The following is a 144,179-nucleotide window of genomic DNA, read 5'->3' as shown; positions in this document are numbered from 1 at the left end:
ATTTTAGTTTGCTGATTCCAAAGATGTCGATGTTCAGTCTTGTCATCTCTTGTTTGACTACGTCTAGCTTTCCTTGATTCATGGATCTTACATTACAGGTTCCTATGGAGAAAAAATCCTTACAGCATCGGATTTTCCTTTCATCACCAGATACATCCACAGCTGAGCATCCTTTCGGCTTTGGCCCAGTCGCTTTATTCTTTCTGGCGCTACTAGTACTAGCCCTCTGCTCTTCCCCAGTAGCATACTGGACACCTTCCAACCTGAGGGGCTCATCTTCCAGCGTCATATCTTTTAATGCTGCATAATGAATCTGCAACATTTTAATTCATTTAGGTGCTACTGAATCAAGCCAAACCTCTACTCTGTAGACAAATGTTTGTCACCTTTGCACATAATAGTTCTTCCAAAGATATTCTAGTGTTTTTCTCGATCTTGTTTGTCTACCTTATCCAATTTGTCTACCTTATCCAATAGTTCTACTATATCCAGTTATCTAGTGTTTCTCTTCTTCCCTAAACTTTACCAAGCATACAGTTTCTTGGGCTTTTTCTTACTTTATCATATGCTTGCAGAAGATCTTTCTGTGGATCCTTCTCAGTGCCCAGTAACCACAGTCATGCATGCTCTTTCTTGTTATAGAACCATTTTTGTTCTTCAAGACCCTGTATATGCTACTGCCATCCTTAGAATTAATCTTTTTTACTTTTCCAAATGCTCTTAAACCTAAGAAAACAAACTGCCTACTACCTTCATTTCTTTGCCATCAACTGTGAGTTAATTGAGCATGCAGGTTGACATTTGTCTTCTCAGTGTTTAAACAACATCATTTCCCCATATCATATTTACTTTTCTTTATTTTATGTCTCTATACCGAGAAGGGAAAAAAATCAAGGTAAAATTTATTGCACAATCTTTAGATTTTGAGAATTTATAGTTAGCTCACTTTTTATGAATTACACCTTCACACTTATTATACAAAAGGTCCCTTCATAAGAGGATTTAATGCTAAGATTCATTAGCAAACATAATTTTGGCCTAATTAGCCTATTAATGTATCTATTATCCTTTATAGGGATATGCCCTCACAAATTAGTAAAATGGCTGTAATTTATGCTAATCAGCTTAATCTGGCCTGTCTTTAGTTACATATGCAATGGGGGAATTTAATTAGAAAATTAAGAATATTGTGGAAAGGTTCAAACCTAGGCATAGGAAAGTTACTTTATTTTAAAAGGCTGTTTATTTGTGTATATGTTAAAACAGAGCACACTTTGCAAATCTACAAACAATTTTGTTTCAGGAACTTGCAGTTAAGATTGGTTCATAAAGATAATAATCCTGCTTATTGTTTGGCATTTAGTATAAGCTTCAAATCACTTTCCATATATATAATGCAATCTTGCCTATGAGATACAAATTCTAACATTACTGAATATTTTAGTATAACCCAAGTGTGAAATTAACATCCAAGTTTTGCATTTCAGTAACACATCTTGGAAATTTAATCAGTTTGTGAGGTAAATGATTACAACATTAGGAGCATTGTTAACTGGACTTCATAAGAAGGCTGGTTTCATATGGACATAGAAGATTTTTGTGTCATTCTGTATAATAATGCAGAAAAGAATGCTTTGATAGAGCTAATCAAAAGATATATGATTATCAAACAAATTTACAGTAGAAGACAATTCTGCAGCAGTTGGTCTATGCTACACTTTCTATTCAACTCCTAGGCAATACATCCTTTTAGCAGAGATTATATTAAATAAGAAATAGTGATATCCTGTAGAGCATGGGTGTCAAACTCGCTACGTTATGTGACATTGCGACGTATCACGACTCTTTTTGTATTACCGGCAATGAGGTGGACGCGGCTTCATTATGATGAAACCAACCCACGGGCCGGCAGTTTGACACCCCTGCAATACAGTATAGCCATTCCAGAAGAAAGTCTTGGTTAAAATAAAAGCAGACTAGATAACATGTATATCAAAGAAGAGTTTGGTTCCTTTTGTATATCTGACAGTATTTAAGTGGTGACTTATACAATTGTGCAAAACCATATTCAAAATCTTCTAGATTCCAGAACTTACAGATTTTTGCCTTCTCTACATGTCATACGTACCAGGTGCAGCTTCTGAGAATATCAAGAATATCCCTAACCACAATAACTAAAGTTAACTAATGTTACCTCTTCTGAGAATGCAGGTCTAGACACTAGTGATAAATAAACATTAAAAAATTGGTCTCAAGCAACTGCCCAGCCAAATTTACTCTTATAAAATGGTTTCAGAACTCCTACTAGAATTTTATGGTAGCCACTATTCATCTGGGAAACATGGAAGTAACAGCCCTAAACCTTTAGACAAAAGATTTTGAATTGAATTGAATTGAATTGAATACTTTATTTGGCCAGGTGTGACAAAGAACAATAGGTGATCCTTTATAAATCAGTTCTTCATAAAAGTCATCCATTGGACATCTAGGGTATCCAAGGATATACTCATCTTCTAGGATTTCTAGAAGAAAAAAAACGTTAAAATAAGATTTTGTTCCAAGTGAAACTTAAAAACAGACTTTGCTAGATAACTATTCTCTTTGTTAGAGAATAATGACACAGAGCCAGATAATGAGTGTCCTTTACAGAGACAGTGCATACCCAAAGAGGTGTAATTATTTACTGATGCAGAATCTCTCCTTTCAAGATATTGCCTTGGTTTACTTAGTTGTCTGTTGGAGAATGGAAGATTCTACTTAGGTAATTTTGAGAAAAAGCACAAGTTACAACTTGAAGTGACTGCTCTGACAAAGAGGTCTGAGGTACAGAGCTTATTCACAAGACTCAATAGAAATCACACTTAGTCTTCTTTTGTTTTTTACCTTGATTGGAATGGGCTAACAGTTTTGATTATTTTGATTGCTTGTTCAATGATTTCTTTGGTTTTGCACTTTGGAATAAGTAAGTAAGTAAATATCCTACAGGAGGATATAAATCTCAATATGCATTTTTTAAAAAAACCATTTGATGAGCAATGCTTTTTTGAGACATGGTAGATACCCTAGCTTAGACCAGTGGCAAACTGTTTTACAATTAGTCCTTTTCTTGATCTCAAATAATGTCATCATCCCCACCAAAAAATCAGATTCTGATTTTTTTGCATCTCAGTAGCCACAGTCCCATACTGGATCCTTGACTCACAAACAAGCAATTACAAATTCTTCCATTACTCCTAGGATAAGGCCAAACTACTTGTTTGGGAATAATTACACCTAGTTTAAGAATTACTGTTCTAGAATGAGAAAAATATCAGAGCTTGAAATTGCTGTAGCCTGACCATTTCAAACTCTGATCCCAACCATTCACTCTTAGTCACGACAAATGGCTAAAGTAAGCCTCTTTAGTAAAGACCTAGAAATACTATATCCTCTTTTTCAAGCCACAAAAGGGTAGAAGCATTTTACTGCAACTTTAGCACTTGTAGAATGAAGCCTTCAAGGCCATAGAAATTAAACCATTTCTTTTTTTTTATTTCTTTCATCCTCTTTTTGTTTAACTGTACTTTGTCAAGAAAGCAGCATTCTGTGTCAACAAACAGGCTACTCATTACAGACTAAGGAGATTAACATGAACAACAACTGTGGTAGATAGGGAGGGGTGGACTCTCACCAAAAATATATAAGCTCTGGAATGTTCCAAATGAGAATTTATGCTGGCCCAATTACAGAACCACAATAAAGAATTCGCTTATTCTGTGGCAAAACATATCTTCTACTGCAGAAAATCAGTAAATTTGACCTGCTACTTTTAGTTTATATACATCCAGTGGTGGGATTCAAATATGTGAACAACCGGTTCTCTGTGGGGATGCCACTTCCAGAATTCCATTCTGGGCCTGGGCAACAAAAAATTAGCTACTGATTCTGCTGAAGTGGTGCAAACCGGCTGAATCCCACTACTGTATACATCTATTAAAAATCATCAAAAGACACTCAAAAAAAGAAGCTAGTAATTTCATGAGGTATGCCTCTCTGGTGTGATGTAATGAATGCTCAGATGAATATATTAAATTTTATTACAAAACAGGCATAGCAAAGGCAAACTAATAGTACATGACATAATATTAGGTTTCTAGCCCAGTTTGTATAATGTTCAGAGCTCAAAGAGCTTCCCAACTGAAATCCTGAATAACTATTTCCTGGCACTAAGTGTAGGCTCTACTAATCAAGATGGATATCTAAGTCCTCTAGCTTTTTACAAAGAATCTGGTTCAGAGTCTTTCCTAGCCTTCTGTCACTGATATTTCCCTAAACAGAGTTTCAATGTATGATCCTGAAGGACTTTCCACTCTGATCTTTTTGTTTGACATCCGCTCCTGTCCTGTGGCTTTCTTTAGTCTATTGAAGGTCAGAAAAGGCCAAAGGCAAGGAAGGTTGGATTATTGTCAGATTCAGAGTTTCAAAAGCCAACAATTCATATTTGTAATAGTTGTCACATGATTACTTTTCTATTACAGTAAAAAGAATCTATGTAAAATGACAAATTAACTGTAGTTAGCATCAGCTAAACTTTTAGGAGAATATAATTCGTGGAATAGAGTACAATGAGTTTATATTCCAAAAATAATATTTCTTTACTTATTTTTTTGTGAAGAATTCAAGAAATTTGTCCAACTGCCACTTCTCCATTAGGAAGATAATACTTCCTATATATTTCCTTAAACTCATATAGTAACAGAATTAAAATTGATATAATGTTCATATAGTATCTGAATAAAGTTCTAGTTCTCATTCAGAATCGAATCCCAAACTCACTGCATCTCAATTCCGATACAGTTAAGCCATTCATATTAATTATTTGTTTTCTTCTTTTTTCTGGAAACAGACCTCCCACTCACCCTCTCAGTCTCCTGGTATCTTACAGACACACAGCCAAGACACTTATATTCCCTTCCACTTTGAGCTGTGCACAGAATCCCTACTCCTAACCCAGGTCCATTCTCCTGCTCTTTGCAACCTTTAGCCACTTCTTCCCATGCCCAAGCTGTTCTCTGCCTCCTCCTATCCTATTTTGTTGCCTTCAGATCAATGCCGCTTTCCCTTCTTCTTCCTACCACTATGCTGGGTTTATCTTAATTCTTCACCAAGTTCCTGACAGTCATTTCTAAGCCTTCCCTCCCACCAGATAGTGATAAAGGGATCTTGTTGCTTTCTGTGGTGAAATGGTAGCGGCCAGTGTCCATCATCTTTATTTCCTAAAAATGTTTGTCTATATGGCAAGAGATTGGAAACCTACTCAAATCATGTCATTAAAAATATTATCTTTATTAAATAGATTAGATGTATAGATTTATAAAGTATACAGTTTCTATTTATAGATAAGTAGGTGCAGTTTTGCCGAATCTCATTAGAAATTTTCCATCAAAGAAAATGGCTTTTATATTCTAAATGTTATTGTTTTTTCCTGCCAACTCACAGTTGAAACCTCTTCCACAATATCACTTATGGAATACAGGGAGGGAAGAGAACGGTATAGTTTCACTACTGTATCTGCAAAAGTGACATTGTATTTTACCTCCTGATTGCATCTGATCAGGCACACTGGGGGATACTTTCCATTGAACTCAATGGAATGTAAGTGTGCGGGTTTGTATACTTATAAGCATTTGTGCTCTTGTCTATCTATATATATTACTAAGCTCTTGTATCTATAACTGGGCAAATGGTGCATTATAAGGAAAACCTTTTCAACCAAGTACTTCAAATGGGATAATTTATATAATGCATCCAAAATCCAGGACTCCTGTAGAACTGAAATATGGCAAATTTTATAATTTATTAACATAAAAATTGTCATAAAGCATTTTATGACATAATTCAAAAAGTCATAAAACATTTCCTGTGGTCAGCTGCTAAGGTTTGATTGTGCTATGCAGTTCAGCATGAACTATAGTACGTTCAAGGCAGATATATCTCTGAATATCTCCCTGACTTTTCAAGAACTTGCCAAGTACATTAGAAGCTCTGCCACTGTTGTTGGCATTGAGGAATCTAGTAAGGAAATGTCTCTTAAATAATATGCACAAATGGGTGCATTACAAAATTAATGGTTTAAATGTCAATTTTTTAAAAACACATATTGTCTCACTTTATTCCTCTTATGTGAATATCTATGTAATGGTGAATGCCATCTTTGAAGTGACATAATCATCAGAGGAAGTGAGCATAATTTTAGTTCATGGTACTTAACACTTACCTTTAAAAGTACCACTGAATGAACTGAAGCATCAAAAAGTTATAAAAATTGGTGCAAATGAAGCTGTGAAATGAGTGACTGCAGATGTCATTTGGCATTACTGTTAATAGTCATATTGTTTTCTATCAGCTAGATCCTGGAAAATATGTTTCTGACAATCAATGTATTTGGATCAAGGCCATTTTACAGTTTGTGGCAAATTATCATTTATTCCCTCAGAATTCATGGTAACAACACTACTATTAATAAAGTTGGACATTGTGAATGTAACTGACACATGGAAAATCTGCCATGTATGGAAAATCTCTTCTCACAGTGAATGCTAAAGGCCAGCATTTACAGTTTAAGCCACAGTATTAACAAAAGATTGCCCTGTATAATGAAAGGGTCATCAGCTTAGAATTTGACAAATTTGAACAAATTAAATAGTCCGTACCCTGTGAAGTACATCAACGAATGGAATGCAATTTATTTTTCTAAGTAAATTAATCCCAGTAGCTAATCTGTTAACCATGATGTTCACCCATCACTTTCTGCTTAATCCATTAAATTCCTATCCAGTATTATAACTGTAACTATAGTAATAAAAACAAGGACTGCAGTCAGTGGTTGGGGAAAGTTCTGTAAATGTATACAACTATTCTTGGACTGATAGATGTAGAATTCCAGAACCATTAGCATTTGGGCAGTATTTCTAGATTATCAGGAAGCAAAGTGATAACCAAGAATTCCACATGTTTCATAGTTTCATAGTGATGACCTAAGAAAATATTGGCATGCTTCACATATGTAGAATAGAATAGAGCTGGAAGGGATCTTGGAGGTCCCCACTCAAGCAGGAGAACCTAAACATCTCAGACAAGTGACTGTCCAGTCTCTTCTTAAAAACCTCCAGTGATGGAGTGCCCGTGATTTCTGGAGGCAAGCTTGTTCCATGTCAGCGGCCTTTTAATCATTGATCACATTTGGTTATATTGAAATTTTATACCAATCTTAGAAGTTCTTTACTGGCTCTCTTACTAAGCAATTCCCTGATCATTCATATGAATTCTGTGTTCAATATATGCTATTAAAGAGTCTAAAGTGGCTGCTAAATTTATAGTACTACCTTTTAAAACATGGGACCATATACAATAGTTAAATGTGAATAAGTTAAGGAAAGATTGAACAATACTATAATATTATAACTTTCTCTCTTGCATGCATGTTCACCTCTTCCCTATGTAAAAGTTTTAACAAACATCTTACTTTACAAGTAGATAAATATTGCCTTCCTTTATGTGTGTTTTTAACGATCACCCAATATATTTTAACATATAGGTCTTAATTCAGATTTTAGTACTACTGCTCTTATTTCTTTTTTATATCTTCTCATATTGGTCAAAGACTGATAAAGAATGTTTGTGTGTGTGGTGATACACACACACACACGCACACACACACATGTATACATATCTATATCTGTATCATCCCTTCTCAGCTCTATAGGTGATATATATCTTGCTCAATCTTGAATCCCGTACTAGAGACCTGAGACTTTGAGGGTTCTACGCAGTGTCTTAGTTGTTTCTATCACTGCTACTGGACTCCTAGCATTATCTTCTGGGGATATGACAATTTGCCACAGCCAATTCACCATGACCAACTCACCAAGGCCAACTCGCCACAGCCAACTTGCCATAGCCAACTCACCAACCCAACTTGCCATAGCCAACTTGCCACAGGACGACTTGCCATGGCCAACTCATCCTGGGAAACTTACTGTGGGACAAGAGTTACACTAATATCAAAGAAATGGTGGAATAGAATCATTAAAGAAAGGATCCCAAAGGAGAGACAGAATGAAATGTGGATGACAAAAATTTAAAAAAAATATTTTAAATAATTAAATTGAATTGTTAAATTGTCCCATAGTGAGTTGTCACATCGCGAATTGGCCACAGCAAATTGGCCTGAGTGAGTTGGCCACAGTGAGCTGACTGTGGAAAGTTGTCCCATTCCATTTTCTGGACAGAGAACACTGATACTGTTCCTGGAAACTGTTGAAGCCACTCTCCTAACTTAGGAGTTACTGCTTGAATGCTCTTATCACCGTTCGGACCACTTTCACATCTTCTCTAATTCCTCCTTCAGGCTTTTGTACTTCTCCAGCTTCTCATATTCATTCTTTCTGTTGTTGCTGTTACTTGGCACTGCTACATGTATCACCATCTCTGTCTTCTGATCCTTGTCTACTAGTATGCGGTCTGGTCCCTACCTGTCTATCTGAATCTGTAAGTCCCACAGTATTTTAGCCCTATTATCCTCCTTGATCTTTTATGGAAACTCCCATCTGTACTTGGGAGAGTGTAGCCCAAACACTGTGCAGAGGTTCCTCTATGCAGTGCCTACTACTTGGTTGAGCCATTCAGTGTATGCTGTACCTGCCTGCATTTTACATCCTGAAACTATACTGTATGTCGGACTGACTCTGTGATCTCTCTGTATAGTCTGCACCTTGGATTCTGTCTAGTGATAGATCCCTACTTCTATGGATCTGCTACTTAGTGTCTGTCACAGCTATAATCAGTGCTTCAATGCTGTCTTTTAGCCCAGTCCTTTCCAGGCACTGGTGGGATTTCCCAATGTCAGCCACCTCAGTTATCTATTGATGGTACATCCCATGCAGAATCTTGTCTTGCCATGGCACTTCCTCTGCTTATCTTCCTCCCATGTCTGCTATTGCCTCAAGCATTCTCTCAGCAGGTCATCATTGGGTGCCTCTTAATGATGTACTCCTGGATGCTCTGGGTTTCATCCAGGACAATGGCTTTGACACTCATCAGAACACACACACCCTGTTTTTCCAGCTGATGTACAGTCTCTGGGTTGAAAACCTCTGTGCATTGGGAGGAGCTTTCAGGTCTTCACAACAGCAGCCTCCATGACTTCCTTTGCCTGGCTCACTATATATGTTGATGACATGGACCTTGCACTTCTCATTGAGCTGGGTTTTTAGGACCTATCTTATTGGTGGTACTTAAATGTTGCTGTCTTCCTTGCTTCATCACTGTGGTTCCTATGTGACTGTGAGATTTACTTGTAGGTGAGTTGTATATCTGCAATGTGGCCCAGTGGTAGTTAACTACCTTCCCTCTCTTTACTACTAGCCAGCCACACATTTCCAGTCCAGATGACATCCCAATGTCCTCACAGTAGATCTGTTGTATATTATCAGGACCACATGGAAGTAACAGACAGGATTCACAGCAACAGTCTTTATTGCAGGTAGGCAGGAAGAAAAGGACAATGGAGCCTCCGGAGCCCCCTTAAATACCTAGCCAGGTACATTCCCAAAATCAATCCCCACATCTGGAATTCCCGCCGAATGCTGGCCAGCCAATCCGAGCCTTGGCTGGCACCACCTGTTGGTCCTAGTGGCTTGCTGTTATTGACAGTCCCCTGCATACACAACAGATCTGTGTCACATGGATCAATAAGCTGATGCCTTGTACACTCTTAGCATACAGCTTGATGTCATACATATAAAGGAGGAAGTTGATGGTAGTTCTACTTTTGAACCTGTATCTGTATGCAAACACATGTATCATATACATACAGACATATCCTTTCCAAGATTTTATTTATTGGTGGCCTATGATATAGATATAGTCAAAATATAAAACTGGCCTAACGTGACCCATTGAGCTTGAAGGCAAAGAGAAATCAATGAACTAAATTATGTTGGGCAAATTCAGTGTTTGAAGGTTGCTGAAATTATGATCTACTTTACATCTCAATATGAAAGAAATAAATTATTACGAATAAATTAAATTACCCTACATCTTAGATAAATCCTGCTGAATATACCATGAATTCCCTTGAGACTTAATTTAAAGTTAATTAGTTGGAATCAAAACATTAAAATAAATTTCACATGCGTTTCTACATATTAAATTACATTCAATACTTCAACTAAGCATAAAAAAATGTGAATTGTCAACAAGGATTTAACTGGTGCAGCAATATACCGTAAGTATTTGTAAATTTAAATAAACTTTGAAAAAGTTTATCAAATTTGTCTTATTTTCTATGAGATGGACTCCCAAAAGTAATCTTTTTTTGTCACTCTGCCATTTTGTTTTTCATAAAACAATATAATGTTGGATGGTTGAAATTCTGCTCAAAATTTAAGTCTTCAACCGGTAGAATTGAAACCCTGCATCACTACCAGCCTAGACAGAAATTTCACAGAGTCAAGATTGTTTCACATTTCACTTAAATTCCTTCTTCCTTCAGTGATTTCTATGCCAGGCATGATATATACGTACTTTAGCTAGATCATAGTTCATACACTTGCAATATGGCTTTATATTTTACACTAAAAAGAGTGGAAATGGATTCACAAATCACCTCAGCTCCATATTTCCTCTTCCGAAGCCACTCCTACAGGAACACTATTTGGTGCAAACAGAATTACAATATTTTCACAATTTCTGATTATATGTTACTACATATATTAGTTGTGCCTTCTGTGAGTTATACAAGAAGCAGCAAATGGACAGAGCCATCAATAGAAAATTGTCCAATGTGATGAGGTGTTATTATGAAATAATTTCTCTACACTCATCTCTTTACCCACACTTTTCAAAGCCAGCAATTTAATTTTTCACTGCAGAATAGAAGGGGGTATTAGCTTTATCAAATCAAGGTAGTAATTAATTTACTTTCAGCATTTTGGAATAAAGGGTGGGACACCCCCCATTTCATTTATACATAGTGATAGGATTTATATGAAATATAAATTTATTTGAAAAAAGACAGCAATGTACTCCATAATAGGTTTGTACTGTTGTACTGAAGTATTCTTGATTAGCTGTCATTCAAGCTTCAAAGTTAATGAAGGGTAATAACATATAAACAATTGCTACTAATCAGAATGAGTTTTGGTAGCAATTGGATACAATTATGTAACACATGATTGTATGATGGTATATTAGATAATTGATTTGCTATGTGTATATTTATAGATGAAAATTGAATCCCCTCTCAAAAACTCTGAATAACAATTTACAAAATAATTGACCCTGTAACTTGTGAACTTGTTGACCTTTCATTTTGTGCTATGGAATAAACTGATGGAACATCTATAAAAACAGCATGGTTTGTATGCAACAGTATCTGATCATGGCCATATTTTAGCTGGAGTATGCCTCATAACTAAGAGACTAACACTGTTATCTAATTTCAAACAAGAATACATGCTTGTAGAAATTAAGAATAGAAACTAAGAAATGAGATGGCAAAATTCTTAGTCTCTATTCATACATATATGCATAAAATACATACACACACTGTATAGATATCAAAAACTGATCTTTACAGTTCTCATTTAACTGATCCTGGCTGAAATATTTTATCTCTATAATTATTAAAGAAGCAAAAGATAGCAGAATATAGACAATAGAGAATTGGTTAAACTTGCCGCCACATCTGTCTTTTTTAGCAAAACTAGAGATGGATGAATCTGTGAAGCTTAGTCCTGTAAATTTCATAAAATATAGTTTTCAAATATAATTGTAACATTGTTTGCATTTTCCAAATGTATATATTTACATATACTATTAGTAATATTTAGAGTGCAATGCAAACTATATGTTTTTAAAATGAAGAGTTCAACAGTAAGTTTGCATGTAAGTTTGAGAAAAGAAATGATAAAACTAATGTTAATCTAAAAGAAAATAATTATTATAATCACTATAACAATAACAATGTAAACTCATGCAATTGGATCTTCTTTTGCAAAAGAAATTCACAGTTTAAATAGGGAGAATGATTTAATTAATTAAAATCTCTGAAAGAACATTGTTAAAATATATTTGTTGTAGTTTTAGTAAGAATTATCTAGCTCTAATCAACAGCAGAGGAGCAAGCAGTTAAGAAGTACACTGCAGACTCACAGTTGGTAGAGCAGCCATGAAGACCTGGGAAAAGATACTAAAATGCCATGATGTGTCTATGTCTACAAAGATCAGAATCAAGCAAGCCATGGAGCAGGACAGGAAGAATACTGACATCTTTGAACTTCAGTGTTGAGGAAGATTCCTGACATATGAATGGCCAAGAAAACAAACAAATGGATCATTGAATAATGAAATCACTCGAGGCACAAATAATCAAACTCAGATTACCCTACTTTGGACACATTTTGTGAAGGCCTAGGTCTCTGGAGAAAGCTCTAATGCTAAGAAAGACTGAAGAGACAAGAAGATGACCACCAGCAAGGTGGATGGACTCAGTTATAGTGGTGATGAGTGCAGCGTTGGAATTGCTGAAGGACTAATTAGCAACACATAGAAAATCTATGTTGTCACTAAGAGTTGACAACTTGATGGCATGTAATAAAAAAATCTGAGATGAGAGTATGAGTTTTATATTTGCTTTACATAGACATAGTTGCCATAGAGATGGTATTGAAAGTAATTTACAATTGACAAGCAAGGAGAATAACTTGGGAAAGAATTTTTCACCCGATCTACAAAATAAATTGCTTGATGTTTTAAAATTTAAACAGGAAATGCAACTGATAGACCAAGAGACTGACCTGCACAATTTTTTCCTATTTGATTTACAAAAAAGCTGAAGGATTGCAATGTAACAAAGAAAAAATGAAGGGGTATCATATCCTAACAAAATATTTCAGTGAACTAAGGATTAAGACTGTTAGAAGTAAAAGAAAGGAATATAAAGTTGAAACAAGATACGTTGTAATTTCTGGCAATCTTTTACAGACTTTCTGCAGAAACCAGGGCTGAAAAGATTGTACTTTTTGGATTTGTCTATACATAAGGGACAGGATATGGGATGGAGAGATAATTGTAACCTTACAGTGCTAGAGTAATAGTTGTGATAAAGATTGGTGGTTACTTCTTTGTATATTACTTTTCTCTTTATTATACTCTTGTTTGTTTCTTCTCTTTCTTCTCACACTTTTTATCCTTTCTCTTCTTTTCTCTATGTTTAAATTGTATTAGATTTTACTGTGATAATAAAATGGAAGAAAAGAAGGAAGGAAGGAAGGAAGGAAGGAAGGAAGGAAGGAAGGAAGGAAGGAAGGAAGAAAGAAAGAAAGAAAGAAAGAAAGAAAGAAAGAAAGAAAGAAAGAAAGAAAGAAAGAAGAAAGAAATTGCATGTTCCTGCTGACATTTCAGAGATTTACATAACTTCCGTATTTCTGATCATTGGCAAAGTATGTATGTTGGAAAACTGCTATTAATCAATTAACATCTGAGTAGGAAGGGGACAAAAGCAGAAAGCTACTGCTGACAACTCTAATTGTGTATGTATTTTACTGTAACTTTTATATATAGCTTTGTTTTTACATAAGCAGCTTTTTGCTTGGGAATGCATGATTAATAGTTGGGAATAGTAATAATGATGGGTGCTTTGCTGATATTTGCAAGACAAAGTTCAAAGGAACTCCCAAATAGGTTTTAATTAGCATTATGGATTATTTTCCATAATGATTATTAACTAAGAACATCAAAGTATATTCACCATATTAATAGGTCCTTATCTGGATGTTCTCCTTGTAATATTTTGTGGGAATAACCTTGGGAGATAGGAGGGAAAGCCATAGACTGGGCAACCGTGTCTCAGGCCACTGAAGAGACTGGGAGACTGAATTCCAGTCCTGTGTTGGACACAAAACCAGCTGATTGACCATGAGACAGTGACTTTCTCTCAGCCCTAAGAAGACAGCAATGGCAAATCACTTCTGAAAAAACCTTGCCAAAGAAACTTCAGAGACTTGTCCAGGCCTCCAAGAATCCAATAGAATTTAACAGAAGGGGGGGGGGAAACTTACAATAAAGATAGAGCTAATATTTTCGGTTGTGCTTCTCGTCTGTTCCAGCTCTCAGGGTTAACGCTCCTTGAAAGTTTTTTTTTTAAAATTCCATTTATATCCCGCCCTTCTCCGAAGACTCAGGGCGGCTTACAAGCTTAGCAGTAGCCTTCATTCTATGTATATGCCTGCTTATTAGGGCTTTCATACACCCCCCCAAGCGGCATTATTACAAAGTCAGCTTAATTGCCCCCAACAATCTGGGTCCTCATTTTACCTACCTCGGAAGGATGGAAGGCTGAGTCAACCTTGAGCCTGGTGGGATGTTATGCAGGTACTCATCAGTTACTGCATGTGAAATGGAAAACAACGCCTATGAAGTTTCATGCCAAAGCAATAGCAGCTAAAATATCTGGAAATACTTTAAATGAAACCCTGATTCTGAGAAGTGATCACAAGACTGATAGCCCCTCCTTCACAAGCGTTAAATACTGACACTAAACAAAGCAGGTACGTTATTATATGTGATCTGCGAAGACCTTGTACCTAACCTCCCCAAGAGCTCAATTAAATAGCTTAGATATACAAATAAATGTGATGTTCAGTATTTTTAAGGGATGTTTACTCACATTCTTAGTTGCCAAATACCAATATAATTGTGGACATTTTTGAATGAGATATATTGTTCTATTGTTCTAGACCAGAACAAAGACATTTTGCTTCATTTCAATAAATACATGCCTTTGACTGTGCAAGGGGATATTTTTAAAATAACCAGAACTATTACATATCATAGTAAAGCTAAAATCCATAGAAAGTTAAGCAAAACAGAAAAATAGACTTTTAAATAGCTGTGAGTGATGCCAAAAAAAATATGGAAAACTATATATTTTTCCAAACTGCTCTATATTTTGAGTAGCACTGAAAAGTATATACAATTTTTGCCAATTATGCTATGGACTTTTAATCAAGTATGTCTTCCCGGTTATTTATGACTTCTTAAGACAAAATGCTGAAAATTTTTATAGATTTAATTATACAATAGCCATGCTGATATATAATTCACTGTCATATAATATTTTCATAATACTTTCCATACATATTTTCCATAATATATTTGCTTGTCCAGAGATTATTGAATCTTGTATCTAAAAACCCATACATTTTATAAATAATGTGCTGCAAAAGTGAATCTATGCAACCCAGAGATTTTAATTAACAATCTTTTAGTGCAGGGGTCCCCAACCCCCAGTCCTCAGACTGATATCAGTCTATGGCCAGTTAGAAACCGGGCAGTGCAGCTGGAAGTGATCTGAAAGCGCATCTTCCACCTCCAGGCATGTGGTGAGTCTGCAGGGGTAGGGGATGGGGCGGGAGAGCAGCGGGGCAGAAGCCTTCTTGCCCAGTGCAAAGGTTCCCCGCTGGCTGCGCTTGCAACTGGCTTGCCACTCCTGGGCTCCGCGTTTTTCCTCCTCTTCCTCCTCCTGCTCTTTCTGCTACCTCTTTTTCTTCCTCCTCCTCCTCTTCCTGATCCTGCTTCCTTTTCTTCATGCTACCTCTTTCTCCTTCTCTTCTTCCTCACTTTCCTCCTCTCCCCCTCTCGGCACCCCAGCCGGTCTCACATTGCCTTGGCATAGCTCTCTAAGTTTGCAAATGCACACCAGCAAAGCTTGCAACCGAGAGCTCCCCCAAATACTCGTTGGAAGGGGACTCCCTCAAGGTGTGTGTACGGGGGATGCCTTTTCCTCAGGGTGCAAATAGGGGCAGGGAGAAGCTACCTTCCCCCTTAAGTTGATTTTCACATTCTGAAAGCACTTAGGTCTAGAATTAAGCCCAGCCAAATTTAATTTAATTTAATTTATTAATATTTCTATACCACCCTTCTCCCGAAGGACTCAGGGTGGTGAACAGGGCAAGAATAAAAAAACAGAATTACAAAAGTTAAAAAAATAATTAAATACATGCCCACTAAAAAACCATTAATACATAGTAAAAAACCCCCAATAAAATACAATAAAAAAAACCCCACCAATCCCCCCTCAGGCCAGGCCAGCTTGTTCAAACAAGTATGTTTTTAGATCGCGGCGAAAGGAGCGAAGATCGGGCGCCATCCGGAGCTCAACCAGTAACTGATTCCATAGCACCGGGGCGCCCACAGAGAAGGATCTCCCCCTGGGGGCCACCAATCAACATTCTCTGACCGGTGGCACCCTGAGGAGGCCCTCTCTGTGGAAATGCACAGGGCGGAGGGAAGTTGATGCCGGCAGCAGGTGTTCCCTGAGGTACTCCAGACCCCTGCCATGTAGGGCTTTGAACACCATTACTAGTACCTTGAATCTCACCCGAAAGACAACTGGTAACCAATGCAGCTCACGGAGCAGAGGTGTGACATGGGAGTATCGGGAGACTCCCAACACAACTCTCGCGGCTGCATTCTGTACCAGTTGGAGCCTCCGGGTGGTCCTCAAGGGAAGCCCCATGTAGAGAGCGTTGCAGTAGTCTAGACGAGAGGTCACGAGCGTGTGAGTGACCGTGCATAAATCATCCCAGCTTAGATAGGGCCGCAACTGGCGCACCAGGCAAACCTGGGCGAAAGCCCCCCTAGTCACGGCCACTATGTGGTCTTCCAAGGTGAGCCGTGAATCTAGGAGGACTCCCAAGTTGCGAGCCCTATCTATGGGGGGTAATACCTTACTGGTACTGCTGGGCAGAATTAGCCAGGTCTAAAGACCTCATTAAGGTTAGGGAGCAGACTAAAATAGGAGATCCACCCCTAGAATCCCAGCCTGGGGTGAGAATCATGGCCTCCCTATTAAGTAAACCAGTACCGGGAAGACAAAGGGGCCAACTAGAATAAGTCTTGACCCACACGCCATTCTCTGTCTGACCCCCAAATTGTAATCCAGATTGTAAGATCTATAGTGGACAGCCATAATTCGTCCTGGGGGGATATGACCCAATAATTACATGTCTTTTTAATGAAAGACGAGCTACTGAACCTACTCTACAAACATTCCCTGACATCCCCTACAGAGACTTCTTAGATATGGGGGTTACAGATACATGGGAAAAGAAGCTTGGGGCAGTTTTTAAAGATGGGTTTTGGATAGTCCCTGATGGCAGACCCATAGCACCACGTCACCTACTACGCCTCATCTGCCAGAGATTGCACTCAAAAGGCCACTGTGGGACTCAAGCCACGGTAGATTCCATTAGAAGAGTATGGTATACACTTGGCACATACAGTGAGGCCACGAGAATAACCAGCACCTGCAAAACCTGTCAGGCAAACAACAACACCTCCAAGAAAGCCATCCATGAAGGCAGCAGACCCTGGGCCAACGACCCTTTGAGAAAATACAAATGAATAACATCCAACTACCTAAAGCTAATGGGTACCAATACGCCCTAGTATGTAGGGACCAATTGACTAACTGGGTTGAAGCTTTTCCATGCTGCCATGCCACAGCTTTAGAAACAGCCAGACATCTCCTTAAAGACATAGTGCCTAGATTTGGGGTACCCAGTATCTTAGACATGGATAGGGGAAAACATTTTATATCACAAATCCTTTCCTACATATTGCAGGCCCTTGGCATTACCCAAAACCTTCACTGTCCTTACTCCCTTTCATCCTCAGGTGGAACAGAAAGTGCCAATAAAGAGGTCAAGACCCTCCTGGGCAAACTCTGCCAGGAAACCCACCTCTTGTGGCCACAGGTCCTACCCATTGCCCTGTTTTATTTACATCAGGACCAGACCCAGAAGGGATATTGGAATTTCCCCATTTTAGATTCTCTTTGGGAGACCCCCTGACACATTAAAAGGATTAGACCCCCAATCCCTTAGCCTAGATAGGGGGGATATGGTTCTCTCTGCTTATCTTACAGCCTACACAAGAGACGCAGACCCTGTCCCTGGAAGAAGTCCTGCATTCCTTCGAACCAGGAGACTGGGTGTGGATCAAGTTCTTCAGAAGGACCTCACCGCTTCAACCAGAACCATTCCAGATCCTGCTGACCACGCACACAGCCATCAAAGTAGCGGAGTAGGATTCTTGGATCCACTGGACCCACATCAAGCCAGCTGTAATGGACCTAAGCCCAGCCTCAACCACAACACCTGCAGTCCCGCCTGTAAGACTCAGAAAAGACCCTGAAACAGACCAGCGGACACAAGCAGCCTTCTTTAACATTCCTGAAGATGGGGAGGGAGAAGATATTGGAAATTACACTGCATAACTTTATATGTATTTGTTGCTTGTACCCATTGTATCAGCATTTCTAGAACCCAACTTATTCCCACAGAAAGGAAATATTTGGGAATACTTAGCTACAGAGGTACTGAACACCACCAACTTCTGTCTAGTGGGGGGAAAATCAGTCAAGGACATTCTTACCACATGCCTAATGGGATATCATCTAGATCACATGCCATCTTTAACCATACTAAGCTTAGGGACTTTCATCTTTCTGACTCCTACTCCAGCATCTTTGACTGGGGACAATCCTCTGACACAAAGGACCAAACAATGTACACATTGCTGCAACCACTACCTCTGAGAAAATTTTTAACCTCACTGGATGCTCCTACCAAAGGTACACAACTGCATTAATCTAGACAACACAGCCCTCACATGCAACGACACAGAAACCATCCCATTCTCTTACAGTTACATGAGGCTTCCCCCAGGATGGTTCCTTTTATGCAGCTTAAAAAGCCTTATCTCCCCACAAATGCCACAGGGGGGCCCTGCACCCTAGGGAGACTAACAATTTTTATGTCTTCGTTACAGAGGCAATACAGGAGAGCTTTTCACATCTTACACTCAGACTGTGACTCCAAAGTTTCCTTACTCACAAAAGCTGAATATGTTTCATTGGCTTTGTCTCTAGTGGGAGTGCCAGGGCTTGCAGCACGAAACTCCAGAAACCTGAATAGCCTGGCATGCACCCTAGCCAAAAGTTTGAATTTGACTTCCCACATCCTGGATGCCCTAAACAGAGAATTAAGACAGATCAGAGAAGCGACCTTGGAAAATTGTGCGGCGATAGATTACCTATTAATAAGGCATAACCATGGCTGCGAGGAATTTAGTGGGTTTTTAAACAAATTTTTATTGATTTTCTAATATTACGTCTACATATTTGAAAAGCAACGTGGCGACTGAGTTACAATAATTCATTAACATACCAATATCATTAGTACTATTATTGAACTATTACAGTAAGTATTCCTTCTCTTTCACCCTTAATATATACTGTCTCGTATTTAGATTAATACAATTCTTATTCTATCAATCAAAAAAAAACCTTTCTGATATTTATCAATAGTTTTTAGTTTATATATATCTTGATTGTTTTAAGATTCAATCTTTTAGACAATCAGTGACCTAATAAATTTTTCCTAATTTTAATTTTTCATTAATATTTAAATTTAACATTTTATATTTATCATTTCCAAATTTTGCATGACCCCAATTCCTTTATCACAATTCCTCACAAGGTCTAATGTTCAGGATACACATCTTATCTATATAAGTTCTCACCATCTATATTAACAAATTAATAATACAATATAATATTCTTATTTTCTAATAATTTTCAAATATCTTAAATTTCATAACCAAATTTCATAACACGTCTGCTCTTTAGAAACACTTGTAAACATTCAAGGCAGATCTCTCTGAGCAAGCAGAAAACTCATTTGCAATTCAAACATGCAGGTTTTTCCTGGCAGAGGAAAGAAGGGGGGCCAATTCCCCAAATCACTTTAAAATGCTGGCTAGAAACTCAATGGCAAATGAGGCATGGGTTTGTTAAAAGCAGATCATGCCAAACCAATCTTATCTCATTCTTTGACAAAGTGATTGAATTAGTAGACCAGCAAAATGCTGTGAACCTACTATATGTAGACTTCAGCAAGGCATTTGACAAAGTAGACCACAACCTACTTCTTGGTAAGCTAGAAAAATATGGGACAGAGAGCATCGCCACCAGATGGATTTGTAACTGGCTGACAAACCAAACTCTATGAGTAATCCTTAATGGTACTACATCTGCATGGAGGGAAGTAAGCAGTGGGGTACCACAAGATTCTGTCTTAGGCCCAGTACTCTTCAATATCTTCATAAATGACTTAGATGAGGGAATAGAAGGGGATCTCATCAAATTTGCAGATAACACAAAGCTGGCAAAAATAGCCAAAACCCCAGAAGACAAGCTCAGAATCCAAAAAGATCTTGACAGACTTGACCAATGGGCCCTATCCAACAAAATTATATTTAATGTGGAGAAAAGCAAGGTTTTACACCTGGGTGGGAAAAACCAAAGGTACAATTAGATTAGGGGAAACCTGTCTCCAAAACAGTCACTGTGAGGGGGACCTTGGAGTCCTAGTGGACGAGCACTTAAAAATGAGTTAGCAGTGTGCGGCAGCAGCCAAAAAAGTTAATACAATCCTTGGTTGAATAAACAGAGGCATAGAATCAAAATCATGTGAAGTATAAAGTACTACTTATAAAGCCTTAATAAAGCCACATCTGGAATACTGCATCCAGTTTTGGTCACCACATTACAAAAAAGATGTTGAGACTGGAAAAAGTGCAAAGAAGAGCAACTAAGATGATTAAAGGCCTGGAGACTAAAACATATGAAGAATGGTTGCAGAATTTGGGAATGGCCAGTCTAGAAAAAAAAGCACTAGGGGGGACATGATAGCAGTATTCCAGTATTTGAGAGGCTGCCACAAGGAGGAGGGGCTTAATTTATTTTCCAAAGCACCAGAAGGTAAGACAAGAAATAATGGATGGAAACTAATCAAGGAGAGAAGCAACCTGGAATTAAGGAGAAATTTCCTAACAGGGAGGACAATTAACCAGTGGAACAGCTTGCCTTCAGACATTGTGGGTGTTTCATCACTCAAAGTTGTTAAGAAACTGGACAGTCATTCTCTGAAATGGTATAGGGACTTCTGTTTAAGCAGGGGCTGGACTAGAAGACCTCCAAGGTCCCATCCAGCTCTGTCCTGATTCTACTCTATAGCTTATAACTCACACTGCTGGACTCACACTGTTTGCTAAGTCTTAAGGAGTTTGTTTTCTGGCTCAGTGTGCTATGTAGACATAATTCAAAGTAAATATGTGTAAGATGTCATGATTAGATTTATTACCAACATTCTCCGACAAGAATATTCAAGTTGTAACTGAATCCTTATGACAATAAACGTTTATTTCTTGCTATCCAGTGAGACAGGAAAATTCCTTATCCAAACAAAAACTATATTCAAAATTCTTTAGGTATAATTTCTCAGTTTTGCTGAGGCAAACAAACATACATGGGAACACTCTTCCAACGCATATGAGAATACAGTGGAAGTGGACACCTACATAAAAACATTTAAAACCAATAGCATTTTCAAACAAAATAAAGGTCATTTGAGATAGAGCAGGAAATAAAGTCATTGAGAAAAAGAATGTAAATCACGAAGAGACAACAGAAACCAAAAGCAGTCTTTTTTTATGAACACATATTAATCACTGTGTTGCTTGGTTCAGAAATCAGTTAAGCCACGATTTCTTTAAGTATACTTTGTGGAGCAAACCACAATTGACTAGATTCATATGCCTCATTAAACAACAAACCAGCAGCCACATTATAGCTTCATGTAATGTCTGAATCCACTTAGCAATGAAAAACAGCTTTTAATTTTAGCCCAAAGGAAGGTAAAGCCCTGCACACAGGAATGAAAAAAAATACAATGCTAGATAATCTTAAAGTATGTGTTATGTACTGGGCTCTTGTGAAATACCATGTGGGTTGCTGGACCAACTAACGGCTCTCCAGCAACCCAGACTACAAGTCTCCTGTGCTGCAATTTTTTTATAATTATTTTAATTCCATTTATATCCCGCCCTTCTCCGAAGACTCAGGGCGGCTAACAAGCTTAGCAGTAGCCTTCATTCTATGTATATGCCTGCTTATTAGGGCTTTCACACACACCCCAGCGGCATTATTACAAAGTCAGCTTAATTGCCCCCAACAATCTGGGTCCTCACTTTACCTACCTCGGAAGGATGGAAGGCTGAGTCAACCTTGAGCCTGGTGGGATGCGAACCTGCACTAATTGCAGGCAGCTGGTGTTACTTAAGGAGGCATTAGCCCACTGCTCCACCAAGGCTCAATTGGCTATCTCCAGGCGGCAATGGTTGATTCAAACCTATTAGCTGCCGCCTAGGAGCTAGACTATATATTGTGGCTAGTTGCAGGCATTTCCCCTGTACAGTTCCAGCACGAAATAAATAATGAGTTACCCTGTACTCCGTTCTGCGTCTTCATTCCTGCGTCAAAGAACCCGCTATTTAACAGTGGCGACAAGGGTGGGATCCTGCTTCACTGAGTAAAGAGCTGAAGTCTTCGAGGGAAAGGCAGCACACGCCAGAGGGAAGAGTCATTCCCCCCCTCTCTCAAGGTCGGCTAGCAACTACGCTAGCAACCTCGTGCTCAGTGAACTCATTCCCTGAGCCTGAAGCAGGTTCCGGAAGAACGCAGGAACCAGCAAGAAAGAATGCTGAAGGTTGGCAAATTGTGAGAATTTGACGTGAAACACCCAGAGGAATGGCCATCATATCTATCACAAGTAGAAAACTATCTCAGAGCCAATCAGATTGCGGAAGAAGGACTGAAGGCCGCAACTCTACTCTGCATGTGCGGCCCAGCTACTTTTGATTTAGCCGAGAACCTTTTCGCGCCAACACCAATTGAAGCGGTCTCCTACGCAGATCTCAAAAAGAAGCTAACTGGGCACTTCCAGCCCAAGATGTCTGAAATGGCTTGATGGTTCAGGTTTGACCAAAGAGTGCAGCTTCCCGGGGTGTCAGCTTCGAAGTTCATAGCGGGCCTAAGGCAGGCCGCATGCCTATGCAAATTTTCAAATTCAGAAGAGGGACTACGAGACTGGCTCGTCTGCGGCCTATGGGACAGAACACTTCAGCAGAGCCTATTTGCTAGGCCAAATTTAACGTTTTCTGAAGCACAAGATGAGATGATGGCCGACGAAGCTGCCGGGGGCGCCGTTCACACAGTACAGCCTGTCAAATTGACAAAGTTCGAAGAAACGGTCCACCGTGAGGACGCCAAACGCACTGAAGAACTCTCCGAGGAAGAAGAACCTGAAATCAACTGACTCCAAAAGCAACCCAACGCGCTACACCGCAAGAGCCAGCCACAAGAGGACAATTACAAGGCAGTTCTCTTACTGAGATGTAAGGGGTGCGGTGGCAGCCATTTTCGCACCAACTGCAGATTTCGTTCAGCCACGTGTAGAGCTTGTGGAAGGACAGGCCACATTGCGGTGGTTTGCAGAGCCCGCCAGAGAGACCAGCCACCCAAACACCAGTCAGAAGAACCGACCAGGAGAGGTACTGGGGCCCAGGGTCCAGTTAGTGTGGGATTTTTCAGAAGCCGTAGAAGCGTATACCGCACCAGGGCTCGATGCCTCCTCAAACCCAAACGTAAGCTCATGGTAGAGCTACAAGGTGTTCCATGTAAGATGGAATTGGACTCTGGCTCTGCAGTCTCAATCATTTCTCAAGACACTTTTAACTTCGTGTGTAGGCGCAGTAACAATTGGGCCAAACTAAGACCCTCAGATATAATCCTAATGGATTTTCAAAATGCCCACATTAAAGTTAAGGGAGAACCAACCTTGTTGGTAAAGTTTAAAGGGTTTTTGGGGCACCTAGATGTAATAGTAGTAGGGGGCCAGAGAATGAGTCTCATTGGACTCGATTGATTTGATGCCTTAGGTATTCAGATTACTGGCATAAACCGGACACAAACTGCAGATCTTGTGTCAGTGTGCGAGGAATACACGGATGTGTTTGATTCAACCCTTGGAACATACACAGGCCCGCCTATCTCATTTAAGCTTGATCCCAATGTAGTTCCAATCAGGGTTAGGCCTCGCATGGTCCCCTTTGTCTTAAAACATAAAATTGATTCTGAAATTGATAAGCTTATAGAACAGGTCATGTTACAGTCTGTTGATGGTGGGGAGTGGGAAACTCCTATAGTCACTCCACTTAAAGCCAACGGGGAAATTCGCATTTGTGCTGACTATAAATGCACACTAAATAAAGCCCTCAAGCAACACGCTTACCCAGTTCCAGTGGTCAACCATATTTTAGCCTTCTTGCAAGGGGGTACTATTTTTGCTAAACTTGATTTAGCACAGGGTTATCAGCAATTGCCAGTTGATGAGGCCACAGCTGTGGGTCAAATGATTGTGACTCACAGGGGGGCTTTCAAAGTTAAACGCTTACAGTTTGGAGTCAGTGTTGCACCAGGTATTTTTCAGGGAATCATGGAGTGTACATTCTAGGGTATTCAGGGTGTCTGCCCTTATTTTGATGATGTTCTTATTGCAGGGGAATCCCCAGAAGTGTTGGCCAGTAGGCTTAGGGCTGTTTTGCAGAGGCTTCGCGAAGCAGGCTTCAAATTAAAAAAGAACAAGTGTAGTATTGGGGTTTCTTCAACAGAATTCCTGGGTTTCTGAATTGATGCTAACAGCATTCACCCCACTGATTCTAAAGTGAAGGGCATTAAAATGGCTCCTAGGCCCAAATCAAAAGGAGAGCTACAAGCATTCTTGGGTCTCCTAAACTTCTATCACACATTTCTACCTCATAAGGCTGCAGTAGCAGAGCCCCTCCACAGGCTTCTTGATAAGAAAGCTCCATGGAAATGGACTAACTTACATGAAAAAAGTTTCCAGGACTTAAAAGCACTAAAGTCTACTGTAACTCACTACAAAGAGTCTAAACCTGTATGTCTTGCATGGGGTGGGGGCAGTTTTAAGTCACATAGAAAAAAATGGGAAACAGGTCCCTATAACATTTTACTCAAGGACATTGTCTTCTGCTGAGCGCAACTATGCTCAGATTGACAAAGAGGCCCTAGCCATCGTAGCTGGAATAAACAAATTCCATGACTATTTATATGGCAGGGATTTCACAGTTTACACTGACCACAAACCTCTGTTGGGACTTTTTACAACGGACAAACAAACCCCCCACATACTATCTCCAAGAATGTTGAGATGGTCTATTTTCCTATCTGCATACAATTTTAAATTAATTCACAAACCGGGCAAGGAAATGGGCCATGCTGATGGCCTCAGCAGACTACCACTGCCACTAATGGAACCAGATCCAGCTCCTGCTGCTAGAATATTGTCCATACAGGACATGCCTGAGTTTCCCCTCCATGCTGGGGACATTGCTGCTGAAACTGCCACAGATAAAATACTTAGTAGAGTGTTGTCATGGGTATACACGGGCTGGTTGGAAAAAAGTCCAGGCTCAGAATTTCAAAGCTATTTTGATAAGGCCATTGAGGCTGAAGTCCATGGTTGTTATACATGCCAGCAATCTAGGCCTGAAATGCCACAGGCTCCAGTTCACAGACGGGAGGAAACGCACATTCCCTGGTCTAGGGTTCACATAGACTACGCTGGGCCCTTTCAGGGACAGCTCTTCCTGATAGTAGTGAATAGCCACTCAAAATGGCTGGAAGTAATTCCAGTTCCTAACATGACTACTGCTAGGACCATCCAGGTGCTGAGAAAACTCTTTCCCACACATGGGTTGCCAGATGTATTAGTTTCAGACAATGGGGCCCAATTCACTGCTGCTAAATTTCAGGCCTTTCTTAGAGCTAATCTCATCAGACATGCAACGTCTGCACCTTTTCATCCATCTTCTAATGGTCAAGCTGAATGCATGGTGAGGACAATGAAGAAGGCACTCAAGCGCATCATTACAGGTGACTGGCATCACAGATTGGCAGATTTTTTATTCTGCCAGCATTCTACGCCCTACACTGCCACAGGCAAAAGTCCTGCAGAACTATGTTGGGGGAGGCGTTTGATTACTAAACTGGATAGGTTGCATCCAGATAGAGTGGCAGCAGAAGCCTCTCGACCAAAACCCCCGAGGGGGCTGCACATGGGCGATTGGGTTTGGGCCAGGAACTACAGTCATGAGAATCTGTGGGTTCCTGGTCAAATCACCAAGGCATCCAGACCCCCGTCTTATGAAGTGGGGTTGGAGGGAGGGCAAGTTGTCAGATGACACATTGATCAGCTCAGGAAATGGTTACCAGAATGGCCACTAAGTGAGGACTGCATCATAAGTCCCTCCCAAGGTCCTCAAACTTGCAGCCAAGCCAGCCCTCACATGGACTACCAGGACTTTTACTTCTTAACTGAGGTGGAACCAGAGGGAGAACTGGGGAGCTCTGGAGTGCAACATGTACCCCCTGAAGGAGCAAGTCAACAGAACTTCAGCAACTGCTGTGCCTACTCTGCCGAACAGTTTGACTCTGGGGTGGGCCAACCTGGAGAGGCTAGCCAGAGTGCATCGAATCCCCTTGACTCAGGAGCACAAAGGGACACAAGTCTACCCAGCCCACTGGGTAATCTGGTAGACCACAAAGTGATGGAAACTCCGAGACGTTCTTCTAGGGCACACAAGCCTCCTTCATATCTTGCAGATTACGTTGTAAAATAAAGAGCTATATATTGTTGTAAATCCTGTTGCCACTAGACTACAGAAACTAGTGCTATGATGTAACTGTCTAATAGTGCAATTTGTGAAGCCTGTTCATTGAGACGTTGTTTAATTTCATTGTAACCTACATTGTTTATTTTTATTATTTTTACTTTTATATTATTATTATTATATATTATTATTATTATTATTATTATTATTATTATTGTTATTGTTATTGTTATTACTTTTACTTTAGTGTGTTGGATAATGAGACTTGACAATTGTTGAGACTAATTGGTGTTATTATGGTCTGATCTAAGAGGGGAGGGGTGTTATGTACTGGGCTTTTGTGAAATACCACGTGGGTTGCTGGAGCAGCTAATGGCTCTCCAGCAACCCAGACTACAATTCTCCTGTGCTGCAATTGGGTATCTGCAGGCAGCAATGGTTGATTCAAACCTATTGGCTGCCGCCTAGGGGCTAAACTATATATTGCGGCTAGTTGCAGGCATTTCCCCAGTACAGTTCCAGCACGAAATAAATAATGAGTTACCCTGTACTCTGTTCCATGTCTTCATTCCTGCGCCAAAGAACCCGCTATTTAACAGTATGCATATTTTGCATAAGTCAGATATCCCTATTTTCACAACTAGCAAGTATTCACAAAACATTAATCTCTTCTGATGATGCATTGTTACAGAACTATCAAAATAAAGGCCCTGCTCTTTGCTCATGTGTTAATATTGTACAGTGAAGGTATCTGGCGCAAGTCAGCTGTCAGAGTGGGTTGTTGTTGTTTTTTGCAAAATCCATATTGATACATTTTATTTCCTCCTGGAGGAAGTAAGAATAACTGAGGCACCAAATAACAACTCTGCCAGCTTCCTATAGAATTGAGCCATAGCTTGCTAATAAAATCAAAGCGCAAAGCGGGATAAGGTAATTTTAATAAAAATGTATCCAGGCTGGAATGTATCAGTTCAATTAAAAAAAATTAATTTTCTGGAATTAACAAAACACATTATCTTTGTAGAGAAATAAATATAGAAAATAATATGTATAACTGCTAGAGTCTGGTTACAGCTGTATCATATATTGTACTAAGTTGTAATGTAATTATTTGCTTAGTTTCAAGCTCATTAAGTACACAAACAAAAAAGCAAGATTTAATGACAAAAAGGGGGTTAGAATACAGACTTTTGAGACCTCATATAGGATTTTCCAGCCCTCCTTTCTTAATGAGTTCAGTAAGGGTGGGTCTCTTCGAAGCTTTTTTATTTCTTTTTCCCAGGCTGTTTACATGATGGGCCAAGAATCTGTTACTTTGACAATTCTGTGGTCACTTCTTCTCATTATGGCTCTTCGGAGTGCCAGCAGGGTGGGAGCCATCCAGATTTCAAGAGGAAGCTTAAATGATTTGAGGCAGCTGGCAGAATTTTGGATTAGAAATAAAAACTCTTCTGTGTACTGTTTTTGCAAAAAAAACAACAACCCAGCTTTTTAAAGTTATCCTCCTGTAGTATACGGGTAGTCCTCTACTTACAGTTCTTTTAGTGACCATTCAAAGTAACAAGAGCACTGAAAAAGGTGACTAATGACCATTTTTCACACTTATGACAATTGCAGTATCCCTATAGTCATGTGACTATTGCAGCATTCCCTATGGCAGACATGTCAAACAGAAGGCCCGGGGGCCAGATCCGGCCCGCGAAGTGGTTTCATGTGGCCCATCCTGGAAACAGTGAGGGAACGGCCCCCACTGCCTTGGCCCTGGCCCAGAGACCCTCCTTCTGCCAGAGACCCTCAGATCTGTCCCACTCCTGCCCAGGCCCCCATAGGCACCCTTGATGCGAATGATGTAGAGCTGGCCACGCCCACCCAGTAGGCCATACGCACTCTAGCCACGCCCACCCAGTAGGCCATGCCCACCCTGGCCACGCCCACCCGGCCCCCTGAGGGCAACTGCAATGCTGATGCGGCCCTCAATGAAATTGAGTTTGACACCCCTGCCCTATGGTCACGTGATCAAAATTCAGACATTTGGCAACTAACTCATATTTATGATATTTGCCAGGGTCATGTGAGCACTTTCTGTGACCTTCTGGCAAGCAAAGTCAATGGGGAATCTGGATGAAAAAAATTCCACAGGTATTAAGTATTAGGGCAAAACGTCTTGCCTGAGATAAACATTAGTTTGGGACGATTGTTATATACAGTGCATGATGGGACTTTAGTTGTGATAGCCTTCATTCTGGCACATGAGGCAAGGTTGATTATTAAAGAATGATGAATCTCTTCATGAATTCATCTTAAATTTCCTGCTTGGCATTTTTAAAAAAAACTGTCTCGCAAATGTTTGTTTATTCCCTTCTGTTTCTAGTCTCTCTCTTTTTCTATCCCTTCTCCGGCTACATCTCTTTTCTGCTCAGTTGTACCTGCAGATGTAGTAAGCTACAATCACACAGCACTGTTATGTGGTAATTATTGAGAAAGCTAGAAAAGAAGGATCTGAGTAGCCTATTAAAACAGCACAGAAATGGCAAAAATAGAAAAGGTCTATCTTGGCTTAGATTTCCTTGGAAAAATATTGCAAAATATACTCATGACCAGGAAAACAAGCAGCAGCAACAAGTGGTTTACACTGCACATTTTCATTAATTACATTTAGGATTACATAGAAACTGTGTACTTTGTTCTTCTTGCTTTAGATATATCTGCTTAACACCTCCATATACTCATAACTGTGAGTAAAAGAAACATTTTTTTAAAAAAAGGTCTTGTGTTTCTGATTGTGGCTTTTGTAATTGCTTAAATATTTTTTTTTAAAAAAAACACCTTTATGTTCACCTATTTAATGAACAACCACTTTCATTATAAGACAGTAGACACTGCTGACTAGACATTATGTAATCACTCACTTTTAAGGTTATATTAAGAGTCCCTTTAAACTCATTAGACACTGTTATCATACATAATAGCTCATGGAGGAAATTAAATAATATAAGGAGTGTCATATTAATTTAAGCAAAACTGTAAGACAATCTGGAGCCAATGCCAATTTTAAATTCTTCATTTTTATTATTATACATTTCCACAGCAAAAATTTTAGCACAATTTTTAAGTAATTAGATGTACAATAAGTTGATCAAAGATTGTGCAATACAACTCTTAAGTACCTTATAATCACAACATCACATTAATTGATGAACTTTAAAATTACACTGAAATTGTTATATAGAGAATAAACTACAATGGATTAAGTTCATATATCATTTGGGGGGGGGCTTACACCACTTTTACTCTTGAAGTAAACCTAACTCTTCTTCCTCCATTTTTTTTTCATCAGAAACCCTGTGAGATGTTTGGATTAGAGATAACGACTGTCCCAAAGGCACCTATTAGCTTTTTGTCCTAAATCTGAGTTTTCCTAGTTGTATTCCAATATCTAAAGCTTTCATAAATCATCATTTATAAATACAGTGACTAAGCCCAAATCAAACAAACAGTATTATAACTTCAGAAAGATGTATGAACCCAGTCTACACCAATCTTCTCCAAACTAGTATCCAGAAAAATACAGGATTTTCAATATTCATAATCTGTAGAATGTATGGGAAATAGCTCTGAATTTTGAAAGGAAAAAATCTAATTCTGTTTAAAAGTACCACATTTAACAATGCTGATCTATGTTAAATAGCAATGCCCTTTCCTATTGTCAGCAAACTTCTATAAGCCTTATTCATAAGCCAAACTCACTAATGATATCTTCCAACGCTAATTTTTTTTTAAAAAAAACTTCTTGTTTTAAGGCTCTGGTCCTTACACTGGTTCCCATTCACCATGCTGATGAATACTAATGAATAGCTTCATTTTGGACCTTTGAATTATACAATATTAATTGCTTTGAATATTAATCTTATAGAGGCTAACTAAAGTATGCAATTGTGTATTTAAATATGCCTATTACAATTCAAATTTGCAATAGAAAAATAGAAAGCAATTGAATGATTCATGAAAATATGCCTACCTTCAAATCAAAACAATGGTTTTTTATTTCAGTGTTATTTGGAAGTTATGCCTAAATGACAAAACAAAACAAAGAGGGCCTTGTGTTTAGAATACTACTCAGCTGATACACACACTGATCCTCAAAAGTTCAGCAGGCGTTCCCCTTGCAAACTGAATTAATGCTTTTTAGTCTAATTAAGAAGGCAGCTTTGATACAGGAAACTTAAGGCCAAAAATTGAGGATGGGGAAGCCATCCTGAGCTCCCATTTAACTAGAAAAATATACTTGAAGGAAATCTATATTTCCAGCCCTCATGACCATGGGCTTGCCAAGAGCCACACTTAACATTTTTATAAAGTGAACTAATGCAGATTGTTCACTACCACAAGATTGTATAATGGTTCCAGTTGAACAGTCAGTGAGCAGCTTTGTTTTCAGGTATCGGTTTTGTAAACCAAAATGGCAGTTTATAAGTCTCATATAGATTGAGATATGCCCATTGTGGGTGAGGGGTAGCAGGACATGCAACTTGGTTAATATGCCATAGTGGCTTTGCATGTCTTGACATGGGGCAAACCAGGATATGATTTTTTAAAACTTATTGTAGGATATCATGCATAGATTTATTTTTATTTTTTTAAATTTTTATTACATTTATATCCCGCCGTTCTCCAAAGACTCAGGGCGGCTTACAAGCTTAGCAGTAAGCTAAGGACATAGTGGCACTTCAAGTAATGCCGTTTTGATAATGATGTTATCATTAGGTGGGTCCATTTTTACTTCTTTAATCTACTTTAAAGGTAAAGGTTCCCCCGCACATGCGTGCTAGTCGTTTCCAACTCTAGGGGCCGGTGCTCATCTCCGTTTCAAAGCCGAAGAGCCAGCGCTTGTCCGAGGACGTCTCCGTGCTCATGTGACTGGCATGACTAGACGCCAAAGGCGCATGGAACGCTGTTACCTTCCCACCGTAGTGGTCCCTATTTTTCTACTTGCATTTTTATGTGCTTTCAAACTGCTAGGTTGGCAGAAGCTAGGACAAGTAACAGGCGCTCGCTCTGTTACGCGGCACTCGGGATTCAGCCCGCCAAACTGCCGACCTTCTGATTGACAAGCTCAGCGTCCTAACCCACTGAGCCACCGCGTCCCTTTTTAATCTACTTTAGGACTATGGAAATAAACAATTGTTGATATCATATATACCTCCAAGGCAGGTTACACAGGGAACAATAAAAAAAATATGAAAGAAAGCGCTGTAACGGGTAAGTCAAAGATCAGGACCCAAAATACACCTAAGAAGTTTATATTGCCCTTAAGGATGTCAAACTTGCCACATCACGTGACGTGTCGCGGCATATCATTACTTTTTTTTTTGGATTGCCGGAGCTGGGGTGGGTGCGGCCTCCGTATGATGCAACCGGCCCGTGGCCCGGCTAAATACGAGCTTATATCCAAAATATCCTTTATTAAATACAGTGCTTTTTTTTTGTAAAAGAAAAAGGTGCCGGAACTCACACATGTCATACAACCTGCCTTGCCTATTCTACAAGGTTCCATCCAAAAAAGGTGCCGGAACTCCGTTCTGAGCTTTCTATGAGAAAAAAAGGCCCTGATTAAATATATTCACCATGGGGATGGTGAGAGAATATCTAGAAATGTTTCTACTCAACTAGCCAGGGGTTTCATATTTCAAGTTGACTTCACTCTGAATCCTAAGATTTATTAAGTTCCAAAATTGCCTAGTATTCTGATGAAATGCAAATAGGGTGGCCTTCCGAGGGGACATCAAAAGCTCACGGGCGGTTAAGGGGGAAAAAATGACGAAAAGCCACTATGACCGCGAATGAGAGCACGAAGGGCTTATTTTACTGCAGCTGATCAACGTCAGGAGGCGGCGGGGGCTGGGTTGGAGAAGCCGTCGGACGGCTCCACCTCCTCGCGAAAGCCTATAAACAGCCACCAAGAAGACTCCAGGTTTATTTCTTCCAGAGCGACGGCTGAGTTGGGGATCGCGCTGCAGCGCTGTTGGTAGGTAAGGGGCGAAGTGAGGTGCGCGTTGCGTGCTTACATGGAGAAGGTAGGAGGGACAATGTCGGGACTTCTCTCGCGATTTGCTTTCCTCACCCTCCTCGACCATCTTCGCTTCTGTACCTTAGCCCTGCTTGGTGGCTCCTGAAGCCAGTCCGAGGGGATCTGCGGGGAGGCTTCACTGGACTCGGACCGTTTGCAATGAGGGAATTGCCTCGGGAAAGGCCGCCAAACGCGACCACCTCTAAGCGGGGGCGTTTCCAAAGGTGCTTGTTCCAAAATGGAAGGTTTTGCGAGGTTTGTTTTTTTTAAAGCGTCTGCTGGAATGAATTACTACTTCAGCTTAGAAGACTGGCTAACTAAGTACTGGTGGGCGCAGAATATCTGTACATCAGTGACTGGGCGTTTCATGATTTGTCTAGGATTTACCTTTCTAAATCCTGTATCCGCCCTTAAGTAGGTAATTGTCTTTCTTTTCTCCTCCTGCATTCTCTCCGCCTCTCACCCTTCATTAATTGCACTAATAAGGAGCCCATTCAACCCAGATGTCTTGGTTTAACTTTTTTTTTTTAGCTGCAAGCTTTCCTTCCATAAAGGCTTGCAGGATCTCAGCGTCCCCCCTGGCCCGACTTGCTCTAGACTAGAGGATGCTGAACTTTTGTTTTGATTGGTTTTTAGATCAAGTGCTGTGTTCCCCTTCTAAGCTTATTTGGGGAAATTTGTGTCGTTTTTAGTTGAAGCGGTAATCTACTTTTGAAGCAATCTGTGGCATCCTAGCCTGAAGTTAGTTGTATTGTGTGAAAAAGGTGTGAGTATATAGCTTAATGGAATGAAAAAATTTCAAGACATCGGACAACCGTTTGCCAGAATGATATAAGGGGCTCCTGCTTGATCACAAGGTTGGACTAAAAGATCTCAAGTCCAACCCTGCTATTCTATGTTCTAGTTGAGCTTGATCCCATTTATGAAAACACTGTAAAGTGTATTGCTTGTGAGAAAGCAGGTTAAATGTGAAATTGTAGCCTCTAGCTAAAAATTGAGAGTTTAATAACATTTTCAGATTCACACGTTTTATTAAAAGGCATCCACTTTCATAAACTGTTGCTCATTTAGTTTATGTCTGCCAGCAAACTGCTATTAAAAGGTGCACTGCTCACATAGACTTTGATTTATATCACTGGGAGACATGTTAGAGCAGAGATCCCCAACGTTTTGGGCACCAGGGTGTGGAACCCATGGAGAGAGGATTTCATGGACTGGAGGGAACCTGGTTTCATGTACTGCCTGCATCCTGCAGATGGGGCTTGCTTGTTTGCACGAACCGGTTTCTGACATGCCACGGACTTGTGTTGGTCCACGGACTGGTGGTTGGGGACCCCTGTGTTAGAGCTCAATACATATGTTAAAAGCTCAATAAAACACCATCTCCTTTAGTACGTGTGTGTGTGTGTGTGTGTGTGTGTGTGTGTGCTAGTAAACCAATCATCTTGGTTTATGATGGATATCCATTGGGTTGAATATTGATTTAAAATGGAAGTGATTAAAGGATAGCTGTCCTTTTTTAAAATGCAGCCTTACCTATTAATCTGCTGGAGGTTCCCTTATTTCTCTTTTGTGGGATTTTTTAAAAAATGCCCCTTAGTAAAAGTATGAGTCCTTGTGGTAAACCTCTTAATAGAAAACTAATTGATGCATTTAATGTAGCTTAATCACATTCATTGGCAGTCTGTGGTTGGCTTGCTGATGTTCACTATCCTATCCTCAAAGGTTGCAATAATGGAAATTCTTATCTTTTGAAAATGAATTGGAACATATGAGAATGTAACAAAAATTTTGAATATTTGGTGAAAATGGCTGTCCATTGTTGGATGGCTGTAAATCTGGTGCTGTCTTCTATATTTCAAAAGAGTTTTGTTTAAATTTTATCACTGCAATATTTAGAAGCTTCTCAGGAAAACTTGAATAGTCCTCAAACAGGCAATTTATATTCTGTTTTATAACTTCGATCAAAATATGTTTTTATTTTGGAATAAATTTACTCTTTAACACAACAAATTTTGTCATGAAGACAAAACAAGGAAGGATGGAAAATCTAGTGCTATTACTTTCCTAGGATAGATCCCAAAAATTATGTAATCTCATCTGATTCATAGAACTTGTTCTATAGCCTCCAAATCAGAGTATAGAAAATTTTCTAGGTTGGAGGTTTTAAATAGCATGGAAACAATTGGATAATAGAAGCTAATTTTAGATATTTTACTAAAATTTATTTTATCATATTTGCCTTTCCTGTAATGAGTATATCCAAGGTAAAATTGTATGGTATGGAAATACTAAATTTTATCTTGCTTTACAATTATGATGAAGGCATCCTATTGTAGAAATACTTTATCAAACTTTGGAAAAAACGTGGGCTGAAAAGATTTGTAGGGAGATGGAACTAGTAAACTAGTCATTTCTGAAGTAGATGAAATAACATAAATATCCATATTATGAAAAATATAGTACATAAGATATGTATATTTTTATAGCTTATTACAATTTATAAAATGTCCTGCACTGATTTTCTTTTCTAATACAGCCTTTGAGACTTAGGGCCGAAGTACATGTTATATTATCATTAGGTTGTACACTTTAAAACTTAAGATAATTATAAAAACTGAAAATGAAGGTTGTCATTGGCTAAAGATTAAAGATCATCTTTTATATAATATAGTACTTTCATAGAGACCTTAGATCTAAAACAGCGAGTATTGGAAGTCTAAACAATAACAATAAGATAAATTGTTTCAGATATGAATAATCAACTTTTCTTTTTGTATGATGACAGAATAAATTCTCAAGCACTGTTTTGTAGTTTATCGGTACAATATGTTTTTCTTGCGTGGATTCATAAAATATTTGTAAGCTAAAATGTATTGACCTGTTTGTGGCTCAATGTGATTAGATTATGGTTCAGTGTGGTGCAAGAACCTAGAAAAACTGATTAATTCCATTAACCATGGGTACTGAGTGTTGTGTGATCTTAGCCTTTCTGTGTTTTCATTCTCCAGGTATGCGTACATTTTCTTCTGGAGAATGATGAGCCTAGTTATTTCTTATTTATTAAACTATAAAAAACTGAACTGGTGACTATGTTACAAGAAGGTTACCTTTCTATTTAATTGCTGTGTGTTTCTTTGTACCGTTGAGGATTGAGTTAGAGGGCTAATCCCAAAATTTAGATCCTACAAGCATGAATCAGTTTTGTCATCTTTCATAACCAATAACATAAACCTGGCACAAGTTTTTATCCTTTCTTGTTCTTCTGGGAGAAACTTTCTTTTTCAAAACATGAATAAATGTTATAATGTTAAATGATTGTGTCAGATTAAAAACTATCATTTTTAGAGTGACCTTTCTCTGTCAGGCAGGGCCACAGGAGTATTTTGGCTAATTGATGGTTAAAGTTGCTCAAATCTGCAATATGTTGGACTCCAACTAGGCATGTCTGGCAGAAATGTGGGCTTAGTCTGGTATTATGATCTGGGATGAATTTAAGATATTAAGTACTGAAGAAGCAGATAAGGATCCCTTGCATTATTTGTTTAGTCACTTGTTTCTTGGGCCCAAATCCTTCTGAGATCATTAAGGCAGCCAAGCCGTGGGCTGTATGTGGTAGTGTCAGCCTTTTTGAAAGAAGTGGTGCCTTCCACCTTGAAGAAGGCGGTGTGTTCTCTCCTCAAAAGACTGTCGGCTGGTGGCCCCCAGGGGGACGGCCTTCTCTGTGGGCGCTCCGGCTTTGTGGAATCAGCTGCCGGTTGAGCTCCGGATGGCACCGGATCTCCGCTCCTTCCGGCGCGGGTTAAAGACCCATTTATTTGAACAAGCTGGCCTGGCCTGATGGGGAGTTAGGGTTTTAATATTTATATATATTTTCTATTGTTTTTACTGTGGGCAATAATTTAATTCTTTTTTAACTTTTGTATTTTTGTAGTTTTATGATATGCCCTGTTCACCGCCCTGAGTCCTTCGGGAGAAGGGCGGTATAAAAATTTAATAAACCATAAACCAACCATAAACTTGGACCCAACTATCAATTACCATCTAGTCACCAACCTTAACTTTTTAGAGACAGTTGAAGACAAGATGGTGGGGTTGCAGTTGCAGATAACTGAAGAAAGATAGATTCATTCTAATCTGGGTTCCTGCCTGAGATTGTACAGAGACGGTCTTAGTCACGCATGTTGATGATCTGGAGCAAAACTGGAATGCAGTTAGTGAATCTGTCCTAGTGCTGATTGATATTTCAGCAGCTTTTGATACTGTCAATTCTGGTATCCTCCTTGACTGACTCCAGGATTTGGGAATTGGAGGCACCATATTGCAGTGGTTCTCTTTTTTTCCTTCAAGGTTGGTTTCAGTCAGTGTTGGCAAGGAGGGGAAGAGTTTGCTCCCCATACCTTTTCTTTATGGAGTGCCATAAAGTTCAATGCTTTTTTCCCCCCTCTTGTTCAACATTCACATGAAACTGCTGGGTCATCTGCAGTCTTAGAGTCTGATTTCAGTATTCTGATGATACCCAATAATTTTAATTCCAGGTCAACCAAATGAGGTTGTTAAAGTTCTATCCCAGTGCCTGGAATCTGTTTGGGCCTGGAAGGGAAAGAATTGATCTTGGCTCAATTCTACTAAAATCAAATGGCTGTGGTTCTTAGGATCACCTAAAGTGAGATTACTCCTAGGTGAATTGCATTTCCCCATTCAGAAGTGATAGGCAATCTGGAGGTATTCCTTGACTCGCCACTCCTGTTCAAGAGTGGCAATAGCCAAGGCAGCATTGCACAACTTCACTAGTTGCATCTCTTCCTGAATTGGGAGACTCTATAGACAGCCACTCACAGTTTTGTCATCTCATGGCTTAACTGTTACTTATTAAATTTATATGCTGCCCATCTTGCTATCCAAAACAACAGGATATTGCCCTTGAAAATCACTTGGAAGTTTCAACTGGGCCAGAATACATCTGAATGAACAGTGGTGGGTCTACTCAGCATGCCTGCTTAATCAAGTCGGTGGCTTAGCCCCAGGAGCAAAGCTGGCTGGTGCGGGGGTAGGTCTAACCATCCTGTTTTCCCCCAGTCTTCCCCTGCCGCTCCCGTTTCCCATTACCCCCTCGGTGCGATCCCTAAAAAGGAAGCAAACTCTTCCCTTCTCCCTCCCGATTTGATTTCATAATCTCTCCCCCCCCCCAGTCTTCTGCTCACCTCATATTCTTCTCTGACAAGCTGGTTGGGCTGGCTTTAAATTGGCTTGCCGGATGGGGATCGCAGGCCGGCCACGTGCACCTCGGACGGGGCCAGCCCGGGAAAGGGAAATCCTGGCTGCCAGGGAGCGGGGCGCCTGGGCTAATCAGGAGCCCCGCGAGGGGGCAAGTCCGCATGGAGAGAGAGAGCGAGAGAGAAAGCACAAGTGCCTCTCTCTCTCTCTCTCTCTCTCTCTCTCTCTCTCTCTCTCTCTCTCTCTCTCCAAATGGCGGAGGAGGCTGGGAGCCACAGGAGCAGGCTGAAAGAGCCGCATGCGGCTCCAGAGCTGTGGGTTGCCAACCCATGTGCTAAACCAAAGGCAAGTCTTTGGATGGAAACAGTATATACATTACTGTAAATGTGCAGCTTCTATACAAATCGAGCAGTAAGATATTGTATTACATGAAATTTGAGAGCCAACTGCATTTAAGGTCTCTCAAACACTTCAGGTTGTCATACTATATTAATTTTAAAAGGTAGGTCTGCAGTGAAACATCATAAAGAGCAGTGATAATCTCTCTAAATTGCTTCATGAAGAACAGTTTTCTGAAATGCACCAAGACAGACTGGAGCACTAAATCCTAACATGAATTTGCCTGTGTCACAGAAATGAAAATGTGATTCATTTGTAAAACCATCCAGGGAATACTGTATATCAGTGTTTCTCAACCTTGACCACTTGAAGAGGTGTGGACTTCAACTCCCAGAATTCTTCAAAGGTTGAGAAACATTGCTGTAGATTAAGGAATCTCTAAAGCTTTAAATATCTAGATTCTTATACTCTGAAGAATTGCAGACATTATGATATCTTTCTTTAAAAAGTATCAAATATTCCTAATAAAAATAGCAAATGTGCAAGAACACCAATTTTAATTATTTGTAATAATGAATTATTAGAGTTGCAAATGGAAAGGAAAGCTTGTTTATAATTCTTGGTTACTTTGTTGTCAAAACAGACTGTGGAATGACAAGCGTCTTCTAATCTTTAGGAGATACCACAAAATGTGGGAGTCTTCTAATGTTAAGATTTTGAAACATATTTGCCTGTCTTTGGATCATACTTTGAATAGATTTTGAATAGTAATGAAACAAACTATTAGGATAAATATATCCTTTTTAGGGTGAAGTTTATGGAAAAATTACAGGTACTTGAAGTATATGACATTGTCATTTTTCACTTCATTTTGATCATTATGTGATGCAAAACTATGCTATAATCTAAGATTCTCAAAAATATAGCATTATTGGCATGCTAGCATTAAATTAGGCATGTACTGCAATACAACAAATGGATGAAGATGTTTTATTTGGGATTAATTATTCCAGCCATATTCCAATCATGTTTACATCTAAGCAGTCATTGCTTAGCAGCTTCTATATATAAGTTCTACAGGAAAAGAAAATCGTAATTAAACTGAACCTCACCTTCAGACTATTCTATTATCCTTCACTTAAGCAGTAGAAAGAACAGTAAACATGTCTACCAGGTGCTTGTAACACTGGTGAGCCTCTGTGCCAAAAGAACAATTGAGTGGACGATAGCTGGAAGTTTCATCCAACACTGTTCCTTCATCCTAATGTTTACACTCATTATTGAATAGTAGACAAGTTTACCACTCTTCTTCCAACAAACTACAAGTGCAGGCATGCCCCCTATCACCATTGTTGTTTGTTTTAACGTTAGAGATTTTATTAATTAAAATTCGAGAGTCCTGTATGATAAAGGGAATTAAAATAAAACAGAATGATTATAGATTGAGAGCTTTTGCTGATGACTTGGTTGTGACATTATCTCAACCGATACAATCGGTTATAGATTTGATGGAAATTATAACTCAGTATGGAAAGGTTTCTGGGTTTAAGGTAAATAGTAATAAGACCAAGATATTGTCTAAGAATATGTCTATGAGTGAAAGGGAAATGTTATGAAATAGTAAAAAAGGTTAAGTATTTGGGAGTGTATATTGCAGCTTCAAATGCAAAATTATATAAGAATAACTATGAAACACTATGGTTGAAGATACAAAAGGATTTAAATAATTGGAAAAAATTACAATTATCTTTATTAGGAAGAATCGCAGCTGTTAAAATGAATGTTCTGCCGAAGTTTCTCTTTTTGGTTCAAATGATACCTACCGTATATTGAAAAAGGATGCCAACCTTGATGAATGGCAGAAGGGTATTAATAAATTTATCTGGGCAGGGAAAAAACCAAGAGTCACATTTAAGATTCTGCAAGATGCTAGGGAAAGAGTGGGACTCAAGGTGCCTAATTTGAAATTGTATTATGATGCGGTGGTCTTGACATGGGTTAGCGATTGGCTTAATTTAACTAATAAAAGAATACTTCACCTTGAGGGTTGGGACTTGGTTTATGGATGGCATGCATATTTGCTTTATGATAAAAAGGTGGACAGGGCTTTTAAATCTCATATTCTTAGAAGTGCCTTGCTGCGTGTCTGGAAAAAGTATTATTATAAGTTAAATTATAAAATACCAATTTGGGGAATTCCCGGACACGCGATAGAAGGCGTATCTATGGGAGTGAGTTTGGATATGTTTTCCTATAAGGAATTAGATTGGAAGGGAATAATTGGCAACTTAAATCATTAGATGAGTTAAAACAAGAAAACATAAGTTACTCTTGGTTTCAATATACCCAATTGAAAGCTAGGTGGAAGCTGGATCAGAAGGTTGGCATCACAACTACAGATGAAAACTTAGTAAAACAAATTAGAGATTTAAATCATGCATATATAAAGAGGATATATAATGTTTTAATTGAATTGGATTCGGAAACGGAATTAGTTAAAGATCGTATGATAAAGTGGGCACAAAATATCCAGGAACCAAATTCCGTTGGATATTTGGGAGGTAATCTGGGTTAGAAATGTTAAATTTACACAGGCTCAAAATTTAAGAGAAAATTTTTATAAAATGTTTTGTAGATGGCATTTGGATCCCAAAAAGTTGTCTAACATGTATCCTAACCTACAGTCTAAATGCTGGAGATGTGGTAGTTTAGGTGCCACCTATTTTCATATGTGGTGGACTTGTAGAAATAAAGCTTTTTGGATTAAAATTTGGTGGAACATTCAAAAGATTTTTAAGAGAAAGATAAAGTTTTCTCCACAATTGTGTTTATTGGGTATTGTTGTAGATTGTGATACTAAAGAAACCAATCTGATGTTGAATTTGATAACAGCAGCACGGTTACTGTTGGGACAATACTGGAAGAAGGATAGTTTGCCTACTATAGAAGAATGGGTGTTTAAAGTTTGGAATCTTGCAGAAATGTCTAAGATTTCTGCTTATTTGAAGGATCATTCACAAGAAAGATATATTTCAGTTTGGAGAAGATGGATAGATTATATTCAGAATAAATATGGGACTAAAAAGTTCCACTTAGTTTATGAGTAGATTTTAGAGGGATATTGTTATTAATTTTAGTATTAGTATTGATTATATTTTTGCTTAAGTTATTATTATTAAGTTTTTAATAATTTGAATGTATCTATGTTAAAGGGGAGTTAAAGCACATTATGAATTTGGTTAATTTTATAATGGATAATTTTAGTTAGAATATGATTATTATATCTATAACCCTGTATTCAGCTCTGGGAAGTGGGGGGGAAGGGGGGTGGTTTGGGGTGGGTGGGTTTTGGGGATATGTATTGTAAAGAAATTTTTAAAACTCTTTAATAAAATAAAAAGTGCAGGCAAATGTGGCTAAAACCTCTGGCTCCCATGGACTCATTTTTGTACATCTATAAAGTGTGTCTTCAGCAGCCAGTAATTAACTGGCACCAAAGGAGGCTTTGGTCATCCCTTTCTCTCCTCCCCCAACTTCTTTTGTAGATGGAACCCGCTTTCTCTGTTACTGAGACTGAATAAGGCTTGGAGCCGGTTTGCAGCATGGACTACGGCGCTTGGGGGTTTGGGCAAAAAAGGCCTTGGTGGGAGCACATATTTAATCCTATTGTTAATTGTTAGCATTTATTCTGCAGATTCAAAATGCCAAACTGGGGAGGTGGAAACAAATGTGGAGCCTGTGGCAGAATAGTATACCATGCGGAAGAAGTCCAGTGTGATGGGAGAAGCTTCCACAGATGTTGCTTTCTTTGTAGTAAGTACTTATGAAACTCTTTTTGAATGAATTAGCAGTATTTGAGCAGTATGGATCATAAGATTATAAATAGCAAGAACATAAATTTAGTACTGAGCTATACAGTTGCCACCTTCCTCCTTCCGGTATATATTTTCAAGTTGGACAGTATTTAATATTTTATTGTTATGTATAAGTAGGGGTGTAGGTCTATACATATGTTGTATGTAGTATGTTTTAGGTATGTGTCATGTATGTGTCTCACTTTGAGAGCGGGCAACGAAATTTCATTTTTGATGTGTGCCATTGTGCCCAAAGTAAATGACAATAAAGATTATCTTATCTTATCTTATCTTGGGCTCCAAAGGTCACAATGTGAAATGATATAAGATTGTATTTTGCAAGTTTGTATTCCATAATTCCTGGGTAATTCATGCAGACTCTGCAGAACAAATGTACAGTTAAAAGAATGCTTTCAGATAGTCATTTAGTTCTGACTAACATTGGCAGTTTTAAAAGAACAGGTAATAGGTAATACAATTCTGAAATATATCATCATACCTGCTAATGATACACAAGATTGTCACTTTGATCCATGTAGACAACTTTAAATATAAAGCTTATTATTTATTCTGTTGACAAAAATGTGCTAGCAGAATACAGAATTAATCTATCAAGATGCAGTTCTCATACTGTAAGCTACTCTAGAAATCCACATTTTAGATATCATTTTGAGAAATTATTTACTAGTTTGATTCCCTTCAATGCTTATATCAAATAAATTAATGATGTGGTTTACAGTAGTTATTTTCTATTTCAGCCTAATGGAGATGAAATTCTCTTGGGCTTTGCCATAGAGGTTGTAGACTGTTTTTAAGAACAGAGTTGATGCAATTGTTTAGCTTAGCAGATTGTTAAGATTCTGAATTTTTGTACTAAAACATGATTCCCATTTTAGCATCTTCTAATTATTTCAAACAATTGGCTGATAGGGTATCATGAACAATACTATTATTTAATAAATGCTAATTGTAACATATAAAATAAAAGGATAAAAACTAATTAAACTGAAAGTTGAATTGGAATTTTTATAAGGTACATTTAAATAGAAGCTCAATCAAGTTTCAACTACCATGAAAGATATTGCTTACAGTAAAATCCGTGCAGTGAATGGATATTTTTAAAGTTTTATAGTTTGCTTTCAGGATTGCTTCTTCACATTTTACAAAACATCAAGAAGGAATAAGTTTCTAAAATATACAGAATATACTCAGTGATGAAGGAATATATAATTTAGCTTCTCTACGTGTAGAATTGAGCTCAAGAGTTTCTTTGTTAAACTTATAATTGCTAAATCCAATGAGTTTGAACCTTGGAAACATGATAGTGTCTTAGGAAAGTGTGAAACATTGATACTGTACACAGTTAAACTGAAGCATGGAATCCAATTTTAGTACCTGAACAAAAACTGATACCAAACAAAACCATTTCTAAAAGTTATTGCAGCAGTACAGCTCTGCTTTCCTGGTTGAGGAAAGGAGAAGCAGACAGATCTAATTCCATAAAGAGTTAATTCTTTCACAGCGCTTATTTCCATTGCTCTTAGCTTGAAATTTTAGAATGGCTCTTCATTTGTATTAACATCTGGTTTGATCCTGATGCCAATGTTTCAGCTTTTATAATCTTAGTTGTGGAGATATCTAAGTTACTGAGCAAGCATTATGGTCTACTACTATATTAATTCTAAAATGCCTGTTTTTGATCAAATACTCAAAGCAACACTGTTTTCAGCAAGTCTAAATTGAATTATTTAATTCTTAATTTTTATAAAATGTGTATAATGCACAACTGTGATTGTATAAAAGTTGCTTTTATTTGCTTATTAATACAGAGATACTTGTCTTACTAATACAGATATACTTGTTTCCCAGCCAACTAAACAAGCAACCTACGTCTAAAAGAGGAATAAGTAATAAGCTTGTTATGAACATGGATTTAAATTGGCTCTGTATTTTAGCTGTTTCACACAAAAATATTAATGAAACAGCTAACAAAACAGTCCTTGTTTGGTATAAAGCTGTAGATGTTTTGTAAAGGTAACATGTCCTTGGGAACTCTTGCATGATTAAACTTATTGGGACTGATGTAAATAGTTCTATGAGGTTTGAAATAAAGGAAAAAAATGCTCCTTTCATAGCCTCACAAATTAAATTTAATCAAGTTTTCCTTCTGCAAATGCAGATCTTAAAAGCCAAAGAGGACAGAACATATTAATAGAACAGAATATAATACTGTTATTCAAAGAACCAGTCCCCTCAGTTTTAAATAGACATAGCTACTGAAACTTTCTTTTAGGTAATAAACATATCTAACTTCTTCCTTAGTGATATGCCGGAAAAACCTGGATAGCACAACTGTGGCCATGCATGATGAAGAAATATACTGCAAGTCTTGTTATGGGAAAAAATATGGCCCCAAAGGATATGGCTACGGGCAAGGAGCAGGCACTCTCAATATGGACAGAGGAGAAAGGCTTGGCATAAAGCATGACAAGTAGGTACAGCAGTTATTTACCTCTAGCTGGCTACAATTTGAACTATAGCAAATAACTGGATGTTGAAAATAGCCTTCTCTTTTTCTTAGGTCTCTAGCTTGAAACATTAGATGTATTATCTATTACATACAAACTATCAAGAACACCTTAAATAAAAGTGGAATAAAAAGATCGCTCTGGTTTTCGAGGATTGATTTTATTTTGGTGACTAATGACTTTTTTTTGAGGACTAAAAAGGTGAAGATTTGTGCAAGAACTATCTCTGATCATAGTCCAGTTTGGTTAGAGATTGATAAGGAGAAAAGAGACAGGCGCTCGTGGCGCGTAAATGAGAATTTGTTTAGAAATCAGAGAAATGTGGAAGAATGCAAACAGCGGATAAAGGATTTTTTTGAAACTAATATGAATAAAGGTACTTCTATGGATATGGTGTGGGATGCTAGCAAGGCATACATGAGAGGGGTGTTGATATATATGAACAACAAACATAGACGTGCTGTGGAAGCTAGGAGGAAAGAACTGGAGAATGAAATAAAGGAAAAAGAAAAGGCTTTGATTTTGAACTCAGAGGATGTGAAGACTAAGGAGGCTATTAAATTGTTAAGAGGACAATTTGATAAATTAATGGCTGACCAAGTGGCAACCAATCTGCGGTTTGCCAGGCATAATACTTTTTGCAACGCTAATAAACCAGGTAGATGGTTAGCTTATAGATTGAGGAAAAAACAAAGGGCTTCTAATATAGACAAGATTGAGCATAAAGGAAGGGTTGTGTTTCAACAGGACCTTATCAAGGACGCTTTTGTGGATTTTTATTCTAAATTATATGCTAAGGAGAAAATTAATGAAAAAGACATTGATATATATTTGGAAAATGCTAGCATCCCGGTTCTTACGCAAGTACAAAAAGAAGGGATTAATCAACTGATCACAGAAGAAGAAATTTTTACAGCAATTAAGGAATTGAAGGTGGATAAAGCACCAGGTACGGATGGCTTGACTGCGGCCTATTACAAAAATTTACAATTAGAAATGATAAAACCGTTAAAGGAACTGTTCCAGACAATCCAGAGGGGGGGAAAGGTGCCACCGTCTTGGAGAACAGCTTTTATCTCTTTGATTCCGAAGGAAGACCAAGATGCTACTCAAGTTAAAAATTATAGACCGATATCACTTTTAAACACAGATTACAAGATATTTGCTAAGGTGTTGGCTAATAGACTGATGAGGGTTCTGCAACAGGTGATTCATGGGGATCAAACAGGGTTTATTAGTGGTAGGCAAATGAAAAATAATGTGAGGCATATAGTTGATGTGTTAGAGTTTTTGGAAAGGAACAACCAGATTGCTGCGGCGCTAATTTTTTTAGATGCTGAAAAAGCTTTTGATCAATTGAATTGGAAATTTCTGTTGAAAGTTTTAGATAAAATGGATTTTGGGGAAACTTTTTTACAACCGATTAGGGCATTATATCAAAAACAAACTGCCCGAATTATAGTTAATAATAGCTTGACAGAAGCATGTAATATTGAGAAGGGCACAAGGCAAGGGTGTCCGTTATCGCCCTTGTTATTTGTGTTAACATTAGAGATATTATTGGTTAAAATTCGGAATTCGGAAAAAATTAAGGGGATTCAAATTGGAGATCAGGACTACAGATTGAGAGCATTCGCAGACGATCTGGTTGTTACAGTGACCCAGCCAGAGAACTCTGTTGTGGACCTGATGGAGATAATAACACAATATGGGAAGGTTTCTGGATTTAAGGTTAATGTAAAAAAACAAAAATTTTGGCCAAAAATATGACAACACCGCAAAAGGCCCTTTTAGAAGGATTAACTGGATTTGAGATTGTTAAAAGGGTTAAATATTTGGGGGTGATTTTGTCGCCCTCTAATACAAAGCTATATAAAAATAATTATGAAAAACTATGGGGGAAAATTCAAAAAGAATTGGAGAGTTGGGAAAAATTGCAATTGTCTTTGTTGGGATGGATTGCAGCAGTAAAAATGAATGTCCTGCCTAAATTTTTATTTTTATTTCAAATGATACTGATTCTTAAGAAAGATTCTAATCTGGAGGAATGGCAGCGAGGTATCAATAAATTTGTGTGGGCAGGGAAAAAACCACGAGTTAAACTTAAGATTATGCAGGATACTCGTGAGAGAGGTGGCCTGAAATTGCCTAATTTTAAATTATATTATGAAGCTGCTGCATTAGTAGGAATAAGTGACTGGATTAATTTGATGCAAGGGAGGTTATTAAATCTTGAGGGCCACGATTTGTTGTTTGGCTGGCATGCATATTTGTTGTATGATAAGAAGGTAGACAACGTGTTTAGGGTGCATATTTTAAGACAGGCATTGCTGAGAGTTTGGAAGAAGTATAGACATAAGTTAAGTTGCAAGATACCATTGTGGGCAATTCCAAAACACGCAATAGAAAATATACATGCTGGCTTCAAACATGATCTGACTATCTACAAGGAGATTCTCAGTTTGGAAAGAAACGTTTGGTGTTTGAAATCATATAGCCTCTTGCGAGAAGAGAAGGTTGTTCAAAATTGGTTTCAATATACTCAGTTACGGGCCAGGTGGAAAGAAGACCAGAAAAATGGATTTACAATGACTGATGAAAATTTGATAAAGCAAATTAGGAATCAGGGACCAGCACATATCAAACGGATATATCTTGCATTGATAGAGATTGACTCAGAAACAGAGCTTGTTAAGGATTGTATGATAAAATGGGCCCAAAATATCCAGGAAGTTATCACAATGGACACGTGGGAAAAGATTTGGGTGAGGAACGTAAAATTTACTCAAGCTCAAAATTTAAGAGAGAACTTTTATAAAATGTTTTATAGATGGCATTTAGATCCTAAAAAGCTTGCAAGTATGTATCCGAATTATCAGCCTAAATGCTGGAGGTGTGGTGATGAAGATGCAACATATTTTCATAGATGGTGGACATGTAAGAAGTTTAAGGCTTTTTGGATAAAAGTCTGGTGGAATATGCAGAAGATTTTTAAACAGAGGATAAAGTTTTGTCCGCAACTTTTTTTGTTGGGAATAATTGCAGACGCTACAGTTGTGGACATTAAGTTGATGCTGAACTTAATTATGGCGGCAAGACTTTTGATAGGCCAATATTGGAAGAAAGAGGAACTGCCGACCATAGAGGAGTGGACTTTAAAGGTTTCCGACCTGGCAGAGATGGCGAAGATTTCGGCCTATTTGAAAGATCATTCGCAAGAACGCTATATTATGGAATGGAGAAAATGGATTGATTTTATCCAGAACAAGTATAGGGTTAAGAAGTTTTATGTAGCATTTGAATAAGTCTTCTTTCGTGTTTTTTTTTCTTATCTTAGTTTCTTTTTATACATATTCAATATCATTAAGGTTTGTTTTATCCTATATAAGCTAGAGAGTGATGGATTTTAGAGTTTATAATTGTTAGTATATGATTGTTTATGATTGCTTTTTATATATATACCTTGTATTTAGCTCTGGGAAGTCGGGGGGGGGGAGGGGGGGGAGGGGGGAGGTAGGGAGGGGGGAGGAGGGAGGGGGAAGGGGGGATTCTTAAAGGAAAACTGTATTTTAAAACTTTTCAATAAAAAAAAAGATCGCTCTGGTTGTATATTTGAGCATTAATGATCTGAGGCTGTTCAAGAGACGCAGCATTTGTAGAAAAATGCCATTTCTTTTTTATTTGTACGTAATGGATTGTTACATCCTGTGAGAGCAAAGCTCAAAAAAAGCGAGGTTATCTTTTTGCCAAGATCAGTTCCTATTGATTAAAATGTTTTATGATCAGATGAAACACGGTGAGGAAGAAGTAAACTTCTATCTAGTCCCTTGTTGAATCGTGTTAAGGTCTTAAACGTGAAAGTTAAATTGAGCAATCTTATAATAGTTCAGTTCAGTGCAACACAAATCATGGCTTCTCACTGGAGGAATATGGTTGTCAGCTTACAAATTTGGCTGCTGTGATTTCCTCTTGCATCAAGCCAGTATGTACTAGCTTGCCTCTTCTGGTCACAGAGGCAACAGGTAAATTTAGTAACAATAATAACCAAAGCATTATTGAGGAAAGACTTACTGATCTAACAGGTAAATTTAGTAACAATAATAACCAAAGCATTATTGAGGAAAGACTTACTGATCTATGTCAAGAGATCAATGTGTTATATTCTTTGCAGCCCATTTTGCCCAAGCAAAACTGATTTTTTTATTTAAAGATTCCTTTTTTCTCTTGTCACAATTGAAGTCAACTTATGGCCCTCCTGGGGTCAATAAACGCAGCTAAACTTCAACAATATACCCTTCCTTTGCCGTGGCTCTTTGTAGAGCTATAGTTGCTCTTAGAGGAAGAAATAAAAGACCCTGATTTTGCACACTGTTAATGAGAGCTCAGTCTAGCCTGACTGTTCATTGCTGATTCAGAAAGACACTCATTTCAGCAGTTCTTTTCATTCTAGTGTACCTTCTCATCGACCTACAACAAATCCAAATACTTCAAAATTTGCTCAGAAATTTGGAGGGGTAGAAAAATGTTCCAGATGCGGTGACTCTGTGTATGCAGCTGAGAGAGTAATAGGAGCTGGAAAGGTAAGGTGACATACAATAGTTTGCAAATGCCCTGGCAAACTATTCTGGATGTGCTTGGTGATTTAATTGAAAGCAATGACCTTGACTTGTTAGAATTGGGTTGGTTTTATTTGCTTTAAAATGCATTTCATAAAAAAGAACACCACCTGGGAATGGGGGCTAAGTCATTTTCCCAAATAAATTTATATCTAAATGCTTTCTACTAAAAGGAAGCAATCTAACATGAAAAACATAATGATCTCTAGAAGACTAGATTGATTTATTATGTGCCATCAAGTTAGTGTCGAGTATTCTTTGTGACCACATAGATTTTCTCCATGAAAAAGATTATGTGCATCTACTGAAAATGATGAAACATATAAGTCTGAAATAGTTTGTTTTCTTTCTAGCCTTGGCACAAAAATTGTTTTCGCTGTGCCAAGTGTGGTAAAAGCCTCGAATCAACAACTCTGACAGAGAAGGAGGGTGAAATCTATTGCAAAGGTAAGGTAAAATATCAGAATCATTCTGGTACGAGATATGTAATTTTAAATCTAAACAGGAGATGGGATTACCATTACTTTAATGTCATTTATCACACTGGTTTAGTTTTAAGCAGATGAAAATGTAAATGATAGTATGCTCCAATTATTGTCATATTGGACAGCTTTATTGAATGGTGAGAGATCTCTGTATAGTGTATATGTAACATCTGCACAAGATTCCTGGGTAGAGAGATTGGTTCACACCAGCAAGTTTAAAAGCACTTTGTAAACTAATATTCTCTGTATCTGATTATATTTTTAAAAAACACCATTTATAGTGGAATGGAACTAATAGTTTACTCTTCCTCTTTTCAGGTTGTTATGCAAAGAACTTTGGCCCCAAAGGATTTGGCTATGGCCAAGGCGCTGGTGCTCTTGTTCACGCTCAGTGACACATTAGCTATTTGGCACAGAGAGGATTCTCTTTTTCCAAGGCTGAGTTTTAAATGCTACCATTTACTGTGAAACAGCTCTTGGCTTATGCTACTGCTTTTCCTTAGGGTACTGCATGTATTTCAGGCTGAAGCAGATTTTTACATAACCTGTCAATCAATTTCAATAAAGCTTTGTATTTAGAGACTCATTTGCGTTGAAAGGTCTAATGGAAAAAATCATATTCCATTGCTTAAATAACTGCAACTGTTCCTTTTTAAAATAAATTTGAAACATCACGCAAATATTTTATAGCATCATAGAAAATTGGTTTAAAAATATATTAATCCAATATAAATATGTTTGGGCTGCATCATGTAAGTGTTTCAAAAGTTGAGGAAAAAAGGTGTGATGTTCCTAATATCCTCCAATTACACAATTTCTGTTGCAGGAAAAAAAAATAGAAATTGCTCGTATGCATTGTGCATGTAGCTTTAAAGACTTTTGATATGAAAAAGATCCCCTGAATACTAATTCATTCTAATTAATACTTGATTTCAGCATTCTGAATAGACTGATCAAACTGTTAAAAGAACTTTAAAAGAAAAGTTTGGTGTAATGGTTAAAGGCACTAAGCAAAAAACTAGGAGACCATTTAGGAAGGAAGATAAGCCTTATCCAATAAAGGTGAAGCATTTCCCTCACCAATTTCTTTTATTTTTTTAAAAAATAAAGACTCAAGTTAATCTTGACTTGGTGGTATAAAACAACAAAGAAAATTGACCTTGATGTTAGTAAAGCTTAGCTAGAATTCTACTCTTTATTAACTGGTTGAGCGATTAGATACCATCAAGTCAGATGTTGATGCTTAGCAACCATGTAGGATGAACTGGACTTTTATTGCCTATCTAATAAGACACATTGAAATGGAGTCCAAATTCCATTGCAATCTTCATAGATTTGTACAAGGAATAGATCGTTTACAGGGTGTTTCTGAATTTATCCAAATTAGGCATGCCATATCTAGGCTGTGCAAGTCTAGATTACTCAATTGCAGCAACAAGCTACAAGCTTATATTTCATTGCTACCATCAAGTGAAAATTTTCTTGCTCATATAGAATACACTTGGTAAAGTGTAATCTTTGACCAACGCAGAAATGGAACCTGAATGCGAAAAAGGTATGTAATGTGACACACTAGGAAAATCTTACACATTTAATTAGAAATATTTTTTGGAGTGGATGTTGAATTTACTAGCATATATATTTCCTTGTGTGTCTAATCACACTTGGCCAAGTAAAGCTTATCCTAATCCTATCCTACCTTATCCTATCCTAATATGTAAAGATAGATCAGGAAAGCATCTCACAGTAGTCTATTAAAGCACTTTCTAGCATACCTTCTGAAGCGTAATTTTTCTGCTAATGCCATTAAGATAAGTAATCTCATATTTATATATGATAGCAATTACTATCTTCCATCAGTACCCAATAAGTAACATCTCTTTTCCTTTTTACTCCTGTGCTGTTTTATCTTCAGACCTGTAAGATATAAATATTGCAATAGAACTACATGCAATAAGAATTCTAGGTACTAGGTGCTTTGGTATAAGACAAGTCAAAAATTGTATTCAAAAAATTGCATTTAGTTCCTTGCCAGGAGTAATTCAAGAACATAACTCAGCATCTCAGAGTTTGTATAAATTTTTATTTAAGCAAAAGCAGATGTGGAACACTACTTTCATGTCCAATAGTCCTGCACATTTTTTTGCCATACTTAATGGTGAGCACAAAAGTGGAGGCAAAAACGAACTTTTACAGTAATGCTGGCGTCACTTCTTTGGAAGAAAGTTTTGGATTTTCACAACCGCATCACTGAATCCAATTTGCCAGTGATGGGTTTTTTCTCCCGCCTTTGTTCTGAAAGAAGAACAAAGCAGCTGCCTGCAATTAGTGCAGGTTCGCATCCCACCAGGCTCAAGGTTGACTCGGCTTTCCATCCTTCCGAGGTAGGTAAAATGAGGACCCAGACTGTTGGGGGCAATTAAGCTGACTTTGTAATAATGCCGCTTGGGGTGTGTGTGAAAGCCCTAATAAGCAGGCATATACATAGAATGAAGGCTACTGCTAAGCTTGTAAGCCGCCCTGAGTCTTCGGAGAAGGGCGGGATATAAATGGAATTAAAATAATAAAAAAAATATTTATCAGTACTCTGCTTCTTTCTTTCTGGCTACAGCCAACAACACTAACTTTAAATAGAACACAGGCGGGTCACTTTGTGGTGGCAAAATCCTGGGCCTAATATTTTTGAAAGATTGAAGGCTGGTGAGACTTCAGGAACCATCAAATATGGATGTTTAAATAAAAGCCACATAGCCACACAGTTCATATATATGAATTTTTAATGTTCATTTAGTAGAAAAGTAAAATTCATACATTTGAGTCACATTGAATCCCACTGACTTCTATTTTTCCCATTAATTTTTAGCCCTGTAAATAGAGTCCTTGCAATGTTTGACACAAATTTCCTCTCTCTCGTGTCAGAAATACAGGAACTAGAAAAGAGAAAATTATTAACTTTAAAAAGATTAAAAACTTTAATAAAAATGTAAATTTATATCCAGGCCACATGGATGGCACACATATTTCTGACCAGTAAGTCATTTTGTGTACATGTTGATTCCAGGGGGCACTTAAAAGATGGATGGTTGTTGAATAAAGCCACATTTGCAGTAAATATCCTTGTCCTCTGGGGGAAACTCCCATTTTTCCATGTGGTCTTTAGTTGTAGCCAAACCATGCACTGTCTTATTTAAACATTTCCAAATCATCCAAACCTCCAAGAAATTCCTCAAGCCGTTCTATCCAATTATGAAGTTGTTTAACATGAAGTTCCCATCTTTTTAATTGTTCTGTCTGCGGTGTAGTAACAATCTCCTTGACGCAATATAAATAGCTCCTCGATTTCAGTCTAGGCTAGGGCTTATTTTTGGGACAGGTCTTATTTTTGGGAAACACAGTACATGTCAAGATTGACTTTTAAACTGTATTACTATGTTTCCCCAAAAGACCTAGCTTGAAAATAAGCCCTAACTTGATTTTGGGGGGTGGGCCTAATAAAAGCCCTACCTCAAAATAAGCCCTAGTTTTGGGATGAGGCGCACACCTAAAAAGCTAGGGTGGGGGTGGGGAGGGTAGAGCTGTCCCACACACCTACTTATTGCAGCCAGGCCTCTCATAAATCGACACCTGCCTCACCTCGCTGGCCCATTTTTGTAGCCGAAGGAAATGCCTCTGCACCTAAAAATGGAGCTCTGGCCTGCATTTCACCATCAGAGTCCTTCTGGAAAGGCCTGTGCATCTGAGAACCGAGCTATGGATTCGGCCACAGAAAAAGTGGACTGGCTAGGCGGGGCTCTTGGTGCCGCTGCCCTGAGGTGAGACCGTGGAAAAGACACCTCCCGAAAATAAAACCTGATGCCTCTTTTGGAGGCAAAAAAATAAATAAAAATTAAGACCAGGTCTTATTTTCAGGGAAACAGAGTACCATTGGTTTGTCCGACAAATACATGGTTTTGTAATGATTAAATGACCAGTTGAAATTCAGTCATGGTAAGCAACAGGGAGGCTCATATTTATTTCAAACACTAGCTACTGCACTTTTTGTTTAAACCTTAATTTAAATGTGCCAAAATCTCATGTCTTTTGTCCCTCAGTGTGGTCCATTGAGGGGCATTTGACTTTTGCCTGACCTGTTGCCCCTTTTCATCCAGTTTTAATGCTGAATCTCATTCTGGGGCTAAAACTGTATTTCAATGTATAAAGTGCTTCTCTTGCTTGAATTCTTCAAGTCTCTAGTTCACTCAAACAGCTTTATCCACTGTTACTTTAGGTTGAGGACAAACTACAAAAATACAAATCCTAGCAACGTTATTCCCACTCTGAAATGGTAAAACTCTAATTTTTCATGTGACAATTCTACATGTCCTGCGTGACAAGGGTTGAATGCTCTCATTCTTGGGGGGGGGTGTCTGTGAATTGATAGAAGAATGTCACTGGGACACTTTGACATATGACAGTCTTCATAATGCAAAAATAATATAAGATTTAGCACTCAGTGCAAAATTCTCAATGTGTAGAAAATTTGGATATGAAGAAATTGCAAAACGTTTCTGTTGCAAACTTGATGCATAGGAAGACCTACTTTCAGGGAAGAAACCATTGTTCAATCTTGCTGGGAAACCTCAAACAACATCTGCATTAAGTATAGTTTTGAAAGCATAGACAATACTGTAGGACAATACCTTCCACATGGAAGAAAACCCAGACATTGAATTTAATCGTTTCCAGCATAGTCTCAGCAATAGAGTAGTTGTATAAATATCATTGGGGAGAAAATGCAGAACTTTGACAACAGGATGAAAAATACTGAGTAGCATCCCATCTTTTAATATTGGCCTTTGCTTCAAATATTTCAAACCTATTGTATGCTTTTGCATCAGACAAAAGCAGTGGTGGACAAGTTATACATTGGCTAAAATTCCGAACTATTTCTATATTTTTCCCAGAATGCCAGATTGCTCAGAGGCATTTAAGGAAAAACAAAATGGTTGGTTGCTGAAAATTTAGCAAAAGCTTTTTCTCCTCAGCACTCTAGGAAAAATAATGTAAAAGCAATGCTAATTGCTCTAGCCTTCCCTCTGGACTCAGATGAGACAAATGCAGAACCTTAAATTTCAGAGAGAGAATGATGCTAGCCAGTCACTTTTATGTAAAAACTGGTTTTGCTAAGATAACATGCTGTGATAAGGTATTTACAACTGAATAAGTGTTTCCCAGAGATTAATCAGCTGTGGTGGGCAGTCTGTGAAACCAGGAAAGCAATGTCATGTGCGTGCTTTTTGCATACTCCAAAATTTTCCTCTTTAATAGGGGATTTCTGTACTGCCCTTGTATCTGGTTTAGCACCGCTGAAGTCCACCATCATCCCATTAGAGAATTTATGCATAGGAATTTGTGATGCACATTTATATTCCAATAACACATGAGTATGGTCACAACTAAGGCCCAAACTCATGACTGAAATAAAAGGGTGACTTTCTCCACAAAATAAATTTGCTATTAGAAGCCAGAGGTGGTGGTTCTGTGGCTGGATGTTGATCTATTACTGATGCATTTAATAGAACTCCTGATGGCAATTAGATAGATAGATAGATAGATAGATAGATAGATAGATAGATAGATAGATAGATAGATAGATAACCTTTATTGTCATTTTTACTGGGCAAAATGGCACACATTAAAAATGAAATTTAGTTGCTTGCTCTCAAAAGTGTACACATACACAACACACATTTAAACATACAACATATGTATAGACCTACACCTTACATATAGGTAACATATAAATATTAATCACTGTCCATCTTGAATACATAATGGAAGGAGGATGCTTTAGAGCAGGGGTGTCAAACTCAATTTCATTGAGGGCCGCCTCAGCATTGCGGTTGCCCTCAGGGGGCCAGGTGGGTATGGCCTGGGTGGGCGTGGCCTACTGAGTGGGCATGGCTAGAGCGTGTATGGCCTACTGGGTAGGCGTGGCCAGCTCTACATCATTTGCATCAAGGATGCCTATGGGGGCCTGGGCAGGAGTGGGACAGATCTGGCAAGAGAAGGGTCTCTGGGCCAGGGCCAAGGCAGTGGGGGCCATTCCCTCACTGTTTCCAGGATGGCTTCGCGGGCCACATGAAACCACTTCGTGGGCCGGATCTGGCCCCTGGGCCTTGTGTTTGACATGTCTGCTTTAGAGTTCACAAGGTTAATACTGCATGGAACAAAACTGACTGAATCTGGATCTTCTGCTTCGGATACCACGAAGCCTCCTCCCAGAGGCTTTCTTTTATATCCTAAAAGAAAGACGATTGTAATCAAAATCATGGGGGTGCTTGCCTGTTCGTAGGGATAAACCTAAGGATCCATATTCCTAGAGATATAGAAGGTGACACTTGCTGAAGCAGGACTACTATTTGGATTGTGTAAATCACACAAGCACTTAGAAGTAGTAGGTAAAATCAAAAGATTGGAGGGCGAATACATTGTGTTCTAATGAATTGGAATTTTACATTATTTTAGAATTTCACTCAACATATTAATATGCTTAAATATATAAACATTTGGTCTGATTCTAGCAAGTACACTGCTCAACTAAATAATACTACATCTGCACACAGTTGGAACAATTTCACACATACATGATTAAGTTACTATGAAGGTTTAGATGGCTCTTGGCCCCTGTGCAATTGTCTACAAGGGAAATACATGCTGTAGGAATCAATCTGTGTATAATTCAATTTTGCATAATTGCAGACCATTTGCAGACAACTGACATTTTGCAAGCTTTAACAGCTGTTTCTGCTCCTTATCTGAAGGTATTTGTTCCCACAAATTCCAACTGTATTGGAAGTACCACAATATGCATGACAAAGGGCAGAGAAAGTAGTCTTGCTAGCAAACTTCACAATCCATTTGATGAAGTGAATAAGATGGAGAAGTGTATCCTTTTCTCTGTTTACAAGGCAAGGCAGTTATTCTATTGTATCTCAAAACATTTACTTATTAACATTCAAGACTATAGAATGAAGTGCATTTCATAGTTAAGGCAGATTCTTATTCGGGTGTTCAAAAATTGAGGGATCTTATCTCCTTTTATCAATCAAATATTATTACATTTTACATCTTTTTATATCCAATGATTTTAATGGTTCTTTAATGTTTATTATGCTGCAAGTCACCCAGAGTCATTTGAAATGAGATGGGGGGGGGCAAATAAATTTAATACCGTATTTTCTGGCGTATAAGACGACTTTTTAACCCATGAAAATCTTCTCAAAAGTCAGGGGTCGTCTTATACGCCGGGTGCTGAAACTTTAGGGACAGGGCTGGCTGGAAAACCTGGAGCGGATCTCCCATTTAGTCTGCGCAGGGAAAGCGGGACCAATTGGAGTAGAAGCTGCAATCTGTGATTTTTTACAGGCTGGGGTCTGGGCGTCTTTCCTTCTAAAGTTGAAGAGCAGCTGTAGAACCTGGAGCGGATCTCCCATTTGGTGTTTTTTTAAAAATCCCATTTATATCCCGCCCTTCTCCAAAGACTCAGGGCGGTTTACAATTTAAAGCACAAATCAATGTGCTTAGCAATAGCCTTCATTCTATGTATATGCCTGCTTATTAGAGCTTTCACACAGACACCCCACAAGCAGCATTATTACAAAGTCAGCTTATTGCTCCCAACAATCTGGGTCCTCATTTTACCTACCTCGGAAGGATGGAAGGCTGAGTCAACCTTGAGCCTGGTGGGATGGGAACCTGCACTAATTGCAGGCAGCTGGTGTTACTTAAGGCTCTGCGCAGGGAAAGCTTTAGAGTGAATTAGGAAAAGTGAAAAAGTGAATTAGGAAAATAGAAAACAGTTGCTGGAATTGGGTATGTGTAGTTTAACGAAGAGAAGGGTGAGGGGTGACATGATAGCAGTGATCCAATATCTCAGGGGCTGCCACAAAGAAGAGGGAGTCAAGCTATTCTCCAAAGCACCTGAAAGCAGGACAAGAAGCAATGGATGGAAACTAGTCAAGGAGAGAAGCAACCTAGAACTAAGGAGAAACTTCCTGACAGTTAGAACAATTAACCAATAGAACAACCTGCCACCAGAAGTGGTGAATGCTCCAACACTGGAAGTTTTTAAGAAGAGACTGGACAGCCATTTGTCTGAAATGGTATAGGGTTTCCTGCCTTAGCAGGGGGTTGGACTAGATGACCTCCAAGGTCCCTTCCAAATTATTATTATTATTATTATTATTATTATTATTATTATTATTATTATTATTATTATTATTATTATTATTAAGTTTAATCCACTTGCACTGTTTTATGTTTACATGTTTGATGACAAACAGCCTTATGTTTATAAGTGACAGTTTTCCTACTAAGTACCTGCATGTCATAAGCATTTCAATTAAAATTACCATATTAAAATCAAATGTGATGTTTTTTAATTTTTATTTGGTGTGCGTTGGAAGAGGGGTAGTCTTATACGGCGAGTATAGCCCAAACCCTATAATTTAACAGGAAATGTAGGGGGTCGTCTTATACGCCCAGTCTTATACGCCGGAAAATACGGTAAATGTATAATAAATTTTATTTTATTTTAATTCCATTTATATCCCGCCCTTCTCCGAAGACTCAGGGCGGCTTACAAGCTTAGCAGTAGCCTTCATTCTATGTATATATAAATTATGTATAAATAAATTACAGCAGTCTCCTTAGTACAGGGGTCCCCAACCCCCAGTCCATGGATCAGTACCGGACTGCAGAATGCCAGCAACCGGTCCACACAAACAAGCAAAGCCCCATTTGCAGGATACAGGCAGCACACAAAACCACGCTTCCTATCTCCACCTAACCAGTCCCTGGTGCCCAAAAGGATGGGGTCCTCTGCCTTAGTACATTCATATTAGTAGCATAGGTAACATAAGCAAAAGTCTCTTTGCATGTGAAGGCATACATATGTATTATTTATCAGTGCTGTGAGGTTAATGATAATGAGTGACATCTGTGAAGTGGATTCACAAAAGCAAGTATGGGTAGTTTTCTCTCTTTTGATATGTGAATATGATAACATTAATTGCAATTAAATACTTCCTGCTTTTTCTCCAATCTCAAGAAGACCAGGAAGGTGATGAGAAGTTAAAGATAGAATTGCAGAATAGTCCGTATAAATAATTTTCTTACCAATCAACACTTGAATTATTTTTCATTCTCCTTCTTGCCTATTTGGTGAAAACATTAACAAAATAGATAAATTCTATTTACTTGATCAGGGAAGATTCAAAGAGTTTTGGCCATTTCTCAAGCTGATAAACCTGACATCTGAAGGGAAACAAGTGCCTCCTAATTTGGGTTCAATCAGATTCCATCTCTAACTAAAAAGAGATCTCCAGAGCTGGGCCACTTGAGCATAATAATCAGAATAAGCAAAGCAAGGGGACAAATATTGATTAATAACTTACAAAAATGTCAATTTTATGGAAGGAGAACTATTTTATTAAACCTTTTACAGATTTTGTTCACAATGTAATACATCAGTCATAACAATAAAATAAAACTTGGCACAGTTATAAATAAATTAGAAAAACAAAATACTCATTTTAAAACAGTGATGCACTTTTAATGCATATTGATTGTTGAAAAGAAAATCATGGGGGGAAAGTTGTGCACTGGAAAACTTAAAACCTGCATAATATATGTATCATTTTTCTAGGTCACATACAATATGTTAAACCTTAGTATAACAATGAATGTCAAAATTCTAATCTTTTTAATTGGATTCCCAAAGGCCTTAGGGTGCTGTAGTATGCTGCAATACATTCAACAAGCAGAAAAAAAATATTCTATGTATTTTCCCCTTTTGGGTTCCAGACTATACATTTCAAAATTTCTGGCAACAGAATAATTTTAGGTGCCTCAAATATTGAACCTTTATCTTCCATTACTTTTTCTCTGACAATTATGTAGAGTACAAAAACAAAATTTATACTTTTTCCCTACTTAAGTGAAATTTACTTTTTATTGTATGAAGGACACAATTATTTGGACAAGGATTTTATATCATATATATTTTTATATATAGCAGAAGATCTACAAATATATTGATCTTCTGAGGCCTTTCAAAAGCAATTGTTTCTGTGAAAATACATTTTTTCTAAAGTAGAATCAAGGGTTTTAAGATTCTAAACATGATTATTAAAGGAGAAAACATGATTATTAAAAGACAAAATAAGTAGGGCTTCTCAAACCTGCTAAAGATTGGGGTATTAAAATATGAAACAAAGTGTTGCCTAATCTTTTCAGCTTTAACATTAAAAGTTAGAAGGAATGTTGCAAGAATGGTATATTCTTAGTATTTTTCTAAAAAGTATCTGTCAAACTGGCACATACCTTTTACCTCCTTGCACATAACTTCATTTTCTTAACCTAACCATAGTTTATTAAAGATTAATTGAAGTTTCTCAATATTAAAATATCCAAATTATACTAAGGTTGCATTTCTGTAAATCTTGATATCTGGTACTTGCAAACTATGGACACCTGGCAATCAAAGAAACACCTTGAAAGGGGGAAAAGCATACTTGCAAATACTGAACATCAACTATTTACAGTTTCACTGCTCCTCTTTCTAAGGCAAGGGGTGGGAATACCACTGGATTGCTTTAATACCTGTAATCTCAATATTACAGGAAATGCTAGTTTTGCCAAGCATCAAACATGCAGTGAAGTTGCAGGGTACAGTGCCTATTAATAGCAATATTGATCGTTACTAAAAAGCCCATTAGATATCATCCTACATTTTTTGTTCAAAATGAAATGAGCAGCTTTTAAATATACTAACATACACACATGTACACACACACTTACAAAAACTAGTTGATAAATTATTTATATACAGATACACATTCTTTACAATGGTCTCTACTTCTGTATTAAACATCCCTTCCCTAGATCCTCCTCACAGGATTCTTGAACCACTATACTGCTACAGCACTTAAGAGAACCCAAACATATTTCAAGTCTCTCTGTAAACAATATTTAAGGAAGCAGTGAAAAATTCACAAGGAATATATAAAAATGCTATAACTGAAAATCAGTGCATCACATTCAACAACAAAAAAAATGCTTCTGGAATGTGACTTTACACCACTCCTTGTCTTTTAAATTTCATAATTTGAAAGTAGGTTTATTGTATTTTTCCACTTATTAACATACTATATAATTCATGACACCTGTAATATCAATAACTTACATGTGCTACAAAGAAATAAATTTAGCTTAAATTTATCTTTTTAAACATTATTTTAATCTAGCTACATTTCTTGGGAACTGCATCCAATTTAATAACAATCATATCCTAATTAATTAGAATTTAATCTTTGATTTTTTGCCTCCCATATAACATCTTGTTTATCAATTCTCTAATGACAGTAGAATATATCATGCACAATGTCTCACATTACTTATGAAACAAAGTTGTACTAACAGCATATATAACATTTTTTCTTTAATTTTTGCAGATCATATTTTATTTTGTAATTTAATTTTAGAAAGTATCATCATGCATTTAAGTGGTGTTTTGTATTAGGCAGAAAAGTTGATTTCTTCTATGTTGCTTTTTCTGCCCAGGATATACAACTTCATATAAGATTTATTATGAGTAATTTATTGTATCAGAGACAAATCAGCCCTAAAAACTGATAATTACCATTACATTTAGGTAAGTTTTGTGACAAACATCCTCAACTTCACAATTTATGGTAGACCCCAACAAAACTACATAATTCATTACTGTATTTAATGTACATTTTTCAACGCACATATTACAGCAAATCTATACAAAATTTCAATGCAGTAAATATAATACAATGATCTGAAGATGTTAGCTTCATATTAACTTCAAATGAAATTGTTCAAATTATGAAATAAATATTGATTCTTCAGCACAGCATGACTTTATTCTGTTTGTATTTTTAACAATTCATGCTTCATTGTGAAACTAAAATATAATTGTGTGAATATGTCTTTTGGAGTTATTCCTGTAGTAAGAACAGTTAAAATTCCCTTCTTCTTCCTCATTGTCAGGATTGGCAGTTTATTCTGTCCTTTTTTAAACTTCCATTAATAAAACAGATGCAAAGAAGGTACCATTAGATTCACTGTTAGCTCTATTCATAACATGCTACTGTTCAAGTGATGTGGATTCAAAAGAAACAAACTTCCAGGCACCATTCAGATCTGATATGCTCACATATTGGAAGTGGGTGTTAAACCAGCTGGTAGCCAGTTCCAGAGGTTTGCTCATATTCTATTGTATATTGCCGTGTCCAGTCCACAGTAACAGGACGAAATAAACCGCAGCATCTGAATTCAAAGAAGTCTATAATATTTCTTATACATCCATGGCTAAAAAGAGAAGAAAAAACAAAAAATGGTCTAAGTACTTAATATTGCAGCTAACAAATAAGTTAACCCTAATAATAACATGGATGATTTCCACAGTAATTATTGTGCTTGTTGGTAATGACAGTGTTTACTGTTACTGAACTGCTACAATTATAAGCTATTAACTGAATACCAGATTCAAATAACTTATTTGGAGTCTTACATACACTGCCTTTTCTCAGCCTTGTAATGGGGACATGCTACTAATCCATTATTCTGGGTTTCAAAATAACTGATATGATGCTATATTCAGGAAGTAATACATGTGTTATTGATAGAACCCAAATTACAAAAATGACAGCAGCTGAGAAAGAAGCCCAGAACAGCAGCTAGTAGTAAAAATGGAGTGCTATATGAAGGCTGGGTGAATGAAAAGAGAATTAAGGAAAAATATCAAATATAATGAAATATTTTCTGGAATTTTATTAGAAAGGAGCACTTGAAAAGTTAAGTAGATTCATAGGTGATGATTAATGTATATTACAAGTAATATTTCTGGGATCATCCATCAGACTATTCATTCTTTATGGAATTAGATTACTGTTTGACCGTATTATAGGTAATATTTGAAGTTCAAAGAGTTGGGGAGAGATAAATGAGATAACAGAAGGTACAGTGAACTGAAACTGGACAGTTTGAGGAACTCAAGGTAATATTAAAAAATAGGACTGATTGTCATTGGTCATAAAGAAGTAATTTAAAACTGTTGTATGTCATATAAAGGCAGTCTAGTGTGATATGTTGGACCAGTACACATGAGGTGCTTTCTTTCATTCACAAATGAAGCATTCCTCTGTATGTACACTATACTAGAAAACAGCTGGCCTACTTCAAGAATGGGCATATCCAGACTCGGGCTTCTGGTTTGTGCATGCAGCGCCGGCGGACGTGCAAGAAGGACGCTCTCCCTGCTGTCCAGTCTTTCTTCCTTGGAGGACCCTGAAAAGGGTCGAAAGTCACCCTGGAGGGGAACCACTGTGAGAAGGCCCTCCCTGTGATCGCGGAAGGGTGGCAGCCCTCCGTTTGATCCAGAGCAGCTCCTCTGGCCCGAAGAAGAGGCCGGCCATCAACATGGCTGATCATTAAGCCATTCCCTGCCGAAAGCCAAAATCACCATCAAGCACAACAAAGCAATCTGGAGGATTTGGGTGAGACCTTACCTTTCTTATTTCCCTAATTACTTTCCTGTGGGACTGTTCTGGAAATCTCCTCCCCCTCTCTTCAAAGATTGATGATTGCTTTCTTAAAGAACCAAAATTTTAAAGCCTCAAAAGAAATCAAATAACTAAGCTAAATAATTAAGCAATCTTATTTGTAGTTCTGGAATTTTTGGGCCACTAAGTGGTTCTTATTTTTGCGGGGACCTACTACCCTATTTACTACTTAAGCTGTGAAAGAAGGGAAAAAGAAAAAAAAATGGATTAATTGGATAAAAGCCTCATATTAGTCTGGAAAAAGATTTTACATGCTATTGAGGACATCTTGTGGCGAAACCTGGTATAGCAAGTAAAGCTTTTCTTTATTGTGAGATCTGGATGTAAGTCAGCTTTGTCCTTGACATTATCTTTAAAGATAATAATTTGGAACACCTGGCACTGAAAACAACCATTAGGAATAGTGGAGGTGGACATTTACTGACTATTATCAAAATAGCCTCCACTAAAGACCTATCTGTAAACATCAAAAAAATGGAGGAATATATTCCACCACTTGACTATAAACTTATACTGGAAACAATCCTGGCAATGACTGAACAAATGAAAGCCAGACTGAAAGACAAATCTGACAGCATAAACTCACCAAATGAGACTCTGACTGATGAATTGACAACCAAAAAACTAACAGAAGAGGAAATTAACAACAAAATAGGGGACTCTAAAGAACAAGTACAATCTACTGAGAGCCTTGATGCCCAAACTTTGATTTCAACTATAAAACCTACAATTCAACAAACAACAGAAGCTGAAGAAAGCAATACTAAGATGGAGGATGCCAAAGGCCTTCAAACAACAGTACATTAAGAATCTAACCAACCAAACAATAATTATAACACCGGACATGACCTCTTACCTAAGCCAGATGGGATTGGAAGAAGAAGACCAGACTAAATTAATGACAACTATAATATGCCAAATATGGAGATTTGGTCTATTAGAGCGACAATTCAATGACTATAAAGGGGTCGCCCTCTTTGAAAAATTGACAACTGGATGATCTCCCTGGATTCAAACAACGTGTGTAGGAAGAAAGGGAGACGCATTTGAGAAGTTAAAGGCAATGATATGGAAGCCTGCCTGGCACAAAAAGAAAGGTAGAGTTAGATTTAAAAAATGGGGTTTTTTTCTTAATGTTGGGATTTGTAATAATAAAGCTTAAAATCTCTTTTAATGGGCCAAGGGGAATCGTTAAAAGATATAAACTGAATTTATATTTAGGACCTAGATTTCTAAGGGAATGAAAATTAGCTACTAGAACATAACTTTGAATTATATTATAGAACTTGGAATGACACAACAAAAGATACTTCGTTAATCATTGATGAATTACAAAGATGACAAATAGAATATGTTTTTGAAATAAAATAAGAATGCACTTAAATGAACAATGTACGTATTTCAGATATGATAATTACTATATAATGAAATAGGGGAAATGTGGGTTATCCGAAAATTAATTTTTTAGATACTATAGGCTAATTTGGAGCACTGTATTGAAATTAGATAAAACTTAAGCTATTGGACCTTTGACTATCCAATCACCACATTGCTTCATAAATATTTGGATGTAAAATTAGAAAATTAATAAAACTTGTTTTTTAAAAAAAAGAAAAAAAAGAATGGGCATATCCAGAAGACACTTCTGCTGTGATAGTGAATGAAGTTTCTCAATGAATTATTCCTACTGTTCTATTACAACCCTGGTTGGACCCAAAATTTTTTATTATTGAGATTACAATTTGAGCAATTTATTTTTAAAAACAAGTATTAAGCCACAGGGTACTTGTCAATTTCAATGGAAAAGTAGCTAGTAAAAATACTTTATCTATGAGCTACTTTATGACTGCTCAGCTATTTTTTCTTCCATGGTAAAATTCCATAAACCTGCTGAAGTACTGATTTATATTAATGAAAAGTTAAAAAGATAATTAAAAATCCACACAAACTGATCAATTCATGGTCAGTCATATCTAACCTGTTTCATCTTGAGTATCATATGAACATTTAAATAAACATGCATTTAAACACATTTTACTTATATACTTACTTAAATGGACTTTCAATAGATGTTGTTGTAACTTTAAAGTGCTTATATCGTCTGGCATTCATTCTTTCATTTGTAGTAATACCTAAACAAGAAATCTAGAAAACAATAATAGGCAACTAATATTTAGAAGCACTGAAATTATAGAAATATCAAGCAACCAAAACCCGAATCAATATTCATTTAAAGATACAATTAAAAAAGATAATAAACATGTCCTATCTTTTCCAATTGTATGTTAAAAGAATATGTTTTTCACACATAAAATATATTTTCAGTATATTAAAAAAGTAAAGGTAAAGGTTCCCCTGCACATGCGTGCTAGTCGTTTCCAAATCTAGGGGCCAGTGCTCATCTCCGTTTCAAAGCCAAAGAGCCAGCGCTTGTCCGAAGACGTCTCCGTGGTCATGTGGCCGGCATGACTAGACGCCAAAGGTGCACGGAATGCTGTTACCTTCCCACCGTAGTGGTCCCTATTTTTCTACTTGCATTTTTACGTGCTTTCGAACTGCTAGGTTGGCAGAAGCTGGGACGAGTAACAGTCGCTCACTGTTACGCGGCACTCGGGATTCGACCCGCCAAAGTGCCGACCTTCTGATCGACAAGCTCAGCGTCCTAACCCACTGAGCCAACGCATCCCTTTCAGTACATTACAGGTACCCTAATAGCTATTCTGAACCAAGTTAAATACCAAGCCAATATCTGAGTCAATACTTTCATTTATAAAAGGGTTAATAGGTCAGTACAATATTTTGCATATGATTTGGCAAGAGTTTCAAAACCTGGAGTTAGTGTTAACTCAATGCACTGTACCAGTGACTCATGAAACAATCATGCCTCCTTTCAGAAACACAGACTGCAGTTACTACAGTCACACATTTCCCAAAATATTGAACTCTAATGCAACTCAAAACATTGCGCAGTCTTAATAATCGTGGGGTTGTGATAACTTTTATTTAGCATTAAATTATTCACTTTTAATTTAAAAAGTTCTCTTCATCTAGCTGTATTTTGCTTTTTTTATTTAAAAAGTTTTACAATACATTTTGACTTTAATCCCCCCTCCCCCACCCCTATCCAACCCTCCCTATCCCTCTCCCCCACTCCCTCCTCCCCCCCCGACTTCCCAGAGCTAAATACAGGGCATAAAATAAAAAAACAAACATAAACACCCCTATGTTATCAACAATAAACTATAAATTCTATCTCTCTCTAGCTCATATAAAATGAATACAAACAATATTAATATTACAAATAAAGTAGAAAAAAAGAGGAAAACAGAAAAAGAGCTTTACTCAAAATAAATTTTCTTAATCCCAGTCCTTATTCATATTAATTTCAAAAAAAAAGAAAAAAGAAAAGAAAAAAAACAAAAAAAAACCTTTCACCTGCTATTTACATTCTCCCACCTTTCTCTAATTTCCAAACAAATTCTCAGTTACACGCCAAAAGCGCCTATCTCTGTTAATCTTAATAATCTCCAACCAAACTAAACTATGATCAAAAATAGTTCTTGCATGTATCACGCCAAATATCTTGCAGTTCCAAATCATCCTTAAGTTCAAATAAAAGTTCAAATACAAAGAGTATATATAAAAAAAGATTTAGGCAATCTCTAAGACAACTTGTTGTTAATTAGGAGCTTACATACCCATTCTTAGTTCAACACATACTTTAAGTCCATAACCCTAATATACTTTTCTAGCAAGCAATCTTAAATTGTGTAAAATATTAACAAAAAGAAAAGAAAAAAAAACAAAAAACTTTCTTTCTCCTCTATAATAATTTTACTCCATTGACATTCTAATCTAAAAATTAATCAGCAATCTTAACGCCCCAAAACTTTTGGAGCACCTCTGTCATGACCCCCAAAACTTCTTTAGACCGCTCTCCTCCCACATCTTCACTGTAAGCACACTTTGAAGATTCCATAACTTTCTGCTGGTCTTGCTCTTGCTCTCGTCTCGCTCTTCTTAGGGCGGCACGCGTCATCTTCTGGCCTCCTGCAGCAACCGATGAAACTGTGACTTGATCCCCTCCAACACCATTGTCCTCTGTCTATCTGCAACGTCTTGAAGCTTTCCCCCACCGTATCCTTTTGCAGCTTCCAAAAATGATAGGGGGGTTGCTTTTAACACATTACTATAAAAATCACGTGCCTGAGCCACAGTAACCAAACAATGTCTTTTACCTTCATGCGTCGCCACCAATCCAACTGGAATCTCCCATCTAAACTTAATATCATGTTTCTTAAGTTCCTGTACCAAAAATGCAAAACCTTTCCTTCTCCTTAGGATCTTCGGAGGGATCTCTTTTAAAACCAAAACTTCTTGCTCAGCCACTACCAAATTAGTATCATAAGCAGCTTGAATGACTTCATCTCTCATTACTCTCTTTGTAAAATAGACCACCACATCTCTGGGTAACTTCCTCTGTCTTGCAATCCATGAATTTACACGAAAAACTTTGTCCATATTTCCCTCAATTTCAGATGCTGGCTGGCCCAGTACCCCTTCCAGAGCCTCAGAAATCAGCTGCTTTAAATCTTCTTTACCATTCTCCTTTAAACCCCTAATTCTAATAGCATACTGCATCTGATTATACTGAACAAGGCTCAATTCTTCGTCCATTTTATCCCTTATATTTTCATTTTCTAATAACTTTGCTTCTAATATAGAGTTCTTTTGACTGAGATCCTCCACTTTTATATCCAGCTGTAGCACACATTCAGCTACGGATTCAACCTTAGACAAGATGTCCACCCTCATTGCTCTCAGCTTCTCTTCCATCTTCTTCTCCAATTTCTCCATTTTCTCCTCCATTTTCTCCTCCAGCTTTTTCAACTTTTCATCCATCATATCAGACATCAATTGTGCATGCTTTCCAAGAGCATCTTGTAAATCCTTAAGCGTCAATGCCGGGGGAGATGCAGGAGGAAGCAAAGCTTGCAATGAGGTCTCTTGCACCAGGGAAGACCCCGCATTCCGGAGAGCTTTAGAAGTTTTAGCCGCCATCTTCCCCCACTTTCACTTATTACACACTTTCACTTTGAAGCTATAAAATCCATTGAGCTAGAGAGTAAAAATAAAGAGTCCACTTCACCTTGACCTCCTGTACCGCTCTGCCTGCATCTTGATAATCAAAAGTATTTCCATTTGGCAGGGGTGGTTGCTAACGCCTGGCTCTGCTCCAATAATCCCAGAGCAGAGGCGCTGCGCAGCTCGGAGCAACCCAGGCTTCAGGGGGGCTCATCCTTCAGCCGCCCGAGCTCTCAGCTCAGGCGGCCCCGGAGAGCTCAACCCCTACCTGGGGCCTCACCCCCTCCTCTTCTCCTGAGGAGGGGGCTTCAAATACATCTAAACAGCTGATCGGCGCTGTTTACGATGGAAAAACACAGCTGCGGAGCGGGCAGCCCGAAAACGGCTGTCTTCGGCGTTGCGTCGCCACCGGAAGTCCCACTGTATTTTGCTTTTTTACTAGATGTAAGAGGAAGTTAAAAAGGCATATACATTTTATGAATAAATTAAAACAGTTGTTGTTGTTGTTAGTTGCGAAGTCGTGTCCGACCCATCGCGACCCTATGGACAATGTTCCTCCAGGCCTTCCTGTCCTCTACCATCTTCTGGAGTCCATTTAAGCTCACGCCTACTGCTTCAGTGACTCCATCCAGCCACCTCATTCTCTGTCGTCCCCTTCTTCTATTGCCCTCAATCTTTCCCAGTATTAGGCTCTTCTCCAGTGAGTCCTTCCTTCTCATTAGATGGCCAAAGTATTTCAGTTTTAGCTTCAGGATCTGGCCTTCTAAAGAGCAGTCAGGGTTGATCTCCTCTAGGACTGACCGGTTTGATCGCCTTGCAGTCCAAGGGACTCGCAGGAGTCTTCTCCAGCACCATAGTTCAAAGGCTTCAATTCTTTGGCGCTCAGCCTTTCTTATGGTCCAGCTTTCACTGCCATACATTGCAACTGGGAAGACCATAGCCTTGACTATACGCACTTTTGTTGACAGGGTGATGTCTCTGCTTTTTAGTGTGCTGTCTAGATTTGCCATGGCTTTCCTTCCCAGGAGCAAGTGTCTTTTAATTTCTTGGCTACAGTCCCCATCTGCAGTGATCTTGGAGCCCAGGAAAATAAAATCTGTCACTACCTCCATTTCTTCCCCATCTATTTGCCAGGAATTGAGAGGGCCAGATGCCATGATCTTGGTTTTCTTAATGTTTAGTTTCAACCCAAGTTTTGCACTTTCCTTCTTCACTCGCAACAAGAGGCTCTTTAGTTCCTCTTCACTTTCTGCCATTAGAGTGGTATCATCTGCATATCTTAGGTTGTTGATGTTTCTCCCGGCAATCTTAATTCCAACTTTTGATTCATCTAGCCCTGCCTTTCTCATGATGTGCTTTGCATATAAGTTAAATAGGCAAGGCGACAGTATACAGCCTTGCCGGACTCCTTTCCCAATTTTGAACCAATCAGTGGTTCCGTGTCCAGTTCTCACTGTTGCTTCTTGGCCTGCATATAGGTTTCTCAAGAGACAAATAAGATGGTCTGGTATGCCCATCTCTTTAAGGACTTGCCAGAGTTTGTTATGATCCACACAATCAAAGGCTTTAGCATAGTCAATGAAGCAGAAGTAGATGTTTTTCTGGAACTCTCTAGCTTTCTCCATGATCCAGCGTATGTTAGCAGTTTGATCTCTAGTTCCTCTGCCTCTTCGAAATCCTGCCTGTACTTCTGGTAGTTCTTGATCCACATACTACTGGAATCTAGCTTGTAGAATTTTAAGCATAACTTTACTAGCATGTGAAATGAGTGCAATGGTGCGATAGTTTGAACATTCTTTGGCACTGCCTTTCTTTGGAATTGGAATGTAAACTGATCTTTTCCAATCCTGTGGCCACTGTTGAGTTTTCCAAATTTGCTGGCAAATTGAGTGTAGCACTTTTACTGCATCGTCTTTTAAGATTTTGAATAGCTCAGCTGGAATACTGTCACCTCCACTAGCTTTGTTGTTGCTCAGCTTTTCTAAGGCCCACTTCACTTCACATTCTAGGATGTCTGGCTCGAGGTCAGTGACCACCTCATTGTGATTATCAGGGACGTTAAGCTCATTCTTGTATAGTTCTTCTGTGTAATTTTGCCACCTCTTCTTAATCTCTTCTGCCTCTGTTAGGTCCCTGCCATTTTGGTCCTTTATCATGCCCATTTTTGCATGAAACGTTCCCTTTATCTCTCCAATTTTCTTGAAAAGATCTCTGGTCCTCCCTATTCTATTGTTTTTTTTTTATTTCTTTGCATTGTTCATTTAAGAAGGCATTCTTATCTCTTCTAGCTATTCTTTGGAATTCTGCATTTAATTGGGCGTATCTTTCTTTTTCTCCCTTGCCTTTCGCTTCCCTCCTTTCCTCAGCTATTTGCAAAGCTTCCTCAGACAGCCATTTTGCTTTCTTGCATTTCTTTTTCTTTGGGATGGTTTTGGTTGCTACCTGTTGTACAATGTTGTGAACCTCTGTCCATAGTTCTTCAGGCACTCTATCAGATTTAATTCCTTAAATCTATTTGTCACCTCTACTGTATATTGAACAGGGATATGATTTAATTCATACCTGACTGGCCTAGCAATTTTCCCTACTTTCTTTAATTTAAGCCTAAACTTTGCAACAAGAAGCTCATGGTCTGAGCCACAGTCAGCTCCTGGTCTTGTTTTTACTGACTGTATAGAGCTTCTCCATCTTTGGCTGCAGAGCATATAGTCAATCTGATTTCTGTGTTGACTGTCTGGTGATGTCCATGTGTAAAGCCGTCTCTTGGGTTGTTGGAAAAGAGTGTTTGCTATGACCATCGTATTCTCTTGACAAAATTCTATCAGCCTGTGCCCTGCTTCATTTTGTACTCCAAGGCCAAACTTGCCTGTTATTCCAGTTATCTTTTGGCTTCCTACTTTAGCATTCCAATCTCCCATGATGATAAGGACATCGTTTTTGGGTGTTAGTTTTATAAGGTGTTGTAGGGCTTCATAGAACCGGTCAATTTCATCCTCTTCAGCACTGGTGGTTGGGGCATAGACTTGGACTACTGTGATATTGAATGGTTTGCCTTGGATTCGAAATGAGATCATTCTGTCATTTTGAGGGTTGCATCCCAGTATTGCTTTTCCTACTTTTTTATTGACTATGAAGGCTACTCCATTGCTTCTGAGGGATTCTTGCCCGCAGTAGTATACCTGATGGTCATCTGAATTAAATTCACCCATTCCTGTCCATTTTAGTTCGCTGATACCTAAGATGTCGATGTTTAGTCTTGTCATCTCTTGTTTGACCACGTCCAGCTTTCCTTGATTCATGGATCTTACATTCCAGGTTCCTATGGAGAAAGAATCTTTACAGCATCGGACTTTCCTTTCACCATCAGACATATCCACAGCTGAGCGTCCTTTCGGCTTTGGCCCAGACGCTTCATTCTTTCAGGCGCTACTAGTACTAGCCCTCTGCTCTTCCCCAGTAGCATATTGGACGCCTTCCGACCTGAGGGGCTCATCTTCCAGCGTCATATCGTTTTGCCTTTTGGTACTGTCCATAGGTTTTTCATGGCAAAGATACTGGAGTGGGTTGCCATTTCCTTCTCCAGTGGATCACGTTTTGTCAGAACTCTCTGCTATGACCTTTCCGTCTTGGGTGGCCCTGCACGGCATAGCTCATAGCTTCATTGAATTACGCAAGCCCCTTCGCCACGACAAGGCAGTAACCATGAAGGGGAAATTAAAACAGTACTTAAAACTAAATTGTACAAACAAAAACCCCAGGATTTTTTTTTTAAACATTCAGCTGAACTTTCAAGGATCAGCAATATTAACAAACAAACACACACGTACATACAAAAGAATAAAAAATGAAATCAACTATTAAAATCAACTACTCCGTCAGGGCTTGGCAAAATTAATGACTCTCACTAAAAGGGATACTTCCAAGAGCAGATCCAGGATATGCAATTTAGGATCCTTGTTTCAGTTCATCTTCTCAGAAAATTTAGGAGCAAAATTTTACTGACAGTATTGTATTATCTTTCACAAATAGAACAGCGGCATCCAGTATGTACTTAAGTTTTTTTTAGCTTATTTGTCTCTTCCATTACAATAGTTTATAATAACAGATCCATGAGAACAGATTTGAAATCATAATTTGCCCCTCATCATTTCATTTACCAAACTGACCACATCCTACAGAAATAGTGTCAAATTTGTGCCATCCAAACTTCAGAAATCAACTCATTTAAAATATGTAATTTATATTGAACAGAAGAATAGATAGGAAAGAATGTCTATCTGTCTGTCTGTCTATCATTTCCTCATGCATGCACTTATTTTCTATTGTAAGATACATTCCATATAGTTAACAGAAGTTTCCTCTATGTACCTAGTAAGTTGTTTTTTCTTACCTGATACATTTGACACATTAGTAGTACAGCAACCCACATGAAGTGAAACACACTGTTCAAAAACATCCAGAACATCCAAGGTGAACAAGTGGCAATTTGTGTAATATACGTCCAAAAACCATCTGTTGTATAACTTGTGTGACAGTGGATTCCCCAGTCTGAAATAAATATAATGTGTATATGTATATATATGTATCACAATTTTACAAAATACCTCCATACTATTTTCCTTACAGCATTTAAATGGATTTTTTTGTTCCAAGAGTAAACTGTATGAAAATAGTTTCAAAATGAAAGTATTTAATGATAAAAATCAGATAAACAGATTAATCAATATGAAGAAAAATTTAAAAAATTGATGAACAGAGCAGATACATTTAAAAAAGCTAGGCAATTAGAAATATGTGAAACAAACTAAACTTACATGAGATACAGCCATAAATCATCCAGCAAATCATGAAGAGTAAAAAGAATAAATATCCCATGAAATAACGATGATTGCCTGCTCCTGAGGAAAAAACAAAGTATTGCAATAAAACATTCATTTTGCACTATATTAACAGTACAACAAAGATAATGGGCAGGCCTAATTTTTCTGCTACAATCTGTAAAATAATTGTGTTTCAGTTGGAAAGTGCACCTCATCACAAGCCTCTCAGGGATCCAATGAAGATGGATGTACTAAAATTAATCAAAAGTACTAACGAGCATAAACATGAAATATAAAAACAGATGTTTTGCTCAATGACTTATAATTATCTCCTGAAATGACAACATAATACAAAAATGACTACTGGAAATTATTTGAATGCAAACTTTAAAATTTTGGGTTGTGTTCTACATTTTGACCTATCTATGAGAATAATCCATCACAAGAACTTCATTTAAGATGTTTCTTCACCTGCTGAAAAAGAGTTATAAACCCTGCATATTTTTCAGTCTTCTATAGTCTCAGGATTTTCTTCTGGAAAACTGAATAGATGAATCTTTCCTAACTGTGAGAGACAGATGCTGATTCCTAAGTTTATATTTTAAGTTACCAATATTTTATAAATCATACTGTTTACAAATTTTATTTTTCTTGCCCCAAATCTAACCATACTCTAATTATTTAGCAGGTAATTACTGGATTCTATTGTTTCTCTCAAACGTTTCACCTCAAGTTTTCACCAAATTCATATTTCAATTTCATATTAGACAAAAACTGGAGGTTAACTATTTCTAAGTTTACAAAATTGACTCTTTTTAAGATTTAACAATCAGCTTCTACCTACATTAATATATAGAATACTATATGGCTGTGTTTATTACTGGCTCAAATTTACCCTTCTAATATTTTGCAACATTAATCTAGCACATTATCATAAATGCTGACTAGAAAAGGAGAAATCCAATGTGTAGAATTATGTATTACTTCTATAACATCCCTGAAAATAGAACAGCAAGAATTGTGGCATCTAACTATTCCTGAAGTACAGGTAGTCCTTGACTTACAATCACAATTCAGCCCAATATTTCTGTTGCGAAGCAAGACAGTTGTTAAGTAAATTTTGCCCCATTTTTTAACCTTTTTTTGACAGTTGTTAAGTGAATCACTAAGGGACGCGGTGGCTCAGTGGGTTAGGACGCTGAGCTTGTCAATCAGAAGGTCGGCAGTTTGGCGGGTCGAATCCCGAGTGCCGCGTAACAGAGTGAGCGCCTGTTACTTGTCCCAGCTTCTGCCCACCTAGCAGTTTGAAAGCACGTAAAAATGCAGGTAGAAAAATAGGGACCACTATGGTGGGAAGGTAACAGTGTTCTGTGCGCCTTTGGCATCTAGTCATGCCGGCCACATGACCACGGAGACGTCCTCGGACAAGCGCTGGCTCTTCGGCTATGAAACGGAGATGAGCACCGGCCCCTAGAGTCGGAAACGACTAGCACGCATGTGCGGGGGAACCTTTACCTTTTACCTTAAGTGAATCACTGCAGCTGTTAAGTTAATAACATGGTTGTAAAGTGAATCTGGCTTTCCAATAGACTCTGCTTGTCAGAAGATTGCAAAAGAAAACTATGTGACCCCAGGACACTGCAACTGTCATAAATATGAACCAGCTGTAAAACATCTGGATTTCGATCACATAACCACAAGGATATTGCAATAGTCATAAGTGTGAAAAATGGTCATAAATCTCTTTTTTCAGTGCAATGTAACTTCAAATGATTGCTAAACAAATGATTGTAAGTTGAGGACTATCTATAGCCTTGTCCAACTGCCCTGTATTACAATGACTACCTTTTTTAAAGAAATGAGTATTATGAACAAAAATGCTTGCCCAACTTTACTGGGTAATCTGAAGATGATAAAATTGTTTTCCAAGACTCTCATAAACGGAAATAATTTAAGAAGTGGAATGATTTACCTGCATAAATGATTTTCTACAACAGCTAAAAATTACATCTTTGGAATAGTATATAAAATGTCTGTGGCACATTATTCCCACTATTGTTTTCTTATATATTTTCTATATGATTCCAATAATGGAAATAGCTGCAAAATAGTATGCACTTCCATTTTCTTGCTTACCCACATTAAGTCTGACAAAGTCTGCATGGTAGATATATGCAAAATGTTCCATTTCAGCAGTAAATGTTCCGGAGAACACAGATCAGGCTGTTTTAGGGAGGTGGAGCAGTCTTCTTGATGTGAATACAGTACTTCTAGGATGGACTTGCTGTTTATCCGTGAATATCAGCAGCAGGCCCAATAATTACACTCGTCCAAAAAAACAAAAAAAAGCAGGTATGGGTTGCCCTCCTGGCTTCTTCTGAAACAGAAGATGGGACCTTTCTCCAATTTTGGCTGGTAACTACTTATGATCTTATCTTGACCAAAATGCCTTGCTGATAGTTACTTATGGCCTGATCACGAATGCAATAGACTGTTTTAATATGTTATATATGGGGCTTCCTTTGAAGATAACCTGGAAGCTGCAATTGGTAGAAAATACAGCAGGAAAATTGCTGATCACACTATCCTCAGTTAGCATAAATACTGGATTGGTTGCCAATAGACTCCACAGCCTATTTAAAAGTACTAACCATTATCTTTCAAACCGTCAACATCTTGCCTGTCCAGTTCAGACATCAAGAAGGGGTCTGCTTAAAGTCCCTCCTCCTAATAGATTTCCTGAGATGCAGATCAAGCAATAGATCTCCTTAATGATGGCCCCAGTTTATAGAATTTTTTAGCTGCCAAAAGTATAGGTGGTCACAAAGACATTCTTTTAGAAAGCTTGTTAAACTGGTAGATAACACTGAGTTTTTAGCTTGTTGGTCTTATTGAATATCATTATTTTTTCCCCATTATATTCTGAACTGTTATATGCCACCCAGAGTCAGTATAGATTGGGACAGCTTAAAAACATTGTTAAATAAATAAACATATCTTCCAGAAAGAAAGCAGTCTTGAAAATTATTGGATCATACCTGATACAGCCAGATTAGCATTACCTGGAATTGAAATGGAACATTCTGCACTTCTACACATACCTAATGCATAGGCAAAAGATTGGCTAAGCTCACTTATTTCTCTAAAATAAAAATGCATTGCTGGGTATATAAAAACTAAAGTACAATGTTCTGTTTAAAATAAAAGAATATTTGATAAATAAATACACTGGACAGTATCTCTAAAAAATACTTACCTACACAGTTACCCACCCATGGACAGTGATGATCAAACTTGGCTATACATCGATTGCATACACCACAATGTTTGGACCTCACTGGCTTCCGTATCTATTTGACAGATTTTAATATGCATACTATATAACAAAAGCTTACAAATATATATGAAGTTTTAAATATGCAGGGTTACCAAGAATTGTAGGTTTGATCTTTAAATTTTAAGCCTATTTCACTATGTGTGAGACAAAATAGGAATATTAATTTATATCAGAGCTTCCTTTTTATTTAAATTCCATGCTTTAAAAGAATATAGATAATTTGAAACTGATATCTGGATAAGAAATAGACAAACATAAACTGGACTTCTATCTCCCCCTCCCAAGTTCTTTCTTTAAGCTGTCAACAACAGAAGCCTGATGTTCCAACCTAAAAAGCTAAGACTTTAGTAATGGAAAGAATTTTTTTACTCATTAATAATGAAGTCTTAAGGAACCTTATTGTTATCTAAAGATCAACTATTTACCCATGAATAATAAATGTTAAGTTACAAGAGGAAAATAAATCAAAGAGATAGTTTCAATATTATGCATGAACATAATTTAATCGAAACAAACGTTATATCATACATACCAATGAAGTAAAACATTAGTGTAGGAAGTACAAAATTAAGCTTTAATTTCTTAAACTAAAATTATATAAAGTGTCTCAAAACTATCAAGATTAATATTCTGCCACTTGTAGTGCCATACCCATTTTTAAAGTTCATAAATAGAAGTTGTTTTTTGCAGGAATCGTAGAGTTTCTGCAATAGTCCTACATACTTATTCACTCAAAAAGTACCCAAATCTGAAACATGATTGTGCTTTTCCTGCTTTAGTTCAAGGTTCAGGTTAATCTTAAACTCACATGCTGCATAACGAAACTCTACACAAAAACACAGTGCATATGATTTACTGAACTATAATAAAGCTGCAAAATTCATCTGTACTTGCTGATAGAAAGATACTTGTAGTTCATGGCTAATAGTTCACATTTAGACTATTCATACTGAACATTTAGGCGAGAAAACAAGATGCAGAAAGGGAACATCTACATGTCAATGAAACCCTGTAATAGTATGAAAGTTCCCTTGATGTAAAGGGAAAATGAAAGAAGCAGGCTTAAGACAGAAAATGTTTATGATAACCATCATCTGGAACCCAGTATGAAATATATTCTACATAACTGTAAAAGTACTGTAGTACAATATGGAGGTAGAATGAGGGCAATAATTTAACTGGTGGAATAAAAATGATAAATTAGCCACAAAAATAACATAGGAAAGTCTAGTAACAGTAACTGAATTGAATAGAGTATTTATTACAACTTATATGGTATTCCATTTCCAGAGATAGTGAGTGGTTTGTAACAAAACCATAAGGTTAAAAACAAAAATACAATTATGACTACTGAGTCCAATGTGCCACCATTCAGTGTAGCCCCCAAATGCATTTCATAAGAGCCATGTTTTGCTTTTGCTTATCAACAAACAGAGGATTCTGATACCTGAGGATGAGCTATTCAAAAAATAGGAGCTATCAATAAAAAGACTTGAATCTGGAATCCCTAAAATTGCATCTCTCAGTGGTAGAATCCCCAACAAGCCTTCGCTCCCAAATCTTATTGGGCAGTTCAATTCAACATGGAAAAGGTAGTTTCAGAGATACCAAGGTTCTGTGCCACGTTGTGGCAAAGTGCATCTTGAAATGTATCCAGAAGCTACCTGGCAGCCACCTTAGCTCTAACTGCAGTATTATTGCATGGGCAAACCTTGGTGCACCTATAATTATTCACCTGCTGCATGTTACATCATATAGCAGGCAGTCCCATGTACAACACATTGCACATGCAATAAATTGATGGCAAGGGCATGAGTGACTGTGAGAAAATCCTCGTGATCCAGGAAAGGCCACAAATTGAGCATGAAATTAAATGGTACAAAGATTCTCATGGCCACAGCCACCATCTGTTGTTAAAGTGAGAACCGTGACTGTTATCAAACATCCAACAATAATAGCCAACCATTTGCTCCTGATGGGACAATTTCTGTGAAAGAGCTGCTTTGTGATTGGAGTTCTTCTGGACTTATGGCTCCTGCAAAATAGCAATGGAAGCTGTGGCCTGATGGACCAACCAACTATGAGTGGGGTGCTCTTGTAACAGTGTCTCATTCCCAGATTACTGCTTGACTGAGTTACTACAATACATTCAATGGGGCTACTTTTGAACTGGTGCACGAGAAAATAGATTATCAGGTGGGGAAACTTGCTATGTGAGAATTACATGTATCCTTAGGCCAGGCATGTCAAACTGCTGGCCCACGGGCCAGATGCATCATGCCGAAACTGCACCCACCCCATTGCTGGCAATGGGGAAAAAGTCCCAATACGTCGCACGACGTCACGTGACATCGCAAGTTTGACATGCCTGCTTTAAGCTGTTGCACTGGCTGCACAAGCCTTCAGACCATATTCAAAGCGCTAGTTCGTATTTTTAAAGCCCTATATGGAATGGCACTAGAATATCTGAGATCATTTTACCAAGCATAATTTTGCCATTCTAGCCTGGCAATCCAAATTTATTTATTTTTTATTTTAATTCCATTTATATCCCGCCCTTCTCCGAAGACTCAGGGCGGCTTACAAGCTTAGCAGTAGCCTTCATTCTATGTATATGCCTGCTTATTAGGGCTTTCACACACACACCAAGCGGCATTATTACAAAGTCAGCTTAATTGCCCCCAACAATCTGGGTCCTCATTTTACCTACCTCGGAAGGATGGAAGGCTGAGTCAACCTTGAGCCTGGTGGGATGCGAACCTGCACTAATTGCAGGCAGCTGGTGTTACTTAAGGAGGCATTAGCCCACTGCTCCACCAAGGCTCTTAAAAGATGTGTTAAAAATCAACTCCTTTTTAAAATATTATTGTAGAGATGGAGGTCAAGGATATGAAGGGACCGTGTGCAGCAAACTGCCTGCCTTAGTATCCTGTTACCCGCATGTCTATGAGCTCATTCCAATTAGCACTGCCAAGGACTACCAGGAACCAGCTAGATATGAGACTCTGCCCTGGCTGGGATGTTCGGATGTTCTCTAAGATTGACTAGGCCAGGGAGTACACCGATAAACAATGCTTTTGCTGTGCATTATTTCCTGCTTGTTAAAACTGTATAAAAGACAATAAACTCTGCGTAGGCAGCCAGACATTTTGGGACACCCTGCGATGACTGGTCTTTGAATTCGACAGCTGGCGCCTGAACAGGGACTACAAATCTTTAAAAACAAATCAACAGGAACTTTCCTCCAGGAGAGCAACTTTCAACATATTTACCTTCGTCTGGAATAGACCCCAAGGTACCTTTGTCCTACGGGACCCCTCAGAGGTAAGTATGGGTTGCAATCTATCTCACCAACAGCAGCAGCATGTAGAGGAACGTCACTTCCTGCTACAAAAGTCAGGGCTTAAAGCACCTGAGGCAGAGATAAGGAAGCTTGTTGGAGAGATAGGGAAACATTGTCCTTGGTATCCGGAGCGTGGGACGCTCCATTTACATGACTGGGTAAAGATAGGGCATACTTTACATCTTGGACCCCGGGCTTCAGTTCAGATATTACATCTATGGATTCAATGCCGTCAAGCAGTGGAAAAATTTGGCTCTGATGCTTTGGCAGGACAATTGACCACAAAACCTCCACCTGATTATGATAAAATAAAAAATTTCCCCCCAAAGTCATCTTTAATTGGACCTTCAGCTCCTCATGAAGAGGTTAATTCTTCTGCTTCTTCACAGCCATTGTATACCCCCATGAGGCAAATTTTAGAGGAACAATTAGCAAAAAGGGGAGGGGGATGTAGAAGAAATTGCTGACGGGTCTGATCCCTTTGCTCCAGTTGCCACTCTACAAGTTTCTTCTGAATGCGCCTATCGAGCATTTGGAAAAGTGCCTGTTTCTGGCAAGTCTCATCAAGCCTTCTCTAATATCAGGCAGAAAGCTACCGAGCCATATCCTGATTTTATTAACAGATTACAGGATGCTTTACGGCGGCAGATAGACAATCTTGAAGCTCAGCAGGAGTTGTTGATGAGGTTGGCAAAAGACAACACTACTTCCGAATGCTGAAGGGCAATTATCGGTCTTGGGAACAATCCTGATTTGGCAGATATGATTAAAGTGTGTCAAGATATAGGTACAGCCTCTTATCAAACCAATTTATTGGCAGCCGCTTTATCACAAGGCAGCAAGCCTCAAGGAAAGTGTTATAACCAGGGCTTTTTTCCTCATAGAACGCTCAGAACGGAGTTCCGGCACCTTTTTAGGGTAGGCAAGGCAGGTTGTATGACATGTGTGAGTTCCGGCACCTTTTTCTTTTACAAAAAAGCACTGGTTATAACTGTGGAAAACCCAGTCATTTTAAAAGGGAATGTCGAAATCCGGGGGGGGGGGCATGTCTGCAGCATCTTGCAGCCCTTTCTATCAGAAGATGAGACCAAAAACAAAATGCCCAAAGTGTCAGAAGGGTTATTGGGCAAGAGAGTGTCAGTCGGGAAACGGCCGATTGGGTTGGTCTCTGACCCCGGTCCAAACAGAGACAACAAACCAACAATAGAAAACACTCCTGCAGCTACCAGAGGTAGTGCCGGCATTGATTTGATATTGCAGGAGGAAGTGAAATTTAAATTTCCTGGGGAGGTTCAAGTAGTTCCATCTCAATTATCAGGCCCTCTATCAAAAAATTATATAGGGCTTGTCCTTCCGCATTCAAGCATGGGTAAAAAGGGTATTTTTGTTATTTCTGGGGTGATTCGGATTATACTGGCATTATTTATGTTCAATTGTGGACCAATTTACCCCAAATTTTGCCCATTTACACTAGTCCTGCTCAACTCCTGAATTTGCCTTATTTTGTCCTGGCAGGGGGAAAGCCTAAAGACAGAGAGGAAGGAGGCTTCGGTTCTACTAACCCAGCCACTTCCGTCATAGCTACTGTTACTACCCCGATCAAATTTCAACGGCCCCGTCAGATCATTGTGCTGCAGGATAAGCCCTTTGAAGGAATTTTGGACACTGGAGCGGATGTTTCGGTGATCTCTGCCAAGCAGTGGCCTGTCACCTGGCCATCTGAGCTTTGTCCGAGTGTGTGGGGTGCAGGGGGTCGTCAAACTGCACGTCAAAGTACACAATTTCTTTCAGCCCATTTGCCTAATTCAGATTTGGTCATTCAGATCCATCCTTTTATCTTAGATATTCATGTCAGCCTTTGGGGACGTGATCTGCTCAGTAAATTGGGTGCCACCCTTACTTTGGAAGACTGAGGCTACTGCCCTTCCGCTAATTTGGCTAGTTAAAGAACCTGTGTGCATTGATCAATGGCCCATGTCACATGAAAAATTGGCGGCTCTTAATCAATTGGTAAACGATCAGCTGCTTGCTGGTCATGTTGTGCCTTCCGCTAGTCCGTGGAACACCCGTTTTTGTTATAAAAAAGAAAAGTGGTCAGTGGCGTCTCTTAAATGACCTTAGAGCCATCAATGCCTGTATTCAACCTATGGGCCCCTTGCAGTGCGGGATGCCCAACCCTAATTTGATTCCCCAAGATCATGAGGTAATGGTAATTGACTTAAAGGATTGTTTTTTCTCTATCCCCCTTTGCCCCCCTGACCAGGAAAAGTTTGCATTTACTGTGCCTGCAGTAAATAATTCAGAACCTAATAAACGTTATCACTGGACTGTTTTGCCACAGGGAATGTTAAACAGTCCTACTTTATGTCAGCTTTATGTTTCTGCAGCATTAGCTCCTTTTCGCAAGCATCATCCATGGGCTTTAGTATATCATTATATGGATGATATTTTAATTGGAGCCCCAAAGATACAACCCAATTGGCTTTCAGAAATACAAAATGATTTAGGTGTCTATGGATTGCAGTTTGCCCCGGAAAAGATACAATTGCACTCTCCCTATCTTTATTTGGGACATAAAATGTTACAATCTTACTCTGCTCCAGCTTTTCCTCACTTAAACTTATCCAGTTATTTCACTGGTAGATTTACAGCAATTGCTGGGTACTCTTAATTGGGTTCGCCCATATTTTTCCTTGCCTACAAATTTACTTATTTATTTTTATTTTTATTTTAATTCCATTTATACTTAGCCCCTTATTTGATTTATTGACCAAAGGAAAACAACCTGGAGATCTCATTGCAGTTCCCTCTGCAGCGCTGGCCACAGTTGAGAAAATTAACAATATCTTGAGCGTTCAGTTTGTGGATCGTATTCCTTATAGAGACTGTCAGTTAACTCTTTTGGTGTTTCCTACTAGCAAACTGCCTACGGGAGTATTAGCTGTATTAGAAGACAAGAAGGTATATTGTGTTGAATGGCTTTATTTACCTCATACCCCATCTCAAAAATGTTTTGCCTTTTATCCAGGCAGTTGCTGAATTAATAACTTTAGGACGCACTCGAGCTTGCCGCAGAAATGGGACCGATTTGATTAATATTGTTTTTCCTATTCCGAAATCTGACTTTCAATTTTATTTTCAGAATAACCTATCTCTTCAGTGTGCTTTAACTGACTATGTTGGCTGTATTGCATACCATTTGCCTAAAGATCCTCGGCTTGCATGTTTAATGACTTCTTCTTTTCCTGTCCGCCCATTGCTTTCATCTTCTCCGCTTTTGCGAGCTCTGTTTTTTCAGATGGAGGGCGAATGAGAGGAGCGATTGCTTACAAGGATTCTCATGATGATACACGGAAAGTGTCCTACACTGCAATACAGTTGTCTCCGCAACACTCAGAATTGTCTGCTGCTATTTTAGCTTTTTATACCTTTTCTCAACAGCCTTTTAATTTAATTTCTGACTCTCATTATGTGCGTCAACTTATTTTTAATCTTCCAGGTGCTTACATCACACCCAGGATTGACTCCAATCTCATGACTCTGTTTTTAACTTTGCAGCAACTACTACAAGACCGAAAGCATTTATATTTTGTTTCTCACATACGAGAGACACTCGTCTCTTCCTGGACCTCTTTCTGAAGGCAATAGTCATGCAGATACTGCTGTTCATGTTTTACCCACTTTGTTTTCAGATCCCTTCTTCAGTCACTCTTTTTTTTTTCATCAAAATGCCAGGGGGCTAGCACAAGCTTGCCATATTCCACTTGACCAAGCCAAGCAAATTGTTTCATCCTGTCCCAATGTTCTGGGGCATCCCCCTCGGGGGACACGGGAGTTAATCCCCATGGTTTTGCCTCTAATCAACTATGGCAAATGGATGTCACCCATGTTCCCTCCTTGGCTCCCTGGAAGTATATTTATTTATCTATTGATACCTATTCAGGAGCACATACCTTTGGTACCTTTGGGCCACACCTCAATGAGGGGAAACGGCTAATCATGTTATTTCTCATCTTTTTTCAGCCATTACTGCCTTGGGCAAACCCTCCTCTTTAAAAACTGATAACAGCCCAGCCTATTCTTCATCGGCCTTTTTGCAATTTTGTACAACCTGGAATATTGTTCTTACTCATGGGCTACCCTACAATTCCACAGGTCAAGCCATCATGGAACGTGCTAATCGGTCCTTTAAGGACTGTTTTCACAAACAAATAAAAAAGGAGGGATCTCGGGTACCCAATTTGTCGTGGGTAACACAACAGGTTAAAAAAGTTTTATTTACCTTAAATCAGTTGAAATCCTTTCAAAATTCGACCGCTTATCAGAGACACTTTCAACAGAAAACAAGTTTGCCTCCCCCTCTAGTATATTATCGGGCATTACCAGAAAAAACATGGTTAGGGCCGGTCCCTCTGATTACTTGGGGACGAGGATACGCTGCTGTGCTTGCTCCTACAGGACCTTTGTGGATTCCAGCACGTTGCGTCCGCCCAGCTAAGGATGTCGTGGCACTAGTCCCTGAATCTGGTTCAAGAAATGGCCAAAATGACTTTACAGATGGCACAGCAGCCAATATCTTGCCGGACCAGCCATCCAGTAATGTGGGGAGATGTGAAAAGTCTAACCACCAAAATGCAGGCAGTGCTGCAACAGCAGCATGTGGAGCAAACCCCCGAGAAGTTATGCACTGCCATTTTTACGGTTTTAACTGCCAATTCCTTAGCCATTATTTGTTTATGCTTGATTATTAATTGCTGCCCTTTAGCGACAGTAGCTGTCATCTCACCCAAACATTCACTTGAGCAGTGAATGAAGCAAAACCTATGGGTGCAGCTAGATAGCATCACACAAAATGAAGTCTTTTGTTTATCTGAATCGTATGACATGGAAAATTTGGTTTCTACATGTCTCGTCCCTGTTTGTACCCCTTCTGCAGCAATTCAAAACTTCACTGGCTTGAGCAAATTTCTATTGAATAAAAACTTTAACTATAGGACTATATCTAGTTTGGGGTTGACTGCCTATGATCTACCCCCTGATGTAATTGCTTTGCACATCCCAATAGTAGCAGTCCCTGAGAATATAACATGCGCAAAAATAGTTAATTGTACATCTTCAAGTAAAAAACCTCACTGTTTTCGTATTAGTTCACCTGTTTTAAATTGTACAGCTTTTGAGGAAACTTCAATTTTGCTCATGTTTGGCTCCCGCAAGGATGGTTTTTTTACATGTGGTCAAGAAACTTTTAATTACATTCCTGCTAATATTAGTGAAGCACACTGTTGCCTCAGCTGGTTGATTCCTGTTTTGCTTTCCAAACAGCAAATTCACTCAAACCGTTCTCGACATGGAGTCACGCTAGATAGCACTTATGACTCTGAAACAGCTTTACTTAATAAAGCAGAATACATAGCTTTGGCTATATCTATAGTGGGTGTGCCAGCGCTTGCTGCTCGCGCTCATCTTAACATTAACGCTGTTGCGTGTAATTTGGCAAAAACAATTAATGCTACTTCTATAGCTATTTCAGCAATCAACCACGAGCTGCAAGCTTTGCGTAAAGGTATTTTACAAAATCGTGCTGCTATTGATTATTTGCTTCTGCGTCAGCATTTGGGTTGTGAAAATTTTGAAGGAATGTGTTGTTTCAACCTTTCAGATGAATCACGAACCATCCAGCACCAACTCAATATTTTACAAAATTTGGCCCGATTTGAAAATTGATACTTTAGGATCTTGGTGGGAGAGCCTTTGGGCTTGGCTACCCACAACTTTATTGGGAAATGTCCTACGCTATTTAGTCATTATTTGTGCTATTTTGATTGGTGGGTGCTGTTTTGATCAGTGTCTCCCTTCCTTTTGCAACATATGTATCACAGCTTTTTGCCCTAAACCCCCTCCCACACTGCCTCAAGGTCAGGTATATGCCTTGTATAAGCAAATTCCAAGGATATTCCTCTCCTGATTATGACTCGTCCATTAACCCTTTTTACAAGTCCTTGGCTAACAAAAAAGAAAAGAGTGAGATGTAGAGATGGAGGTCAAGGATATGAAGGGACCCTGTGCAGCAAACTGCCTGCCTTAGTATCCTGTTATCCGCATGTCTATGAGCTCATTCCAATTAGCACTGCCAAGGACTGCCAGGAACCAGCTAGATATGAGAGACTCTGCCCTGGCTGGGATGTTCGGATGTTCTCTAAGACTGACTAGGGAGTACACCAATAAACAATGCTTTTGCTGTGCGTTATTTCCTGCTTGTTAAAACTGTATAAAAGACAATAAACTCTGCGTAGGCAGACATTTTGGGACACCCTGCAATGACTGATCTCTGAATCCAACATATTATGTTATTTTTTTCCTCCTAGTCCTAGTTCTAATCCTAGTGACTGTGAAAGGTATTCAAAACTAAATAAATAAATGTAACCCTAACCCTAACCCTGTAGTTTCATATGGATTTCTCTACAGAGATATTTATTTTGAAAAATCTTGAACTTCTGGTAGAGTCATCTGTCAGAATTTATCTATTTAATATGGGTTCATAAGAAAATGTTACATATATTTTAATTGAAATTTCTAACAAGAGTCACCTGAACTAGTTTTCAGATGTTGCAGCTTCATCAGTATGAAGACTCCAATGAGGAACCTTGATATCCTACTTTAAGTTTCATACCAACAAGAATACTGATACTGGTCTTTATGGTTTTCATATGTCTGAATTGTGAATGAACAGAGAAATGACTTATATTCTATGTGAATATATTCTCTTGCAATCCTAAAGTATACATTTATTTTTAAAACATTCAACATTAAAATATATAGTTTAAATACAAGTAAGTCGTGTCTGTATGTATTAGGGAAAAAGTATACTACCAAGCAGGTACTGCAGAATATACTGAGATCCAAGCTTCCTGTCTCTGCAAGTTCCACTATTGTCTGTAGAAAAATAAAACAAAAAACATATTAAAACTTTTAAGAACTGATTTTATATATACTATGTACATTTTTTATAAACAGTCATATTAGCATATAGACCAACTGAGTATCAGATAAGTAAATCAAATTGTGCAATTTCACTGCTGCTGCTTGGATGCCAAGCAATTAAAGCATGTTAACACTGACTCTAATCAGCTTTGTTTGTTGCTAGATTGGGCTCAATTAAAAGGATTGTTATCATTCAGTTCTACATTTATTTATTTATTTATTTTAATTCCATTTATATCCCGCCCTTCTCCGAAGACTCAGGGCGGCTAACAAGCTTAGCAGTAGCCTTCATTCTATGTATATGCCTGCTTATTAGGGCTTTCATACACCCCCCAAGCGGCATTATTACAAAGTCAGCTTATTGCCCCCAACAATCTGGGTCCTCATTTTACCTACCTCGGAAGGATGGAAGGCTGAGTCAACCTTGAGCCTGGTGGGATGCAAACCTGCACTAATTGCAGGCAGCTGGTGTTACTTAAGGAGGCATTAGCCCACTGCTCCACCAAGGCTCTATACATGTGTTGTATCTGTTCCTAGACAGACTGTCTGCACTTCTATGAGCCTCTTAAACATTTAGATCTCAGTTAACACAATATTGCTAAAGTTCATAAGCTCACAATTGTTTTAGTGATGGTCTCATAGTTATGATCAACATTACTATTGTTTTAAACTCTAACAATGGTTATTTACCATTCATTTTAACATATTGGGTGATGTCAGTATGGACTTTAAACTGTAAATTTAACCATTTTAATTATTTTACTACTTACTGCTAGTTTTGATATTAGTATTGAATATTTTTAAACTTTTGTGTTCTAAACATCAACTCTGGACATTTTACATTTAACCAACATTAAAAGGAATAGAATAATGTAACAATATACAAGAACAAGGAAATAAAAGTTGACAAACTGGACAGGAGCAAAAACAAACCCGTACTGCCTACAGGGGCCCTACAATCACTGCTATTAATCATGGAAATGCATTATAAAAATATTCAAGAACACAAATATTCAAGTAAAATATATGTGATGCCAGAAACCTTGCAGAAAAATAACTTCTAATCTAAATAACAATTCTGCCAACATTATAGGTGGTGAGTTGATTCAGTGACCTTTGCTAATAATTCTTCCCAATATTAGCATAAAAATGTTGCTGTTGTTTATCTTCATATATAAAAGGATTCTAAATAGTCCTTTTATATATCTTTATATAAAAGGACTCCATTGAGTCCTTTTATGTATCTTTATATAAAAGGACTCTACTGAGTCCCAATACAGAAAACTATGTCTTTTATAATGTGGTAAGAGAGAATAACCAAGTACCAAAGCTTCTCTGAGGAATGCATCTAGAGACAAGAAGATAAAAGTTAAGGAACTCAGCCCATAATCTCTCAGACAAGGAATGGAGAAAAGTCATCAACCTTATGATATGAGGCTGAAATCATACTATATTCAGTCAAGAAATAAACTCCAATCAAGAAAGGAACTGTTCAATTAAGAAACTACATTTCACTATTTATTAACAAATGCAAATTTTGTTACCTTTTTCTTTTGTTCTTCTGTGGCTTTAATTATTCCTGGATCTGATTTCCAGGACTTCCCAAAATTATAGAAAAGTGCAACACTATTAGCAAGAAATGGAAGGTGGATGAAGAGAAAATTGAGATGTACAATCATTAAGGAATGGAAATATATGTACAAATTAATATTACTGCTACTTTAAAAACATCAGTGTCCTTCAAAGCAATGTTTTCTTAATTAATTTAATTTACTTCTACTGGAGATACCAAAGAGTGTTTCTGATACATAAAACTGTCTCATAACTGGGCCTGAATCCTGACTGGAAGAGGTCTAGACCAGTAGTCTCCAACCTTTTGGACTCCGTGGACCAGCAGCAGTGGCGGCGGCAGCAGGGGGATGGTTTCGCTTGCACAACTTAGCTCCCACGCATTTGCAATGAAGCTTCACACACTTGCCTGCCACTTGCATAGCCCAGTTCCCAATGGGCTGTGGACTGGTCGGGGATAATCCAGACCCTCTGAAGCTGCCAAACAACCACCTTTTTCTATTACCTTCCCTAAGAAGGGAAGATGGGAACCTGGACAAAAATTGTCCAGGCGACTGAGATCAAGTGGTTTTTAAAAAAGGTTTACTAGTGGATGACTATCTGCTGGATTGCCTACACTCTCTTCCTGGTTCTATTCTAATCTTATTTCCTCCACCTGGGCCACTTCCACAACCATGCCTTCCATCAGGCAAGGCAGGCAATAATCCCCTCTTAATCACACATGGTAGCTTGCTTGAAATACAAAGGCTTTAGCCTCAGTAAAATTCCAGTGTAAAATTGGGTTGCCAAGGTTCTACTATTTTCAGCTCTTACTTAAGTTTACCCAAAAATCTCTACCAAATGTGATAATCAGTGTAAAAGGGAGAAAGCCTGTGGAATGTAGGAAAAGGAAGATACTAAAAGGAAAGATCCAAGAATTTCACAAGCCACTTTGGACAAATTTCATTTTGCCAGGTAAACTACATTTAGTGTTGTGCCTGGAATAATTTAAACCAATGATTTTATAGTTTTTTAAACCATTCTTACTTCTGTTGTATATTATCAAGGAAAATCTGCACTATTCCCTTATACAAATTTAAACAGTCTTTATGGCACAATTGCTGAGATCAAGAGAAAGGATATCATTCCAAAACCAGAAAAACCACGTCACATACATCCAAAATTTTGTTGCTAGGTAGATTCCAAGAGGCAGAGCACTATGCATAGAGTGATCAAAGAATGATCTGTAGGACAGAAAAACAACATCACATAATTGATTAGTATACATGCTACATATCCTTGCTTGCTGAAAATAGTTGAATAGTTGAATAGTTAAAAAGGTCATATAGGCTAAAATAAAAATCATTTCATTAGAAAAAATACATAATTTTGATAAATGCTTGCCAGGTTCACAAATTCAGAAATTGCATCTGTTCAGCCTGCAATCTTCACATGATATATCAATTAAGCCAATTTCAAAACTGGAATATACCATGACTGATGCTGGGAATTAACAATGTTATGATTAATTTGTCCAGCAAATAGATCAACACCAGCAACCATCTGGGTGAATTTTTAAACTTTTGTCCAGTGAAGCTTACAAATATTATGTCAATTTGCACACACACAAAAATTCCATGCATTCCCTCTTTCTAAAACAATCAATTAAAAAGTAAGAAAAAGAAGAATACTGAGAAGAGAACTAGACAGGAAAAGAAAGTATTCTTCAGATATTATAAAAAAAGGATCCCACTGAAAAAGCAGGGATAAATCCCATCCCACCACCCCCAAAATTGGGCTGAAATCTTTAAATAGTTATATACTTTCAAGAAGGGTAAGCACAGTTTGAAAGGAAAGGAGCTTATGCTCGTTTGTTCTCCATGGGTTTTAATATCTTTTTGTAAGGCTAAACAAGGATATACTGCTTGTCCTGAATGTACTGAAAATTTACATGACAAGAAAAAAAGAAAAATCTTTGCATTTGCCACTGCTTCTGCATTTTCATCTACAAATCCCAGATCTATTTTTGCCATTCTCCAAATGTAACAATAGCACACGCACATATACAATACATCTCACATATTATTTCAAAGGTTACTGAAGGAAAGACTATACTTCCTTAACTTAAACTCATCTGTATACAGGTAGCATTAAATTTTTCCTTGCTAATGATAAGCAGCACTCTAAAATTGTTTTCATTTTGAAAGTCAGAAAGTGAAAATTATTTTAAATCCTCACTCAGCCAAACTCAAAACAACACTTTTAAGTAAAAGCTACCTCAAAGAAGTTACAATAATTGAATCTTTTACTCTTATACAAAAAGAGCACAATGTTTGAAATATTAAATATTAATCTAACATGGGTTATATTTCTTATATTAGCAATAAACTGAATGCCATTAAGATTATATGGATGTAAGTAATCCTCTTTTTGTGACCCCTTAAAATTTTAAGATAAATTTTATCTTAAAATTTCCTTTTAAAGGAAATAACATTTAAAATAAAACATTATGCTATGGAAACAAGTGAAAAGTATTTTCCACAGCTACAAGAAAAGTATTTTAATTCATTAATAAAGACAGTTATGGCTAACAGACAATCAAATCAAAATTGTGAAAGGGGAATTACTTTTGATTATTTTTTTCACTGTCATGCTGCAAGATGAAATAATGATTGATATACTGATTGAACTGGTAAAGCTCCTATTGAAAGCTATATTATGAATGCCACTTACTGTAGCATCTAACATGAGCAAATATGAAGGTCAAAAGATAAGAACATACAAGCACATTTCCTTACATAAGACATTTAATGTTTTCCATCTTAATACTGATGTATAAAGAAAAATGAAACTCAATAAAACTAATTCTTTTCAAATGAAGCACCTTAATGTATCTGATAGTATATTACATAATAAGCAAATCAACTTTTGAGGGTACCTACTTGGAAAGAAACTGAACCATAGCCCAAACACCACCATACATTAGTCCTTTGATTAGCCAAGAATCAATATCAAGATCTGCTATAAATCCAACCAGCCAAATAACTAGGAATGGTGTTCCTAGCATCACCTTCTGACGAAATTCCTACAAAAAATTGTAAGTATTAGTTATTCTATTTTAAAAATGCACCACTGCAAAAGTATAATTTTTACTCAAACATTTCACAGTAATTTTAATTAAAAAGGATCAAAGAAGAACTACGTTCAGTGAAATATATGAGGCCTAGGTATGGCCAGTCACTTCACTACAGTAGGAAAAGTCATTATTAGAAAGTCAGTTTAAAAGATGCAAAAGCATAAGATTTCAAGTACCTCTTGACATCATCTCAAGAAATTACATGTCAACAAAACCCAAAATTTATCAGTTTTTAAATATTGTTTTCACCTTATCACCCCTCAGCTTCCTGAGAAAAGATGGATTGTCATAACCTTTTGCTTGCCTTGCCTCTTGTAGATGATTTATCATCCAAACATTTTTTCTTTGCTTTGCTAAATCAAGTGGTGATTCTCCCTATTAAAATATAAAAGATTTTAAATGATTTTAGATTAAAAGTAGAAAATATGTAATAATTTCATTTAACATATTATTTAAAAGTTTTAGATATATTAAACCAGTTCATTACATTATGTAGTTCACTAGTCTGGAACAAGAGGCTCTCTCACGTATTAACAAGCAGCAGAGGCAAAGAAAAAATCAATTTCATTAGCTAACAGGATTTAGCTAACAGATATGTTTTGTGTATTATCAATATCTCATGTAGATGTTTACTTTATAGATTAGATTGACCACAAATCAACTGGAGATTAAAGTATGTTTTAAGCATCATTACAAGTGATGTAATAGAATTCTACCCATCAATTTGCTCCCACCAAATGTTCAGATTTTTAACTAAATATATGTGCTAGTGCTTATATGTGCATTTGCACACCTAGATTCTGTCAGCAGGTTCTATGCATTTTATTGCATACAGATCACATATTCAAGAATTCTCATTTTGTAAAGATTAATCGAACAACTGAGCAATTGGAGTTTCTCATTATTTACAGATAGTTCTTGACTTACAATTCTAATTGAGCTTAGAATTAAGGTTGTAATTCATTGAAGTTGTAAGTTAAGGCATCACATGACTGGGCCTGATTTTTTGACATTTTTTGCAGCGGTCATTAAGCAAATGCAGTGGTTAAATAAATGCCACCAATGATAAGCAAATCAATTTTGCCAAAAACTAGAAGTAAATGCTCGAAACCTGGAAAAAAAACTTACAAATCCCAGCCATCTCACCATAGAACAGCAAACTGCTGTAAAGATGAGCCAGTTGTCAAGCACCCAAAATACAATTACATGACTACAGAGGATGGGGGCTGCAGCCATCGTAACATGTTGTAAGGCGCTTTTGGAGGATCTGTTTAAGCTTCAAATAGTCGCTATATGACCAGTTGTAAATTAAAGACTACCTGTTAATATTAGCATGAAAATTTAAGCTGTAAGAAATGTTTTAGTTTTCAAAATCATTGCTATAACAGATATAAGAAATAAAATTAATGAATAATTTTCATTCTTCCTTTTGAGATACACTACATTAATAATGTGTCCTGATCACTTTAATCTGCAAGTGTCATAAATTTTGCACAATGTAACAAAATGTTATCAGATTGTGGCAATTTCTTTATATAATTCATCATGAAATACAGAAATCCTTCCAATGCCTAAAAAATTAAAATAAACCTGCAATACATTTTTTTGTCAGAGACTTGGACAAAACAGTAGACCTCATTTACACCTAAAGGAAGAAAAGTTCTTATGGAACAGAGGAGGCAAAGGACAACCAACTGAAGGTACCTTCAGCTCCAGTTTTGCACTCCTCCTCTCTTCTACTGAAGGTAACTCCCCTCCTAAACAAATATTCATGGAGGCTTGAAAAATGGTTGAATCCTCCATCGTTTGGCCCCCGCCTAAAAAAAAATGAAACAGTACCAGAAACTGAAAATTTACCCCGAAAAGGCATAAATCCTTTGAAACAAAGTACAAACTGCAAGGATTACACATATGTATTCCAGCATCAACAGAAACAAGATATACTGAAAAGTAGATAGTTAATTTCTATTGACAGGATTTGAACACAAAAACCCTGTGTAGTGGTATGAAAATCTTAGCCAACAAACCATTATGAGAGACTGTAACAGAAGTAAAAATCAGCTCATAGTATTTTATGGTTCTTAGGAGTTTCATTCCATTTCCACTATGCATTTAAAAGTACCTCCCCAAATAGCTTAAGATCCAGAGATATTGGGAGTTTACCCCTCCCTTGAAACATCACATGCTTCAAGGAAATCATTGCTTATATAATCTGGATATGCCAGATTGGACAAAGCCAAACTAAGAGAACCTCCATCTTTCTCTGGTTCACCTTTCCATTGTGGTTCTACCTAAATACAATTTCAGACCATGCAAATATAATAATACTTTAATAACTTAATTGCTTTGGTCCCTGAAGACAAAATAGAACACTGCAACAACTTAGCCCCAAAGTGTGTTAACTGGAGGATGACGTTTTCTACAAATGTGGATGTTTCCTAACTAGCCTACTAGAAAGGACAGAAAATAGAAAGGACAGTTCAATCTCCTGCTACTTTATTTTAGTTACAGAAAATATTAGAGAAAAGAAGCAGAAATCAATAATCTATGAACTTCTAGAGCAGCAGGAAATATTAGTACTGAAATATAAGTCTGAATTGCAGTTTTTCTTTTCTACCTCATTTTTAATATCAGAACCTTGCATTTGAAAGCATGCGAACAGAGCCAGGTTAAGAAGGAAAAAGGAAGCATAAATAATGCAAGTCCAATTACCTGACAGAACTCTTAATCTGAATCACAAATGCATTATAGAAGGATGAAAATAATTGTCCTCTTTCTCACCCATCCGGTTAAAAGTAGATATATTTATTTATTTGTATCCTGCCTTTATTATTTTTACAAATAACTTAAGGTGCTGCATATATCCAACACACCTTTCTCCTCCTATTTTTCCTACAACAACCACCCTATGTGAACCTTGTGATCTCTAAAGCTTTCTCCTTCTGTTATGTATTCAAGATGGACAGTGATTTTATATTTTTTTATATATATAATTTTTATATATATATATATATATATATATATATATATATATATATATATATACACACACACACAATCAAAAGGGACGCGGTGGCTCAGTGGGTTAGGACGCTGAGCTTGTCGATCAGAAGGTCGGCAGTTTGGCGGGTCGAATCCCGAGTGCTGCGTAGCAGAGTGAGCGACTGTTACTCGTCCCAGCTTCTGCCAACCTAGCAGTTCGAAAGCACGTAAAAATGCAAGTAGAAAAATAGGGACCACTCCGGTGGGAAGGTAACAGCGTTCCGTGCGCCTTTGGCATCTAGTCATGCCGGCCACATGACCACGGAGACGTCCTCGGACAAGCGCTGGCTCTTCGGCTTTGAAACGGAGATGAGCACCGGCCCCTAGAGTCGGAAACGACTAGCACGCATGTGCGGGGGAACCTTTACCTTTACCTTTATATATACAATCATGGCCGAAATTGTTGGCACCCCAGAAATTTTTCCAGAAAATCAAATATTTCTCACAGAAAAGTATTGCAGGAACACATGTTTTGCTATACACAGGTTTATTCCCTTTGTGTGTATTGGAACACAACAAAAAAAGGGAGGGAAAAAAGCAAACTGGACATAATGTCAAACAAAACTCCAAAAATTTCTGGGATGCCAACAATTTCGAGCATGACTGTATATATATACAATCATGGCCGAAATTGTTGGCACCCCAGAAATGTTTCCAGAAAATCAAATATTTCTCACAGAAAAGTATTGCAGGAACACATGTTTTGCTATACACAGGTTTATTCCCTTTGTGTGTATTGGAACACAACAAAAAGGGAGGAAAAAAAGCAAATTGGACATAATGTCAAACAAAACTCCAAAAATGGGCTGGACAAAATTATTGGCACCCTTTCAAAATTGTGGATAAATAAGATTGTTTCAAGCATGTGATGCTCCTTTAAACTCACCTGGGGCAAGTAACAGGTGTGGGCAATATAAAAATCACACCTGAAAACAGATAAAAAGGAGAGAAGTTCACTTAGTCTTTGCATTGTGTGTCTGTGTGTGCCACACTAAGCATGGACAACAGAAAGAGGAGAAGAGAACTGTCTGAGGACTTGAGAACCAAAATTGTGGACAAATATCAACAATCTCAAGGTTACAAGTCCATCTCCAGAGATCTAGATTTGCCTTTGTCCACAGTGCGCAACATTATCAAGAAGTTTGCAACCCATGGCACTGTAGCAAATCTCCCTGGTCATGGACAGAAGAGAAAAATTGATGAAAGGTTGCAACGCAGGATAGTCCGGATGGTGGATAAGCAGCCCCAAACAAGTTCCAAAGGAATGCAAGCTGTGCTGCAGGCTCAGGGAGCATCAGTGTCAGCGCAAACTATCTGTCGACATTTAAATGAAATGAAACGCTATGGCAGGAGACCCAGGAGGACCCCACTGCTGACACAGAGACATAAAAAAGCAAGATTACAGTTTGCCAAAATGTACTTGAGTAAGCCAAAATCCTTCTGGGAAAACGTCTTGTGGACAGATGAGACCAAGATAGAGCTTTTTGGTAAAGCACATCACTCTACTGTTTACTGAAAACGAAATGAGGCCTACAAAGAAAAGAACACAGTACCTACAGTGAAATATCGTGGAGGTTCAATGATGTTTTGGGGTTGTTTTGCTGCCTCTGGCACTGGGTGCCTTGAATGTGTGCAAGGTATCATGAAATCTGAGGATTACCAAAGGATTTTGGGTCGCACTGTAGAGCCCAGTGTCAGAAAGCTGGGTTTGCATCCGAGATCTTGGGTCTTCCAGCAGGACAATGACCCCAAACATACGTCAAAAAGCACCAAGCAAGACCGTGAATTTGACTTTACGATCGTCCTTACCCCAGTTGTTAAGGTAGTAATCCCCACCGTCGTTCAGTTAGTAACACGGTTGTGAAGGGAAGCTGGCTTCTGTGCTGGTTTTCTTTGTCTGGAGATTGCAAAAAAGGGGGATCACGCGAGCCCAGGACTCTGAGAATTTTAATTTGTAATTTTATTTAATTGGGTTTTAATTGGAGTTTAATAGGGGTTTTATTTATTCAAGGACTAAATTTAATTATTTTAATTGTTCTTAACTTTTGTAATGTGTATTGTTCTTTTAAATTCCTTGTGAACCGCCCTGAGTCCTACGGGAGAAGGGCGGTATATAAGTCCAATAAACACAAACACAAACACCCAGAAATGGATGGCAAGAAAGCGCTGGAGAGTTCTGAAGTGGCCAGCAATGAGTCCAGATCTGAATCCCATTGAACACCTGTGGAGAGATCTTAAAATTGCTGTTGGGAAAAGGCGCCCTTCCAATAAGAGAGACCTGGAGCAGTTTGCAAAGGAAGAGTGGTCCAAAATTCCGGGTGAGAGGTGTAAGAAGCTTATTGATGGTTATAGGAAGCGACTGATTTCAGTTATTTTTTCCAAAGGGTGTGCAACCAAATATTAAGTTAAGGGTGCCAATAATTTTGTCCGGCTCATTTTTGGAGTTTTGTTTGACATTATGTCCAATTTGCTTTTTTTCCTCCCTTTATTTGTTGTGTTCCAATGCACACAAAGTGAATAAACCTGTGTATAGCAAAACATGTGTTCCTGCAATACTTTTCTGTGAGAAATACTTGATTTTCTGGAAAAATTTCTGGGGTGCCAACAATTTCGGCCATGACTCTATCTATCTATCTATCTATCTATCTATCTATCTATCTATCTATCTATCTATCTATCTATCTATCTATCTATCTATCTATGTGGTGGGCTGGCTGAGAGAGTGACTGGCCCAAGGTCATCCAGCTGGCTTTCATGACTAAGGCAGAACTTGAACTCTTTCTAGTCTGGTGCCTTAAACACTGGACCAAACAAAGTTTCTTAGTGTAGTTGAAGTAAATAAAAATCAATTATGTGGGAAAAGCAAAGATTTTATATGTTATGAGCATTCTGACCAGAAGCTAAGATACAGTACTATTTTTTTGGTGGAAAAACTCTGCCAAAGACATAGACGCAAGATCTGATTTAAGTTTAATGTAAAATAAATAGTAATTTAGAGACTGAATCTGAACTCTCCCAAAGCACTCTCCCAAAGCATATGCAAACATATGAATGGACTAAGATTTTGTAATACAAAGTTATAACTCAAGTATCTTATTTTTATGCCATGATGTTCAGATCTCAGGAAAATACATTAATTAGTGGAAATATTGGGTTGTGCAAAACATTATCAATTGTAATAGAATTATCAATTATTCAGAACTGAGAAACTGAGAAAATGAAAGAAAGATGAGTGGTAACCATAATAAGACAATAACAACTACCTTATGCTCACACAGAAGCAGCACCTCTGCCATAACATGAATGATTTTGGTCCTTGTTTCCCTTTCATTTTGTACAGTATAAGACAAAATAACTTTTGCCCTATGGCTCTTTCTCTAGAAATGGAAACCTGTAGCTTTAACCAAAAAAAGGCACAGTATCACAAAACAAACATACAGTTTTAAAAGAAATACTATTTAACAGTGACATCCACAATCAGAGCTCCTTCTCCATTAATTGGAATAATCTGGGTATCAGACTTTCATAACGATTGAGGCTGGCAAGACAAGAGCCAAGGGTTCCCAGAAAGATACAATAATGTATCTCAACTACTTAAGGCTACCAAGAGACCAAGTAAATATCTGTTAAATTGAAATGGCAGGAGGAGAGTTTATAATTTGGAGGATATAGATCTATAAGCTCTCTGTGCTGCAGTAGACAATTAATTATTTTTGAGATCTCATTCTTCACTGATATCTACAATGAAGATACCAGTCTAATGTCTGATACAAATATCTAATGTCTGAGACACTAGGCAAGAGTTGATATACTGTAATATACTGTTGAGCCCAGATGTTTGATCGTTCTCAGTGCTATGAGTGAAAAGTTGTTACCCTATGAACTGAAGATTAACATGATGGTTACAGTTACCCACTATCAGGCAAGCTACCAATGCTTTGTTTCAATATTGGTGGTCCACAGGTTATGATGGCAATTGGGATTGAGACTGCCATCAATAAACTATGTCATTGTAAAGTGTGATGTCACATGACCACATCATTTAGCAATGGCAATCCTGGAGGCCATTTTAACCCCAGGACCTGCATGGTTGTTAAGTGGGAAGCAATGGGGAGGTTCCAGGCAAGGAGTACAGGAGGAATGTCATGGGCAGGCACAGAACATGGGTGGGCAGCAGGGGGCCCGTATGCTACAGGAGGGATCCTTGGAGGGGGGGGAAGCAGCAGGAGTGACTTATTAGAATGACTTGCAACCTTCCTTGCTAGCAATTATGTGACACAATTCACTCCAATGTCATAATTGTGAACTGTAAACCTAGATCGCAATCAATAACCAATGATTGTAATCAATGACCACATTGTGATGGCCATAACTTCAAGGACCAGTCATAAGTCCATTTTTTCAGCACTGATATCTTTGAAAACTTACTGAATGAATGGATGTAAGTAAAAGAATACTTTTTCAAATGATAATAGATGATAATCAACCTGATGATAAATCAGTTAGCTCAACATGCAGGATAAATCTACCAAAGCCAGTATCATTTTCAACAGTCCTGACCTGTTTGACAGCAGTTAGAGCTGCAGCCATTGCTAGAATATGCAAGGTCAAATTCAAAGGCTTGAAATTTAACTAATCCACTACAATAACCATGAACAACACAAACAATTCTTCTGCAAAGAAACAAATGGCATTCCATGCTGGCCTATGATCATAATAAAGGTTTGATTTGAAAGTAGCTTTCATAACTTTACTATGAAAAAGAGCTGTAAGATGGGAAAGCTGGTCGGCTATATGAACATCAGTTTGCAAGAATTACTTTATTTATTACTAATACTGTAGTTTATCAAGAAATGTGCCCTTCAACTTGTATGTGAACCTTCTAGTTAATGTATCATCTGGATAAAGCAAAATAATACTTAGGATCATCCCATGGAGATTAGAGCCCTACATGGAAAAAGAGATACCAGATGTTCAAGCTGGCTTTAGAAAAGGCCAGGGTATATGAGAAATTATAGTTGATACATGTGAAACAATTGAAAAAAGCAAGGAATATACAGAAGAAGTCACTGTTGGTTTTAGAAATGCTTTTGACTGTGACCATCACATCGAGCTATGGAACATGATTAGAAAAATGTGCATCCCAGAACACCTCATTGTCCACATGAAAAACTTATATACAGGTCAGGAAGCCACAGCATGAACAGAACATAATAAAACAGACTGGCTCCAAGTTAGTAAATGAGTAATATCAATAACCTGCATTATGCTGATCACACTACTCTGATTGTCAAAAAGCTCTAGGAGGAAAGTGAAAAAAATGGAAATAAATATAAGAAGACTAAATGAATGACAACAGGTGGAATAACGAGTCTTAGAATTAGCAATGACAATATCAGTGGTGGATGGCTTTTTTCTTTTAAGATCAACTTTCAGCAGTAAAGGAACAAGCACTTAAAATATACTGCAAACTAGCACTTGGAGTAGCCATGTACGCCTTGGAAAAGATAGTCATGATGTTGTTCTACCTACAAAGATCAGAATCATGCAAGCTGTGAAATTCCCTGTAATACTCAATGGAAATGAAAGTTGGACTTTGAAGAAGCAGGATACAAAGAGTATTGGTGCTTTTGAACTCTGGTGCTGAGGAAGACTCCTGAGAATACTGGAGATAGCCAAGAAAACAAACAAATTATCAGGAAACAAATCAATGCAGAGTCCTCACTCAAGGTACAAATGATCAGGCTCAAATTATCCTACTTCAGACAAATTATGTGAAAACCTAGCTTTCTAGAGAAGGCTTTAATGCTGGGGAAGATGGAAGAAAAGAGAAGAGACAACCAGCAGCAAGATGGATGGACTCAGTAGAGATGAGACAGATCATAATGAAGAAAATCTATCAATGTGATCATTAAAGTCGAAAATACTTTGATGGCACATAATCAATTAAAAAGCATGACAGAAAAAGTCTATTCCTATTTCCAATTTACAAGAAAAACTTAGCTTTCCTAGACAAAGAACATAGTTATCAACCATCTTGTAACTCTACTTAAGGATCAAGTGGTCAGTGGCTTGCTCTAGTATCTGAACCAAGTGATGTTGTATCAGAATCAGAGAAGTCTAAATGAACTGACCAGGATGATGAATCTACTGCTCATCTAATACACGACAATGTACCTACTGCAGCACTCTGAGCATAGCAGTACTTTCCCACTTACTGTCATCATGTAGGATTTCTAATTGATCTTTTGACCATAGCTTCAAAGTGGGTGATTTCAATTCTGTAAAAAAAAAACTGGAAAGGTACAATTATACTAATTTTATAGGTCTCAAAGCTGCCCTTTATATCCATTTCCCTCTCAATATTAGATAAACTGTTCTAAACCATTTTCCCCTTTTAAAAAACAAAACATTAAACTCATATCTCTCATTAAGTTGGTTAAGAAAAAAGGTACACTTTTTAAAAAGTTAACTTAATATAAAAAAGAACTCATATATTTCAAATACTAGCAGGCCTTATCTTACTGCTATGTTTTTCTTTCAAATGAAGTTTATCTGTCCATTTAGACAGAACATCTGCAATACTACAACCTACCTCCAATTCTAAAATATTTATCCCCAGAAGACTAACAGATTAATCTTCCAAATAACCAGATAGCAGTTATCTAGAATATTCTGTTTCCTAAATTATGTGTTTTGCATATTGCTATTGAACATTGGATCATTTTCAATTATCAAACTTCCACCTAACACTAATAAACACTCTCAGTGATACTGAGAGTCCTACTTGCTACATCAGAACTTCAGAAGGGCTTTCAAGTTGTCCATCATTATCTTGATTCTTTGGAGTGGTGACAGAAGCACTTGGGCAGAAAGGTTCTTTTAAAAACGTAAGACTGTTAAAAGTCATAAGACTAGCATGTAGATCTGAGGGTAATAAGATACATAATTAAAAAATATTTTATTCTTTGGAAGCCCACTAAGGCAATGTACAATATCTATGACGGTAAGACAGTGATTGAGCCAAAGAATCAAATAAGCTTCCATAGTTGAGGACAAATTTGAACCTACGTTCATTACTTAACACCCTTATGTAAGATACATTTACATTACTTGAAACCAGCTTTCTAAAAAAACAGTTTCTAGTATTAAAACACAAACACAGGTGTTTGAAAGTAAATCATCCATCATGGCAGATGACAGTGTAGAAGATGTAATACAGTTGCAAGAAAAAGTATGTGAACCCTTTGGGATTATGTGGTTTTTTGCATGAATTGGCCATAAAATGCGCTCTAAACGTCATGTAAGTCACAACAATAGAAAAACACAGTCTGCTTAAAATAATACTATACAAACATTAGCTGTTGTCATGTTTTAATTGAAGATAAGATGGAAACATTCACAGTGCAGGGTGGAAAAAGTATGTGAACCTTTAGACTTAATAACTGGTTGACCCTCCTTTGGCAGCAATAACCTCAACCAAACGTTTCCTGTAGTTGCAGATCAGACCTGCACAACGATCTGGAGTAATTTTGGACCACTCCTCTGCACAAAACTGTTTCAGTGTAGCAATATTCTTGGGATGTCTGGTGTGAATCGCTCTCTTAAGGTCATGCCACAGCATTTCAATCGGGTTGAGGTTAGGACTCTGACTGGGCCACTCCAGAAGGCGTATTCTGTTCTGTTGAAGCCATTGTTTTGTTGAATTACTTGTATGCTTTGGGTCATTGTCCTGTTGCATCACCCATTCTCTGCGGAGCTTCAGTTGGTGGACAGATGGTTATACGTTTTCCTGCAAAATGTCCTGATAAACTCTGGAATTCATTTTCCCATCAGTGACAACAATCCATCCAGGCCCTGAGGCAGCAAAGCAGCCCCAAACCATGATGCTCCCTCCGCCATGTTTTACAGTCCACAGTATATTTTGCCAGTAGTGCTGTGGAACATCCAGGTGCTCTTTTGCAAACTTCAAACGTGGACAGATGAAACCAAAATTGAGTTGTTTGGGAAAAACACACAACACTCTGTGTGGAGAAAAAATGGCACAGCACACCAACATCAAAACCTCATCCCCACTGTAAAACATGGCGGAGGGAGCATCATGGTTTAGGGCTGCTTTGCTGCCTCAGGGCCTGGACGGATTGTTGTCACTGATGGGAAAATGAATTCCAGAGTTTATCAGGACATTTTGCAGGAAAATGTATGACCATCTGTCTGCCAACTGAAGCTCCGCAGAGAATGGGTGATGCAACAGGACAATGACCCAAAGCATACAAGTAATTCAACAAAACAATGGCTTCAACAGAATAGAATACGCCTTCTGGAGTGGCCCAGTCAGAGTCCTGACCTCAACCCAATTGAAATGCTGTGGCATGACCTTAAGAGAGCTATTCACACCAGACATCCCAAGAATATTGCTACACTGAAACAGTTTTGTGCAGAGGAGTGGTCCAAAATTACTCCAGATCGTTGTGCAGGTCTGATCTGCAACTACAGGAAACGTTTGGTTGAGGTTATTGCTGCCAAAGGAGGGTCAACCAGTTATTAAGTCCAAAGGTTCACATACTTTTTCCACCCTGCACTGTGAATGTTTCCATCTTATCTTCAATTAAAACATGACAACAGCTAATGTTTGTGTAGTATTATTTTAAGCAGACTGTGTTTTTCTATTGTTGTGACTTACATGACGTTTAGAGTGCATTTTATGGCCAATTCATGCAAAAAACCACATAATCCCAAAGGGTTCACATACTTTTTCTTGCAAACGTAAGTCGTCTTCCATTGCTCTTCCCCATTCCCCTGGGTTAATTAAAGAAAATAGGGGGGGGGACAGAAAAAATTACGGAATGCATATGATTTGGAACATGTGCTTGAATATTTCAACTACAAAAAGCACAAAGAGCTTCTGGCTTTTAACTGTGAGTCAGCAGAAGACACAGAAACATAATTTCTTTTATTTTACTGACTGGGACACATTCAGCTATAAAGAAAGCAAATACCCAATATGCCTTTGAAGGGACACTTCTGTAAACTCTGAAAAAGATCTTTTTTAATATAATATTTCATGTGAGAGTATTCAGCTCAAATCTCTGAATATTTTTATTCCCTTTTCTTTTTATAAATATACATTGAAGAAAAAATAACTTTTTTTCCCTCTAGAATTGTCACTGTCCAGACATCACAGGCCTTTTTGCGTTATCTCTCCCTCTTCCATAAATTATAGACAAGTAACTATATATCTGGATGTGTCAGCCTGCTGTAGCAAAAGCACAAGAAAAACTGTGCTTTGTAAATATTAATTTATTATATCCCAAGCTTCTGTGCTTTACATTCACTTCACTGAAAACAACTGATGAAAATATAGGTTATAGTATCTGTATTCGTTTTTAAGATTCCACAAAATTCTTTATAGGATTTTCTATCTATTCGTTACTTTGCAGTTTTCAAAAAACAAAACATATAAATAGCTCATGGCCAACTGCTGCTTGCCATTTAATGAAGAGAAAGCAAAGATGTTCCAGACTATGGAAGCTAATTTTAGATAAATCTATCCACAGCTTTATTAGGCTTTTGCAATTAACAAAATTAACGACAAAACTAGTATCTCACAGGACCTTAAACATTAGCTAGAATGATGTTACAAAGTCTGATGAAAAACAATTCAACAAAGTGAATATTGTCCCACAAAAGCTTACGTTAATAACAATATTAAGAGGTTTTCAAGCTGTTACAGTGCACTTTGCTTTTTCTTTAATAAATATATGAATACTTTATTTTCATGGATCCAGTGTGTCTGTAATTACTGTATTTCCAAATATATTCCTAGAGAATGAAATTATTGCTGTTTGCAGCTCAGTGCTTGGTTTGAAAGAGTAGGCACCTATCCAGAAAAAAATAGCTAAATTAAACTGAGATGTAAGGCTGACATCTTTGGGCAAAGGAAACCAGGCACATTAGTTTGCCTTGTAGAAAAAAAAGGATTTTATAACTGGCCATGCTCATCATGGTAGCAATTTTATGACAATATCAGGACATGCTTTCAAAATTCCAAATATGTTAATCGCCCCCAAAATATTGAGGATCTCTGAATATTTCATAAAATAATAATTCAGTGATGGAATGGGCAGTAGAAAATGTTAAGTCAAAGGAGATTTTAATGAAGCATTTATATACCCTTTAGCACTGATTTCATAAGACTGGAAATCATGCCACAGATAAAGCAATGGTATTAAATACAAGGCAGACAATCACAGAAGATGAAAGTGTCCTAGAAGATATGGGGCTAAGCTTGTATAATACAAGAAACAAGGTAACTCAAGAAAAAACCCCCACAAATAAATAGTAAATGATGACCACAGCAAAGGGATGGAGAGAATATGCATGAAGAGTTAAACAGTTGAAAAGCAAAATGAACACCAGGCTTTGGATATGTGGAAAGAGCCAAAAGTATCTGTAATGCAGAAGGGAGTTTTTACTGAATGTATGTGTTGGGATTGAATCTTATTAAAAAAAATAACCAACAAAATGTGAAATTTCTACTCCATGAAGACAGATTTACCTTGATATTTTGGGCATCAACATTAGCTCCAGCCTCTAACAGTAGACTAATCACTGTAGTATTTCCTGCTAGAACTGCCCAGTGTAGTGCTGTATTCTTATGATATTTGTCTCCCAAATTCACTGAAACATTAAAAGTAAGCAGCAACCGAGTAGGATCCACACTGGAAAATTAACAAAAACATTATATAAACTAAGATTTATTATGTTCATTTAGATAAAAATTCCTTGGAGAAAAAATAGATATTCTTTCAGACTGGATCAGGTTAGTTTCTGAATTAATTAAAATGCAAATGAGTGATTTATTACTAGTAACAACCACAACAACTTCCCTTCACTGGAACTGTCCGTGCATGAAGAAGCAGAACCATCAAAGCAGAACCCAACCTTCAGAAGCAGTCCTGAAAGATATCATGGTCATTACCAAATATGTATCAAGTGAATCTAAGAGGTTTAATGATGCCAGCAAATGTCATATACACTAGAGAAGCAATATAATCTCAGTCAAGCTCTGAAACATGACTGGAAGAGATCAAGATAATCTGTTTTATCTAGGAATCTTTGTAACTGAAGTCCTATCATCTTCTCCATAAACTTTCCTAAAAGGGGAGACTAGAAATTGAGTGGAAATTATAGAAGACTATATCAAGAGAAGCACTCTTAAGCAGAAATGCACACTGAATTCTTTGAGGATAACTATGTAACATCCTTCACAAAAGAGGTATTTATCTCTTCCTGAATCAAGCTACACACACACACACACATCTAATTTCTTGAAAGCAGGGCATGGACTCATTTTAGTGGAAGCTAATCTCATGTTATTGAGAGTTTTATCCTCTTGACTTCACTAATTCAAAAAGGTCTCAGATGATCTTACAAAATATTGCTCTAGTCATGGCACTGTGACTAGACTGTCCAAAAGCTGTTGAATCTGGATCACATGTCAGGAATTTTATCTGCGAAGAGCCTTCCAAACATGATGTAGGGGCAAGCAGCCACTTTTCTTGGCCGTTCTGAGAATACAATTACATTGGAGAAGTACAGTTTTTCATTGGTCTGATCATCACTGTATATTGCCAAATCTGGGCTGAACAGTAATTCTTCATTTCCTCAATCCCATAGTCTATTCTGGTATTTATCAATAGGATTGCCATGTTGTCTGGATTTAATTTCATGTTCTTTTCTTTGTTTAGTCATTAGAGTTCAATGATCTCCAAGCTACTGAATATTTCCTTGGAACTGGATAATAAGGAGCAAGAGCTGAGTATTATCAATATAATATTGCAGATGACATTATGCAGTAGATCCTCTATAAAGAATAGAATTGTGCATGGTTTCAAAATAATTTGAAAGTAGCGTGTCAATCCTTATGTATTTCTCAGCTACTGATTAAAGCACAATTACTTTTTCAGGTTTCTATGAAAACATGAAAAAAGATCCTGTTGCTCTAAAAATGTGATAGAATATCAAATATTAAGAGCATGCAGAGGAGAAAACAAGAATGATGTAAAATAGATGCATCAGCTCATGGAGACTGAGGTAGCACGGCCAGGTATAGGGGAAGAAATCATAGAAATGTCACCTTAATTATGTTGAGTATGAGAACTGCTTTGACAGGCTTTCAAATTTTGTTATGTGACCCTACTGGCAATATTTTTCTGGAATCTGAAGTGGCTCGTTTGCTAGCTCGGTTGAACTTAGTGGATAGTAGAAGGGTGATATGTACATATGAGGTATGAACCATTTCATTCAAATCATATTTAAGAATACAAAATTCTAACATTTTATGCTTTATAAGCTACTTGAATGTTAAAAATAATGACCCATAGATTTAAAGTTAAATGAGCAAATTACCTGTGTGTTCTATAAGCTGCCCACATTAAAGGTGTCATTCCATTTTGGTCCATCATATCAACATCCTGATGAAAACAAAAATAATCATATATAAAAGAAAATACTAAGGGAAAACATGTAGATACCTCCTCTAAAGGAAACTAAGACAGTATAATACTATGGTAAGGCAAAGGTTATTATGAAGTATTTTAGGTATTGACTGAAGGTTTTATATTTTTGCAGACTATATTAAACAATTTTGTGTGCATGCATTTGATCACAGTTTGTAGTAGGTGTTAGTGCACCATCTACTGTTTTAGGTCAGTCATTTCTGTAGAGGAAATTACAGGTAAGCAATTCTCACAGCCACAGTTGAGCCCAAAATTTCTGTTGCTAAGAGAAAACATTTGTTAAGTGAACTTTGCCCCATTTTTCTTGCCACTGTTGTTAAGTGAACCACTGCAGCTCTTAAGTCAGTAACATGGTTGTTAAGTGAATCTGGTTTCCCCATTGACTTTGCTTGTCGTAAGGTCAAAAAAGGTGATTATGTGACCCTGGGATGCTGCAACTGACATAAATATGAATCGGTTGTTAAGCATCTGAATTTTGAACATGTGACAATGGGGATGCTGCAATATCATGTGAAAAATGGCCATTCAGTGCCATTGTAACTTTGAACGGTCACTAAATGAACTGTTGTAAATTGAGGTCTACCCTGTATTAATTTATACAGGTAGTCCTCGAGATACGACTGTAATGGAGCCTGCCCATTAGGGTTGCATGTTGTGGCTGTCTTTAGGTGAAACGTGTCCATTTGTGGGTGGAGACACATTTGGGTCACTGCCACAGCCCGGGGACAAATTACTTTGTTCTATTGCCTTACCAACTGCTGCAGAAGCTTTCTGCAACACTGTGCAGACCTCTCTAAGGCAGCAAAATGCAGCCAATTCTGGTTTCCATCATTTTGTCCTGCCCACAAACAAGACAGGACAAAACAGTGGCTGCATTTAGATCGCCACCACACAGCCCAAGGATACATGGTCTGCCTCCTTCCACAACCTAAGATCTGGAAAGCTTCAGAAGGTAAGTGTGGGACATAATGGGTGTGTGGGATGGAAGCCCAAGCATTGCAGGATTCCAGTGGGATGGGATGGAGGAGAGAGGCAGGAGGGTGCTGCAGCAACCTGGTGGTGGGTTGTAAGGGTGAATAACTGTAGGCTACAAAGTACTATCTCCAATTAAACCCCTATTTGCAATTGAGTCCATTTAGATAATATAAAACAATTGACTAGTACTATATTCAACTATTCAGAGGTAAGTTCTGATGACTTAGAAGAGTTATACCCAGGAGGTTATGTATAGTACTGCATATGTTAATCTCAGAAATGCAATTATAAAATACACATGAACATGTAATTGTCACTCCTAAAGTTATGAAGCAAATGTACATACCTGTCCCTTGGCTATTAGGTAAGCAACAATAGATGTATGTCCAAACTGGGCTGCTAAATGAATACAACTACATCCTTCCCCATCAATTAATGATGGATCTGCACCATATTTCATAAGCTGTACAACCATTGATAAATGACCCTGTCTAAAACATTAAAAAACAGCATTAAATTTTGTAATGTAGCTTTTACTTTATTTGCAAATTATTTCACCTAAAGGAGAAATACAAACCTATTTAAGTCTATCTATTTACAAGATCATTTGTTTTCAAAATCATCCTAGGTAACAATTTCAAAAATGTTGCTTGCTTATTATATTTTTAGATGATGAGAATTACAATGTAATACATTTAGGTGGCACAAATTTTGGAGAAATCTGATTTATGTGACCAGGAGTTTTGACACAACAATTGAAACACGGAAATATTTCATGACCACATAGAACCTTTTCAGGTTTTACATTCAACAGTCATGCAGTTTGTTCTTTCATTTAATAAATATACTAGATATTTTACTATGCTTTCTTAAATTTTTTCGAGAACCTTAGTGAATGTACAGCTAAGTCCTTTCAAAATCATTAAACAGCAAATAATGAACTCTTGATTCATTGAACTGACTGATAATCCACTGCGATTTGCTAAAACTCCTAACAATTATTAAATATATAGTACCTAATTTTTAAAATCCATGCTAAATATGCATAAAATAACAAATAAATGTCAATGTACCAAACCAAAATCAAAATAAACTCAGTAGCAACAAAAGAATCCAAATGGCAGGTACCTGCTCTTTGGGTCATCTATTTTCAGTGTCTTCTGAAATAAGTACAGGGAGTCCGAGACTTATGACCACAAGAGAGCCTAAAATTTCTGTTGCTAAGCAAGGCAGTCGTTAAGCAAGTTTTGCCTCATTTTATGATCTTTTTGTCACACTAGGTCAGGGGTAGGCAACCTCGGCTCTTTTATGACTCGTGGACTTCAACTCCCAAAATTCCTGAGTCAGACATGCTGACTCAGGAATTCTGGGAGTTGAAGTCCACGAGTCATAAAAGAGCCGAGGTTGCCTACCCCTGCAGTAGGTGAATGAATCACTAGGGTTCAGTGAATCATGCTGACCTATCTGTAGCCTATACTTGCCCAACAAGCAGTAGCTGTGAGTCCAAGTTGCAGATCTGTTTCTTCAGTGTCTGACAGAGATGTTATAGAAACTCAATGCTCAACCAGCAACTCTTTCTTCCTGGATTTAGTTTGCAGTACAGTGTTGCAAAACTGTTTTATAAATATTAACTAATAATGAAAATATGTGAAAATATCCAATATTTCCCACCTAGTTGCCCAATGGAGTGGTGTGGAGTTCAGGTCACCTCCAAGCTGGTCAACAATAGCACCTTTTGATATGTAGTATCTGTAGACAAAGAATAAATATAAATCTAATAATTGGAAGCCAGAAAGTGATAACACTTTCATCAAGAAATGCAGGACACGAAAAGAGGTTTTATAAACATAAAACAGTGTTTTATATTCATTATATTTTGGGGTTAATCAGTAAATGATATACTGCTTTTAAATAGTTAAAGATTAAGGGAATCAAAGTGCCTATAAAGCGAACACAGTTCTCAAAAAACAATGACTAATGAGAAAACTGACTTTTAAAGTAAAACTGTTACTTACCTAACTATATACAGAAATTAACTGGTAAAAATATTTTAAATGCTTGTTCATTCATGCTGTTACCATTAGTTTTTATCAGATTAAAAAAAAAGCAGATACTAAGAAACAACTCCACTGCAGACGTTCACTGAAATTGGGTGGCCAATAAGTTTAAATAAACTCTATATTTAGTGTGGGGATGCCACACAGTAATTTGCAGAATCACTGCTCAAAAAGCATTAAACATTTCAAAGGTAATGTACATGTAACCCAGGTAAATTGACTTTATTTCCAATGTTCTTCTCTGCCTCATATCTTGCTGTCAAAGGAGATAATGACCAGGAAAGAGTTTTATTTGTAATAATCCATTTGCCTAATTTGTCACCTTTTCAGTGGCAATGATTTTTAAGCTTTTAAAATCTTTTTGTTCTCTTCTTTTTTAAACAAGTGACATTTTAGTTGTTTTATGCTACATTTTGTTATAAATTACCCAGCAATCTTAGAATGGAAAGAACTATACATGTTCATAAAATTCCAAACAACGTTGTCCTCCAAACAACGTGCATAGCACTCCTACTTCTTTATGAACTCCTTGACCATTAAAAAGCTGAAAAATAGTCTTGATCATTTTATTGCTACATAGACACTTACAGCAGCTGACAGGCTTCTCTCCAATCCCTTATGTACCATTACTGCAAACTGCAGGTAATGTCAGCTGACAAAAGAACATCAATGACAGTATTTAACATCAGTAGACTGAACTTTTGTAATTAAACTGGACTGGAGAGATTTTAAACATATTTAAACATTTAAATGAGGTTACTTTTATAAGCAAATCTTTTATGATTTATGTATGATTTGCAAAAATGTTAGTTATTTTATATATATAGTGTGTACATGTGTATTAATATATTAAATATTATATTAAATATTATATTTGTATTTTCTGTTCTAAAATATTCTTACCGTATTTAAATTCTATGACTGTGATCCTTAAGATCAGAGTACCAAATAATTCAAATATCTCATAAAAATAATGCATGCTATTTAGCCTAACAGAGGCACAATTCTCTACAAATGTCTCTAATCAGTTTGGCTTGATTTTCCATACTAAACATTTATTTTAATGAACAATAAATTAGCTTCATTTGTTCTTTAAATACAGCTTTCCTTATATTTCAAACTAAGCAATTAAGCTATTTCAAGGCATTACATATTATTGTTTCAGTAACAACTAAAGTGAAAATGAAAATTATAGCATTTATTAGTGAGAAAATGAAACAGCTACTCTATTTTTTGAGTTTATTAATCTAAAATGATAGAAATTTAACTGTTGGCAATCTATAGTTTTGACCATTACAAAATAAGTAGTTGAATAATGGCTATCAAAAGTTACAGACAACCTTAAATTGATATTTTTATCAACCAGCATGATCATTTATTTATTGAGGAAGTAGTTCAAACACTGTAAAAAAGAATATAGACACTATTTGAATGAATGAATGAATGAATGAATGAATGAATGAATGAATGAATGAATGGTTTCTCACAGCCTTTGGCCAATCAATTAATTATTTAAAGTATATGACTATACAATGTATTTATGCCTAATCCAACTATGATAGAAATATAGAAGAGTTAAATCGTACTAAGAAAATTAAAAACTGATTGTGGCAGAAAAGTAGCACTTACTTCACTAAATCCAATCTGTTGTTGATTGCAGCCCAATGGAGAAGCGTAACATTTTCTTTATCAGGTTGCCGTACATCATAGCCTGCTTCTACCAACTCACAACAACGATCATATATTCCATACCTTGAAGAAAAGTCTAATTAGTCAGTAATTCTGAATTAATCAAACTTAATATTTTAACATGAACAACACTGGACAGAATAGAGAAAAAAGGGAAACATCTCTCTTATTTTCTTTTTCCAAATGACTTCTACATTTAAAATACAGTGCACATACTTTCCTGTTCTTCCAGGGTGAAATCTTATTGTTTCTGCCATACTTTTATTATATAAATCAAGGTTAAATTTGCATTTTCATAACAGGAAAAATGTTTATTGGGCTAGTTATCAAAGTTATCACAAAAACAATTTTATTTTATGAAGCTGCATATGCCTATTCATGTATTATTGGGGACAAGGAAGCACTAACTGGTTTTTGTAAAATGTGTGTGGGTGTTAGTCTTTTGAGGTGATACCACCAGATAATTACAGGTAGTCTTTGAGGTACAAACGGCTGCCTAAAATCTGTACTGTTTGTTTACACATAGTTTAAGATTGTTTGCAGAAAGATACTTTGCAGTCAACAGTTTGTTAGCTTTTGCTTTGAGGATTAGTGTGTGAACTACTATAGACTGCTTGTAGAACAGCTGATGGGCGGGCAGTTCTCTCCAGAGGCTCCACTTGGAACCTGCAAATTTACCCCCATCCCAATTTAAGACTGGGCATTTGCCTGGAGGTGCTGCAGTTCAGGGGTGGAGGACCACTTGGTCTTGTCAGAACATCTGATGGGCAGGCAGCAGCATTCCCACTGGAGGATCCAGCTGGGGAGCCTGGCAAATTCCCTAGCCTTTCAGATCACTTAAGGATGGCAGAAGTCATTTAATGAATCAAGGCAAACAGTAAGTCCGATCTGCGTTCATTCAGTGACCCGGCTGATTCGCTTAATGAGTGTACTTCAAAAATGTCATAAATATGAGTCCAATTCATTTTACAAAATTTAGACTTACGACCCTAATGGGAAAGCTCCATTAGGGTCATAGCTTGAGGACTACCTGTAAATCCTTGGTGGAGCAGTGGGCTAATGCCTCCTTAAGTAACACCAGCTGCCTGCAATTAGTGCAGGTTCGCATCCCACCAGGCTCAAGGTTGACTCAGCCTTCCATCCTTCCGAGGTAGGTAAAATGAGGACCCAGATTGTTGGGGGCAATTAAGCTGACTTTGTAATAATGCCGCTTGGGGGGGTGTGTGTGAAAGCCCTAATAAGCAGGCATATACATAGAATGAAGGCTACTGCTAAGCTTGTAAGCCGCCCTGAGTCTTCGGAGAAGGGCGGGATATAAATGGAATTAAAATAAAAAAATAAAAAAAATTCATGGAGATAATAACTATTCATCGCCTTTACTTTAATCTATTCCTTCCCCACCCTTCATCAATGCATTATTTATAAGATCTTCTACATTTCTAATACATTCAAAATGAAAACACAAAGAGTTTGGCAATCCTGATTTAAAAAGTGCACTCTCAACATGTGCAATTTCATTAACTCAGTTTATACCACCTGTGGAAGAACAAGTTATGTAAGACAGGAGAAGAAACACCTTTTTTCTGCCCCTTTGAAATACCCCCCCCTATCTATGCTAGTAGCAGAGGTAAGATAAAAGAATGGAATTTAGAGCTCAAAAAGAATGGAGACTCACCCCCCCACACACACCCATCCCCTGCTGTTCAAGCAAGAGAATGAAGAGAGCTGAAAATCTTTCTTTGAAGAAAAGTAGAATTGTGCTGCAAGCTAGAGAGAAAACTAAAGCTTCAGTTATGAAAAGGGCCTGATCGAAGCTAGAGTAGGAGCATGGCTTGAAAAGACTTGTGCCAGATTTGGCAGAGAAGGCTAGAAGAGGCTTGGTGGGTGACTGCCAAAAATGTCCTAAGGCACTAAGCAGTGTTGCAATTGAAGCCCACTAAAATTGACCACCAGCAGACTAGTGTACGATTGCATAAGCATCATTATTCAAAGCATAAAAAAGGAATCAGAAACAGATAAGCAAAAGCATTCCAAAAAAAGGAAACAACTAAATTACCAATGTCATGCACTATATTTCTCCCTACCTTTTGACTCTTTTGATCCTAAACAATCTTCGTTTCTACCACATCAATCCATAATTACATAATAATACAAAATTAATTATCTTAAGTGTTGATTTCCCCATGAAACAAATACCTATATGCTGACTAAAAAAATACACTTACTGTGTGGCTTTGACAATATCCCATGTGCTGTAATCATCAATGTGGCTTTTGCGGCCAAGAGATTCATTATATCCATGGTTGTAGTGAACTTGAGATTTGATTTCCTGTAAAGAAGCAGTTTTATTAAACTATTTAAAATATATTAAAATCTCTAGAACAGAAGAGTGTAAGTTCCGCTAAATCAGACTGCCGATCCATTTAGTTCAATATACTCTTTTCCACTATAGCTCATATCCCTAGACCGAGTATGGGCAGTTTTTGCAATTCAACTTTCCAGACTTCTAGAGCAGTGCTTTTCAACCCGTATTTTGGCACCTGGCAGGTGGTAATACGTACCACAGGTTGAAAAGCACTGGGGGGAAAAAGTGTAGAAAAAAATGTGTAAAAGTGTAGTGGGGGGATGAGCTAAACCCTTTGGGAGTCAGTTGGAGCTGCGGTGTTGCCAGGGCTCTGCTGAGCGCCCAGGATCTGGGTGGGGTTCCAGCTCACTGGTGTTTCCAGGAGCAAAGCGTAGACTGGGGGACAGGAGTCAGCTGGAGTTGCACCGAAGAGAAAAAGAGGAGGGGGGAGAGAGAGGAGAAGATATAAAAGGAGGAAAGGAAAGGGAGAGAATAAAAAAAGACAACAGGGAAAGAGAAGGGGACAGAGAAAGAGAGATGGAGCAGCAAGCAGCCTGGGGGAGAGGAGTCAGCTGGAGTTGCACCAAAGAGAAAAGGAGGAGGGGGAGGGGGAGAAAAGAGAGGATATAAAAGGAGGAGGTTTTGGTGGGAAAGGGAGAGAATAAAAAAGACAACAAGGAAAAAGAAGGAGACAGAGAAAGAGAGACAGTGCAGCAGGCAGCCTGGAGGAGAGCAATCAGCTGGAGTTGCACTGAAAAGGAGGAGGGAGGAAAAGGAGGAGGTTTTGGTGGGGAAGGGAGAGAAAAAAAGGTGACAGGGAAGGAGAAGAGGATGCAGAAAGAGAAACGGAGGAGAGGCTTCTTTGAGACAAGCAGAGGGAGAGAAAGGGATAGCACAATGCAAAGATTAATGTCCGAGAAACAGGCACAAGTTTCCCATTAAAAGTGTGCTAAGTGGGTGTACAGATAGTCCTCAACCTACAATCACAATTGAGCCCAAAATTTATGTTGCTAAGGGAGAAATTTGTTAAGAGTTTTCTTGCCACATTTGTTAAGTGAATCACTGCAGTTAGTAACACAGTTGTTAAGTGAATCTGGTTTCCCATATTGACGTTGCTTGTCAGAAGGTTGCAAAAGGGGATCACATGACTCTGAAACATTGTGACCATTATAAATATGAATCAGTTGCTAAGCGTCCGCATGTAAATCATGTGACCCTGGGGATGCTGCAACAATTGTGTGAAAAATGGACCTGTCACTTTTCCAGTGCCGTTGTAACAGTCACTAATCGAACTGTTGTAAGTCAAGGACTACCAGTACTTTTATCACTTCTTTCCTTTTTGGGGGGGGGGTCATCAAGTTTTTGACACCTTGCTAGGTGACTCGTGGTATTCGAATATTGCCATATCCTAAAAGTGGTACAATCTGTGAAAATGCTGAAAAACACTGTTCTTCTAGAGCAGGGCTTTTCAACCAGTGGTACAGGTACCACCTGTGGTACATTGGCACCTGGCAGGTGGTACGAGACCATCCTAGAAAAGTGGTAGCAGGGGAGGGGAATGAGCTGAACCAGTGGCAGCACCGCACAAGCCTGAGCAAGAGATGGCTGGAGCTGCAGGGCTGTCAAGACTTGGTGGAAGCGCCAGGATCAGCGCCAGACTCCAGCTAGAGCTCGGCGCTGATCCTGGCGCTTCTGAGCCCAGAAGAAGCGCCGATCAGCTGGAATGTTGCAGCATCTCCAGGGTCTTGTGATTTACATTCAGATGCTTGGCAACTGATTCATATTTATGACGGTCACAGTGTCCCAGGGTCATGTGAAGTGACCAAAACCTGCTGCAACCACCCAGCAGAGGGGGGGGGATAAAAAACAAACACACCACCCCACCCCTGCTGCCAATCCTCAACAGAAATGCCCACAACAATGAAAACCTCGGACAGGAGGAAGAGCGCTGCTCGGCTGTGGCTTGGGGGGAACTTTTTTCAGTGCCATTGTAACTTTGAACAGTCACTAAGCGAACTGTTGTAAGTTGAGGACTACCTGTACTTCATCACTTTTTTTCTTTTTCTTTTTTTGACACCTTGCTAGGCGACTGGTGGTACTTGGATGTTGCCATATCCTAAAAGTGGTACAATGGGTGAAAAGGTTGAAAAGCTCTGTTCTAGAGGACCAAAGAATGCCTCAAAGACAGACCATTTTTCTTCTATTTTTAAAAGATTAATAAAAGTGGGAATAAACAAATTGCTCCCATTGCCATCCTTATGACCTCCCCCCGCCTTAAAACAGCCTGAAATTATACAGCATAAATGTGACCATATTACTCTGGAGTTTCAGATGCATGATTTTGGACTGATTTGGAGGTAATTTAAATAGGTTGAGATAGAAGTCATTTTCTTTCTGAGAGCATCTTGGTCCCGGTCCTGTCTTCTATTTTAAAAACAAACAAACTGCTGAAATTATGTAATCTCATGATGCCATAAATTGAGCTCTGGGAAGCTACATGTAGTTTGTGGGGCACTGATTACCACCTTCTTCCAAACAGATTACAATCTGGATGAGAGTAACAATCCTCTTTCACTATTAATCCCCAAATGATATTCAGGCACATTTCCTCTAATTCTGTGGTTTCCATATGGCTATTGTAAGATTCCTCTCAAAGCCAGGAAGCACTTACATCAACAATTAAGCAAAAATTGCACATTAGTTTCAGTGTAGCTTATTTTGATGTAACCATTGTTTTATTTATATCCATATATATGCTGTCTGTATTAATAACTCTAGTTAGTTACCGTACTAGCTACTGTACAAATAGACGTACAAATAAAATAATTACTTTAAAACATGATCATGAAAAGAGGGATGAAAAGATACACAATTCTTTTGCTTAATATTATTAGACATATACGCAGCATTTCATTCAACAATTCAAGCAGCATACAGTGGTCCTGCTTTTCTTATTTTTTTTCCTCAAAGCAACATTCCTGTAAGGTAGATTGGGCCAAAACACGGGTCGGCAACCCACGGCTCCGGAGCCGCATGCGGCTCTTTCAGCCCTCTCCTGTGGCTTCCAGTTCTCCGCCATGTGCAGTCCAAAAAAAAAGTGGGACTAAAAAAATTCAACCAATCAATTCAAACTTCTCATGGAAAAAAAACTTGTGAAGCTTGAATTGATTGGTTGAAGTTCTTTCTTCCTCGGACTGCACATGGCGGTGACGGAGGAAGAGACAGGAGGACTGCTGGAAAGGTGAGTAGGTTGGTCAGATGGGGCGCGCCGGGGAGGGGGAGTTCTGTGTGTGTGTTTGTGTGTGTGTGTGTGTGTGCGCGCGCACACACACACACACACACACACACATGGCGCCTCCAAATCCGTTCACTGCCAAGGTTTCTTCCCAGTGAGGGGGGTCCGCTAGAAAGAAGGGATTTAGCAATTTAGTTGGTCAGCCCGCAAGTTTTCTCTTACCAGTTTTGCTGGATGAGGAAAGACGCAATCTCCTTTCCCGATCTGTACCCTCCCTAATACCCATTGGGCACCACTGTGTCCGTTAGAAGGAAAGAAACCAATAGCCACCCCTTTCACGTTCCTCCTTCCAAGCAGGGAACCTTTTGGGGGAGGAAAGGGTGAAACAAACGCACCCCTCCCCCAACCATTCCTTGCAGAAGAAACTAAGACTGATCAGATGCATTTGTTAGGAAGTGGCCCCTCTATTCTGGAGAGCCAGCAGGGCCCCTGCTTCGCTTTTCCTACATCAGCAGGCCTGGCACTCCCTTAGAAGAGTAAAAAACTCAAAAAGATGGTTCTTGCTAGCGGCAGGAAGCTGTGAAGGTTGGTGACTCGGGAGAAATGGCCGGGGGGGGGGAAGGTGACAGGAACGTGTCATTCACTCACACGTTCCTCGCAAAAGCTTCTCTTGCTCTCATTTTCTCACATTTTGCTCTAAAAAGCCTCTTTCACACACTCATTCACTCACACTTTGCTCGAAAATGCTTCTCTCTCGCTCTCATTCACTCACCATCTCAAAAAGCCAGCTGCGGCGCCTCCATTGACTTCCATGGGGACACTTGGCGATGAAGGGACCGATTAAAACTGCTCCCGGTAGTGCTGCTACTGCTAACTTTTTCATTTCCTTCTTGGAACCGGAGAATCCCCGGATGCCACTGCTGGGGGTGGAGGAGGCTGCCCGGGTTCAGCCGTAGCGGACGCCAACGACAGTAGCGGTGGAGGCAGTGGCTGGAGGTCTGCTGCTTCTCCGTCAGCCTCCGCCTCCACTGCAGAAACAAATCCCCGTGCCGGCCCCCATGGTAGCAGCGAGCCTCAAGGACTGGGCAATTGCTCCACCGCTGGCGGCTGCTGTTGGAGAGGCCTAGTGCGCTCGCCGAGACACTGGAGCGTCTTTGGCGGCAGGAACCGCAACTCCTGCCTGCCGGGCGGAAGAAACAGAAAGGTGGCAGCGGCGGCTGCTGTTGCGGCAGCTTAGTGCCCTTTCTGAGACACTGGAGGTGCTCCAGGCCTGGTGTGGGAGCCGCCACACTCGTCTTTAGCGGCTGTGGCGGTAGGAGTAGCGGTGTGTCCGGGCAACACCACCTGGTACTTAGAGGGGCGGGAGCTGCCAATGCATCGCCCATGCCCGCTTGCCGAGTACTGCCTGCCGGGCACTAGCTGCCCCAACAGCCGCCACCGCCTTCCTGTTTCTTCCACCCAGCAGGCAGGCGTTGCTGCTCCTGCCGCCACAACTGCCAAAGACGGGGAGCGTGGCGGCTCCCACGCCGGGCCTGGAGCAACTCCAGTATCTCGGCAAGGGCACTAAGCTGCTGCAACAGCAGCCGCCACTGCCACCACCTTCCTGTTTCTTCCGCCCGGCAGGCACGCACTGGTGCTCCTGGAGATATCCTAACTAGCTTTCCCATTCCCAAGCGGAATAAATGTCTTGCTGCCAGATACTGAAGCAAGCCTCCCAAATCAAAGGTACAAAAGCAGAAATCTCACGGATCCCAAAGTCCTTCCAAAAGGTGCAATGTATGAATTTTAATATAATTGGAGTTCTTTTTTTAAAAAAAATCCGTGGGAGTAAGCATGTATTTTGCTAAACTCGCCTACCTGTTGAAGGGTACTCCGTCTGTATGTCATTTAAAGGCCAAGTACGGCCCATTCCCCCAAAACTTGTACCCACCCAAGGAAGCAATTCAGGTTTCAAAATGGAAGTGTTTATTCTCCTTAAATGATTACTTTTCTAAGACTGAGATGAAAGAATAAAAATCCAGCGTCTCTCTCGCCGCCGCCTCCACCGCTACTGTCATTGGCTTCTGCTATGGCCAAACCCGGGCAGCCTCCTCCACCCCCAGCAATGGTATCCGGGGATTCTCCGGTTCCAAGCAGCAAGTGAAAAAGTTAGCAGTAGCAGCACTACTGGGAGTGGTTTTAATCAGCCCCTTCATCACCAAGCTTCCCCATGGAAGTCAATGGAGGCGCCGCGGCTGGCCTTTCGAGTTGGTGAGTGAATGAGAGCGAGAGAGAAGCATTTTTGAGCAAAGTGTGAGTGAATGTGTGTGAAAGAGGCGTTTTAGAGCAAAATGTGAGTGAATGAGAGAGCGAGAGAGAAGCTTTTGCAAACAAAACATGAGTGAATGAGAGCGAGAGAGAAGCTTTTCCAAGCAAAGGCGAGTGAATGAGAGCGGAGGGGGCAGGGCGGGTGCATGTCTCGCCTTAGGCTCCACTCTTTCATCAAGCATCTTATTCTGCACATGCACATGCATTTTTTGCAGCTCCCACTTTTTCCTTTTGTGAGGGAACCGGTTCCGAGTGGCTCTTTCACTGTTTCAGGTTGCCGACCCCTGGGCTAAGAGAATAACTGACTTCAGTCACATAGTAAACTTTCATGGTTGAGAGCAGATTAGAGCTTGGGTTCTCTTGCTCCTAGTTCAACACTTTAACCATTACATCACGTTGATTCTCCTTTAAACTGTGCCAAAGATTTTCAAATGTCCATATTTTTGCATAACTCTTCAGTAAACCTGAATCTCATTCAAGGCAATTTTATACACCTACTAATATAGGATGAGGCACACAAACTAGACTAACTGTACTATGCTTTGTGCTGCTAATTATTTATAAACTTCCCAGATGTACCCCATTTACAGTGGAAATATTTTTATAATCCAGTTTTAGTTACTCACTCTGAATGCTTTCAAGTTCAAAAATTTAACAAGGAAATCCCAGCTTAAAGATCCAATACGGATGAATGAATCCTTCAAAATGAGAATTCTAAAGTCTAGTAACCAACTACAACATCAAAGAGTTCCAAAGGATATACTGACACAAAACTCTTGGTAACAAGTCAGTAGAAAATAAAGCAAATTGAGATAAATCTATAGAAGAAAGAGAATTCAAACAAAACTATGCAGTTAAACCTATACAGTTACAACATCCCCAAATTAACATACCATTAAATATTGGTATAATTAATTGGAAATATCATTTGATTAATATGCAAAGAAGTATTGTGTTGCCTTGAGTAATTGACCTGGGACATATTTTGAAATAATTATGTGTTTAAGTCAGTATGTTTAAAATAGCTACTTATTATTTTTTAACAAATAAGACATCAATCCCAGGGGCATTCCTGATAGAATGGAGATTCCCCAACGTGTTTACAATTCTAAAACCTATCAGAATCAAAGATGCACGAAGCCAGCTATAAAATGTCTATTTTTCATGTTTGAACTCTATTGGACCATAGAAGATAATGGTGCAGATAGCATATTTTTAGATGAATAAAAAAGAAAAAAGTTTATTTACATAGCTTATTATTTCTATAGAATTTAATTTAGTCACCCTGATAGCCCTGCAGGGAGAAAAGATGAAAAAGAGCTGATGACCATATTGGAATGAAGAACTAGTGAGTAGGTGGGCTCTTAATTCCTCTGAATCAGAATCAGAATCAGAATACAGCTGGAAGGTACCTTGGAGGTTTTCTAGTTCAGCCCTCTACTCAAAACAGGAGACTATATATTATTTTAGACAAGTGACTTTGGACAAGGAAAGGACTTGAGATCAAAAACAAATGCTCCATACAGTTGCTCTTTGAAAGAAAATGGAAGACAATGGTATCTGGTAGATTTAGAGCAGGCATGTCAAACTTGCGACGTCACGTGATGTTGCGCGATGTATCGGGACTCTTCCATTGCAGGCAATGGGGTGGGCGCGGTTTCAGCGTGACACATGCGGCCTGCGGGCCGGCAGTTTGAAATGCCTGATTTAGAGTAATGGGAGATTAGAGAATAGTCATATTTTTGCTCAAACCAAGGTTGGCACATTCAAAAGGACACTAGGTCCATATACTTCCTTTTCTAATCACTTGTAGAAATTGCTTATGAACTGCTTTTCAGCTATTAGGAACCTTTGGATTGACAAGTCTGAGAACAACTGGTGTTTCTTCGATATTTAGCAACAGAAGTTTTAAATAAAAGTTTAAGGACTTAAAAAATTGTTTGGAATAAACAGCCAAAGGATGATCAGAACTTTGGTTTTGGAAAACTGCAAGCAAACTAAGGTTCCAGATAGATATGAAATAAGAATTTGGAATTGATTATAAGAATCCTTCCCATGGTAAAATGCTTTTGTTTTGAATTTTGTCTTAAAAAACAATGGCAGAATGAGACTTTGAACACTAGACACCAGAAGGAAACCAGAAGGAACTGAAGATTGCAAATAAGAGAAGAACACTTAAAATTGACTTAATATTAGAGGGAGCAAAATATTTTAACACAGGACATATTGAAGGATATTTTTGAACAATGAAACAAGAAGTTAATTTTAATAGTGTCTGCCTCTGTAGATTGTTTAAAATACATATGTTATGGAGGATGAGCAAGTTTTGCTAGAAAAGACTGGGACTGCCCTGAAAGCAAATTTTTAAATGACAGGCTACAAGAAGGATACAGAAAAAGATGCTACAAAGACATACAAATAACAAACCAAAAAAAATAACCTGGATAACTTCAACAAGGAGACTTGTTAAAGCTTTGAAGACTTTTGTGAGAAGTGACAAAAAAATGAAAAGAAATCAAATTCTGTGGCATTAGATCAAGATTCCTTAATGTAAAAGGAAGGAAAATAAAGTTGGTTTATTTGATCAAGGTTAAAATAGATAAGTAATCTCTGCTGATCTTTTGCTGATCAGGATTGAATGACAAGGCTTTAAGATATAAAATACATTGTTTATAGATAAGAGAAGATGGGAAAAGAGTTCCCTTGTTGCATTTTAAGGTAGTAAGTTACAAAATGGTTGTGATGAAAGGGAAAATCATATGCATATACATACACATACACACACATATACATATATATATTCTTTTCTATATTCTTATTTTTTTCTATTTTTTTCTTGCCTGCAATTTCTATTTTCCTTTTTATTTTTAGTTTGCATTAGTTTTTATCTTTCTAATTATAATTTTCAATAAAGTTACTATTTTCTAATAGCCATCATTTCCCAAGCATCCACAATTAAATGCTTCTGTAATCCAAGCTCTAGAAATCTTTGAAAGTAAGTGAGGAGAGCGTAGGCTTGGAGAGGTAGGAAGTAAACCCAAGGTGATGGGGTGAGGAGGATAGGTGGAGGGCACTGCAGCATCCCTAGTCAGTTGTAATAGTAAATGAGAACTTTGGGACCAAGTCATAAGTACCTTTTTTTTAGGGGGAGCGGGGTGTCTGCTGAAACTTTGAACAGCTAAGCAACTGGTCATAAGTTGAGGACTAGTTGTTTTTGCTAGACTCCACTGAAAACACACCATAGCACCCCATCTTGGGCCCCAGGCTCCCTATTCAAAAATTCATAAAGTAATTAACTGACTGAAAAGTGAAAAAGCCCCTAGCTGTATTATCACAGGAATTATCAAAAGGTAATAGTTTTCCCCCATTTTGGTCTCCCTTTTTCCTGACATCAACACAAAATAACAAATACCAGGTGACTAGATCTGATCTAAAACCATTCCCATCCCTAAGAAAGGCAACACAAGTCCTTCACACTTATTCTCCAGTTATTAAGTGTGCCTAGTAAGCAACATGACCACTTCACTGACTGTATTTATCATGTACATATTGGACTGGCTAGGTTCTTAGCTCATGAGTAAGCAAGATTTGGGAAGGGAAAAGACAGTTCCACAATAGATATATATGCCACCTTACCATTCCTAATGGAGAAAATATACATGGACAATAATGCCCCCTACATGTAGACTTCATTCACTTAGAATCAGTTTTCAATTCTAGTCTCCCACCAGTGGCCCCACCCGTGACAACCCTGGCAAACGGGAAGAACGGGGAGTCCCCATCTCCAAGAGGCAGCTGGGACTCCGCAGCCCATATAGTTCAAGTGGGTCCGAGCGCCGTGACTGCCGGGCCAGCCCTCCAAGCAGCAGGTAGAGGAAGAGATGCGGTGGGGAAAAGCACCCAATCCAGCCTGCTAGACAAGGCGTGTGGCCATTTGCCCTGTTCCAGCCATGGAGGCTGCGGGCAAGCAAAGACAGAAAGGGCTGCAGCGAGACAGCCCAGCTGGTCACTGTCACCACCATGTTGCGTCCCCTGCACGCTTGGCCCCCGTCATCCAACCTCTTCTTCCAGCGAGCACCGGCTGCCCAAGGCAGCTGTCCAGGTTCCCCCATGTGACTCAAAAGGGTTGGCAAAGTTCCTCTGGTGGATCAGGCCCCAATGCCCACCCTGGTCCCGCCCCCTCCACTGGAAATCCCTGGATCCCCTCAGCTCCCCCTGGGCCCCCACAGGTGCCTCTGACATGAGTAATGTTAAGCTGGCCATGCCTACTCTGGCCACACCCAGTTGGCTGTGATGAACCAGCCATGAAATTGAATTTGATATCCCTGCTGTAGACCATGGTGCACGCCTGCCCATAGCATCCCCCCACCTGCACTCCATAGCATATGCCTGACCATACGTGTGCAACAAACCTTCCTCACCCAATTCCACTTGTACAGTACTACAACACCCCTTCCCCTGCTTTGGTGCACTCTCATAGTGCTGCAACACCCTGTCTGCCCACCTGCCTTCCATAGTACCTGCCCATCTGCCAGAAAGCCAGCCAGACTTGTGACTTGGTGGAGCAGTGGGCTAATGCCTCCTTAAGTAACACCAGCTGCCTGCAATTAGTGCAGGTTCACATCCCACCAGGCTCAAGGTTGACTCAGCCTTCCATCCTTCCGAGGTAGGTAAAATGAGGACCCAGATTGTTGGGGGCAATTAAGCTGACTTTGTAATAATGCCGCTTGGGGTGTGTGTGAAAGCCCTAATAAGCAGGCATATACATAGAATGAAGGCTACTGCTAAGCTTGTAAGCCGCCCTGAGTCTTCGGAGAAGGGCGGGATATAAATGGAATTAAAATAATAAAAAATAAATTAATTTTCCATGAATAAAAAATTATAATTATGGTCTTGTACTTTAGAAGGTGCTGAAGGCAACGGAAACTTAATTATTAGGAATCCTAGCTGACTGGGTAGATATTTAACATTTTCTTAGATATAAGTTTCCAAGCATCTAAATGTTCTGAACCAGCCCTCTTCTCGCACCCCTAATCAAAAGAAGAGACTGGAAAGCGTCCAAGGCTAAAAGGCTTCTGCCAAGATTTAATAGTAAACACACAAGAGCTTATCTTCTCAAGCAAAAGAGTTGCTTTCAGCAACCAGCCCCTCCCCAAACACTCCTTTTATAGAGAGCTCAGGGCGTGGTCTCCCTGTGCCTCCTCCCGAGGAGTCCCATAGCCTTTCTTTGTTTGTCCCTGCTCGACTGCCTCCTGCGTCGGGCGTCCTTGAACAGGGCCAGCTGTGGGTCATCATCCTCCGCACTCTCGGGCTCACACAGCTGAGCAGAGGTTCCCGGCTGAGGACTCTGCAAAGTCTCCAAATCATCATCAGCCGGTTCGTTTCCCTCCTCCCCCACATCTGAGTCCTCCGATACATCGGAGCCGGCTGTCGGACCCACAGGCTGACCCTGAGTCACAACACTATCCCGCACCGCAGGGCCCTTCCCCCGGGTCTGCCGATCCGGATGCGGTCGGGATGGGAACTGTTCGTGAAACGCAGTCACCAACGCAGGGGCATGAACGGCGGTCGCGTCTTCCCATGTGAAGTCCTCCGGCCCGTACCCTTTCCACTCGATCAGGTACTGGAAGCGACCTTTCAGCCAGCGGGAATCCCTGATGCTGGCGACCTCGTACTCGGGGGTGCTGTCGCCATCACGAGGTCCTGATGGGGGAGGTTCCGCTTGGCGAAGTGGACAAGCCGGTTGTTCGGGGACCAACAAGGACCGATGGAAGACGGGGTGCACGCGCAGGGAACGTGGCAGAGTTAAACGATAGGCGACCGGGTTGATGACGGCCTCGACTGGGAACGGTCCAAGGTAACGGTGGTCCAGCTTCCTCGCCGGCCGAGTGGATGGTAGGTTCCTGGTGGACAGCCAGACCCGATCCCCCACCGATAGTGGAGGCGTATCCCTTCTCGACCGATCGGCGAACCTCTTGTAGTCGGCCTTGGCCTTCTCCAGCTGCCGTCGCACCAACCGATGGATCGCCTGTAACTCCGCCATGAATTCGTTCGCTGCCGGCTCCGGTGAGTCCACGGGAGAAAGGGGGAAAAACCGAGGGTGATAACCCACATTGGCCAAGAACGGTGTCATCTGCGTGGAGGTGTGCTGCGAGTTGTTAAAGGCAAACTCGGCTATGGCCAAATAGTCCACCCAATTGTCCTGCTGCAGGTTAACGTAGCAGCGCAGATACTGCTCTAAGATGCCGATGACCTTCTCGGTACCCCCGTCGGTCTGAGGATGATGCGCGGACGAGAGGCAAACCTTAATGTCCAACGCCCGCATCAACTCCTGCCAGAAGCGGGCTGTAAACTGGGCCCCCCTATCGGAGACGACTCTATCGGGAAGGCCGTGCAGCCGGAACACCTGTTGGATGAACATGCGACTAGTGGCGCGAGCTGACGGTAAGCCGCGACAGGGGATGAAGTGCGCCATCTTGGTCAACATGTCCACCACCACAAACACTGTCGTGAAGCCGGAGGATGGGGGTAGATCCGTCAGAAAGTCCATGGACACAGCCCCCCAGGGTCTCTTGGGCGTTGGCAAAGGCTGCAGTAAACCAGGCGGGGCCCCTGTCGCTGACTTGGCCTGCCTGCATGGGACGCAGGAGGTGACATAAGACTGGACATCGTGTCGGACTCGGGGCCACCAGAATGTACGGGAGACCAGGTTCAGAGTCTTGAACAGGCCAAAATGCCCCGCAGCCGGGTTATCATGACATTGGCTGAGGACGAGTCCCCTGAGTGGCCCTCCTGGAACATAGAGCCGGTCACGATAATACAGGAGTCCATCCGTGACCGACCAAGGCGAATCTGGCCCCACCTCTTCCTTCCGCTGAGCCACCCACGCCTCCTGCTGCTGCGCCTCCCGGATCCGAGCCCGTATATCCACCGGCTCCCGCACCGCAGCAAAAGACTCGACGGGGATCACGGTCCTGGGCGGAAGCTTGTCTTCCACTCGGGTGTACTCGGGCTTCCTGGACAGAGCATCCGCTCTCTGGTTGTGCCCGCTTGGTATGTACCGCACCCGGAAGTCAAACCTCGCAAAGAAGAGGGACCACCGGATCTGGCGTTGGTTCAAATTCCGAGCGGTCTGCAGGCTTTCCAGATTCTTGTGGTCCGTCCGGACCTCGATTTGATGCCGCGCCCCCTCCAGATGATGCCTCCAAGCCTCGAACGCCGCCTTGATGGCCAGCAGCTCCTTCTCCCAGATGGTATAGTTGCGCTCCGAGGGATTCAATTTCCGAGAGTGATACGCGCAAGGGAAAAGGGTACCGTTGGGCGTCGCTGCCTGGAGCAACACGGCCCCAATGGCAATGTCGGAGGCGTCCGCCTCCACGACAAACGGCCGTTGCGGGTCAGGATGCTTCAAGATGGGCTCCTTCATGAAGGCGTCCTTCAAAGCTTGGAACGCCTGTTGTTCGGGGGCGTTCCACTGGAACCGAGTCTTCTTCTGCAGGAGCCGGGTGAGGGGGGCTGTCAAGGCAGCAAAGCCAGGGATGAATGTCCGATAGTAGTTGGCAAATCCAAGAAGTCGCTGAATATCCTTCACGCGACGCGGGGGTTGCCAACTCTGCAACGACTCAACTTTACTCGGTTCCATGGCGATGCCCTCAGAAGAAATGCGGTGACCCAAGAAATCAATGGTCACCTGGTAGAACTGGCACTTCTCCAACTTGGCAAACAGCCGATGTTTCCGGAGGCGCTGCAGGATCTGACGGAGATGCTGATGATGCGCTTCACGCGACGGGGAGTAAATCAGGATGTCGTCCAGGTAAATCACAACAAACTGGTCCAACAGATCCCGAAAGATGTCATTCATAAAATGCTGAAACACAGCGGGGGCGTTGGTCAGGCCAAACGGCATCACCGTGTACTCGAAATGTCCATAGCGAGTACCAAACGCCGTCTTCCACTCATCACCCGGCCGAACCCTGACGAGGTTGTAAGCTCCACGCAGGTCCAGTTTCGTGAAGATCTTAGCCTCCCGGAGTCGGTCCAAGAGCTCGGGGATGAGGGGCAGCGGGTAGCGGTTACGCACCGTGATAGCGTTGAGTTTCCGGTAGTCACAGCAAAGCCGTAACTCGCCCGACTTCTTTTTGACGAAGAGCACGGGCGCAGACACTGGCGAGGACGAGGGCCGGATGAAACCACGAGCCAAGTTCTTTGTCAGGAAGTCCCGCAATGCAGCCAACTCGGGCTCCGACATGGAGTACAAACGCCCCACTGGGAGAGGCGCATCAGGGACTAGGTCAATGGAGCAGTCGTAGGGCCTGTGCGGGGGTAATTGGTCCGCCTCTGACTCGCTGAACACGTCAGCAAAGTCGGACAGTTCGGGAGGCAAGGAAACCCCTGGGGAACCCTCCACCTGGCCGGCACAGATATGGCGGGTGTGGTCCACGCACTGCAAACTTGGGAAGGTGACCAAGTTCTGAGACCAATAGATCTGTGGATCATGCGCCCGGAGCCACGCCAGTCCCAAGACCACGGGGAAGTGCAGATCCGAAGTGACGTAGAACTGAATGGCCTCCACATGGGTACTGATGGCCATACACACGGGTTGCGTGGCGGCCGTGATAGGCCCGGACAGGAGCACTCGACCATCGATGGTCTCCACAAGCATGGGCGGATCCACTGGACACTGGGGAACAGCCCATTTGGCCACAAAGGCCGAATCCATAAAGTTAGTGGTAGCCCCAGAGTCAATTAAGGCATGGACCGGAATCCCCTCTGGCTTGCCAGGGAGGATCAGTCGTGCCTCCAAAATCAAATGCCGTGGAGGTTCACAGGCACCGTCGGAACGGCGTCGCTCGGCGTGATCGTTGTGGGTCGCCCGATCTTTCACACCGTCTAGATCGGGCTCGGGCCGTTTCCCGATAGCAAAGCAGGGGACTTTCTCGGGGCAGGCTTGGTCACTGACGCCCGCTGACGCTTCTTCGGGCAAGAAGCAGCCAAATGTCCAGGGTCCCCACAGTAAAAACACAACCCCTCCGATCGTCGTCTGTCCATTTCCGTCACCGATAGACGGGACCTGGCGGCACCCAGCTCAATTGGCTCCTCCCTCTGGACTGGGGGCTCACGCACAACAGGGGCGGCAGGGGTCTGTGGGGTGGCACGGCGACTCTTACGCTGCTGCAGCCGGGCATCGATCCGCAGACAAAGATGGATCAGCCCATTCAGGTCTGAGGGAATGTCCACGCGGGCCAGCTCATCCAACATCTCCTCTGACAAGCCATCCTGAAAGGCATCCACGAGCGCAGCCTCATTCCAGGCGGAATCCTGGCTAAGCAGCCGGAAATCGCTGATATAGGCCTGTAGAGGGCGCTGACCCTGCCTCAAAGCTTTCAGGCGTCGGGTAGCAGTCTGCGCCTTAATCGGGTCCTCGTACATGAGGCGCATATGGTCACAAAACCCCCCAAAGTTATCCAACAAAGGGCTAGGCTGTGCCAACAGAGGCGTGCCCCAACGAGCTGCATCTCCCGACAGAAGGCTCAACACGAATCCCACCTTATCTCGGTCAGTGGGGAAATCAGCTGCTCTCACGCTGATATAAAGCTGGCATTGTCCCAGGAAGGCAGGAAACAGTTCTGGTTTACCAGCAAATTTATCCGGCATAGCTATCTGACATTTCCTCCTGGGTGGGGGGGCAGCATGTACCTGAGCCTGCAGTTGTGCCACCTGAGTGGCCAGCAAGCTGAGTTGCTGGTTGAGCTGGGCATTCTCGGCAAGAAGCTGCTCCATCGTAGTATTAAGGGGTGGATGGCTGAAAGCAAACTGTTCTGAACCAGCCCTCTTCTCGCACCCCTAATCAAAAGAAGAGACTGGAAAGCGTCCAAGGCTAAAAGGCTTCTGCCAAGATTTAATAGTAAACACACAAGAGCTTATCTTCTCAAGCAAAAGAGTTGCTTTCAGCAACCAGCCCCTCCCCAAACACTCCTTTTATAGAGAGCTCAGGGCGTGGTCTCCCTGTGCCTCCTCCCGAGGAGTCCCATAGCCTTTCTTTGTTTGTCCCTGCTCGACTGCCTCCTGCGTCGGGCGTCCTTGAACAGGGCCAGCTGTGGGTCATCATCCTCCGCACTCTCGGGCTCACACAGCTGAGCAGAGGTTCCCGGCTGAGGACTCTGCAAAGTCTCCAAATCATCATCAGCCGGTTCGTTTCCCTCCTCCCCCACATCTGAGTCCTCCGATACATCGGAGCCGGCTGTCGGACCCACAGGCTGACCCTGAGTCACAACACTAAAAGCAGAGAAGGAAGAATGACAAAATGAATATGTTACTAATGTTTCTCTCAAAAACCAGTTTTGGAAGAAGCCTCTTCAACAGCCTTTACAGGTAGACCTTGCTTAACAACCATTCGGTGACTGTTCAAAATTATTACAATGCTGAATTGCACAACTGGTGCCCAATATTATGGAAGTTGCAACCTTTCCTCCCCTTCCCCCCAACCCGTGGTCACTTGATTGGAACGTGTTCACACTTATGACAGGCTGCCAAAGATCACCATTTGCAATCTTCCCTGTTGACTTCCCCAGAAAGTCAATGAAGAAACTGGTAGAGAAGGTCGCAAGTCACTGCTGCCTAGCTGGTTCCTGGGGGCTGACTGAAGAAGGTCTACTGGAACTCATTTTGGAAAGAATCTTTTTAAGCCAGCATCTTTTAGGGCAGAAGGGATGCTTCCCAAGTTAATTTCACCCAGCACAGGATGGAATACCTCCACCAAGCAGCCCTGTTGCTCTCAAAGACGCTGGCTGGAAAAGTCCATGGCGAAAGCTAAGGTGGATTTTAGCATGGGACAACTGCAGCATGGGGCATTTGGAATCAGTATTGCAAGTGCCCCACATTAACATCCAACTTGGATTTCACTCCAGACTTTTTCCACCAGCATCTGCCTTTGAGATTGATTTTGTTTCCAACCATGCTATGTGCAGCCATTCTACGCAGAGAGTGCTGAGCTGGAGAAAAGAAGCCGGGACCACAAAGACCTGAGCTTCTTTACTCCAGCCCAGTGCTGCAATTCCCTTCTGCAGAGGTAGAAAGAGCCTCAAAAACATGAGTGCCAGTGTTTATGGTGCTTGGAAGTTCTTTCTAGCTTCAGAAACATTTTGTTGGCTAACTTTCCACATTACAGGTAGCTGTGCCTCACATCGGCTAGGTAGCAGAAGGTAAGAGAAAATAAATGGACCTGCATGGAGTGCTATATCATGCACTGGTAGGCCTAGCCAGTTGAGGCCTACTGACCCATGGCAGGTTTCCACATTACCATGGATGTTGGGCCTCCCACTCCGAGGCATCCCCATGCAGTAACTGAAGGACTGTAATGAGGGAACTGGGAATGTGGTCATTGAATGAAGTGATCCCATGGGCACTTTGCTTAATAGCCACAATGACTTACGACCCAAATTCCAGGCTCAATTGTAGCCAAGGAATACCTATCCAGTAAAATGGAGTCAATGTAAATGGAGTGCATGTATAATTTGTAAAGTAAACTATCCTGTACTGGAGGTCAGCTGTTACTTCTTTTAAAAAGAGATAACTGTAAACAACCATTGCAGAAATTGGGATAAACAGCTGTTGAAATATGTTTATTAAAGCCTAACTGCAAACAATTTTTCTGAAAGCACAAAACATTAACAAATATGTTTTTAGACATTGAAAGCTAATTAGCATAACTTATTCAATATAAGTTTTAACTCACTTATTATTCTTGCTTATTTGACATTATGATTATACAATTTTTAAATAGCATTGAGGTGAATGACCAGTCTTTAATCCAAACACTATTATTTGGCCTGGAGAATCATACCAATTCATACTGCAGAATTCACTTTTTTAAAATATTAAAAATATCAATATTTATGATATAAATTTTATAAAAATGAAAACAAACCACTATACAGTAGTACCTTGGTACTCAATAGTTTTGAAACTCATAGAATTTGGTACTCGACACATTTTGATGTGAAAATTTTGTCCTAGTACTCATTTGTTTGGTACTCAATGCACAAGCTAGAACTTGTTGGTGTTGGCTGCCTTGTGACCAAACAATTTTTTCTGTAAGAAATAATGTAGTATTTTTTCTTACAGAAAAAATTGTTTGGTACTCATTGTACCTCCTGGAACCAATTAACTATGAGTACCAAGATACTACTGTGTATATATATTTGTGATATGTAATATCTATATCATTGATGCTTACTGAAATAACAATTATCTAGTTCTAAGCAATTAGTAATAATTTTAAAAAGAGATTGTTCGTAAGTGGTAATTTATCAACTTATATTATCTAGGATAGCATGAACTCCAAATCAGGCATAAATTGTCATACAAACATTTGTTGAGTTTATAGCTTCTTTATAATCCTTTATTTTTCTTCTCTTTGTAAATTAGGCCTCACAACTGTAGCTGCCTGTAGCATATGGAAATTGACCCCTGAAGGCTCATTGTAACAAGTAATTACTCGTGATGTCATTAAAGCTTACAGAATGCAGAATACTATGAAACTGTGATGTAGAGATGTGTGCTGGACAATATCTCTCAATGTTAAAGTCAATTATCTCCTACTGGATCTGGGTGGCACTAGGACACAATTATAAAAATTTCTGATTTGTGAAAAAATAATGTTCCAAGCATATTCCAAATATCTCTATAATTTCACAACACATAAACTAAGGATTCAAAACAATCTCTTCTATTCCACAATTCCTGTATATTAGTGAACAGAATTGCTATATTCTAACAATATAAAATATAACATAGTTTTCTAAATATGTTATGATTCTGGAATTATTGTGTATATTTTCATCATAGTATGATTAAAGTGTCCACAATCCATTGGCCTGCACTATTTTCATTGGGAGACAATACAATTTTGAATATGTATTTTCAGAAATAAGTATGACTGAATTTCATAAGACTTATTTAAAATACAGAATTGCAAGTTGCAAAATAAGATTTTGAAATTTAAATTACTGTCTTGAATAAAACTTGAAACTGTTGAAGAAAAATATATTCCACAAACACTCCTTGATATTTGGCACAGTTTTTAATGACGGAATATCATTTTAATGTGCAGAAGCATGTCCTTCCTCATAGTAGGAGGGGAAAAAGCTAAAAATAACAACAAAAAAGTTTTGCATTTACCATATTGTAAAAGCAACTGCTAGATCCTAAAGAATCTCTGAGAGCTAAAATCAAGTTTCAAATTAACTTATTAGTGAAGGCTTTTCTAAATATATGCATGCAAAAACTATTACAGTGTTCTGTTAGCACAATCCATAGGTATCAATATTGGAAGGAATGGGGCTAACTTGCAGGATGCAATGAAGAGCAGATGTTTTAATTGTATATGACATATCTTCTGGAAGAAGCAGAAAAATAATTTGCTGATGTTTTATTATTTTAAGCATACATATCTGCAGGCAACTGGATACGGGTAACAAAATATCATCCATTATTTGCTCATTATATAATCATCTTTATAACAAAAAACATATGGGATAAAATGCCCCAAGAGGTCACTGTTTCTCAATAACTGATTTTGAAAAAAAGGTAAGTTTTTCTAATTTCTAGATAAAAATCCATCAACGAATATTTTTTGCTATTAACTTTAAATCATACTTATGAAAACATAGATCAAGACCTAACACCACCAGGTCTCATCTGTATGTGTAACATTAGAAGAAAGTAGATCAATAATCAGCGAATGTTTTTAAAGTGAAACTTTAAAGTTTCAGAACCTCCAAGAGCACCACAGATAAGGAACAACCCCATCCATAGTGCCCCATATACACCTTTGAGAGAACAGAGGCGCTTTCACACTTTCGGACACCAAAGAAAAAAGGTAACTCCGGGGGAACGCAAGCTTACAATAGTCACCTCAACCAACTTCCTTTCACTTCTGCATGAAGAAGCGAATAAAAAGGGGGAATGGCTGGAAAGAAAAGGTTTCTACGCCCAATTCCCTTCATCTTATAACCCAGCAAGAATCCCGGCCGCTTGCTTCTCTCTCTCTCTCTCTCTCTCTCTCTCTCTCTCTCTCTGACAATTCTTCCCGTGCCTCAGGGCCATCCTCCGCCCCCGCCCGAGAAGGGAGTGTCAAGGAAGGCGGTGGCAGCCGCCAGTGTCTACTCCTCCCCCGTCGTTCGCTCGACCGGCTCCTTCTTTCTCAACTGGGGCTGAAAAATAGCCGAAAACCCGTAGGGCCTCACCTCCGAGTGCAAAACAGGAACGCAGCCTGCTTCTTTTTCGTACTCATTTAGAGGCGCCGCCATCTTGGTGCGAACGCACTGCCTGCTGCATGCCGGGTAACGCGCTCCCTCACGACCTCTCTCTCTCTCTCTCTCTCTCTCTCTCTCTCTCTCTCTCTGTGCGCGAGGGGAGGGGAGGGGAGGATTGGGGTGGGCAGCGCCAGCCCGTCTGGGAGGAAGGCGAGCCGCGGATTGGATGAGCGACTGGAATCGGAGCCCCCTAGCAGACATCACAAAATTCCCAGGCCACTTCCGCGGAGAGTATGGGATCGATGTATTTGCGCTCGTAAATGCTTTTATCTTGATCCCAATTGATCCCAACTGATCGAGTGCTAGGAAGTTGGGGCAGAGGGAAACAGATAGATAATTATCCGGGACAAACTCAGGTTATCCTTCCTTATCTATTAGATCCACTGGAGAAGAGCCTAATGCTGGGAAAGGTTGAGTGAGGGCAAGAGAAGAAGGGGACGACAGAGGATGAGGTGGCTGGATGGAGTCACTGAAGCAGTAGGCGTGAGCCTAAATGGACTCCAGAAGATGGTAGAGGACTGGAAGGCCTGGAGGAACGTTGTCCATAGGGTCGCGATGGGTCGGACACAACTTCGCAACTAACAACAACATCTGTTAGATCGGGCCGTTTTCCCCAACTCCTGTCAATCTGCTGGACGGGAACAGGGCACTGGCGGATTCGAGATGGGTACAATTCCGAGTGGAGAAAGGGCATTGCTTGAAAAGTGAGTTAGAGTGCTTCAGTTTGGCAAGCCACCCAAAATCATACTCTGGCTGTGTTCACATAACCCACTATGAATTATGAAAGCCAGAATTGGTAGGGTTTGCATTATAAATGAAGCCATAAACCATACTTCACAAACTATGTCTTTTGGATACAAACAAGCAAGTTTAAGGGAGGTTAATGTGTGGCGCAAAAGCCTCTTGAATGCAGAATTAGAATTCCACATTTAAATGTAGTTTTACATTCTTTTGCTGTCTGTGCATCACTGGTGGGATGAGGGGCTGGATTTATTAAAGTATAATTTACATAGGGCTAGGGAAGGCACTGCTCCAACATTTAATAATTTAGTTAATTTTCAAATTTCACCACCTATTATATATATGACATTTTCGGAAGGCTTCCTAAAATCTAGTCAATAATATGTAATAGATATATTACCCCAATTCTATTGTTAAGCTTTGATGATTTAGTAATGGAACTGCTAATCAAAGCAGGGTCATGGAGGATGCCTCCGCCCACTTTATAATCAAAAGTGGGGGGAGAATTGAGAAGCCTGAAGGCAGCTCAGAGTGTCCTAGAGTTGGAAAAGATGTTAGAGATAGGATTATAAATACATCTAGGACTATGGAAGGCAAGTATCAACAAATTATAGGTACACTGCTATATTAACTGAGTTTACATATGCTGAGGCAGATTAACTTCCTCATTTTAGTTGTTAGAAATAGTCCTATGGTTGCAGTTTGTTTTACTCTTTCCAACCCAATATAAAACTGCGTACAAATTATGTAAAGGGACCTTAGTAAATCCTGCTTGTTTCTTTGCGTCTTCGGATACAGAATGAGATTATATTTTGTGTACTGTAGTGTGGGAACCCAACAAAGAAAGATTAAGTTCAAAAACGAGCCAGGTCCAGTGGGGAGCTACAGAGAAGAGTATTTTAGAATAAATTCTCTCAAAGCAATCCATTCTAAACTCTCTTTCTTCCTGGTTCTGTGATTGGAAAGGGAGATAATATTCATAAAATCATAGGGCTGGAAGGGACGACTCTAGTCTAACCCCCTCACGTGGCAGAAGTCTTTATACTATCCCTGACAAAAGGTTGTTTAATTGCTTAAATGTTAAGGGGTTTGGGGGGGGAGGAAATAGAAGACATATTCTATATGTTTTTACTCAATTTCAATTAATTATTTAGAAATGTAAAAAGGCTTAGAACCAGTCATTTTTTCTGTTTTCCAGCAGAATAACTTTCAAAAACATCTGGACCAAATTTGGAAGGGTTGTGGGGAGAAGCCAGTAGAAAAAAGTTAAAAGTGGGCCAGATCCACCAGGTGGTGCAAAAAAAAAAAAGCGCCACCGCAGCAGTGAAAGAGGCACTTGAACAGCCTTCCTCCCATGTCATGTGACCAACAGCAATGTTATTATTAAGGACTGGAAAGAATTCCAGAGTCTGAGCTCTGTATGCTTTCCCTATCTTATTATTCTTTCCAACCAAACGGGATGTGAGAAATCAATTTTATTTAATAAAAGGATAATAGTACTTTTAAAGGAGAACCAGTCTCTGTGCGGCTGTCTGTAGCAAGATAGCTCCTAAAATAGGAATGGGAATATTTGAGGGGCAAAAGAAAGATAAAGGTTTAAACCAGGCTGTGTGTGTGTGGGGGGGGGGGGGAAATCCCTCGGTGCATAGATGTGTGAGAGCCAGTTGGGCAGCAGCTTAGCAATCAATCAGCAAACCAATCCCAGATGGGGTTCAGATAAACTATCCTCATAATACAGCTATAAAAAATAGTGATTTAGTGGTATCTACATGCATAATGGAATTGGTATTGTTCTCTCCTCTTTATTGATAGGATTAATAAAAGTATTCTATTTTCAAGCAGTCATACAATTATTGCATATTTTCTTAAAATAGTAGGAAATTGTGAAACTTATTTTTAATGGTCAGATTAGCACTATAAACAGTGTCTGCATTTGACACATTGCAGTTATTGTAATTCTTTCAGAGTGGCTTCACTGGCTTTTGTATAATAAAGATGTTTATGAGAGTTCTGTGTTCTTGAATGCCTGTTTATAGTCCAACTTATCAAGAGACATCTGACAGCATACTGCTGCCCACTTGTCTGTGATACTGAGTGCTAAGTATATCAGAAGAAACATAATGAATGAAGTGGGAATAAGGCAGTTAACAATTGTGTTAGATCAGGGGTAAGCAACCCAAAACACTCAAAAGAGCCACTTGGACCCGTTTCCCACCGAAAACACTGGGAGCCGCAAAACCCTTTTGACATCTAAAATGAAGATAACACTGCATATATTGTTTTTTACCTTTATGCTATGTATAAAAAAACTACAGTGTGCTGCATTTATGAAATCAGTGAACTGCTAGAAAGAAAATAAATATTTCTGTATGCAACAAAAGCATTTCGAACTCCAAAAAAAAAGACTCTGGGTTGAAGGTTACTTTCAAATAAAATACTCAAATGTCTATTTGAGTCCTCCTCGTATTGACGAAATAAAAAGCCAGTGCAAACTAAAAACTACAAACAGAAAACTGGAAAAGAAAAAAATTGCAGGGGAGGGGGGAGAAAAGAACAGAAGGGGAAAAAACCTTTTTCCTTCATCACAACAGGTAAAAACAATTTTAGTAGCTTATCTACCATCTTTAAATACAGCATAATTATTCCCATATCTCACCTCTTAATTAAAAAAACATCAAAATATTTCATTAAACGTTCTTTACTAAATGTCCAGTAAGGACAACCACATATATTCATATTTTCTCTCTCCCCACTACCTCCCTCCCTCCCTCCCCCTCCCTCCCTTTCTCTCTCCCTCTCTTTCTGCCCTTGGTCTGCCCCAGTGTGTTTGTGTGTTGTGTGTGTGAGTGAGAGGCACTTGCACTTCACTTCTCTCTTTCTGCCCTTAGTCTGCCAGTCCTCTTCCCCCACTTTGTGTGTTGTGTGTGTGTGAGAGAGACAGAGGCACTTGCAGTTCCCTTCTCTCTCTCTCCCTCTCTTTCTGCCCTTGGTCTGCCAGTCCTCTTTCCCCAGTGTGTTGTGTGTGAGTGTGTGTGTGTGAGAGAGAGAGAGGCACTTGTGCTTCCCTTCTCTCTCTCACTCTCCCCACCGGTGCTTAGCTCCTGCCCTTGCTACATCTCCGCAGAGGAAAGCGAGCTGCAGAAGACTGTCCACGGTATGTCAGCTTGTTGGAGAATAAGCCAGCTGGCTGGCCAAGTAAAGAGAGAGAGAGAGTGAACGAAAGGCAGACGAGGAGGGCTCCCACTCCAAGGCAAGCTGCCCTCCTCTCCATCCTGCCCTCCCTCTCCCAAAGAGATGGGCTGGCAGTTTGTGAATCGCTGCTCTTCCTCCTCGTTTCCCCCCCAATTCTTCTTCTGGGTTAGTGCGACAAGTGAACCTGGTTGTGCCTTGCTTAGCTGGCAAACCATGGTTAAAACAAGATTTGTGAGCTGAACCAGAAAGCGGTGCTGAGCCCAATTATAACACCTTGCTCGTTTGTGGCTCAGAACGTGGGGGAGTCCAGCAGGTTGCAAACCGTGATTTACAGCTCAGTCCGGGGTATGAACCCAGCCGGCTCTGGCAACAAACCCTCATTAATCAAGTCAGTGGCTTAGCCCCAGGAGCAAAGCCGGCTGGTGCGGGGGCAGCTCTAATCATCCTGGTTTCCCCCAGTCTTCCTCTGCCGCTCCCGTTTCCCACGACCCCCTCGGTGCGATCCCTAAAAAGGAAGCAAACTTCCCTTCTTCCTCCCGATTTGATTTCATAATATCTCTCCCCCCCCCCCCCCGTCTTCTTCTCACCACACTTTTCTCCGACAAGCTGGTTGGGCTGGCTTTAAATCGGCTCGCTGGTTGGGGATCGCAGGCCTTTCGAACCCTGTCTGTAGCTCATACCAAATAACTGTTTTGTGAAAGGCCATTATTTCTAGGAATTTAGCATTATTTGCACCTCTAGTATTTCTTCCTTTCTTTATATTACTTTTCCTACCTTCCCGCAAAACATTTTTCCAGAAAGCAGTTTATACCAACCTAAAACCTGTACAAAAGAAAATTATATTAGCAAATAAATATTTTTGTTGGATTTTTTTTTCAGATATGAGGCGATGATCTGTCTAAAAAGCAGCTTGTTTCAACAACCTCATAGTAGGAATTGTCAAATACCTCCCTGAAGGCTTTGTTGATCTCATCTTCCTTTTATGCAACAGCTAAGATTTCTGTTATTTAAAAATAGGTACATCTCCCATTTTAATAACTTGACCCCTAACCAAGTAGTAATAGTTAAAGAAATTCACTTGGACAAATTCTTGAATCGCTATAGGTATGCACTCTATATTGTAAAGTTTCCAAGGACACATGAAAAGATATGCTAATCCTAATTGTCTCACTTCTCTCTAGTAATTATGTCAATTGTATAAACAAGAAATGCAGTACAGATAGATTTAACCTCTGAAATAAAGCTATCTACAGAGTATCAAGGACACTTTAAAAATGGAACCAATATCATGTTCTAATTGTCTACATAGCAGTCGTAAATTTCAGTAATTTTAAAACTGAAAATGCAGGATAATCATACAATGATTTTAAAATCAGCTATAACTCATGAGTAGTGTGGATATAGCAATGTTCACATTGTTATTTTTAATATCACACAAGCAAATGCTTTAATATTTGCAAGAACACCTTTGCATCTATGCATCTACTAAGAATAGTCTTAAGAGATGAGCATACAATACACACAGTTGTTTGGAGAGATGGAGAGAGAGAAACTTTAGATAGAGTCCATAATTAAAAAAAAGGTCATGTTTTCAAGGGAGTGGCCAATCAGGAGTCCTGGGGCATCTCAAAAACTAACATCTGTTTTGATGTGAGGTTGTTATTCTGAGAAAAAAATAGATGTATATTGTTATCTGGAAAAGAAGAACATATGATAAAAAGATAAACAACTCAGGGAGAAATGTCCTAAGTGGCAGTTAGATATAATACAGCTATTTTGCCCTGAATTGACATTTAAGTTACATAGTTTGATCAAAAGTTTTGAGTTATCTTTATTCTGACCTGAAATTCAGTATCAACCTAGTGTTGACCGTGAGGAGGCCAATCCTAGCTCTCCAATCAGAACCACTGATTAGTTGCTCTTGTTTCTGCCTCCTAGTTAGTGAAAACAGGACAGTGTTGAAAAGGATCACTAATTTCTATTTCGTCCGCTTCATAACCCCACTACTCTCATTAGTGTAATTTTAATGTTCTTGACTCCCCTAAAAATCCAAATACCAAAATGAACGCAAATGAACAATGAAAACAATATAAGGAAAAGTTTGGAAAAAGATTGTTAACTATGTACAAGTAAAAGGTTCTTCACAAAACTGAACTCTGCATCTCTCCCAAAGAACCTCAGTTTGGGACATCCTGAATTAGAGGATCATTAAAAAGGTGTTGAACAGGAAAGTACTTTCTGTAGCAATTTACTTAATGAGGCAGAGCTGGTCTGCCAGGGAAGTAGTCCTAACTTTAAACTTGAGGACCCTCATTGGCCTCAGGAGCAAGAGCCTACCTAATAGCATCCAAACATAAAGCCCAGCTCATTCCTGTTAACCATCCTCTTGTGACATGCTCTGTAAACTTATTCTTAACCTGAGATCTTAATCTAGAAGATAATATGTTGCCTGCTGAAAATTATTTGATTTTTTAAAACTATATATATATTTATTTTTTTTCAATTAACTTCCATTTAGATTTAGGGATTTGGTTTCATTGGTAAACAGACATAACCTCTCATGAAACAGTTGCACAGCTACCCATTGTTCTTAGGGTGTTCACATACATTTTTTCCATTTTATATATCTGGGCATTGGCAGAAATAGGTAATTTTCTATTTTTCCAAAACCAGTTCTTTATACAAAAGCTGTCAAGTTGGACAAGCTGAAGTATGTCAGGAGATTCAGCTTAACACCATCATAATTACCATTTAGGGAATTCTTGTTGGAAATATATCTACTGTGGTTCAATTTCCATCAGAATCAGAACATGGAATTCTGCTCTGGGATTCAGTTGTCACAGTATAAATAAGAAAGCTAGACAAAACTAGGACCGAAAGGGGAAAAAAGGTTTAATTTATAAGTTGGACATGTCTGAATAAGCTGGTTGTAGGGTGGTAAGCACATTCACAAAAAACAGTGATACAAAAGTTTTTTTTTCAACTCATGAAAGGACCTTCTATCCTCTTGACATATAAAGAAGAGATGTGAAATAATTTCCCTCAAGGATGATTCAGAAGGACATTGGAGGAGATAAGCTACAATTTGTCTAATTCTGAATATACCGTAGTAATTATTTTTAAATTGCAGAATTGTAACTCACTGTGGACTAAATACAGAAGAAACTAGGAAAAGTAGGACAGGGTTGCTTGTTTTTATCACAGCGAGAAGAGACATGAAACAAATAAAAATGTTTATCCCAAATTACTAAAGAGGAATCAGAATTGATACCAATTCCAGCTATACAGAATGCATATTACAGAAAAACTCGAAGCTCCTTACTGAATTTGTCAGCTCCACTTCAATTTAAGTTTCTCCAGGATCATGTCTACATAAACAGGTACAAGTTTTTTCTAGAGCTATTCCATTAAGCCACTGCAGAAAAAAAATTCTGAATAAACAAAAGGAATTGAAAGATATAATCAGTGTCCACAAAAACTTATTTATTCCGGCCACAACGCTGTGAGAAGGAACTTGGACTATTGTGCTCTTTGAAAGTATATTCATATAAAGTTATAGTAGCCTATGAGGGTTGGAAGGGAATATGGAAAAAAGCTATATAAAGAATTGTAGAAGCCAGGCCTGGAAATTTTTTGACAAAGGACGTGGCTTTTTTCAAAACCTGTAACATTTTATTTTGATTAGACTGCAATGGGGTATAAGTTTATTTAATAACTATACTTACATAAAATACATTAATGTACTTCAATCCCCATTGCAACCTCAGCAGTTTACAGGGTATACAAAATACAAAAGTTAAAAGACCTGCAATATGATTAAAAGGAATAAGAACACCTTAAGAACTTAATGTTTTTAACATTGTTTTTTTAAGAACAGTGTTCTTTAACGTTCTTTAAGAGCAAATTAATGTTCTTAAAAATGAAAAATAAAAAGGGCAATACCATGTTACCACAGAATAGTGTCTTTTAACCTTGTGCGCTCCCCTCCCCACTTGCCAGAAGTATGCTATTATCAGCAGTTTCTCCTTACAAGTTCTAAGGGATAAGTGATTCGGCACTACAGATATCCAGGCATCAATCCAGGAAGGGCTTTGTAAGTCAATATCAGAATCTTAATTCTACCCAGAAACCAAATGGTGACTAATACAGATCCTGCAGAATCTATTATGTGCTCCCAACCCTTGAAGGCAGCAAGTATGTGGGCCATTGCATTCTTGACCAACTACAGTTTCTGAATAGTTTTTAAGTGGCCACATGTAGAACAGAAAGGAATTCTAACCCTGCCTGCCTAAAAGTAGCAAGTGATCTTAGCATAACAATGCATCAGTTTTGTGTGTGTGTACGCGTGCATGTGTGCGCATCTGTATTCAGTACAGAGAGTACTACTTTTATTACTTTCTGTATTTTGCACATTTCAACCATGGCGAAAAATAAATTTTCATGCAGTTAAAGATGTAGACGAGAACACAAATCTCTTAACAGATTTTTTATTAATTTATATATGTTTGACAGCTCTCAAGGTTGCAGTCTTGCATAATGTTATGGTATGTCCCTTTTTAGAAAGGGTAAAAGCATTTTCCCCTTCATACATAAGCTATTGGATAATGTTATGACCACCTTCCATTACATTTGTTACCACAATACATAAAAATAAAATAAAAACAAACCCAATACACAGGTAGATTCTACTAATAATTGCAAGTTACACCAGAAGAAGAAAGCTACACATTTACACACACAGAGGTGGTATTTTATTGTATTTATCAAATTTTTACACAGCCCACCTCACCTAAGTAACCCTGGAGAGATTACAAACAAGATTATAATATAAAACTAACTAAAAGCATAATTAAAAGTTTTTAAAAAGGTTACTATTCACAAATTATTTTTTATCTACTCCTTACACTATTTACAAGTAATACAATACAGTGCAATATACCTGTTAACATATTTTTTCAAGGTTCTTCTCTTTTTAAAATTCCCATATCATACTGATTTCCAAACACATTTTATCCTTTGGTTGTATTTTTAAGGAAACTAGATCTGTGTCTTTTCACAGATCACTAAAGGTAGTTACTTCTTCTGCACATGATTAGAGACAGCATATGTTCATTCAGCTTTCATGAATCTTTTCAGATAACCTCTCCTTTCAGCCACTTCTACAAAGTAAAATCTGACAGTTTGCTTTTTTTTATAACTTCGGTGAGTCTCCATATTCTCCTATGTCTAAGAAATATATTATCACCTATACCAAAATGGTACTATCTCAGTGGTGGGATTCAGGCGGTTTGCACCAGTTCTGTAGAACCGGTAACTAATTTCTTTTGAGTTCAGAGAACTGTTTGATGTGTGGCAGAAACACCCCCACCTCAGTTATAGCAACTTTGCTTCTCTTGTTTTTCCTTCAGTCTTTTTTATAAATGCTTCCTTGATCATCTTGAGACTTTTACAAAATACCAGATGACTGTAAATATTTATCCATTAATATCATTGCGCCGGTGATGTCCAAAATAGGAGTATTTCCAAATGCCCAAACCTACAAATAAAAATCAGAGGCAACCAGTTTTGACTTTTCTAATATTCTCTTCACAGTCTATATTATCCTTTCTACACTGCATAGTACAGACTGGAAGTAGTATGCACCAAGTTGCAATCTAGTGACTGCAATGACTTTCAGAGATTCCCTGTGTTGTAAACTCAGTTTGACTAAACAATTTTAGTTTGACTAAACAAAAAAGTTCTAGAAATGTTGACTAGCAATCAATATAAATTCAAATTTAAAGTTCAAATATATGCACACCCAACTTCTGCCAAGTTCTTCTATTTTGTATATTTTAATATACTATCACAAATGAACGCATTTTGTACACTTTAATCACTCCAATAAAAAGTTATGAGGAATCTTCTTCATGGAGTGCATGTTTAAGTCTGTAACTTTTTGTCATTACTTCCACACATTTTTGCAAAATAATTCTCCTTTCTATATGTTCTATATTCTGTTCTAGCTGTTGGGCATCCTATTTTATTATGATAAATCATTCCCAAACATGAGTCTCTTCAGCATTACAACTGACTGATGTGATTTAACTTTTTAGGAGCTCTACAAACATTAATGTGTTTCAACTTTAAAT

At 39.0% G+C, this 144,179-nt stretch overlaps 2 protein-coding genes across 4 annotated transcripts; one reads left to right on the top strand and one right to left on the bottom strand.

Annotated features, from left to right (window-relative positions):
* Nucleotides 1-32,545: 32,545 nt before the first annotated feature.
* CSRP2 (cysteine and glycine rich protein 2) lies at nucleotides 32,546-50,535 on the top strand. Of its 2 annotated transcripts, none has more exons than XM_083365517.1 (6): nucleotides 32,546-32,665; nucleotides 41,958-42,076; nucleotides 44,440-44,608; nucleotides 49,096-49,225; nucleotides 49,615-49,708; nucleotides 50,065-50,535. In XM_083365517.1, the coding sequence occupies exons 2-6, from the start codon at nucleotides 41,965-41,967 to the stop codon at nucleotides 50,139-50,141; spliced, it is 582 nt and encodes a 193-aa protein (XP_083221643.1). In that variant the 5' UTR covers nucleotides 32,546-32,665; nucleotides 41,958-41,964; the 3' UTR covers nucleotides 50,142-50,535. The 2 variants fall into 2 exon arrangements, with proteins under 2 accessions (XP_083221643.1, XP_083221644.1); XM_083365518.1 differs by having other exon boundaries at nucleotides 32,647-32,669.
* An 8,661-nt stretch (nucleotides 50,536-59,196) lies between these two features.
* Nucleotides 59,197-134,180, bottom strand: ZDHHC17 (zDHHC palmitoyltransferase 17). 2 transcript variants are annotated; one of them, XM_083365141.1, is made up of 17 exons: nucleotides 134,047-134,180; nucleotides 114,140-114,243; nucleotides 111,855-111,977; nucleotides 109,840-109,917; nucleotides 108,515-108,659; nucleotides 107,084-107,148; nucleotides 105,231-105,393; nucleotides 91,880-92,005; nucleotides 91,437-91,579; nucleotides 89,670-89,738; nucleotides 88,491-88,572; nucleotides 86,836-86,898; nucleotides 76,542-76,635; nucleotides 73,280-73,363; nucleotides 72,856-73,013; nucleotides 65,431-65,525; nucleotides 59,197-62,127 (listed from the first exon to the last, which is right to left on the bottom strand). In XM_083365141.1, exons 1-17 carry the CDS (start codon nucleotides 134,107-134,109, stop codon nucleotides 61,989-61,991), a joined length of 1,794 nt encoding a protein of 597 aa, XP_083221267.1. In that variant the 5' UTR covers nucleotides 134,110-134,180; the 3' UTR covers nucleotides 59,197-61,988. The 2 variants fall into 2 exon arrangements, with proteins under 2 accessions (XP_083221267.1, XP_083221266.1); XM_083365140.1 differs by having other exon boundaries at nucleotides 88,491-88,615; nucleotides 89,638-89,738; nucleotides 134,047-134,174.
* Nucleotides 134,181-144,179: the final 9,999 nt, after the last annotated feature.

This window comes from Vipera ursinii, assembly GCF_947247035.1.
Source record: "Vipera ursinii genome assembly, chromosome: 6".
NCBI classification, from domain to species: Eukaryota; Metazoa; Chordata; class Lepidosauria; order Squamata; family Viperidae; genus Vipera; species Vipera ursinii.
This window is presented reverse-complemented; position numbering and strand designations above follow the sequence as displayed.

Bases quoted from the DNA above. Each gene is read 5' to 3' on its own strand.
- CSRP2 (XM_083365517.1), top strand. From the start codon at position 41,965: ATGCCAAACTGGGGAGGTGGAAACAAATGTGGAGCCTGTGGCAGAATA. The intron at 42,077-44,439 runs GTAAGTACTTAT...CTTCTTCCTTAG, and splicing joins CAGATGTTGCTTTCTTTGTA to TGATATGCCGGAAAAACCTG. The intron at 44,609-49,095 runs GTAGGTACAGCA...TTTTCATTCTAG, and splicing joins CTTGGCATAAAGCATGACAA to TGTACCTTCTCATCGACCTA.
- ZDHHC17 (XM_083365140.1), bottom strand. From the start codon at position 134,109: ATGGCGGCGCCTCTAAATGAGTACGAAAAAGAAGCAGGCTGCGTTCCT. The intron at 108,660-109,839 runs GTGGGAAATATT...TTAATGTTTTAG, and splicing joins CCACTCCATTGGGCAACTAG to ACAGGGTCATTTATCAATGG. The intron at 89,739-91,436 runs GTAGGTACCCTC...TCTGTCCTACAG, and splicing joins ATGGTTCAGTTTCTTTCCAA to ATCATTCTTTGATCACTCTA.